The sequence below is a fragment of the Astatotilapia calliptera genome, chromosome 18 (assembly GCF_964374335.1).
Source record: "Astatotilapia calliptera chromosome 18, fAstCal68.1, whole genome shotgun sequence".
Classification (NCBI taxonomy): Eukaryota; Metazoa; Chordata; class Actinopteri; order Cichliformes; family Cichlidae; genus Astatotilapia; species Astatotilapia calliptera.
Window position 1 is genome coordinate 197044 of NC_137439.1, and position 122556 is coordinate 319599.

The 122556-nt window shown below is 46.6% G+C and overlaps 9 protein-coding genes across 25 annotated transcripts; 5 read left to right on the forward strand and 4 right to left on the reverse strand.

Annotated features, from left to right (window-relative positions):
* Positions 1 to 978: 978 nt before the first annotated feature.
* LOC113011094 (cadherin-7-like) lies at positions 979 to 11905 on the forward strand. 4 transcript variants are annotated; one of them, XM_080292333.1, is made up of 12 exons: positions 986 to 1157; positions 1633 to 1920; positions 2845 to 3139; positions 3651 to 3770; positions 4156 to 4323; positions 6321 to 6508; positions 8127 to 8380; positions 8458 to 8594; positions 8664 to 8785; positions 9053 to 9170; positions 9865 to 10119; positions 11139 to 11905. In XM_080292333.1, exons 1-12 carry the CDS (start codon positions 1098 to 1100, stop codon positions 11609 to 11611), a joined length of 2478 nt encoding a protein of 825 aa, XP_080148459.1. In that variant the 5' UTR covers positions 986 to 1097; the 3' UTR covers positions 11612 to 11905. The 4 variants fall into 4 exon arrangements, with proteins under 4 accessions (XP_080148460.1, XP_080148457.1, XP_080148458.1 ...); XM_080292331.1 differs by having other exon boundaries at positions 983 to 1157; positions 8458 to 8785; XM_080292332.1 differs by having other exon boundaries at positions 984 to 1157; positions 1636 to 1920; positions 8458 to 8785.
* A 5446-nt stretch (positions 11906 to 17351) lies between these two features.
* dnajc1 (DnaJ (Hsp40) homolog, subfamily C, member 1) lies at positions 17352 to 24163 on the forward strand. The gene is made up of 12 exons (XM_026148922.2): positions 17352 to 17686; positions 18495 to 18596; positions 18693 to 18739; positions 18819 to 18984; positions 19085 to 19182; positions 19270 to 19363; positions 21059 to 21140; positions 21235 to 21401; positions 21507 to 21626; positions 22033 to 22081; positions 22384 to 22751; positions 23597 to 24163. The coding sequence occupies exons 1-12, from the start codon at positions 17426 to 17428 to the stop codon at positions 23663 to 23665; spliced, it is 1623 nt and encodes a 540-aa protein (XP_026004707.1). The 5' UTR covers positions 17352 to 17425; the 3' UTR covers positions 23666 to 24163.
* A 457-nt stretch (positions 24164 to 24620) lies between these two features.
* Positions 24621 to 29027, forward strand: c18h7orf25 (chromosome 18 C7orf25 homolog). 2 transcript variants are annotated; one of them, XM_080292336.1, is made up of 2 exons: positions 24621 to 24761; positions 27508 to 29027. In XM_080292336.1, the coding sequence occupies exon 2, from the start codon at positions 27534 to 27536 to the stop codon at positions 28791 to 28793; it is 1260 nt and encodes a 419-aa protein (XP_080148462.1). In that variant the 5' UTR covers positions 24621 to 24761; positions 27508 to 27533; the 3' UTR covers positions 28794 to 29027. The 2 variants fall into 2 exon arrangements, with proteins under 2 accessions (XP_080148462.1, XP_026004708.1); XM_026148923.2 differs by lacking the exon at positions 24621 to 24761 and adding an exon at positions 24819 to 24962.
* A 66-nt stretch (positions 29028 to 29093) lies between these two features.
* LOC113010083 (E3 ubiquitin-protein ligase RNF31) lies at positions 29094 to 37925 on the forward strand. Of its 6 annotated transcripts, none has more exons than XR_013903073.1 (17): positions 29094 to 29266; positions 29845 to 29935; positions 31100 to 31165; positions 31254 to 31420; positions 31611 to 31735; positions 31813 to 32030; positions 32107 to 32504; positions 32586 to 32768; positions 32838 to 32936; positions 33935 to 34024; positions 34103 to 34285; positions 36261 to 36379; positions 36730 to 36824; positions 36906 to 36972; positions 37044 to 37137; positions 37215 to 37383; positions 37483 to 37925. XR_013903073.1 is itself a non-coding variant. In XM_026148919.2 (17 exons), exons 1-17 carry the CDS (start codon positions 29222 to 29224, stop codon positions 37642 to 37644), a joined length of 2310 nt encoding a protein of 769 aa, XP_026004704.2. In that variant the 5' UTR covers positions 29105 to 29221; the 3' UTR covers positions 37645 to 37925. The 6 variants fall into 6 exon arrangements, 2 of the variants coding, with proteins under 2 accessions (XP_026004704.2, XP_026004705.2); XR_013903072.1 differs by having other exon boundaries at positions 37516 to 37925; XR_013903075.1 differs by having other exon boundaries at positions 29097 to 29266; positions 36711 to 36824.
* Positions 37926 to 38353: 428 nt separating this feature from the next.
* LOC113011191 (inositol monophosphatase 1-like) lies at positions 38354 to 45039 on the reverse strand. 5 transcript variants are annotated; one of them, XM_080292337.1, is made up of 10 exons: positions 44723 to 44810; positions 43926 to 43994; positions 43095 to 43174; positions 42527 to 42660; positions 42210 to 42314; positions 40679 to 40724; positions 39052 to 39160; positions 38848 to 38956; positions 38626 to 38777; positions 38354 to 38556 (listed from the first exon to the last, which is right to left on the reverse strand). In XM_080292337.1, exons 3-10 carry the CDS (start codon positions 43155 to 43157, stop codon positions 38426 to 38428), a joined length of 849 nt encoding a protein of 282 aa, XP_080148463.1. In that variant the 5' UTR covers positions 43158 to 43174; positions 43926 to 43994; positions 44723 to 44810; the 3' UTR covers positions 38354 to 38425. The 5 variants fall into 5 exon arrangements, with proteins under 5 accessions (XP_080148463.1, XP_026006406.1, XP_026006405.1 ...); XM_026150621.2 differs by lacking the exon at positions 44723 to 44810 and adding an exon at positions 44260 to 44345; XM_026150620.2 differs by lacking the exons at positions 43926 to 43994; positions 44723 to 44810 and adding an exon at positions 44936 to 45039.
* Positions 45040 to 51778: 6739 nt separating this feature from the next.
* On the reverse strand, positions 51779 to 54401 carry LOC113010533 (inositol monophosphatase 1-like). The gene is made up of 9 exons (XM_026149633.2): positions 54341 to 54401; positions 54154 to 54250; positions 53733 to 53866; positions 53422 to 53526; positions 53140 to 53185; positions 52961 to 53069; positions 52771 to 52879; positions 52117 to 52268; positions 51779 to 52040 (listed from the first exon to the last, which is right to left on the reverse strand). The coding sequence occupies exons 2-9, from the start codon at positions 54211 to 54213 to the stop codon at positions 51892 to 51894; spliced, it is 864 nt and encodes a 287-aa protein (XP_026005418.1). The 5' UTR covers positions 54214 to 54250; positions 54341 to 54401; the 3' UTR covers positions 51779 to 51891.
* Positions 54402 to 69826: 15425 nt separating this feature from the next.
* On the reverse strand, positions 69827 to 85640 carry riok1 (RIO kinase 1 (yeast)). The gene is made up of 17 exons (XM_026150018.2): positions 85464 to 85640; positions 84723 to 84888; positions 76690 to 76795; positions 76283 to 76352; positions 76156 to 76198; positions 75893 to 75985; positions 75704 to 75816; positions 73904 to 73984; positions 73608 to 73694; positions 72237 to 72374; positions 72061 to 72164; positions 71856 to 71962; positions 71702 to 71767; positions 71508 to 71624; positions 71377 to 71430; positions 71077 to 71187; positions 69827 to 70073 (listed from the first exon to the last, which is right to left on the reverse strand). The coding sequence occupies exons 1-17, from the start codon at positions 85514 to 85516 to the stop codon at positions 69963 to 69965; spliced, it is 1620 nt and encodes a 539-aa protein (XP_026005803.1). The 5' UTR covers positions 85517 to 85640; the 3' UTR covers positions 69827 to 69962.
* Positions 85641 to 98565: 12925 nt separating this feature from the next.
* On the forward strand, positions 98566 to 108449 carry rpp40 (ribonuclease P/MRP 40 subunit). The gene is made up of 8 exons (XM_026150658.2): positions 98566 to 98737; positions 103161 to 103305; positions 103663 to 103731; positions 105924 to 106019; positions 107439 to 107561; positions 107638 to 107803; positions 107885 to 108019; positions 108097 to 108449. Exons 1-8 carry the CDS (start codon positions 98618 to 98620, stop codon positions 108293 to 108295), a joined length of 1053 nt encoding a protein of 350 aa, XP_026006443.1. The 5' UTR covers positions 98566 to 98617; the 3' UTR covers positions 108296 to 108449.
* A 618-nt stretch (positions 108450 to 109067) lies between these two features.
* On the reverse strand, positions 109068 to 121242 carry cdyl (chromodomain protein, Y-like). 4 transcript variants are annotated; one of them, XR_013903076.1, is made up of 8 exons: positions 121003 to 121242; positions 119915 to 120626; positions 119338 to 119591; positions 119094 to 119266; positions 114197 to 114407; positions 113970 to 114113; positions 109312 to 109510; positions 109068 to 109231 (listed from the first exon to the last, which is right to left on the reverse strand). XR_013903076.1 is itself a non-coding variant. In XM_080292338.1 (7 exons), the coding sequence occupies exons 1-7, from the start codon at positions 121024 to 121026 to the stop codon at positions 109448 to 109450; spliced, it is 1581 nt and encodes a 526-aa protein (XP_080148464.1). In that variant the 5' UTR covers positions 121027 to 121242; the 3' UTR covers positions 109068 to 109447. The 4 variants fall into 4 exon arrangements, 3 of the variants coding, with proteins under 3 accessions (XP_080148464.1, XP_026005949.1, XP_080148465.1); XM_080292338.1 differs by having other exon boundaries at positions 109068 to 109510; XM_026150164.2 differs by lacking the exons at positions 109068 to 109231; positions 109312 to 109510 and adding an exon at positions 112199 to 113544.
* Between the last annotated feature and the right edge of the window lie 1314 nt (positions 121243 to 122556).

Sequence of the window (122556 nt, forward strand, 5' to 3'; positions counted from 1 at the left end):
AGTAGCAGCAAGAAGAGGCAGTCGCTCCATATATCGCTTGTTAAGCTTAACGCAGGAATGCTTTACAAACATTCAGAGATGGACTTACACACTTGCTTTACTTCTCTCGGGATAACTTTGTCGGAGATGAAATGCCGGGTTGCTAGCGAAGCTCCACATGCTATCCAGACCACCGACAGGTCCCGCATGCCACAGCCGCTCTATCACGTGATGCATACTGCTCCGACGTGCTAACGTTCTGAGGCGAGTTACGGCGTGTTGCAAGTTTTGTGAGGTGCTTTCGTGATATTTAATGGATCGATTACATTTTTTATTTTTCTCCGATATCCGATCCAGTAATTTAGGTCAGTATCGGACCGATACCGATACGTAATATCGGATCGGTCCATCTCTAATCTTTATGTGGCCATCTCAGGCACAGCAGCCCCACCCACCTGTCCAAACCTTCAGTCAGAAGAAACTGAGTGGAGAGTCAGTATCAGAAGGATCATTTTGAACTGTGAATCATACAAAGCTGCTCTAGAGACCTGGGACAAACATACAGCACTTAAATGAACATGTTTGAGGAATGCTTTGCTGTGATCTATCCTTGTTAGGAACTTGTTCCTATTAAAAATGATCTCTTCCAAAAATATCTCTGTAAATGTCAGCGAGAAACTGTGAGGAAGAGGAGCAGGAGGAGTTTCAGACAATGAAGATTTTTGTAATGGGAGGAGAAAATGTTGCATGACGGTGAGCTGAGGAAACCTGGAGGGTTAGAAGTTGCAGGGATAACGTTTGTGCTCCATCTCCGTCCAACACAGAAACTCGGCAGGGTTCAAAAACCCGTAAAAACTTCAAAATGACAAAGTCCTCATTACAAGTGTTCAGGCTTATTGAGGAGCACTTATTGAGAAGATGTTCATTAAAACAACACATGAAGAAGCTGCCGTCCTCGGTCCAAGTCATTTGACTCCTCCCCCCCTGCTGATGAGGCGGAGCCTAACACCCCCTCCTCAAAGGGAGCGGGGTTTGTGTGACAGACAGAGAGTGGCAGAGAGGGATAGAGCGTCGGAGCTGCTGCTACTCTTTCATCAATAATCAGTCATCGTCATCTGATGCAATTGCTGTCAATAACCTACAGATCCACAGGGGACGGTCCGATCAGCAGCTGCAAGGTAAGACTGCTGGTTTGTGTATTTAAGGTCAGAGTTGGCAAAAACAGCAGATTTAAGAGTGAGGAGAGTGCTTTCAGATTACTAGAGCAGATTTAACGGGATGAAGAGGAGCTTCAGATTAACAAAATCCTTTAAACTGGGCTAAAATATGTTTCTATAATCACACTTCTCCAACGTTGTACGTTTGCTTCATAAAAAGTTCAGAGGGTAACACAAAGAGATGCTCTGCAGCAGCACTCTGAGATAAATCCTTCAAACTGAGCTCATTTACATCGCAGTAATGTTACCAAACTGATCATTGGAAAATGACTGAGTTACATTTTGATTCATTTGTCTCAGGATTTTGTTAAAAATTCAAAGTGAGCTGAGAACTCATTCATGCCCTGATAGAGTTTAATGACATCATCAATATTAAAAGAGAGGACAGGTGCTTACCGTAAACTTTCATTCTCTTTGGCTCAAACGATCCCGCCAGCAGCTCCTGCCACTGACATCTTTTTGCTGGCCACGCCTGTTAACCTCAGAGATGAGCTTTCTGCGTCTCCCGAGCATGCTCACTGTAATCATCCTTTCCCTGTGGGAGACGTCCGGCTGCGGGGCAATGACGCTGAACTCCACGGCCCTCCTTCAGGTGTCAGCAAGAACACGAGGAGGGGGAGCGGGTGTCTACTCCACCCAGAGCAGGAGGAGGAGAAGCTGGGTGTGGAACCAGTTCTTCGTCCTGGAGGAGTACACGGGAGACGAGCCGCTCTACATCGGAAAGGTACGAACTGTAGATTTACAGATTTAGTTTAAATGACGGCTCCAGGCCCAGGGCCCGTGCAGGTGCCCGTGCAGGTGCCCGTACCGGTCCGGGCCTACGTCCTGGCTCTGCATCATAGATGTGGGGTTCAGATGTGTCGGTGCGAAGGAGATGTTTCTGTGCAGCTTTGTTGCAGCAGATTTAAAGTGTCTCTGAACCAGAACAGAAACTCGTTTTTGTTCCCAGCAGCAGTTCATAGCTCATACTTTTGTTTTGGATGAGAACTTTAAGCATGTCACAGACCCAGAAGTCCAAACAGAAACCAATAATGAATAAACAAAATTCTTCAGGGAAAAAAATTAAGAAACATAAAACTAGCGGTAATTCTACTGAATCTAAAGTGGATTAAAAATATGACAAACTTTAATCAGGAAGTTCTTCTGGGTACTGGATTAGGACTTTTCCAAGAACATCGGATATCAAACTGGTATTTGGAAAGCGTTCATTTGGAGAAAGCCCAAAGACGAAAGGGAACAGAGTGAGGGAACTAAAGGACATCAGGAGGAACTCCACTCTGAGTTTATGGTGTGGATGGATGTACCTGGTGAACCTGGTACAGTGTGGCTGTGGTTCAGGAGTAAGAGTGGGACGTCTCCTAACTGGGAGGTTGATGGTTTAATCCCTGGCGTATACTGAGCTCTTACTTGTCCATTGTACTGTGTGAATGTTAGCAGCACTGAGTCAGGCTTGTAGTAAGAAATGTGGCATAAAAACACCAGTTTGTTGATTGTGCAGTTCAAAGGTCAAAACAGTGAAACAGGTGATGCTTATTTAAAGTGAAACGGGCACATTTGCTTTGTTTCACGGCGAGCTCCACCTTTGAAGGTTCATTTTCTCGAAAATAACAATAAGAAATATTTGTTGTACTCAACTGGTTTCCTGCAGCTCCACTCTGACCTGGATAAAGGTGACGGACAGGTGAGGTACGTCCTGAGTGGCGAAGGAGCAATGTCCATCTTCTCCATTGATGAGGACACCGGAGACATACACACCACCAAAAGCTTGGATCGGGAACAGCAGGCGTACTACACACTGAGAGCTCAGGCTCGAGACCGAAATACCAACCTGCCGCTCGAACCCGAGTCCCAGTTCATCATCAAGGTCCAGGACATCAACGACAACGAGCCCAAGTTCCTGGATGGACCGTATGTGGCCCGGGTGGCTGAGAGGTCACCTGTAGGTGAGTCCAGAACCAGCTTTTGTCTTCACATAGTCCCGTGTGAACAGGCAGATTTCATGTGTGAGTGGAGTTAGCTTTTTTACAGTCCACTCGTTTCTATCTGCACTGAAGTCACCTCAGCTGAACGTGAATTAGATCAGCAGCGATTCAGCAAGCAGAAGCCATTTTCATAGACTTCTGCTTGTAACGTGAAAACCTGATGTCATGCAGGCTTTTAATGTGAAAGTCTGAGGTTGAACAGGCAATGTACAAACCAGAGCTGAGCAGGTTCTTGTTGTGAAACACCTGGATAGGTTTTCTGTCCTCCAGGTGAGTCTCCTGTTGTTGGTCCCATTGCACATGCTCACTAGTGTTGATCCTGAAACGTTAAGACTTCAGTTAAGTCCCTTGGTTTGTTTTATGAAGACACCATCTCAGAATTCACTAGTTGGAGCAAATCCAAATTTAGGTTTGACAGCGTTTCTACGAGACGGCAGCACTCCCTGTTTGAATAAAGTTTGATTTTGTACAGGTACGTCTGTGTTGACCGTGGTGGCGACAGACGCCGATGATCCGACCTATGGAAACTCCGCCCACCTGGTTTACAGCATCCTGCAGGGGCAGCCATATTTCTCTGTGGAGCCAAAGTCAGGTGAGCGTGTGGCTGTGAAACGCAGAGAGCACTTGGTGACGCCACGACCAGTTGGGATTAAACTGCTACAGACCATGACTGACTTTACCCATGAGCGTTTGGCTGCAGAGTTGTCTGTAACCACCTTCGTGTTGAAGGTGACACGGTCACGCCTCCTCTCTGAATCCTCCTTTGCTGCTTCACACATCAGATGTAGTCAGATTGCAGCAGATTAAAGCGGATTAAAGCAGCTTCGGCCTCTTCGCCTGAAGCCGCTTTATTTACTGTGTGTAAATGAGGCCACATGATGTCACGTTCACATCGGTTTGTGTCGGCGCCGCACAACACCTGTGACCTTTTTAATGTCAGCATGTGGATCAATTATGAATGTCTCACCTGTCTGCAGGTGTGGTGCGTACAGCCCTGCCCGACATGGACCGGGAGCTGCGGGACCATTACCTGCTGGTCATCCAGGCCAAAGACATGATTGGTCAGATGGGAGGTCTGTCAGGAACCACAACGGTCACTGTGATGCTGACTGATGTCAACGACAACCCACCTCGCTTCCCCCGCAGTGAGTCTCACCTGAGAGCATCCTGTTAACACCTGTTCATTGATATTTGACTCTCTCCTTTTCCTGTCCTTCTGGATTCAAACCTAACAGAGTTTCTTTAGAAATCACAGCTCCTCCCTCTGCCTGCTGGATTTTTAACAGTGAGCCTGCAGAGCGTCGTGACCTTATTCCAACATGATGTCCTGAGATTGCGGAGTGTTACAAGTATTTAGGGTTGTTCTTGACCACAAACTGTGTTTTGAGCCTCATGCTGATGCCACTACCAAACAAGTTCAGCAAAAACTGTTCTTTTTAAGGCAAATGAGATCTTTTAATGTCTTATCTGAAATTTTGTCCTTGTTTTACAGAAGTTTTATTGAATCATTTATCTGCTTGGTTTGGTAACATGACTCTGAAGAACAAGAATCGGTTGGGACTTTGGGTAAAAACTTGCAGCGAACTCTCAGGGCGTTTGGCAAGACGGACTTTTGACCATTTGTAACAAGCATGTGCTGAGGAAGGCTCATTCTGTTAACCGTTTGAACCATCCACTTCACACTGAGTTTGACTTGTTGCCCTCTGGCCGTTGTTTTAGAGTACCTGTGAGGACGACCAAAGACTCCTGGTTTCTTTTATCCCGACTGCAACCTGTCTTCTTAATGGAAAATAAATGTCTTGTGGCTTTTTATTATTGTTTTGTTTATTCTCATTGTTGCACTGGTCACAGGCTGCCTCTCTGACCCAGTGCTTTATTTTGTATTTTTGAGTCTCTTATGTTAAGGTTGTATGATAAGTTCCTTTGTTATTCTTATTTAAGGTTTAGTTGAGTTTTGGTTTGCCATTATTATCATCTGTCTCATGAGTTTTTTAAATTCAGTTTCTTGTCTTTCATGTGTTTTAGGGCTGTGTATTGTGTTGTCATGTCTACGTCTCCATGTTTCCTGTTTTATTTTGAAAGAGTCTGGTGCGTTCTTGTTCATTGTGACTTTCCACCTCGGCTGTATCCCAATCCAGGGTCTGCAGCCTTAAAGGCCGCATTTTAAGGCCGATTACGTCACAGCGACGCGCCGAAGGCTGTTCCAATTCAAAGGCTGCTCGAAATGCAGCCCTCAAGTGCGTCCTTCATTCCCCTGAATTTTAAGGACGTGGTGGTTTAGACTTCGTGGCCCACCATATCCCAGAATGCATAGCGCAGCGGTGGGTGTGGATAATTTTGCCGAAAAAAACGGCGGATGAGGGGCGCCCGATGAGTAAACTTTAAGTAAGTACTGAATATGATGTCACTTATTTCTGTGCAAATGTTTAATAACGAAGAACCTTAAACATTGCTGTTGGCCACATGTCGGCAAAGTCATGTGACATCAGTGACGTTTGTACTAACTTGGTTTTAAAGCCTTTACTTTAAAATATACGCCGTTCAATAGCTGAGCTTAATCTCACAGAGAATGATCAAAGCTCATGTAGAAACAAACAAATGAACAAAAGATTTTCTCCTTCATTTCTGTCAAACACAGCTGTATGACACGTTTCCAGCTGTTAGTATCATGGTTGCTAGGCAACCTGGGCAGCGCAACGGAGGCTAGACCGTCCCATTTCACAAGCCACGCACTTCCAGCCTTAGCGGTCTTTGAGTACGCGGCCCTTGAGGATCGTTGAGGCTGCAGACCCTGAATTGGGACACAGCCATTGTGTCAGCTGTTTCCCCATGTGTCCCCACTTCCCCTGATCACCTCCTGTGTATTTACGTCCTCTGTTTTCTGTGTTTCATTGTCAGGTCATCTGTGATCCCCACCATAGTCTCTCATAGTTTTCATGTTTATCTCCTGCCACCAGCCAAATAAAGGCTCGTTTTTTTGTTCACCTGACCTCTCCCTGCTTCTGGGTCCTGTTCACAACACATACCCCGCTGTGACTGCGCTTGCTGTTGCACTAATTTCCCCAGAGACAATAAAGAATTGAATTGAACTGAAGGGGGCGCTGCAGGCACTCATTCAGGCTTCATCCTCTGTGACCCACAGAGAGTTACCAGTTCAGCGTCCCAGAATCCACACTGGTGTCAGCGGTGGTCGCGAAGATCAAAGCTCTGGATGCGGACGCGGGTCCAAACGCTGAGATGGACTACAGGATCCTGGACGGGGATGGACTGGGAACCTTCAGGATGCTCACAGACCCCCACACACAGGAAGGACTGGTCATCCTGATCAAGGTTCTGGATTGTTTGTAGGTCACAGAAATCTCCAGTTTTTGGTTCTGATGTTTCTGTCCACTGTGAACTCTTCCGAGTCTTCTCGGGACGCGTCCCTGTGATCGTTGCATCATCGCGTTAGCACTGGCCTCGTGTGCGTCCCAGAGGACGTCCCTGCTGCTCGGCAGCTGCTCACAGCTGTTTAAATTTAGCTCGCTGCGTCTCTTGCAGATGACATTTTTTTTATTGTTCTGATTTTAGATTCATCGCTCAGATAAAGGTTTCCTTTCTGTTCTCTTCTGTCAGCAGTCGTGTCTGTTCCAGCACAATGAGAATAAATGTGGGTGTCACCTTCACATAATCGCATGACCACGTTTTACTGATGGCCACGCTAGTTTATTCAACCCAGTAACATGACTTACAAAGGAGAACAAAAGTAGATAGGTTTCCAGCTTCGGTCAGTCTGACCTCCATGTGTCGCTGGCTCCAGCGGTGGGCAGCAGATAAATCATCTCCCCGTGTGTAGTTTCAGATCTGGGCACCACTAACTGAAAGCCCTGCTGATATGAAGTCAGATACATCAGGGCCTGAGCCATCCTCCGACTTTTAAACCATTAGCAATACTTCTTGGAAGCTAAGACAGGGAGTTGGAGTGATGTGCTCTGTTTTCTAACTGCAGCCGTCTTTCCAGCCTTAGAGGAAGCCAGTAAGTAGAGCATCGTCATCCCTGTACACACGAATAAGCCTCTCAAGTCTTGCTGGACACATAAAACATCTCAGGCTTGTCTCTGTTAAAGTGCCAACTGTCCACAAAAAGGTCTTTTTGTGACAGAGCCAACTCGTCTGTGTAACCCACCCTGCATTCATGACATAATGGACTGGAGGACTGACCCTCGAGCCTCCATGAGGCATGGAGCTAATTCCTGCCTTCTACCTGTCTGAGAAGCACACCTGAGTTCTCACCTGTACTGAGGTGTAACAGTAACGGGGTCTGTTTTCAGGTGACCATCTTTTAACACATTTATGAGAGCAGCTTCTGTGCTGTGACTGAAACATTCAGCAGTTTGATTAAAAGTCACTTTCCCTTACTGGTAAATTTCATGTTAATGAACACTAAATGCAGCAGGATATAATTTCTGTTCTTTAGCGATGCAGAGAAAACGCCAGCAGGATGTGTAAGACGGCAGAAACATCCTGGTAGCTTCAGTTTTCTTTATACAGAAAATAACTGATTTGAGTTTGTAGGTGAAATAAGCTCCTGAGGTTTTTACCTTCTGATTACGTTGGAGAGCCGTGTTCTCGTCTGACTCGCAGCTCTCTTAATAATTACGCTGTAGTTCTTTTCCTATTTGCTGCCAATGTGACGTTTCTAATGTTGTAAGCTGGACCGTGGTGCACAGACTCTGTCATAGCTCTGGCCTCCATTCCCATGAAGGCCCCTCTTGATGAGGTGCAGCTCAAACATCTGTTGGTGTGCTGTCAGGCGGCTCAGCTTTGTAGGAGCATCCACAGCGCTTCAGAAACAGTTAATGCATCGTGGCGTTTTTGTTACGCTAAATATTCAGAAGTACTCGGATCTCCAGGGAGAACAGCCTGCACTCAGAGGCACCTGTGATGTCATGTCCTCCCTCCTCCTCAGACTCTGGACTTTGAGACCAAGACCAGCTACGCTTTACGCGTCGAGGCATCCAATCGCTACATGGACACCCGCTTTCTGTCAGCTGGGCCGTTCAGCGACGTGGCGACAGTCCGGCTGCAGGTGGAGGACGTGAACGAGCCTCCGTGTTTTTCCCCCCGCATCAGCCAGATGGCGGTTTCAGAGGCAGCGCCGGTGGGAACTGAGGTGGGATTGGTTTCAGCTCACGACCCCGACGCCTCAAATTGTCCCATCAGGTAAGACGCGAGGCGGTAAAATCACTGCAAACACATTTCCACCAAAACGCAAAGACAACACCTGTGCTCCTCTGCAGGTACGCCATCGACAGGAAGTCGGACGTGGAGAACTACTTTGACATTGACAGACAATCAGGCGTGATCCGGACGAGCAGACGTCTGGACAGAGAGCTGAGCGCTCTGCACAACATCACTGTGCTCGCCACAGAGAGCTGTAAGTCACATGACATCAGTTTGTCTTCCTGCGAGCAGCAGGTGTATCTGACAGGTGTGTCTGTCTCAGTGGATCACTCTCAGGTGGGCAAAGCCGTGGTTCTGGTCTCTGTGACAGACGTCAATGACAACGCTCCGAGCTTTCCCGTCGAGTACCAGACATCCGTCTGTGAGGACGCCCAGCCGGGACAGGTGAGGCTCACTTGTGGCTTACAGACAGGTGTTCACAGAAAGGTGAGCGAGTGAGCAGAAGGCGAGTGAGCAGGTGTGTAGACAGACAGGTAAATACAGCTGCTGTGGCTGTGATGTCACTGATATCCGTTATTTAATGAGCATCGTCTGTGAAATCTCTGTAATCTGTTACTGAGATGGATCCAGAAGTCCCTTCTCAGGTCACATGAGCGTTGGTGACTGGATGTGCTTCTGATTTTCTGCCTCTGTTTGACCTTTGACCTTTAGATCATTGTGACGCTGAGCGCCGTGGATTTGGATGAAGCCAAGAATGGACATCACTTCCTGTTTTCTTTGGCTGCCAAGGCTGCCTGGAACCAAAGCTTCGTCCTGAGAGACAACAACGGTACAGTCCACCTTAATCAGTATACAGCAGAACTGTGCAGTCCACCTTAAAACCAAAGATAACTTCAATGAAACAGAGCAGCTCTGTGGTGTACATGGACCAGCCTGAATTTAAGGTTTAACGCCTCCTGTGTCAGTGATGTTGTGGCTGGTAGTCACATTGGAACCTGTCACTCATTGGTTCATGAGGAAAATAAGGGCCCTTAAACTGGGTGTAAGGGGATCACTTTAGTGCTGCAACAGTGAATTTTATGTTAACAAGCTGACGTCATGCACCGCCTGTCCTTGTTGTTCACTGGTGGCTACCTGCACTGAAACAGGATCCGCCCGTTAGCCGTAATATTCCCTTTGGAGAGACTTTGTGAGTGAGGACTGTGTGGAGGACGGCCCGTTTGAGTTGTGTGACCTGTCGGTTCAGCGGACCGCCCGGTTGGTGTCCCACGTTGTCCCGTCTGTGTGTGTTTGTCCCTCGTGGTTTCAGCGAACACACTGAGCGGTGCCATCTCTTTCTAACCCATTACCACAAAGCAAAAACCTTCACAGGATCTCCAGCTGCCAATCATCCATGAGCTTCTCGCTGTAGCTCCTCCCACACGTTTTAGTTCTTTGCTTGGCATGGCACCCCCTTAGATAGCACTCTGTGTTCCACCTTAAAAGCTGCTGGTGATGACGTCGATCTGTCTGTCTGTCCTCAGACAACACGGCGTCTGTCCTGACGTGGCGGGCCGGGTTCCTGCAGCGGGAGCGGCCGCTCTACTTCCTGCCGGTGGTGATTTCAGACTGCGGGACTCCGCCTCTCAGCAGCACCAACACGCTGACCGTCACCGTCTGCGAGTGCGATCTTCATGGAAATCGTCGCAGCTGCGTCCAGGAGATGTCAGCGCTGCTGCTGCCAGAAGGCCTCAGCCTCGCCGCTGTTGTCCTCCTCACCGGTCTCCTCACACTGCTGGGTATGACCTGAGACAACGTCGCGCCTCTTCAAGTTAAACTCAGTAAAGTCAGAAACAAGAAGTAGAACCTGGTTGGCTTAGAGCTGATCCAGAACCTCTGTCCATGAGGTAGAATAAAAAAACTAGCTGAAGCTGGAGTAGATCATCAAACTGATGAAACTAGAACCAAATCTGAAGTCACCTGAAAGCAGCGAGCTTTTAGTTTTTCTCCTGTTTTTTATTTTATTGGGTATATTTTATGTTTGTTTTTTATTATTTAGTTCCAGTGTAGAGCATTTTGTGTCAGCTGTGGAGTGCTCTATAAATGATGATGACTTCATTGGGACACTGACGGGCTCAGCTTTCACGTGTCTGCCAGGAACATTACCCCGACCAGCTGTTCTCAGCGTCACCTGTACCATCTTGTCAGGGTTTGGTGGGGTCTGTGAAAACGATCGAATCAGCTGCCAGTCAGACGCTGCATAAGAAAACCTGTAGTGGTCTTTGGAGAATTTCTGACATAGAAAGGGTTACAACAGACGACCTTTTAATGCTCGTCTCTATGGAGATGGGTTTGGGGGGTAGCAGGAGGAGAGAAGCTGCAGAGAGGCGTGTAAGACTGCAACTCTGCTTCCTGGTCCCAACTCTGGATAGTCATATTTTGGGGGGTTTAATAAATTTGTCCATATTTCTAGAAATAAGAGCTGCTCCATCCAAAGTGGGATGGATGCAAGACCAGGTTTCCTCCAGAAGGCTTGCCAATTATCTATGAAGATAGCTGGAAGCTGTTCGTTGGTCTGTAGCAGGGAAGCAAACAACTCTACCAGTGCAGAGAACAACAACAAATATCACACAAGGAGTAAAGTAGGATTCTGATATTGTGTGTGTGGAATTCTGAACCCATGTCACTTTCAGGAAGATGAAAACTTCCACATCCAGGGTCGTGCTGCAGAACTTCATTTAAAATTACTTGACTTTGCCGCCATCACCTCTGCCTTGTAAACTTTTTAAGATGACTCCACCCCTTCGTCTGCCCTTAGGTGTCGCTATGGTAACAGGGGCCATCAGACGCAGAAGGAAGGAGCCTCTGATTATTGACGATGAGCGAGATGTTCGTGAGAATATTGTTTGTTATGACGATGAGGGCGGTGGCGAGGAGGACACCGAGGCCTTCGACATGTTCACGCTGAGACACCTGAACGAGACCAAACGGAGCTACCATGTCACCGCCCCTGAGCCCCCGCCATCCAGGGAAGATAAACACCAACTGTTCCAGGAGTTCATCGAGGACCGGCTCCGGGAGGCCAACCTGGACATGACGGCACCACCCTTTGACTCTGTGCAGACGTACGCTTTGGAGGGCAGCGGGTCAGCTGCTGTGTCGCTGAGCTCGTTTAGCTCGTTAACCTCGCTGGAGTCGGAGCAGAGCTACCACTTCCTGAGTGAGTGGGGGCCAAAGTTTCGGAAGCTTGCAGAACTCTACAAAGACCGCGAGGGAGGTGGTGCCTCATAGAGTGCACGCCTTGCAGCAACAGGTGTGTGGTCTGTTTAGCCCATATGAACTGGATTAGTCCTCACACCAGGAGCTCTGAGCACCCTGAACCAGAGCAGAACCTGTAGAAGTACCGGCAGCTGGACCTGGAACCAGCCAGCTCGAGCTTGAGCTGCCTGACTGGACCTTTACGTAGTTACTGTGAAATATTTCCTGCTGTTGCTATTTCACAATAAAAGCTTGCCAGTGGTGCTGCTTTTATTTTGTAAGCCTGAATGTGTAACAACAGAAATAAAACTGAATTTATGAAAACTGCAGCTGCTGTTTTTACTGCTGTAACACGTCCCAAACGCTCAGCCTCTCCATGCTGACGTCGTCCTGTGACGTATGCACAACTCTGAATTTGGAGGAAAAACTTTTCAGCAAAAATGTTTTTAGTTTGTGACTCACTTTGATTTATTTTTTTTTAAGATTCTGATGAGTCCAGACTGAACCACTGATGGTTCTTCACGTGTGCTCACGTGTGACAAGCTTAGTGGGCGGGGCACAGAGATGCTTTCCACCATACAAAAAACATCTGGTATGTTAAATGGAAAGAGTGTTTGCTGTCCACTGAAACTGAAATGAGTGACTGTGAGTCGCTGCTGGAACAAACCAAGTATTACAGATATAATGCATCTTTTTTTTACCTCCAACTTTATTTCAACAGAAACTTTTAACGACCACCAGCATCATACAACTGTAGTGTAAAATTATCATACAGACAAAGATGGGTGTGTATAATTAAACACATAGGAAGAAATACCGATTAAAGGGGAAAAACAGTGAGAGATACAGTGACGCCAAATAATTAAATAAAGACATTAAAAATATTACAAATATGAATGGTTTTCAAAGTTTTCTTGTTGTGAGGAACAAATTGTAGATTTCTGTTTCTGTGCTGAAAGTCTGAGAACTTCAGATGAGCGAGTCTCTCAGTCAGTCGTTTTGATCAGACGCCGTCAGAAACGAGCGACTTGTTTCCACGAGACCGGAGTAAAGCTAAATGTTTCTATATCGCTCTCATGGGTTTAGAGGTGTTGGATTGTGTGTCCACAGGTGTTTGTACTTTGCGTCGTAATAAAATGACGGTAAAAGGCTCCGCCCACTCTCTATCCATGTCTTGCCATGCAACGACTCTGTGAATGGACTGGAGAAGTGTAGTGGTAGAGTCCTCCGTCAGGAATGAGATATGTGTGTCGACTTTTTATTCTCCCTTAAGATTATCGTGCCATAACGCTGCACAGAGCAGCTCTGCTAACAGGTTATGGGCCCAGAGCAGCAGTAAAGAGATCCTGTAACTGCCAAAGGAAGGGCAGCGTTTCCTGGAAAGCCGCAGGTTACCGGCAGGTGTTAAAAGTTTGGCACGATTGAGTGAGTAAGCGTTTTTGTGCATCATGAGCAGACGCACGGCAGAGTCGGGCAGTCGATATTCCCGTTTGCAGTTTGATGGAGATGAAAGGAAATATGAGATATGGGAAACGAAGTTCCTTGGTCATCTCAGACTACAAGGTTTGAAAGATGTCATCTTAAAGGCTGAGGGTGATGAAGAAGCCGATGGTGAAGATGATGACAAAAATGCAGAAGCATATGCAGAGTTGATACAATTTCTGGATGACAAAAGTTTATCGTTAGTTATGAGAGATGCAGTTGATGACGGACGGAAAGCCCTAAAAATTTTGAGAGGTCATTATGCAGGAGTGGGCAAGCCAAGGATCATAAGTCTGTACACCGAACTTACTTCTCTCACAAATGAAAAGAATGAAAGTGTGACGGACTATATTATCCGAGCAGAAGCAATTATCACAGCGTTAAAAAGTGAGTCATTAACTGATGGACTTCTGATCGCAATGATAATGAGAGGTCTACCAGAGACGTTTAAACCCCTGATTGTGCACGTTACACAGAGCGAAGCAAAAATCACATTCTCAGAGTTTAAAGTAAAACTCAGAAGTTATGAAGAAACCGAGAGAATGCGTGCGGCTGTAACTGATGACAACGTAATGAGGACAAAAGTGCAATTAGACCAGGATTCTACTTCATGGCGAGCAGATGACCGAAGATCAAAGAATAATGAGATTGTGTGTTTTAAATGTGGACTAAAGGGACACACTGCAAGAACGTGCCGATCCAGAGTATGGTGCAGTTTTTGCCGGAGTAGTACACACAAAGATGCGACCTGTAGAAGGAAGCTAAGACGGGATGAAGCGAGAGGGGTTGTGGAGAAGGACTACGCGTTCAAGACGGGCTCCAAACCCCAGAGGGTCCCGGACGGCGGCCAAGAGATGCTGAATAACCAGCTACTGGTGGATACGGGAGCGACGTCACATATCTTTACGAAGATCGAGAGTTTTAAGACTTTTGATGACACATTTCGACCCGAGGCTCATTGTGTAGAGTTGGCTGACGGAAGGCGGAGCAGAGGAGCTGCAAAGCGGCGAGGAGATGCTGAGAGAAGTATGATTGACAGTAAAGGACGCAGTCACAAGGTAACATTGAAACAAGCACTCTACATTCCATCGTTTCCACAGGACATTTTGTCAGTAAAAGCAGCTACTAGTAACGGAGCCACTGTGGTTTTCAAACACGGGGACAGTTTTCTTAAACATGTTGATGGAACAAAATTCCCTATATGTGAACACGAGAGACTGTTCTTTATAAACACTGTGCAAGAGTTTGAAGAGAAATGTAATGGATGTTTTGATATGCAAACGTGGCATGAAATTCTAGGACACTGTAATTATGAGGATGTTCAAAATCTGCAAAATGTCGTTGATGGAATGGAAATTAAGGGTAAAATCAACAAAAATATGCAATGTGAAGCCTGTATACAAGGGAAGTTTACTCAAACTAGGAACCGAGAACCAGATGAAAAGGCCAGGGCAGCATTAGAGTTGGTACATACGGATTTAGCTGGTCCGATTACGCCAAACTCTAAAGAAGGGTTTAAGTATGTTTTGTCGTTTGTTGATGATTATTCAGGTGCAACATTTGTATATAATCTGAAACACAAAAGTGATACAACTCAAGCAACTGAAAGATTTATTGCAGAGGTGGCGTCATATGGGAAAATCAAGTGCTTTCGTTCTGATAATGGAACTGAATTTACAAGCAGACAGTTCAGAGATTTATTAAGTAGACACGGCATTAGGCAGGAAACTTCGGCGCCATATTCGCCTCATCAAAACGGAACAGCAGAGAGGAACTGGCGTACACTTTTTGACATGGCGAGATGCATGTTAGTTGAGAGCGAATTGCCAAAGTCTTTATGGCCATATGCAGTACAAACCGCGGGAGTGATTCGGAACCGATGTTTTAACAAACGCACAGGTCAGACAGCGTATAAGATGTTAACTGGAAAAAGACCTGATCTTTCTAGAATGAAAAAATTCGGATCATTGTGCTATGCTTATAAACAAAATAGGGGAAAGCTGGATCCAAGATGCGACAAAGGTGTTTTCTTGGGATATGACAAAAATAGTCCAGCATATTTGATCTATTTCCCAAAAACCGGGAAAGTTGAAAAGCACAGATTGATAAAAATACTAAATCAATGGATCAACAAACACAGAGTGATCAGATGTATGAAGATGAGGTTTATGAATCCAGAAAAGATGGTGAACCCAAACAGACGAAGGATGAGGACATTCCAGATGGTAGTGAAAGCAGTCAAACTGAGTCCGAGGTTAAAACTGATGATAAAGTAGATGCTGGAGCTACACGTTATCCATCCAGAATCAGAAAGAGACCTGATTATTTGAGTGATTATATCACGGATGTGAAAGAGTGTGAAAATGAACAGATGCAAACCAGTGTTGATTATTGCTACAGATTGTTGTGTGAAATACCCACATCATTTAGCGAAGCTATTGTGTCAAGTGAGTCAAAAGAATGGGAAAAAGCGATGAATGAAGAAATCCAATCCCTTAAGGAGAATGACACATTTACTTTAACCACTTTACCAGAGGGTAAGAAAGCAGTGGGGGGTAAATGGGTTTATGCCGTTAAAAAGAACTCAGACGGATCAGACAGATATAAAGCTCGATTTGTGGCTAAAGGTTTTAGTCAAACAAAAGGAGTTGATTATGAGGAGACTTTTTCACCGACTGCTAACTTATCGTGTGTGAGAGTTTTGATGCAGAAAGTGGTTCAGGATGATATGTTGGTTCACCAGATGGATGTAAAAACCGCCTATCTACACGCACCAATAAATGAAGAAATATATATACAACAACCAGAAGGTTTTGAGACAGAATCAAGTGAGACTAATAAACTGGTGTACAGACTAAAGAAATCACTTTATGGGCTGAAGCAATCGGGTCGTAACTGGAACCAAACCTTACATGACTATTTAAGCAGTTGTGGATTTAGACAAAATATTGCTGATCATTGTGTGTATTCAAAAGAAACTGAAAGTGAAAAAGTAATCATCATAGTGTGGGTGGATGATTTACTCATTGCAGCTAACAATGAAAATGTGCTTTCAGGCGTGAAAGAAATGCTCTCTTCTAAATTCCAAATGAAAGATCTGGGGAAACTTAACCATTTTCTAGGAATAGATTTTCTTCAAGAAAAAGAATGTGTCAGAATGTCACAGAAAATATATATTGAGAACATTTTAAAGAGATTTAACATGCAAAACTGTAAGCCAAGGTTAACACCCTGCGAACAGAAATGGACTCATTCTGATAAATCCGAGACATTACCAGATGTGAGGAGATATCGTGAAGCGGTAGGATGTCTTATTTATCTGAGCTATTGTACGCGACCTGATTTAAGCTATGTTGTCAGCAAACTGTCACAACATTTCAATGCGCCAACTGTTGATGATTGGACAGCAGTGAAACATGTTCTGAGGTATCTAAAAGGTAGTCGAGGAAAAGAACTGTGTTTTAGGAAACGTTCAAGTGGAAAACTAGGTCTACAAGCATACAGTGATGCAGATTGGGCATCCGATGTTTCTGATAGACGCAGTATGACAGGTTATTGTGTAAGCCTAAATGAAAATGGTCCTTTGATATCATGGAAAACCAAAAAGCAGACAACTACAGCACTATCAACTTGTGAAGCCGAATACATGGCATTAGCAGCAACAGTTCAGGAATGTATGTATTTGACTTATTTGATTCAAGATCTTGATGAGTTTGAGTATGAGTATGAAATACCTATGATATTGGAGGACAATCAGGGAACAATCGCTTTGTCAAAAAATCCAGTGAACAGACAAAGATGTAAACACATTGATGTGAAATATCATTTTATAAGGTCAGCTGTACATGAAAGGAAAGTGCTCATTGATTACTGTCCAACTGAGTCAATGGTAGCAGATATGATGACGAAACCAGTTTCAAAGTCTAAGTTAGAAAAATTCTCTGTATTTGTGTTTGGAATGTAAGATGTTTTTTCCGGAGGATTGTTTTTCCCCAACCTGTGTACAAGTGGGGGTGTTGGATTGTGTGTCCACAGGTGTTTGTACTTTGCGTCGTAATAAAATGACGGTAAAAGGCTCCGCCCACTTCCTATCCATGTCTTGCCATGCAACGACTCTGTGAATGGACTGGAGAGGTGTAGTGGTAGAGTCCTCCGTCAGGAATGAGATATGTGTGTCGACTTTTTATTCTCCCTTAAAATTATTATGCCATAACGCTGCACAGAGCAGCTCTGCTAACAAGAGGAAGCTCCAACAGGGTAAAACGAAATGACGTCAGTACTCCAACGGGGCGGAGCATAATCACGTGATTGAAGAGGCGCGCGGAGCTGCAGCGGGCCCGCGCGGGGGCGCTGCTCCTCGCAGCCATGAACGCCACAGACGAAGAAGAAGAGCCGGATGTTCCGGACCGTGTGAGGTGGCTGTCGAAGCGATCGGGTGCCCGGGTCTCTATGGTCTCTGTAGCCGGATCCAGGAGCGGGTCCTCGGGGATGGGGCTCCTGCTGGTCTGCTTGGCCCTGCTGGTCTCCGCGGTCCCCCCTCTTAGCGCATGGGACGAGGACCTGGAGCTGCTGGACCTGGTGGAGGAGATCCCGCAGACCTTCTACCAGTTCCTGAACGTGGAGCAGGTCCGTGCCGAGCCGGGTCTGGTTAACTCTTGTCATAATGAAAGATTATTGCGACGATCACAGCTGATAGATCCGTTAGAGAAGGTGATCGATAATCAGACCAGATGTTACCTGATCATGTGTTTTTTAACCTGATCAATAGAACCTGCAGCAGGTGGAGCCAGGTGGGTGGGGAGGCTGTTATTGGTCCGTTATTGGTTGCTTATTAATGTAATGCTGTGTTTCTGAGCATGTGCAGTTCGCACAGCAGCAGGTTGCTCTGTGATGCAGACGGCGGCGGACTCTGACATCAGGCGGCGTTGAGCTGCTCAGAGGAAGTTGGTGTTTTTAAGGGCGATGAAAAAAAACCACAATGACTCTTCTTCTTCTTTTAATAAACGGGCTGAAGAGGCCTTCTCTGATTGGTCAGCAGGTGCCTTTATCTAGCTTTGACTGATTCTAATGCAGGTGCTCAACATCTGTGACATCACAGGAACCCTGGTGGGAATCAGCTGCGAGAAAGTAAATGTTCAAATAAAGACGAGTCACAGGAAGTTCATCATGTGCAGGTTTTCTCTTAGTTATCTCAAATGCCATCAGAGATGATGTCTGTGGCCACGGTGGTTGTCCGCCGTCTCCGTTAACCCGGGCTCTCTGCCACAGGCTCCGAGTGCCGCCGCTGTGTTTCCTGAGCCCCGTGACAGAGACTCAGCAGCAGATCAGCGTCGTGTTCTACACCATCACACGGGCCTTCATTCACTGCTGTCAGAGCAAACATCACCTGGTCTCAGGTGTCCAACGCTGACCTCTGACCTCTGTCTCTCTTCAGGAGGCGTCAGGAGCAGAGATAAAGAAGGCGTACCGCCGTCTGTCCCTGATTCTGCACCCCGACAAGAACAAGGACGAAAACGCAGAGACACAGTTCAGACAGGTGGGAACAACGACAAACAACAACAACCTTAAACACAACAGCAGCACAAACGACACTCGTGAGACCTGATGACTGTTAGCGTGTGTGTCTTTGCAGCTGGTGGCCATCTATGAAGTCCTGAAGGATGAGGAGAGGCGCCGCAAGTGAGTGTTTACATCTGTTTACGTCAGTCAGTGAGAGCCAATCAGAGCTTGGCGTTCTGACAGGTGTGTGACTCCTCAGGTATGATGACATCCTGCTGAACGGGCTCCCTGATTGGAGGCAGCCGGTGTTTTACTACAGACGGGTGAGGAAGATGAGCAACGTCGAGCTGGGCTTCCTCCTTTTCGTCATCCTCACCGTGGGGCACTACGCCGTCATTTGGTCCATCTACCTGGAGAAACAGCTGGTGAGTTGGCCAATCAGAGCGAGGTCATGGTATATCTGCTGCAGCCAATCCGAAAGGAGCAGATAGAAATAGCCAATGAGGGCCGGTCTTCTGTCTGCAGGATGAGCTGCTAAGTAAGAAGAAGAAGGAGAAGAAGAAGAAGCTGAACTCCAAACCTGCAGAGGAGCTCAGGTGTGTCAGTCAGGAGCGGGCTGACAGGTACGGTGTGACATCATCACCTGTGGAGTTCCTTTGTGTGTGTGTGTGTGTCTGATGTGTGTGTGTGTGTGTGTGTGTGTGTTTCAGAGACCAGGAGCGACCTCATTGGCAGGACATCCTCCCTCTGAAGCTCAGCATCTGGATCTACCTGTCCATTAAGAACCTCCCCCAGGCCGTGCAGGTAAGAGTGGGCTGGTCTCCTCAGTAAGCCATAGCCACAAGGCCTCTGCCTATCAGGACGTGAGGGGGCGCGGGTATGGCAGCAGTCTGGGCCAATCACAAAGCTAGATGTAATTAGAGCGACTGCAGACTGAGCAGCGCTGAGGAAGGAAAAGCTCCACTATAACAATAAAGTTTGGCCTGTTTGAATCCACAGCTGTGAGATGTGCCCACACTGATCAGGGTCACATTTGTGATCTGAGGGATTCTTTAAAGTTTAACGCTCTGGATTCAGAGCAGATCTGACCCCAGCTCAGCCGGTGTTTTAGGACCAGAACAATTAAACTGTAGCAGGATCGTGTCAGATGCTTCACACCCTAATGCTCTAACCACAGTGGGATCTTCCAGGAATGATGACACTATTTTCCAGTGATACGATTGGTCGATGAAACCCCGTCAGAGATGACGACCGTCAGCACAGAACCAGCTGAGCCCCGAGGGCCCTCCTGGGCTTCCTGCTGAAATCAGTGGAGTGTTTCTCTGCAGTTACAAAGCTGTAAATATCACAGCAGATGTTACGGTGTCAAAGAGGCTGGGACACAGGAAAGTAGGTCGCCTCATTGATTTTTGCATTTTATTGCATAGAGCCTCTTTGAAAATATGCTTCAGTCGACAGGAAATATATTCATCATCTGTGCAAAGATTTGTGCTGTGAAGCAGTGAGAGATTACTGTTGATGATAACCAAGCGTTTGGCACATCTGTCAGTTACATTTAGAGATGAAAGCAGAAATGATGGAAGTTTATTTACACACCTAAAAATGTTTGGTTTGAGTGTTTGTCAAGAGTCGCCTCCACTCTCAGGTACACCTTTTCCATTTAAAGTCTGAGCGGCTGTAACTCTGGCTTCTATTGGCCGGTTTGCATGATTGACACCTCTTTTTAATCGTTGAGCCAATAGAATCACGGTATCGTTGTCGTGTTTACGTCAGTTCCATCAATCAGAAGTTGCAACACGAAAAGTACACGTGTTACTAAATTTAAGATCCTCGTCCAATCAAATGTCTGTAACTGGGCAGAAAACTGGATTTTTTTTTTAACAGGAAACGGCTCTGAGGCATTGTGGGAGATTGAGTTATTAAGGAAACAAGCTGGATGTTTATTCTGTGAAAGCAACAGGAAAAGTCTGACTTCATGAGCGGTCTGCTTCTGCGGCTGGTTCGGTAAATCTTCGTTGGAGCGTGACGAAACTCGCAGTTTAGGAATTTGTGAAATCTCTGCTTTCAGAAAATGTACTGTTCGCTCGGGTAGCTCGTGCTATCGAGGCTCTGTTCTGCTTGTTTATGGACATTTCATGAAATGATGTGACCGTTAACTGTTTGTTGTTTTCGCTGTTTGGTGTTCGTAGAAACAGTTCATACGAGCTTGTAGCTGAGATTCAGAGGTTCCTGTGGATGCCACACACGCCGGGACTTACACAGCCTGTAACTCCTGTTACAACCGATGTAACGGGAACACACCCTCGGTACCGGTACGCTTTGAGCTGGTTAATGTGGCGATCTTTGGCACAGAGCGGGAAAAGGTGACAGCTGCAAGATAGAGCTGTATCCATGGAAATATGAAAGCTTCCTGTCCCACAGCCTGATGACGTAGCAGTGGAAATCCCTTCTGGTCCCGGCTCTGGTGCTCCTGGTTCTGACCCAGTCTCTCTGTTGCAGGAGGTGAAGCAGTACTATGAGGACTATCAGCAGATGAAGCAGGAGCAGAGAGAGGCTGAAGCTGAGCAGGAAGTGGCTCCACGTAAGAACAGCTGATCAATAATCAGTTTTCAAGCTGCCAGTTTGCCTTCAGAGTGATCAGTAATCAATCAGTAATCGCTGACCCGTCCTCCTAGGAGAGAAGCGGCCGAAGGTAAAGAAGCCGAAGGTGGAGTTTCCCATTTACGAGCCATCGGCAGAGAACCAGAACCACACCCAGAGCTATGACCCGGCCACATCTATCGAGGACATCGAGGAGCAGATGGACGACTGGCTGCAGGACCGCAGAGCCCCCAAGAAGAAGGTTATTGATCGCGTATTGATTGCTCACATCAGGTGTTAAAGAGGACCTGTTCTGGTTCTGTTAAACGCGATCCAGCCTCTGTGAACGCTCTTTGTCTGTCCTCAGGCTGCCGATTGGACTGAAGACGAGCTGAGTCTCCTTAGCAGGTTGATGGTAAAATTCCCAGGTGGAACTCCGGGCCGCTGGGAGAAGATTGTTCATGAGCTGGGTCGATCTGTCAGCGATGTAAGTGTGTTTGGTCTTCACTCTGCTGTGAAGGCTGTCCTGTCATCATCTTCTCCAATCAGTTCAGTTCAATTCAGTTTTATTTACACATAAATCACAACAGTCACCTCAAGGCGCTTTATATTGTAAGGTAGACCCTACAATAATACATACAGAGAAACACCCAGCAATCATATGACCCCCATGAGCACTATGAGCAACAGTGGGAAGGAAAAACTCCCTTTTAACAGGAAGAAACCTCCAGCAGAACCAGGCTCAGGGAGGGGCGGGGGGAGGAAGACGTGCTGTGGAAGAGAGCCAGAGATGAATAATCACTAATAATTAAATACAGAGAGGCGTCATTTAACAGGGACATACTCTCCTGGACCTTCTCTGCTTCCTGTAACAGAGTCTGTTTCTTCTACAGGTGACGGCTAAAGTCAAACAGATGAAAGACAGCGTGAGCCACACCTCAGGTAACTCCGCCCACCTCCAGCTTGCCTTCTGGACAAAAATGTTGCTGCAGTTCAACGTCGATAAACTTTCCAGGTCGTGTTTCTGTGGCGTAGCTTTGATTACTGATTACCGTGAACAAAGTTTGTAGATGACCAAATAAGACGCTGTAAAAATATGTTGTTACATTTTTGACACCAGTGATAATGTCAGTCGTCTCCATATGTGTCCAAGTTCCTTATAGGACAGTCACGTTCTATTCTTTGGTTCTACTGTCGGTTCTGTCCGGTTTCATCAGTCGTACTCCGATTCTCTCGTGTTTCAGGTCTGGTAAAGCTGTCGCAGCTAAAGGCGCCTCCTCTTCCTGTGAAGTCACATAATGTGGACGACAGCATGATGACTCAGAGGGAGGGCGAGGCTTGTGAGGAGGAACAAGAGGAGGAGGTGGAGGCACCGACGGTTCGCAGGAGGAACAGGAAGTGTTCGGATGGGGGGGGGGTGAAGGTCAGAGGTCGTCGGCAGAGAGATTTTGACCCGGCGACGGTGGACGAGGAGGACGCAGAGCCTCAGGCGGAGCCCACCGTGTGGACTCAGAACCAGCAGAAACTGCTGGAACTCGCTCTGCAGCAGTTCCCTCGCGGGACGCCCGAGCGCTGGGACCGCATTGCCAAGGTGGTCCCGGGAAAGAGCAAGGTGAGGTGGGGGCGGGCGAACTTTCGACAAGCGATTGAGAGGCGATCAATAACTTTTATTTTTTTTATTTATTTATTTTTTTTAGAAAGAGGGGCAATACATATTAATGAACATTTTAACAAATGTAAATATGCCAGATTATAGCCTTGGGCTAATTTCCATCTGCAGACCCTCTGGCAGGTTGGTGTTAAACACAAGTTAGTAAAAACATACAGAGACACTATTTACAGGTCATGTGACAAGGACAAAAACAGTGATCACATTATACTAGAACAAACAATGACAAGGAGAGTGGACACAGAGGACAGATAACAATAACGGAAACACATCAATTATATTGCACAAACCCCAGTATTGCACATGCCCTGACCGTCGTGATATTGCGTTCACCCATTGCACTAACAGTTGTTTCCCTTTTTGTAATACACTAACTCTTTTTCCCGTCCAATATAAAACATGATTATTAAACATGATTACATGTTTGTGTCCCTCAGCCGCCCTTTTAAGTGACTCTTAAAAATGGGTAGACTTGTACTTTCCCTCACTGACAGTGGAAGACTATTCCAGAAGCTCACTCCCTGATATGACAGAGCATCTGTGAAAAGGTGGTCCGCCTGAGTGCCAGTTCACAATCACCTCTAACAGTGGCTCGAGTCAGTCGAGACCCGGCAACACTGCTAGACTTTTGTTTAATAAAATCACTCATTGGTGGAGGCACCAGACCATGTATAACTTTGTATATTAGACAGGCAGATTTAAATAATTTGAAATTAGTAAAATTTAAAAACTTGTATTTTTCTAAAATTTGACAATGGTGACTGACGGATTGTGTGTATCGATTACAGGAGGAGTGCATGATCCGGTATAAGATCCTCGCTGAGCTCATTCAGAAGAGGAAACAAGCCAAGAGCTGATGCAAGGTTATGACTCCACCCCCTCTGGTCAGGTGACCTTCCGCTGCCTCCTGATTGGACAGAATCACAGCACTTAGAGGATTGGACAACGAGGCGACACACACACAGATAACTGATCAGAATATTGATTAGACGTTCTTCCAGACTGAGCATGCTCACAGCATTGATCAGAAATTCTGTGTGATATCAATCGACTGATCGATATTCTGCAGCAGAGGCCCCACCCTCTGCTGTGTGTGTGTGTGTGTGTGTGTGTGTGTGTGTGTGTGTGTGTGTGTGTGTGTGTGTGTGAGAAACAGGAAGTGACCTCACAGTCTGATGTGCCTTAAGCTCTCTTCAGCCAATCACGTGTTTACTCATCAATAAACAGTATTTATTAGCTGCCTATTTGTTTTTCTTTGACTGAAATATTTACAATAAAACCTTGTTTCGTATTGATTGATTGTCATCGGCACTGATCAGCTCATGAAATAAACGTCTGATTTCTTTTCCTCTTTACCTGTGGTCAATAGTTTGAGTTCTGCTCTTTAACACGTTTTTAAAATATTGATCAAACTCAGTTGATAATGTTGTATTACAATATTATTTTATTGATCATTTTCACAGATCAGTGCCCTGTAGATGCTGAAGTGATCAATAAGGTTATGCTTATTCAATTCCACCGTCAGGCCGCGGTCTGTCTGTGTGTGGTTAACATGTTCCCGTGTCTGAGTGGCTAACTGCCCACATGTTTGTCTTCCTCTCTGTGCTAGCAACACCTGACCAGGGTGTTTCTACCTAAGACAGCTGGGATAGGCTTCAGCCGCGAATCAGAATGGATGGATGCATATTTCCATGGTAACCAGGTAACCAACTGACAAAGAAATGAAGCAGCAGGAAGCGCTGTGGAAAGTACAGCGTTTATAGAGATTGACAGACCACGTGACTTTCGCGCATTGCATTGTAGGTACGACTCGTACCTACAATGCAATGCGCGAAACCTTAACCCTAACCCTCGTACCGTACGAGTGGCAACAAAATCAAAACACTGCATCAAGCGCTAGCACCGGTAATCACCTGGGATCACATCCATAACAGCAGCAGTGACCGGAACCTGGTCTGTGCAAGCCTCTCTTATTACGAGCTCTTATTTTCTATTTAAGGTTTGAACTCCGCCTTTGTTCTGAAAATCCTGCCGGAAGCGGCCGGGCTCTTCCTGCCAGCTGATCAGAGCCGCAGAGGAAAAAACTGCTGTCAGTTAGCGTTAGCATTAGCCTCGCAGGTAGCACATTTCTGCCGCGCACACGTCACTGCTGCCGTAAGTAACGTCAAAGTTTCCTTTTAGCTTCTGGACTTTTTAAATATATATATATATATATATGAATTACGTCACAGATCAACGTTTAATACCGGGCTGACGTCATGTTAGCATCATAGCTAACGTTCAAAGGTATGCGAGTTTGTACAGGTGAGTTCATACCTGTACAAACTTCAGCTTTAAGGGTCGAGTAAAGGAAAACCCAAAGCTGTCCAATCAGAGCACCTCAGAAATATCGCCTGCATTCAGATCACGTGGGTAGCTTCAAGAAGAACAAGCCGCACGGTCCAGGTCAAAGGTCACGGGACAGCGATCAATTATCAGTAGTGAATAGACCGGATCAGCAGCGTGTGTGATATAAACACCTGTGTAAGCAGCATGCAGCAGCTGTACAACAGCTGACGTCATCAAACTTTCCTGACCTCTGACCTTTAGGAAGAGCTCTGTGAGTAACGCTTACAGTACAGTATAGATGGGTTAGTCACGAGGTGAGGAAGAATTTGGAGAACTGCCCGACCTTTGATGGGGTGATGCTGAAGGCGCGACCCTGCAGAGGGTTCATGTTTGTTCAGGTTAGCTGAAGTCGACAGATGTGTCTCAATTGTGACGTGGTCGGAGAGCTGCTTCGTTCATTGTAGTGTTTGAATAAGAGGACAACGTCATCAGACTTCATGTGTAATCCACTCAAAGGGTAGAGTTGGGATTATGGCAGCAGTACAAGCTCTGTGCCCCAAAGCTAGGTCTGCGTATCGCTGGTTTCTACAATCTGCGGTTCTGATTCACAAGGTCCTCATTCAATTTAGCCTCAGACAGAAATATTATAATTCATTTATCAGTTATATCCATGTATACAAACAAAGCTGTGAGACTTCATCAGAGGTGTGAGCATCACAGCTTTGTGTCAGAGTAACTGAGGATAAAACATGAAGCAGATGTTCCTGGCCTGGCTTTTTATAGCAGATGACCTTAAAATCTTCTGCAGTAGAACAAAAACTGAAGAAAACCATGAATCACCATGTGAACATGAACTGGTGCTGCTGAAGGGAAGCAAAGTTACAGAGGTTTGATTACAGACACAGCTGAGCAGTCATTGAGGTTTACGTGTGTTCAGTACTGTAGAGCAGAAATGGGGCTGTGACGTCAGAGGCCGACACACTGAACACAGCAGCGACTGGTTCATGATGATAGCAGAGCTTTGATGGTAAACTGGTGTGTGAGCACACTGAGAGAGAGAGAGCTGTAGGGCTGTGCGATATGACCAAAATCTCATATCCCGATATAAATCATCTGTCGTCCGATAACGATATAAATCACAAAAATGTAACATATTCTGTGAATCTCGGGCAGCTCGACTTGCGTGAAGTGTTTCCAGCTGGGCTTCTAGAGTCCAGTGTTTTAACCGATGCATGAAACGATACATTTTTAGACATAAGTTGTAACAGCCGCCGTTTTCTTTGTGAGTATTTATTACACGGCGTGCTGCGGGGAAAAGCCTGCTCTAACGTTTGAGTCTAAGGTTTATTTTTTTAGCACCTGGCGACTCTTTTTTACTTCTCATCCGTAAACACTCTGCATCTTTCACGTGATTCAGTTTATTTTGAAAAGTCTCAACAGGATCTTGAGCTTTATTGTGAAAGGTGTATGTGGAAAATAAACAAGTGGACACGCGATGGTTGTACCGTTGTTGTTGCTAACGACAACGCATAAAAACAAGCGCTTGTCTGTCTGTAGGGTGGTTATCTATAAGAGAAAGAGAGAACTTTAAGAAATTAATATAGCCTCTACAGTGACATCAAAGCCATGAAAAAATTACTGTAAACAGTTTATTTTGCGACACCACGAAACAAACGATAGCGTAAAACGAGAGATGTTTTTATATCATCATCCGATATATATCGTTATATCGAACAGCCCTAGAGAGCTGTGCAGGAAGTAAGAGCCAAACTCCGAGGGGATGAATGAGGATGTTTGAAGCGTACTTTGGATCTTCTTTGGCTGCTGGTTCAGTCAGTTTAGCTCAGCGTGAGGAAACCTGCAGAATCTGTCAGATGTCGACTTTCAGCCCGTCTGTGAACGTCTTTGTGTGGAATGCGTGTACCTGCTGTTTGCTGTTGTTGAAGTAGTTTTGTGAGCTTTAAGCTGAGAATCAAAATACATTTAAAACAGATTCAATGAGTCGATGTCACAAAAACAAACTAAAAATTTTGACTTTTAAACCCACTGTCCCCAACCGTGACAGGCGGTGAGCGTAGAAGGATGGCGATATCGGTGCTAGGTGAAACGAGGCGGAGCAGGTGGTGTCTCGTCAGACGGGCGCCGTACAAAGGTTTTGGGTGTAAACAGAGAGTGAAATAAACACTTACGATGACATCATAAAACAGGTTAGACTGGGTTTAGTCACTGGCTACCTGACTTCCTGTCACTGCAGGTGATCTTCCTGACCTGTGCAGGTGAATCGGGAAGATGCACTTTGAATGATTCGTTTGGAGTCGTTATCTTGGCTACAAACAGGAAGTGACCTCTCTGATACGCTCTTTGTCCTCAGGTGTCCTCAGGTGTGATGCAGATGCCATGTCCCTGCAGGCTGTGCTCCAACAGAGGATTAGCTCTGCCCAGCAGCTGCTGCAGCGGGCGGAGACGCTGTGTCTGGGTGTCGAGGGTCACCAGAAGCTGTGTGGGAAACTGCGAGCCGAGCTGCGCTTCCTGCAGCGGGTAGAGGCAGGAGAGGTGCACGTGAAGGAGTCTCACCTGCACAGCACCAACCTCACCCACCTGACAGCCATCGTGGACTCTGCACAGAGTCTGGATGACATCACAGCGCTGCTGCACGTCTTCACCTACCAGGACTCTGCCGGGCACCGCCGCACCCTGGTGGTTGATGTGGTCGCCAACGGGGGACACACTTGGGTGAAGGCAGTGGGCAGGAAGGCGGAGGCTCTTCACAACATCTGGCAGGGGCGGGGCCAGTATGGCGACAAGAGCATCATACGGCAGGCCGAGGACTTCCTGCAGGCAAGCCGCCAGCAGCCTGTACACTACTGCCACCCGCACGTCATCTTCGCCTTCTACAACGGCGTCTCCAGCCCCATGGCTGACCACCTGCGGGACATGGGCGTGTCCGTCCGCGGTGACATCGTGGCTGTGAATGCTGTGGCAACTGAGGAGGAGGAAGAGCAGCACCAGGAGGAGGAGGAGGAACAAGCTGAGGAAGACAAGGATGGTGAGGTGGACGAGGAGGAGGAGGAGGACACGTCAGAGCTCACGCGGGTTGACCGCGGCACAGTGGTGGCCAGCCTGGCGTTCCCAGCACAAGTGCATGTGGAAGAGTGCCGGCGGGTGAATCTGGACATCACGACACTCATCACGTACGTGTCATCGCTCAGCCACGGCCGGTGCCACTTCGCTTTCAGGGAGCATGTGCTGACAGAGCAAGCCGCCCAGGAATGCCGCCAGCAGGTGCTTCCGCAGCTCGACGCTTTTATGGAGGGCAAGGAATTGTTTGCCTGCCGTGCCGCCGTCCACGACTTCCAGGTCATTCTGAACACGCTTGGCGGGCCTGGTGAGAAGGAGCGCGCTCAGAAGCTGCTGGCCCGTCTCCACGTGGTGGATGACCAACCGTCGGAGCGCACTCTGCACCTCACGCCCAGTGCCAAGATCAACCGCCGTTCACTCATGATCTTTGGCACCGGAGACTGGCTGAGGGCCGTTACCATGACAGCAAACAGCCGCTTTGTGCGGGCGGCAGCCAATCAGGGCGTCCGGTACAGCGTGTTCATCCACCAGCCAAGAGCGCTGACCGAGGGCAAAGAGTGGAGGGCCACACCCGTCTGAGGCCACGCCCACAGTTGACTCATCTGCGGCAGACGGTTTCAATCAATCAGGCTGATCAGACATCAGTGTCAATAAAGCTTGGGTTTAAATTAAAGTTTACATTGTGGAGAAAAAAGGTTTAGTTCAAAGAAAGGAGAGAAAAATGGAAAACTTTAGTTTGAGTCTTTGTGTGGTCACGTGCTGCCTAAACTTCCTGTATATGTATCTGCTCAATAAAGTATATGTACTGATCAATTCACTGAAACCACGAGCCTTTTTAAATAAAGTAACCCTCCAGCTGCGAGGCTATGCCTTTACTCTGAAACTCTGTGGGCGGAAGAGGGCGCGTCTGTTTTTCCAGTCGGGTCAGTTAGCTTGTTAGCATGTGACTGTGGGAGCGGCTGGATGTTCAAGCTCTTCCCCGCTTCTGAGAGGCATTTGTGGGGGAGATGCCGCAGGTCGAGCGGGAGGCGGAGCTCCGCACTCTGACGGAGGTGAGAACGAGACCGTGAAGCTGCCCCTGAGCTTCAAAATCAAACTTTATAAGTCTGATAACAACTTTCTGCTGCTGCTAGCCGGTCAACTGGGGTTAGCTCGGCAGCTACATGCTAAAAGCAAGCTCCTCCTCTTCCTCACTCTGGCTAATGTTTCTTCCTCCTCTTCCTCACTCTGGCTTATCCTTCCTCCTCTTCCTCACTCTGGCTTATCCTTCCTCCTCTTCCTCACTCTGGCTAATGTTTCTTCCTCACTCTGGCTGTTGTCTCTTCCTCCTCTTCCTCACTCTGGCTGTTGTCTCTTCCTCCTCTTCCTCACCATGTTTCTTCCTCCTCTTCCTCACTCTGGCTGTTGTCTCTTCCTCCTCTTCCTCACTCTGGCTGTTGTCTCTTCCTCCTCTTCCTCATCCTGGCTGTTGTCTCTTCCTCCTCTTCCTCACCATGTTTCTTCCTCCTCTTCCTCACTCTGGCTCATCTTTCCTTCTCTTCCTTACTCTAGCTAATGTTTCTTCCTCACCCTGGCTAATGCATCCTTATCACTGTGGTTTAATCCTCCTCTTCCTCACTGTCTTCCTCAGTGTGGGTACCTGCATCCAGGTGAGACCCTGTGTGACCTTCACTCGGTTCAGTCTCTGTTCCCTGATCTTCGTCTCTACGTTGATTTTTACTGTGAGTACCTCAGAAATGACTTCCTGTTGTTTTATTTTGTCAGGCCCTTTCTCAACTCTGAAGCGCACGAGTCCGTGATCGCGTTCTCTCGCGTTTTGTACAATTGGAACGCCAGCGTACTTGATGATATCACAGGTCTGGAGCCTCTTAATTTAACTGTGATTAATATGTTATGAAGCTTAACTTCAATCACAGCCAAACTGATTTATTCAGGAACAAATAAAACACTGAAATAAACCGAACATTAGTATTTAGAAGTGATCCAAGTATCTTATAGATCGTGTTTAACCTGAGTAGCGAAATCTCTATTAATAAAATCAGTGTACATGCATGCCTTAATAAAAAGCAGGTGAGCTGTTAGAACACTTTTATTTTAGTGGACACTCAAACATTACAGACAGCTGCTGGGGTTTGGAAGAGAACTGAACAAATATTTAAATTATAATCTGATCATTTTGAAACAGCCTTCAGAATCTCCACATATTAACATGCTGGTGAAAAACTTTCCTCCTGAATTGAAACATATCTCAGCCAAAACACAGGAGCAAATAAAACACTGAAATAAACCAAAAAATTGACATTTTGAAGTTACCTGAGAGACTTGTATATCATGTTTAACCTGAGTAGTGAAAGACCACGGGGGGGGAACGATGTGCCGGGAGTCCGCTGTTCTCGCCGGCTCTAGTGATCCTCGACCTCGCTGTCTGCTATGGAGCTGGCGGGTCACAGACGTCTCCGAAACGTCGCACGTTCGGAAATATGATATCGTGATAAACCGAGCAGATATTTGAAGCTTACACAGCTACATTCTCGCCTGAAAATAACTTAAAAGTTTATTTTGTGACCCAGAAAGAGGAATATTTAAAAGTTTTTAGCCGCGCTCGTCCGCCATTGCCGCGTTTCAGTTTTGGACGAAATGCATTCTGGGATATTTAACTGTACCAAGTCCACACAAGTCACCACCGATGCACGCTCGATAAAACGGGCGGAGCGAGAACACATCCGGGACTTTTTCGCGTTCTCGGCTTGATGCGTACTTTAAATAGGAACAGTACTTGGTCTCCGACTGATGACGTATCACGAGTACGCACAAGTACGCATATTGAGACTTGGCTTGGTAAATCAGGGCGATTTCCTGTTTCAGAATAAGAGTTTGTGTTTCAGGTTTCCCAAATAAACAAAAGAAGAAGTTGTTGTTTCTCGCCGGGACACTTCCTGTTCAGTACGAAGGTGAGCCTCCGAGCTGTCGGCCATGTTGTCTGTTTACTGTTTGTAGTGACATCATGAAGGTCAAGCTGGCGCTTTGGTTTTTATACAGGAAGTGAGTATAATATCCCAGTATGCATCTGGCTCCACGAGACGCACCCATCATCGAGGCCTCGCTGTTATGTTTGCCCATCGGTCTCCATGGTGATAAACCCGACCTGTCCGTGCGTGGACGCTGCCGGGAACATCAGGCTGGACGCGCTCACAAACTGGGCTGAGGTAAGATGTACTGAGCATGCTCAGTGGGGCTGAGTCAGCTGGCTCAGTGGACAGGTCTGACCCAACAGAAAACTAACTATTAGTGAAAATATACCTGAAAACACATGTTTAAGAAGGTGGAGCCTCCACACAGGCAGAAGGTGGAGCTAAAACACACTCTAAACATTATGTTTATGCCACTTATTGCTAGGGCGTGTCCAACCTGTCACTACTCGTGTCAGAGATGAGGCGGGCCTTCCAGAAGGATACCCCCCTTTATAGCAGGTGCCCTGTGCAAACTCCGCCCCCTGCAGGTGAACAGGTGTCAGCTGACAGGTCAGTTCCTCACTGTGTGTTCAGTCAGTGTTTCGGTTACGTAGATGGACTGACGAGAGTGGTTTCTCCTTCTGCAGCCTCCAAAGTCCCCTGCACATCTGCACCTCCTCCTCCCCGCAGCGTCGCCAACTTTCTGAAGTCACCTTCCAAAGTCCCGCCCACTCCAGCCAGCGTGAGCAGAGTGGGGAGGTGAGGGCAGCGAGGTCATACACCGATGAACTGCTGGGGATTGACTTCAGTGCTCTGCCTCTCACCTCCAACCGCCACACCAACCCCTTCCTAAACTCCTCCTCAGGTGAGTCTCAGAAAACACGAACAAGCTCCAGGTGAACGTGAGAAAAGTTGAACCCACCTGGTTCTGGTTCCCGCAGGTACAGAACCCCTCAGCAGGATGATGGGTGAGCTGAGGCTAGATGGAGACTCGTCTGCACGATCTGTCCAATCAGAAGCAGAGCGACGCCGTCCAGTTACGAGACGGCCATCCGCCGCAGCACCCGAGCTACAGCGTCCTCAGAGATCTCAGTTACAAGCAGACCAGGTGAGCCAGACTCTGGCGTCTCGGCAGCTTCTCCAGTCTGTGTCCCGGATGGCGGCGCGGCTCCCTCCGGACCAGGCGGCGGTTTTTCTGTCTCTGATGGCGATGGAGGGGCGGAGCTTCAGTCTGGCCGATGTCTTGGAGGCGGTCCAGATCAACAGAGACTTCGCATCAGCTCTCAGGTTCCTGAGCCACAGCTGCCCCATCTGTCAAGAGCAGGTGTCTTTCAGCAAGGTGAGCCACAGGTTTGAACCGGCCAATCAGAGCGCGCGCAGCCGGCTGATGTTCTTCTTCTCTCTCTGTGTTTCCCCGCAGATCATCACAATGACGCACTGCTCCTGCTTCCTGTGTCAGACGTGCTTCAAGATGTTCTTCACAACGGCCATTAAGGAGCGCAATGTCGATCAGCTGGTCTGCCCTCAGTGTGGCCGACCGGAGGTCAGAGGTCAGGGCGGGCTGGAAGAGTCCATGGACTACTTCAACCTGCTGGATACACAGGTGAGGTGCGTTCCGGCCTAGTTTACGTGGCGATGACCAGTTCTGACACGTGTCTGTTTGTCGGTGTAGATCCGCCACTTTCTGCCTGCCGACGTCCACGAGCTGTTCCAGAGGAAACTCAGAGACCGAGCTCTGCAGGAGATGCCCAACTTCTGCTGGTGTGCTCACGTAAGAACCCGAACGATCTGAGCCTCGCAGTCCAGAAGCTCACAGAAGCAAGAAATGAATACCGCTGCTAGTATCGATACAAACTGTGATCATCTGCTGCGTGACGTTCGGTCCTCAGACCCGCTGTGGGATACTTTTTGTCTCTGCAGCGTGGCTGTCAGAGCCTGTCCTGAGCCATGACTTCATGACAAATAAAATCTTAACCATTAGAGCAGCGGTCTCCAACCTTTTTTGTGCCACGGACCGGTTTATGCCCGACAATATTTTCACGGACCGGCCTTTAAGGTGTCGCGGATAAATACTACAAAATAAAACTAGTACCGGTACCGAAAAAAAGAAGATTTATTCATAACACGCGTGAAAAGACCCAGGAAAACTGAGTTAACGATCAAAACGATAACAAAATAACGCTGAAAACCGATAAAAACCCTGAAAACTATACATTTCACACCTGAGCCTCAACTTTCGCGGCCCGGTACCAAACGACTCGACAGGCCTACTTGTTGTTCCTAGAGTATTTGAAAGTAGAATGGGAGGCAGAGCCTTCAGTTTTCAGGCCCCTCTTCTGTGGAACCAGCTTCCAGTTTGGATTCAGGAGACAGACACTATCTCTACTTTCAAGATTAGGCTTCAAACTTTCCTTTTTGCTAAAGCATACACCCAGTGCATCATGGGAAACCCCCAGCAGCCTAGACCTATAGCAGCATAAATAAGGGAGGCTTCAGGGTCACCTGATCCAACCCTGGGTGTTTCTTCTTCACTCACATGTGTTTATACACCCTTCTGTATTTAATCATTAGTGATTATTCATCTCTGGCTCTTCCTCCCCCGACCCCCAACCAAACCCCTGAGCTCTGCCGGAGGTTTCTTCCTGTTATAAGGGAGTTTTGCCTTCCCGCTGTCGCTGAGTGCTTGTTCGTTGGGTTTCTTTGTATTACTGTGGGCCGTTGACCTTACAGAATAAACCTTGTTGAGACGACTGTTGTTTGGTGTTTCAGTGTTCATTCGGGATGCTGCACGAGGCCCAGCGCCTCAGGATGGACTGTCCAAGCTGTAAGAAGAGCACCTGTTCTCAGTGCAGATCACCTGTAAGACACTCTCTCACGCACACACACAGGTGAACCAGCCTCAGATCGGGTCCTGACCACAGTCCCTGTGTTCTGCAGTGGTCCCCCGAGCATCAGGGTCTGTCCTGTGAGCAGTTCCAAGTGTGGCAGCAGCAGAACCAGCCGGACCCTCACAGCACCTCCCAGCTGTACAGCAGCATCGGTACGAACCCAGAACCAGGTCCAGGAGACTCTGAGGGCCTCCTGCAGGACCTGAACCTAATGTTTCACCCCATCACTCAGGTGGTTATAAGCAAGCAGGTAGAAGTGGAAGCAGTCAGCATGTGACTGAAGGCTTTTTTACTCTTGCTGTTTACAAACTAACACACGAGGCCTTCAATCACCGAAAGCGTGACGCTCAGAGGACTTGACCCGGTCCAGTCAACGATCGGCGTGGGTGTTCTCGCCAAAAAACCCAGAAAGCAATGCCTGGGGGCTCTGAGCTGACATGCCGGGACCTGGTCTGTCCTGGTCTCCATCTGTTCCATTAATGTTTAGCATCCACGAACAGAGGACATGGTGGCTGCTCAGGCGGTAGAGCAGGTCATCCACTGACTGAATGGTGGTGGTTTGATTCCTGGCTTTCCCGTAGTCTGCATGCCAAATATCCTTGGACACCATGTTGCTCTGCGACGCATCCATCGGAGAGTGAATGTGATGCATGTTAGACGCTAATGCTAACAGCTCAGAAAAAGTGCTTGTGTGAATGAAGTATAAGAACATCCGTTTACAAACTGTCCAAATGTTGATTGTGTCCTTCTGGACGTTTCCACCATCAGGTGACTTCTTCAGTGTCAGCTGACTGCAGGTTTCAAGGTTCAAGGTTCTTTATTTGTCACATGCATAGTTATACAAGTATAACACACAGTGAAATGTAGCCTGACACGCTCCTCGACATGTGCAAAAAATTGGGGGGGGGGGTGTAGAGGAAGAACATTATATATATATATATATATACACATATATACACTGGGTGAATGTGCAGTAGTAGCAGCAAGCAGGTGAATTCTGTACATTAATATGAATAGATATCTGACTATTTTACAGGATAGACAATATAAACATATTTAAAATTAAAGGAATTGAAATGTACATTGTGCCTTGGTTTAGTGTCTGGAAGAGTCCTGTCTCAGTCAATTATAGATAATGTGAGAGGGCGGGTGTGTGTGTTTAGGGCACGGATGGCTTGGGGATAGAAGCTCCTCTTGAGTCTCTCTGTCCTTGCCCGGATGATGAGGAACCTTCTACCAGATTGCAGAAGTTGGAACAGTTTGTTGCCAGGATGGGACGGGTCCTTCAGTATCTGCTCTAGTCCGGCATCTCCTGGTGTAGGTGTCCTGAAGCGGGGGGAGAGCAATCCTGCAGCAGCGTTCTGCTGTACGGATCACTCTCTGGAGAGCTTTTTGGTCCTTCACACAGCTGTTCCCGAACCACGATGTCATGTTCTGTGTGAGGATGCTCTCCACAGCGCCTGTATAGAAAATCCTGAGGATCTTTGGAGAGACCCTGAACTTCCTCAGTTGTCGTAGGTGATACAGGCGCTGCCTAGCCTTTTTGGTCTGGACCTGAATGTGGGCAGCCCATGTCAGGTCTGAGGAGATGTGGACACCAAGATACTTGAAGGACTGCACCCTCTCCACTGGAGCTCCATTGATGATGATGGGCTTGTAGTCTCTGTGCTGACCCCTTCTGAAGTCCACCACCAGCTCCTTGGTCTTGCCGACGTTCAGCTGGAGGTGGTTGTCCTGGCACCACGATGCCAGATTCTTCACTTCATCCATGTAGGCCGCCTCATCGTTGTTGGAGATGGCACCCAACACCACTGTGTCGTCAGCAAACTTCACAATGGTGTTGGAGCCGTGGGTGGCCACACAGTCTGAAGTGTAGACTTCAGACTTATATTAAATATATTATATTTACATAATGGCTGAAACCAGCCCACTGAATGACCAGTGGGCTGTGAGGTCAGTTTATGATCATTAGTAATATGCAGATTGCCACGCCCACTGATCAAAGAGTCCCATTCAACGAGAGTTGGCTGCATTCACAGCATTGTAGGTAGGATGGTGGCCCCCTCCTCAACTCTGAGATGGCCTTACGTCTTTTCACTCGACTCCTCGCTCAAACCAGCGATTTCCCCACCTGGACGAATGAGGTTTAGTCGCACTAAGGCTCAGCCTGGTCCGTCCTGGTCTAACGTTTCCCTCTGTGTCCTCAGAGTGTCCAAACTGCCAGCTGGTCTTCAGCCTGTCCAAAGGGGGGTGTCTCCACTTCACCTGCAGTCAGTGCGGTCATCAGTTCTGCGGCGGCTGCAGTCAGCGCTTCGTTCTGGGCTCGGTGAGTTCCAGCTGTGCTGTGTGTAAGTGGAGCTCCAGGTGTTTGGTCAGAGAGAGATGGATTGTGGGTAACGAGTGTTAGACGACTGAAAGTTGTTCCTCGGTTTCATATTTACATCGTTATCAAACGAGCCAATCACAGCCTCTCACCTTATAAACGGTCTGATTATGAGTAAAGGCACCTGCTCTGATTATTCATCGTGCTGATAATTTGAGTTCTTTAATGTTTTTGAAGTTAACAAGAAAATGGTTCGGCTTCCAGCACCGAAGTGGCCAGGTGCACGAGACAGGTGTGTTAGAGACTTGACACCTGTGTTGTTTAACCTCTGCAGGCCTGTGGCTTCTCTGCAGACTGTACGAGCAAAGGTCTTCATGCTCACCACCCCAGAGACTGCCTGTACTACCTGAGGGACTGGAGCCTGACCCGCCTCCACCTGCTGCTGCAGGTGAGAGCCAGCAGATCAACCTGAGGTGTTCCCAGCTGTTCTGTGATCAGTACTTTACAGGTGTGCTGTCTCCTGTCTCAGCATTACAGAGTGTCTCCCTCCTGGTTGGAACCGCCCAAGGTCAGCTCACCTGACACCGCTCTGCCAGGTGAGACCTCTACCTGTCTACCTGGCATCTCCTTTGTCCTAGAGTCACTGACAGGTGTGTTCCCGTTCCAGCATCCTGTCCAGTGCTGGAGCTGAGAGACGATGGCAGCCAGAGGGAGGAGCCCTGTGGTCGACCTGCGTTACCTGAACACCGAGGATACTGCCAGTAAGACCACAGCTCCCAGTAAAGATGTTCTGCCAGATGTGCGTGGTCTTAGAGGCTCCGCCCCTTTCTCCTGACAGGTCACACTATAAGGAGCGTTTGGTGGAGCTGATTAACCGTTACCATGCTGACCCAGCGGTCCTCTTCAGTCTGGCAGAAATAAAGGCGGAGCTTCAGCGTTGGCATGTTACCGTTCCGACCAGAAAACCCGAGGAGCCAGAGCCACTCTACACTCATCTCCTCCGCATGGTCAGTGACATCACCAGATGGTGTTGTTCGTCATCAACAATGACGTCTGAGATTTATTTTGAAAGTCTGATGCGCTGTTTCAACCATGTTTCTTTTCAGCCAATCACAGTGCAGAATTCTGTCTCTCTGCAGACGCTGACCAATTGCACTCCTCTCAGGAAACAGCGCTGCTCTCCGGTTAAACGCATTAACAACCTCTGTCCTCTGCCCGTCACCGTGCCTGCTGGAGCCCCGCCCCCTCATGTGCTGCTAAGCGATTGACTCCACCCACTCCTAAAGTATGACCTCCCACTACACCCATCAGTTGCTATGACAGGGCGGCCCTGTGTTTTGATTGGCTCAGCACAAATATACTAATTAGGGACCAAATATGAGCAGCCAATCAGAGTTCAGCTAACAAGCTAACGATGGAAGCTGCCAGTTTTAGCATCTGTTAGCATGTCTTGAGCAGACTTCAGGAGGCGGAGTTTGAGCATCCTGTTTTTGTTCGCTGCACTTTACCTGTTTAACCAAGTTTAATGAATAAAAGCTGTCCTAACACACCTCGGCGTCCTGTCTTCCGTTTCCATGGGAAGTTGAGTTTTAACATTAAAAAAAAAAAAAATTGTTTGAACATTTTTATAGAGAACAGAATATACTGGAGTTTTCTGCCCCATCTCAGCAGGAGCAGATAAACGGGGAGCCAAGGTCGTAGCTTAGGCGCCGTGTGAGAGAAAAGCATGTGAATGTTTAGGCTTTTATGATAAGGTGGAGGCACCAGAGGCTATAAGAGTTTGATTAATGCTCCACCATTTTGAGATCTGAGGCTGTCTGCATACAGTGTCCATCTCCCGCGTGTGTTCATTAAAATCATCGTTTGACTCAACCCGGCCGGACCAGTGTTGTTATTGTGGTTTTTTCTCTTGTCTCCATCCCCAGTATTTTGAACCTTAACAATGGTGACCTGCCGTCAGTCACACAAACACGCGGGTGCTTTCATAGAAAACTTTTATTTAAACTTTCCAAACAGGAAGGTGTGCTCCTCACACCTGTCAGTGTGTGTTTAGCTCTTCTTCGGTGGTGTGGCGTCGTCTCTGGGCAGACTGAAGGGGACGATCGCTTTGACGAGTCGCTCTGTGATTGTTTTGCTGTTAGCGGCGATGATCCTCCTGGACATCAGGTCCACGTCGCCACCTGAACACGGAGACACCGTTAGCTGGAAACACCTGAGCAGGGAAATGTGATGTTGATGGGTTAGCTTACCATCGACGTCCATCAGCACGCCGCCAGCCTCGGACACGATCAACGACGCGGCAGCCACGTCCCAAACGTGGATCCCGATCTCGTAGTACGCCTCCACACAGCCCGACGCCACCAGACACATGTTGATGGCAGCGGAACCCGCCCCGCGCACCCTGAGACGGATGGACACGTCAGCTATGGGAAAACAAGCGTGCAGTGATGTCAACGTGGCGGCAGCCTTACCCGTGAACGGGGAGGCAGAGGATGTTTCGGAGGCTTTGGAAGATTTTATCAACAACGTCGGCGTCTCTGTCCGATCCAAACTCCGTGGCCACCATCGCCTGTTCCACGGCTGATGACATCACACACAGATAAACAAACAGGTGATCGACCGCCCGCATAAGTGATGTCACTGATTTATTGGTTATCGATTCGCTGAGCGCTGACCTTCCTGCCGGGACACCTGCAGCGGCTCGCCATTACAGAATGCTCCCTTTCCCCGCCTCGCCGTGAACATCTTGTCCTCCACACAGCTGAAGACAACGCCAAACTCCACCTGAGGGAGGGGAAGAAGAGTAGAGGCCGCTGTGAGGTCAACAGGTGAGGTCGTTCATGCTCATCCTCAGGTGGCTTGAACACCTGAAGCTACCTGTTAGTGTTTAGAGAGCGCTGACGTTTTGCCAGCAGGCTCAGTAAACTGATCGCAAGGCCAGTAATGTTGTGGGGATGGAGCTGGACTCGTTAGGGTGGTGTCAGAGAGGCAAAGACAATGATGGATAATACCTCCCACCCACTCCATGACGTGCTACCTACAGGAGCACGCTCCGTGAGAAGCTGAGATTACCCATAATGCACCACACTCATCTGCCTGTACAACTCCATCTAACACACTGTAAACACTGCAGTAGTTACAGCCTTTTGCACACGCTCTTTCTACTCTGATGTTGCTGTTAATCCTTGATATTTATTATTGAGGGATTTCTATATATTAGGGCTATTTCTTAAATCTGTAGCAGTTTCTGTACTGGAGCAGCTGTAACCCACATTACCTGAGGGATTAATAAAGTATGCTGATTCTGATTTTCTCTTTTTAGCTGCCAAATCGCCATGGTAACAGATGCTGAGCACCTCACCTAGTCAGGAGCAGGTGAGGTGCCGCGTTTACTCTTTTGGTCATTTTATATGCTGCAGCAGGTGGAGCACCATCGCTTGCTAACGCGTGTGTGGGAACAGCCACGCCACCTCTCCACCCAAGGAAACACTCCCAGGTGAAGCAGACAGTGGTGATGCTGCGCCTGTGAGCCAGGGCGAAGCTCAACTGAAGAAAGATAAAACCAGAAATGGCGCCACTCTGAAAAGTTTCCACCAGAGGGATGAGACCCGGGCTCAAGTAACCGAGGCTCACCTGAGGCTACGTCTGCACGTACACGGGGATTTTTGAAAACGGAGATTTTCTGTTTTCTTTTTTTAAATCCCTTCCACAAACGCAAAAATGAAGGAAAACGCTGCTAGGAACATGCCAAAGCAGCAGTTGGCGATATATTCCTAACCGTGTAGGAATGTTGACCAATCAGAAGCCTGGGTGGGAAAGAGTAAACAAAGTCGGGGCATAGAAGCAGAACTGAGTCCTATGTGTGGAGGGACAGTAACTGTTTGTAAGCATGTAAACTCTGCAGACAGTAAAATTAACAGTATTTTGTCCAAGTCTGCCATTGTAGAAATTCATTTCACAAAAACATGGCGCACAGTGTGATGTCAAACGAGGCGCACACCTTTGACGCTGCGTTTTCTCCGTGTTCCTCGTCCACATGTAAACGCAAAATCTGAGTTTTTAAAAATCTCCGTTTTCAGTGACCGAAAACGCCGTTTACGTGTGGACGAAAGGTGCAAACGCATAGAAAAATCTGCGTGGGGTTAGCGGCCCCGTTTTCACTTTTCAGTATTTATTGCTGCTCATTAATAAGACAGAAGGATTTCTTATCTGATTAATCGACTACTAAAGTCAGGGCTGCAGCCCTGTGATGTCGCTGCTGATGTCAAAGGTCAGGAGGATGGTGCTGATGTGGGCTCAGACCTGTTTGTTGATGGCGAATCCGATGGAAATGGCAACAAAAGGAAACCTGTGAAGGAGAAACAGACACAGGAAGTTAACGTGTTGGCACCGTCATACGTGTTCCTGCAGAGCAGGTCTGTTTACCTGTTAGGTCACCACGGTAACCAGTGCCCATCAGCGTTTTAAATGAGCTGATTCAGTGTGCCGAACACCAAGCCAAACAGGAAGTCATCTGCTTCAAAGTAAAGGTTCATCCTAACGTTCATGATGATCACATCATTGTTCTACCCGCTGAGGGACGGCTCGAGCTGAACATTGATCATCCTTCATCGATCTCTCAGTGACTCTCTGATCGATTCCCTCTGAGTCAGTTGGACCAAATAAACCTCAGATCTGGAGGTAATCGATCAGAAGAGCCGTAGACCCCGCCTCACTCTCTGAGTAGAGCAGGGCGATATGGCCAAAAATATTTATCACCATATACATTTGAAAATTTGTGATAACGATATAACTGACACGAGACAAAATGCTTTACAACTCCACAACTTTATTAGTGCAAAAACCCATCAATGTATTTTCACTTCAACAAGCAGCTGTTTTATCTGCATTAAAGTTATATAAAATGTAACAGTGCAAACTCCTCGCTGACAGTTTAACCAAAAGGCATTTCCAGTGGAAACTGGCCGACACATCCTCAGCATAACCATGTATAACATCCACAAAACTTAAAAAGAGGTTAAACACACACAACACGGTAACATTATGCTGAAGCACAGCACGTATCACTCCGCGAGGCTCCGCCTACGATAGCCGTTGTTGTGCCAAAGTAGGTGTCCCCGACAGAATTTGTTTCCCCTGTGCTGGGAGCAGGAAGTACTGATGTTTTCATTTTGTGAAAAATTAGCATCGTTACATTACCATTCAGTTTGAGGGTTACAACAGAAAATGATATATTTATTGCTCACGGGGTATCAGATGGGATTATTTTAATAAACCATTAACATTTTGGCTGATAACTATTTTTATTCTCCTGTAACTTCACTATATAAAGAGATAAATCCTCCAAAGTTTCAGGAGTAATGCGTCATAATAAGAAGTGTTTGTGAACGAAAAATCAGCAATGTGGGAGACTGTTTGTCCGTGATTTACACAGGGGGAACAAATTGTGGCAGGATCAGCCTGATATTATTTGTGTCCCACTATAACTTCGTTGTATAAAGAGCTAAGATCTCAAAAATGTCAGGAGTATCAACAAAATCAACAATGTGGGATACTGTTTGTCCGTGATTTGGACAGTCCAGCGTGTGCTCCCGACGCAGGGGAAACAAATTCTGTCGGGGATACCGAGTTTGGCACGACACCGGCATGTGCGTATGAAAACAAAGGCACTGCGCATGCGCATTTTACCCATATTCTATCGCCATCTTTCATTTTCCTATCGTTGCCCAACATTACACCGGTGCTACCGTGAACAGTATGGCCCAGCACTATCTCTGAGCGCCCACAGGAAACAAAGAAGCTGCAATGATGATGTCAGAGAGTGCAAACTCACGCGTGAACGAAGTTGGTCGTGCCATCGATGGGGTCGATGATCCAGGTGGGCGAGTCAGAGAGGACGCAGGGCTCACCTGCAGCCACTGACTCCTCCCCTATGAACCTGAATCGCACAGAACAGGTGAAGCCGTTACACGCTGAACGAGGAAGAGCCACGAGACGGCAGCCAGAGATGTTCCAGCAGGTCATCTCTGCTACTCCTCAGCAGCACACAGCTGGATCCCTGAACATCTGGATCTGATCATAACGCTTATCTTTGTAAACTGATGATCAATAATCCGACTGGACATGCACAGAGGGGGTGGAGCTTCATACCTGTGGGTGGGGAACTTTTCCTTCACTGACTGGATGATGAGCTGCTCCACCTTCTGGTCGGTCTGCGTCACTAAATCCACCACCGAACTCTTCGTCATCACTGCCCTGTCACCACGCAGAGCGTCACACACCACCTGATCAATGCACCAATAACTGATCAATATTTACTCCTGATCAATGCACTGATAGCTTATCAATCAGAAGCTGATCAGCCAATAGTTTCAGTTACTAAGTCTGTCATCTGGGGTTAACCTGAGATTTCAAGATAAAAGCCTTTGTTTCCTCTTTGCGCTCAGAACGTTTCAGAGAAGAAGAAAGTGACTCCACCCCCTCTGTTTTGGAGCGTGCTCAGTAAGTGAAGAAATGGCAGGAAGCGGATTCTGCAGTCGTGACGGCCGTGCGGCTCACTGTCAAGCAGTCGTCAGCTGACCCTGAAGGTCACATGGGCGAGTGACGTTCAGGTGAAAAGAATGAACTTCCTGAGACTCCTCTGTTTCATAATGAAATCACCTGTAGGCCCTGACAGGTGAGTCTCAGGTGGGAAAGAAAAAGGAAGATGACGACTGACCTCTCCAGCTTTTCGTGCCACGGCGACAGCGTGGTCCATGGCGTTCTGCCAGGGGTCAGCCATGTTGGAGGAGGAACTTCCTGTGGAAAGAGGAAAGACTGCGTGAGGTGTGTTCCAATATTCCACTTTGATCAGGAAGGTTCCTCACTGACATACGCTTCAGTTGTCCGTACACTAGGGGAAGCAGCTTCAATGCTTCCTTTATGACCTCCTTTAGCAGAGGAGACACTGGACCGTCTTTATGAAAAGGGAGGAGAAAATGGCGTCCCATAATTCGTTATCCATCCGACCATTCATGAAAACATAATCGCAGTAACCAAAGCGGAGCAGATCATGTAAATTCTAAGTGTTTTTTGTTTTCATTCAGAACCTGTATATATATTTATTTATAGCTTTAATCAGCAGCAGTGAAACTCACAGCTGAACCCTGAGCGTCACATGAAGAACACAGAACGCTGTATGAGCGCAACATTATGATCTATACGAACTGATCAAAGTGTGCTTGTATGATCAGTGATCGTTAGTAATGTCCAGTGTTGGGAAGGTTACTTTAAAAATGTATTCCACTACAGATTACAGCACCGCTGAGAAACAGAAGCTGAGTTCACTTCATTTCTGCTGTTTCATGGAAACAGTTACTGAGGACCAATAAGTGGGCTTGCCTCTGAACGCTCAGCGTGACACTGATGAAGAGTTTTGGGACACAAGTTTTAGTAATATCATCATTTTAGCAGTATTGCAGAAAATGTTCCTCCTCCTTTAAAACACCAGAAAGATATGCTTTACAGACTGTTATCGTTTCTATGACCTCCATAAAACAAGAACACACACTGTGGTGAAGCTAGACCAGCCTTTTGTAGTTCGTCTTCTGCACATTGTAGTTTCAACACGCCAGACTTCCTGTTAAAGAGACACCAGTGTAAGGTTGTTCATGTTTCTTTAAGTTCCCCAAGAAGTATGATAAATGTTTTTTCCTGATAAATTTGTTAATACTTTTAGCTAAATTTTTTATCCATAAATGTAAGTTTACTACTAAAACACCATATTTCTGTCATTATTTTAAGGATGTGGAAATGTACATACAATCAATATCAGACTCCACCAACAAAAAGGCTCAAAACAATATATGTATGTGAATTTTTGCGTGTATTCTTATAATTGTTACCTTTTTCTTTACCCCTGGCTTTGTGTGTTCATGTTCTGTTGTTTTGTATACTTCATCTGTTCGTATGTTGTATACTCATTGTTTGTTAAATAAAGTTTAAAAAAAAAAGTGTAAGGTTGTTCCGGTTCTAAGTGCACGCCTCTTCCCTTTTCCTGAGTCCTCAGCAGTTCTCCTTCTCACCTTTGACCTCAGTGACGTTTTCATCGAGGTCAAGGAATAGGAGACATGAGGGACTTCTGGAATGAACCAGGAATGCCCAGAGTCCTCATCATAAGAACCACATCAGTAATCAATAACATCAATCTGGGAGGTGATGGATCGATAATCCAGTAACACCAATCCTGACCTATCACAGCGGGTCCTGAATTGGCCACAGGTGACCGCTAAGTGGCTGTCTCAGCGCGTCCTCTCATCGAGTTTACGGTCACTAACCGAGTATATACTGATTATCAATGAGCGTTACCTGGTGGCACGTGACGAAGTGTCAAGCGCGCCGACACCTTTCCGTGCGCGTGCCCACCGGCACTGCCGCGCCGTATGAAATCAGCTGATTTCTGAACGGAAGTACTACGCCGCTGATTCCCGCCACAAATTCCAAAACCGGAAGTAAGGCGGCGGATCAACGAGACGTTTCGAAAACAAGTAAAGAGGAACAGCGCGAACCCTGAAAACGCACCTGAGGCTCTCGAGGTCGGTCTGAAGGTAATCCGTAACGGGTTAGCAGCTCCACTTTCGGGTTTCTTCTTCTACGTTCTACGACTGAGCGCTGCCGCCTCCTACTGGACATTGACTGTCACAACAACAACACTAGAAAAGGTTGCATTTCCTGCGAAAATGCAGTGTGAACGCCGTGTAGTGGAATCTGAAAACAGCAGGACAGCTATCTGTTGAAAACAGGTGTAGAAGCTGAACTCTGCTTTATTTGAAAGACTACACTGAAGACTGTCAAGAAAGCAGATTACATGCAAGCAGGGGAGATGTCCAGCATCTGTCCCATGTAGTGCTCGAACCCTTGCCACCAGATCTCACAGCAGCTGCGCATCCCACTGCGCCAAACCAGTTCTGGTCCCAAACAAAGATATGATGAGAGGAAAAAAACGTGCACTGTGCAGAAGAAGCTAAATGCGCAGAAAAGAGGTGAAAATGCTGAATGTTCAGCAACAAAGAGATAAGGAACCTGAAAATTGTGCTGAAAAGAGGTGAAAAAGCTGAAATTTGTGTGGAAAAGTTTAAAAAGTTGAAGTGTTAACTGAAGAAAATGTTGCCATAAGCGGGATTCGAACCCGCGCCTCCTACTCTGAGAACGGCTGCTCATCTCACTGAGCTAAAACACAACTCAGCAGCAAAACTAGTGATCACACTGATAATGTGGTACCTGTCAGCAAAATGGGCCAAAAAATGGCATAAAAAGCTGAATATCTCAAAAAGTATAAAAGTTATCATCACCAAAACATATAGCAGTGGAAAGCAGAAATAGCAGAACAGTTTAAAGTTTGAATGGTGAAAATCGACTGAAAACTGAGGGAGTAGTTAAGCGGCAAAGAAACGGAGCAACTAGAATAATAAAGGATAAAGAATAAAGAGAAACAGGAACTCAACAGTGTGCCTTTGAGGCATCCACACAAATACACCACTAAAGCCTACTACTACCTACTGGCGTGGTTTTCAGGGTTTTGCATTAGGTCATAGTACCTGGTACTTTTACGGTACCTGCACAGCCGTAGCTCTGTACTTTATTTCAAACACAGAACATTACAGATCAAAGATCTTGTACATATCCAGATAAGCAATGTTAGAATCACAATCAGCATACTTTGTTAATCCCTCAGGAAACGATGTGGTTTACAGTTGCTCCAGTACAGTAACAGAAACAGACTATTTAACAATACAATATGTTACAGATTTAAGAAAAAGCACAATATATACAAATCACTCAATAATAAATAACAAATCAAATCACTTTTATTGTCACATCACATGTGCAGGTACATTGGTACAGTACATGCAAGTGAAATTCTTGTGTGCGAGCTTCACAAGCAACAGAGGTGTGCAAAATACAATAACGTAAGAACAAGCAAATATAAGAATGGCTACATCTGAGAGTAATAAATATATGTACAATATATAATAGTATATGCATTACTAAATGTTAATATTAAATGTGTGTGTGTGTGTGCGTGTGTACACATATTTTACAAATTAAATAGAGTAAACAATAAATAAAATATATAAAATAAAATATACAGAGTTGAATATGTGCAAAACAGTGGCATTACTGTACAGTATGGAGTGCATAATGTTGAAGTTCCAGTAGTGAAGCTGAGGTGTCTATGACGTGTTCAGCAGTCTGATGGCCTGGTGGAAGAAGCTGTCTCTCAGTCTGCTGGTACGGGACCGGATGCTGCAGAACCTCCTTCCTGATGGAAGCAGTCTGAACAGTTTATGCTGGGGTGACTGGAGTCCTTGATGATCCTCCCCGCTTTCCTCAGGCACCGCTTCCTGTAGATGTCTTGGAGGGAGGGAAGCTCACCTCCAATTATCCGTTCAGAGCACCGCACTACTCGCTGGAGAGCTTTGCGGTTGTAGGCGGTGCTGTTGCCATACCAGGTGGTGATGCATCCAGTGAGGATGCTCTCAATGGCACAGTGATAGAAGGTCCTGAGGATGCGGGGGCTCATGCCGAATCTTTTCAGTCTCCTGAGAAAGAAGAGGCGCTGCTGCGCCTTCTTCACTGTTTTGTTTGTGTGTACTGACCACGTGAGATCTTCAGCCAGATGTACTCCAAGGAACCGGAAGCTGCTCACTCTCTCCACAGCAGTGCCGCTGATGGTGATGGGGGTGTGTACTTCTCTGCACCTCCGGAAGTCCACTATCAACTCCTTTGTCTTTGCGACGTTGAGGGTGAGATGGTTGTCTTGACACCAGTGGGTCAGGGCGCTGACCTCCTCCCTGTAAGCCGTCTCATCACCGTTGGTGATAAGACCCACCACTGTAGTGTCGTCCGCAAACTTCACAATGATGTTGGAGTTGTTAGTGGCTGTGCAGTCGTAGGTGTAGAGTGAGTACAGGAGAGGGTTCAGTACATCAAGGATTGACAGAGGTGATTATAAATAAGCATCAAGAACACTGACAGGAATATTACAGTAAAATAGAAAAGAGCGTGTGGAAAAGGCTGTAACTATTGCAGTGTTCACAGTGTGTTAGATGGAGGAGTTGCACAGGGAGATGGCCATGGGCAGGAACGACTTCCTGTGTCATTCCATGGTGCATTATGGGTATCTCAGTGAGCGTGCTCCTGTGGCTGACCAGCATGTCATGGAGTGTGTGGGAGGTATTCGCCAGCATCACCTTTATCTTGGACAGCATCCACCTCTCCGACACCACCCTGAGAGAGTCCAGCTCCAGGCAGGTGACATTAAAGATGATATGACACTGATATGAGAAATAAAGGTAAGGGAATGATGTAAAGTAACGCTCTTCGTGATCACACTCATGAATGTTGTAGTGGAGGAAAAAAGACAAACATAAACAAGTAAAATAAAATAATTCTATGCAAAGAGCAGTTTACAGCAGGGTTGTTTCGCACTAGGGGGCGATAACAGACTAGAGAAAGAGGCTTCTACAGCTTTAATTGCCTTCAGGTTTTGTGATGGTTGAACACACTGAATGTGCTGTTTGAATTCATCTTTAGAGAACATAATGCAGGGTTAGTGCCTCTGAATGTACACTTATGTATATAAAACTTGGCCATAATCAGGTCAGTTATATTTACTGTGTCAGGCTTCTTTTGTAGATCTGTAGTTTTCTGTAAGATGTCCTTCCAAAATAAAGACTTCAGCACTTTGTTCACACTTGTTAATATTCAGATCTAAGCCAGAAGCTCCAGAGAACGCTTTCACTGACTCCAGAGCTGCAACATTTGGTTTTTGTTCTTCAGAATAAGGGTTAGGGTAGTACCACCACCCAGCTGAGTGATGATCAGACTTCTGTCCAGCAGAGAAATACATTGAATTTTACTGGATCTAATATGGTCTGCTAAGAGTTGGGCGACTAGTAAAAAGAGGTACGGAGAAACAGGCCATCCTTGCCTGATGCCTGTCGACAGATCAGATCTAGGACAGGTTCCACCAGCTAGTGTCACTGAGCTGTTAGCGTTTCTGTAGTCTCTCTGCGGATGAAGTCACTTCCAAAGCCAAGTTTATGTCAGGACTGTGAACTGGTGTTTCACAAAAACCTAAAATAACACGACTCCATTGTCATCAAAAAGTTGACAGTAGTCTAAAATGTCCAGCACTGATCTGATATTGTTGGTTATGTCTGTTAGCCACAAACCTGATTGTGTTCATCTATGAGGGAGCTCGGGACCATTTTGAGCCTCTTTGCTAAAATTAGAGCAAACGTCTTGTAATCATTACTAAGCAGACAAATAGGCGCCAATTATCTCGAAGTAAACGATCTTTATTGGGTTTGCGAATGAGAGAGGGCAGTCCCAACGCGGGCCCAGCTCAGCAGCAAAAACCTGATAAAACTGCAGATAGACCGTCTGTTCCTGGTGATTTGTTATTTTTGAGAAGATTCATCTTCAAAGCTCCCATCGCTTTCTGACAGGTCGTCTAATTTAACTTGAAGATTTGCCAATTCCATTTCTTCTTCCTCTAATAAAGTTTCTGGTCTTTTATTGGAAATAGTGAAAATATTTGCTACAATATTAGCCTCTTAGGCTTTCCTTGAACTTTTTAACAACCATGTTTCAAATTTACAAAGTTATCAGTTCCTTCTAAAATCAGTATCTTTTGTCCAGAACGTGGAGATCAAGTCTTTTATTTCTGTCTGAAACTGATTATTGTTTAATAGTGAGCTATTGGGTTTCCAGTAACCAGAGTTAGTAGCAGGTTCAGAGATGGTGGATATGTTTATTTTAATTGATATAACTTTGTGATCAGTAAATGGTGCAGGGCAGTGATTCTTAACCATGGATATGCCGCCAGCCACACCGTGAGTTTAGTTTTACACCTGTGGACCGCGTGATATCATAAGTTACTAATCAAAGACACCGGGGACTACTCTCACCCATGAAAATCTCAGTTACAATACAGCTCCCCACTGCTTGGTGAGAGGTGTTTAATCAGCTCAATAAGCAAGCAGAAGAAGACGCTGTCTGCCATTTACAGTTAGATATGGAGAAGTTCTTAAAACAAACGATGAAGATGAAAGTGACAAACGACACTGAGCTGCCGTATCACAGACAGGGCCTGAGACATACAGCATCGGTTTCTGGGAAGAATAAAAAGAGTCCATTTGTCTCTTTGCAACTAGGCGAGTCCACTGATGTCACCATTGCCACCTGACACTGGTTTCTGTTCGTTATTGCTGGGACAGCAGTTTGCATGAAGACTGGCTGTTTTGGAGAGCTACCAACACTCAGGATGTTTCACTGAGAATGACCTGGACTGGCAGAACTGGTGTGCAGTGATGCTGCAGCTTCAATGACTGGCAGCTGTCAGGGCGTCATTATGCTGATTCTTGATCGTGCACCAGAAGCTAGAAACGATGTGACCAGAGTTCCACGAGATGATGGAAGTGAAAACAATCAACTTCATTGAAAACAATGCTGTGAACTCCAGATGTTTTGTGAGGACATGGAAGCAGATCATGTCCAGCTGCTCTACCACAGTGAGGTGAGATGGGACAGGACTGGTCCTCAAGTGTTTGTTTGAACTGAGGAACGAGGTCTTCTCTTATCACACGGAGAAAAGAAAAGAAAACAAAGAAGAAAGGAGTCTCCTCTTAGACATTATCATGCCAACTCAAAGGTCACAGCTGAGCTTGTCTACCTCTGTGACGTTTTCTCACTGCTGAACATCTCACTTCAAGAGAGAAACTTGCTTTGTGGACTAAGAGGGCCCAGGAGAAAACGATGGACATCTTTCCACTTTTGTCCCACACCTCAGAAAACTCCCCTCAGGTGAAGGTCAGTGACTCAGCCTGTCAGCACCTTTCACAACTGACAGAGTCATTTGATGATCCCTGAGAAGGGCATGTGTGGATTTATGGACCCATTTTCTGTGAATACCACGGAAAATGATGTTGCTTTGCCCTCACATCTGGAATCCCAGCTTCGGGAAGTTTCCACCGACAGCACTCTAAAGTTGCAGTGGGGCAAACTGGACCTGGGCTGGAGTCCTGTCTCAAAGGAGTACCCATGTCTGGCACTGAGAGCTGTGAAACGCCTTCTCCCATTCACAACTACACATCTGTGTGAATCAGGATTTTCCATTTAATTCAGTTTTATTTACACAGCGCCAAATCACAACAGCAGTCACCTCAAGGTGCTTTATATTGTAAGGTAGACCCTAGAATAATACATACAGAGAAAAACCCAACAATCATATCACCCCCTGTGAGCAAGCACTTTGGCGACAGTGGGAAGGAAAAACTCCCTTAAACAGGACGAAACCTCCGGTTCAGGGAGGGGCGGGGCCATCTGCTGTGATTGGTTGGGGTGAGAGAAGGAAGACAGGATAAAGACATGCTGTGGAAGAGAGACAGGTTCCATCCTCGACCGTATCGCTCCACGTCAGACACAGTTCGCCACTTTAATGGCCGACTCTGAACCAGTATCAAGAAGGTTAACTCCCTAGCATCGCTCAGCATTTTCAAGCCTGATTGGTGGAGGTGATAACAATGATGCTGGTGGTGATGAAGGTGATTACAGGCATCCTGCTTAAACTGTGAAACAAACAGTGAATGAAGCGTATTTGTTTGTTACCCACAGCAACAGGTGATCAGGATAAGAGCCAGTTCAGAGCGCACAGGTGCATCTACAGTGGACAGACAGCGAGGCACAGGAGGAAGAGGAGGGGAATGAAGAAGACCAAGAACAATCATCACTGATGATATTTAGTCAGCTATTGTAATCCATGTCTGTCCTGTTACTGCAGCCTCTGCTGCTTTTACTGAACTGTAAACATTATTGTAATGTACATAAATCTGGAGTGCCTCTACTGTAAAGTCTCTGTGTCACCTACAGGAAACTACTGCGCGTCTGTTTTAGAGAAACCTGGAAAGGCCCCATGAATACACCGTCACAGATGAAGCAGGCTTTAAACTGGCGAGGGGAAGGCGGAGACGCTGCAGCATAACAGCGGGGTTCTCCTCACGCTTCTGTGGCACACAGGATGTGAACAGCTGGATCACATTCCCAGGGAAGATGTTGCCTGATGTGGGTGAGGTGTTCCGACATGACGCTGCAGAATTACCCTCAGCAACTCACAGCGATGTGCTTTCCACGGAGATTTCATTGTGCTGATTTCAGCACTGGCATATCAGTTTGCTAAACACACTTTCAATAAAAACTTCCTGTTAACAACGGCTTTCGCCTTCCGTCTTAAGCTCCGCCTTCCGTCTGATGATCGGCCTGAGCAAGTCTGACATCACCACGGTCATCTGAGAGCTCACACTTGTTTAGTCTAAATCAGTCGTGTGTTCAGAAGGTTTAAGCTCACCAATCAAGAACAGGAACGTTTGCACGCAGATTTTTATTGGTTCATTGATCACAGAAGTGTCACTAATCGCTTTCAATACGTTATCGTCTGCAGCAGCACACTTCCTGTCAGCTGACCTACAGTCTGGTCACACCGGTTGCCCCACACACACACACCTGTGTTGGTCATCATCGTCACGGCTACAGGGGAACGGCCGGATCACCTGAGCAATGCGACTGGCTACGGCGGCGGAACTGGCGGCGATGACTCTTCGGGACATCATGTCAAACTCTGAGCCTGAGGACACACGGACCAATTAGACGACGCCTCGCAGCTAAAAAAGGTGACACGACATCATGCGGCAGATACAGACCGTCTGTATCTTTGACAACTCCTCCAGCTTCCCGGACAATGATGGCGGAGGCAGCGATGTCCCAGCAGTGCATCCCGATGTGATAGTAGGCGTCGGCACCGCCTGTCGCCACCTGACACATGTCAACCGCTGCTGTGCCCAGTGCACGCACTCTGAAACACGCAAGCAACAACACGTCAACACAAACGCGAAAAAACAAAAAAGTTCAAAATGCAGAAAGAGCTGTGGTCTCTTCCAGGCTCGTTCAAAGAGGAAAGTAGGTCGGTACATGTGTGCCAACAGGTCAGAGAGCATGCAAAGGTCATGTGACCTTCACATCTTTTAAGAAAGCTTTGGGTGTGAAGCCCACAGGAAGGTCGGTTGGACCTGAACACCACACCAACCCCGAGACCGACCTCTGACCTCTCAGCTATTGCTGCACTTCGAGCTGCTCTGTGATGGATCCAATCAGTGATCAATGAAGCGCTCTGAATCCTGATTTTCTTTCTTCTTAATTTCATTGGTGTTCTGATTCAAACTTTATTTATACAGCACACCAATGAAATTAAGAAGAAAGAAAATCAGGATTCAAACCTCAGAGTCAATGCAGGTGCACTGAGCATGCTCAAAAAGCAGGGCCAGGGGGGGCAGGGGGGCCCGGGGGCAGGGCCTTACCCGTGCACAGGAAGCTTCAGCAGTCTGAAGATGTTGGATGTCATGGTGGACAACGCAAGGTCATCACGCTCTGCCCCAATCTCTGTCACCACCACACACTGGCTGATATCTGATTGAGACAAAGGTCAGCGTGAAGCCGGATCCACCTTAAATGCACGCCACACAAGCATGGTGTCCTGTGTGATGTCACCTTCCTGTCCAGAGACGTGCAGTGGCTCTCCGTTCAGGAATGCCCCTCTTCCTCTTTGAGCGTGGAACAGTTTGTCATCAACACAGCTGTACACGATCCCGAACTCCGTCTGAGAACAGCAGTACGAGTCAGTCGGACCACTCTGACCCCCGACCCCGGAGACCGATGGCTCAGCCTACCTGCTTGTTGACAGTGAAGGCGATGGAGATGGCAACAAACGGGAACCTGATGAAAGACAGCAAAGGATCTGTCAGCGCAGTGCTTCCCAAAGCGGGGGGGGTGTAAGAATTTAAAATAAAGGGGGGCCTTGGGAAGCACTGCTCTAACCTCTGTTACCTCGCGTTCTCCGAGGGCAACGACGGTCCTAAGACTTCATGTTTTCAGGTTCTCAAACCTTTGTGGGGTTTTAAACTGGGGACACCGTATGTGTGCGAGTTCATAATGTGGGCGGAGCCACTCACCTGTGGACAAAGTTCACGGTCCCATCAATAGGGTCAATGATCCAGGTGGGGAGATCGGTCAGCTCTACACGCTCACCTGCAGCCACAGACTCCTCCCCGATGAACCTGAGGTCACAGGTGTAATATTATCTACCTGCTAACTTCCTGCCCGCCGTCACTAGGCAGACTTTAAAACAGTTTACAACCTGGGCGTCCAATCTGAATCCAGTTTGTGTAACGGGTCCCTCCCCAGAGTTCATGCTGGATTCATTAGTCGACTGTGACACAATGAAGCAAAATAAAGACAGTGTGACAGTAGAACTCAATAGAACCTGTGCTGAGGATACTGGCTCCTGATGGCAGATAAGATGATCGTCTCAACTCGTTGGTCCGTTTCTGTCACCAGGTCAGCCGGAGAGCTTTTGAGCTTCACTTCCTTCTCCTGTTGGAACGCTGTCAGCACCACCTGGTAGCAAAGACGCAGGTAAAGGCACACAAACGTTTGTGTGCGCGCGTGTCCGTTCATGCACGTGTCTGTGTGCGCGCCTGTGTGTGTAAACTCTGCTCCGTGACATTCCTGAATGTTCCTAGGAAACCTGACCGCTTGCTGAACCGCAGTGTCATCATCACCTGTAGCTGACTGAGCAGCCGTCCAATCAGGATTCACACCAGAAGCACCTGTTACAATTAAAAACGCCACACCATGACCTGTGACCTCAGTGCTGTGTTGTGATTGGCTGCTGTGTCACTTACCTTACTGGCCTGTTTGGCAATGGAGATGCCGAAATTCAGACAGTCGGTCCAGTCGGCCATTGTGAGCGAGCGGTGTTGGCGAGGAGGAGGAGCAACACTGAGGACACGAAGAGAAGGAGAGAAAGCAATGAAACCAGAGAGAAAAGAACAAATCAAAAGATGAAAGAAAGAAGAGACTGAAACGCACGGCGAGGAGGAGGAGGAGCAGTGTTCACACCTGTGACATGAAGAAGAAAACTGTTGCAAACACCTCAGCTTTTTCCTGTTTTATGCTACAAACAGCCAATCAGAGCTCACCTCCCACCACCTGCAGTACAGCTGACCAATGCTAGCTCTGCTAGGAGCACCAGGCTCCTCCCCTTCATATCAACCTCATGCACTAACACTGAGCGTGCTCAGAATCAGCATCAGGAACAGAGTACAGCACACTGTGGCTGTGTCCCAATTCAGGGTCTGCACGCTGGAAGTACGCATTTTAAGTGCGGTTACGTCACCGCCACGCGACGACGGCTGTCCCAATTCGAAGTGTACTTCAAATGCATACTCCAAATGCGCCGTCGATTTCCCCAAATATCAAGCGTGGTCCGGTGCACGCTTCATGGTCCCATATATCCCACAATTCATAGCGCGGCGGTGGGTGTAGAGAATTTTGCCGCAAAATACGGCAGAAGGGAGCGGCCAGAGGTTGTTTTTTTTCCCAAACTTTATTAAACTTATAAAGCCAACAGTCAGTCATTCCAGTTCAGTTTGTACAGTAGACATACAAGGCAAATAAAAGTAACAATATACAGTACAATGAAATAAGAAGGATAAATAAATAAAGGATAAAAAAGAAAAAAGGGGGGGAATGTGACAGACTTCATAACAACTGTAACGGTCTTTTGCATTTGATGTTTGTTGCATTTGATGTTTGTTGCATTTTGATATTTGTTGCATTTGATGTTTGTTGCATTTGATATTTGTTAAGCTGTATGTCTGGATTTTGTTCCTTTACGCCCTCTGGTGGTGAACTGTGTAGGGTACAGCTTTGCTGTTTGGGTCTCCACCCAGCCACTTTTCTTTTGCTAGCGCACATGGTGTCTGCATGCTGCAGCTCACAGTTAGCTCCACACATGGAGAAAATATCGTTTAAGAGTGGAAATAATTGACAAAGACGATGGAAGATAAGGCAATAAGGCCATAAAGGACTATTTAGTACCTCCTGGATGTCAGCTCACGAGGTTTGTGTATTTTAAATGTTTATTTTCTGTAATTAAGGATTTTTGATTGATTGGCACTACGTACAAGAGCGCATTTTGATGTGATGTTTTTGTTTTATTGTTTTGTCCGTGAGCAGTTCTCACAGGTTGCCAAGACCAGAATAAACCCTGTTTTATAACTACATCGTGTGTACGTCAATCCTTGAGGGTGCTACAACAACTTTGTACTTGAAAGTTGTGACAGCTCATTCGTTAAACATTTCTGAATGAATTTCAATCAATGATAAACCTTTTTTATTTGAAGTTAATTTAAGAGAGTTTAAGTAATATTCAATTTCAATCAAAAACAAATTAAATGATGGGGTTGAGTTTTGAAATTTACATTTATGTATGTGTAATTTCCCCAATAAGATGGAGCGGCCGAAGAGTGAACTGTCAAAAGTACTGAATATGACGCCACTTATTTATGTGCAAATGTGTAATAATTAAAGTCAGTCATATATATATATATATATATATATATATATATATAAACACCCAGCACGCCCCTGCGGGCGGTTTTATCCTTCAAGCTCGGGTCCTCTACCAGAGGCCTGGGAGCTTGAGGGTCCTGCGCAGTATCTTAGCTGTTCCCAGGACTGCGCTCTTCTGGACAGAGATCTCCGATGTTGTTCCCGGGATCTGCTGGAGCCACTCGCCTATCTTGGGAGTCACCGCACCTAGTGCTCCGATTACCACGGGGACCACCGTTACCTTCACCCTCCACATCCTCTCGAGCTCTTCTCTGAGCCCTTGGTATTTCTCCAGCTTCTCGTGTTCCTTCTTCCTGATATTGCTGTCATTCGGAACCGCTACATCGATCACTACGGCCGTCTTCTTCTGTTTGTCTACCACCACTATGTCCGGTTGGTTAGCCACCACCATTTTGTCCGTCTGTATCTGGAAGTCCCACAGAATCTTAGCTCGGTCATTCTCCACCACCCTTGGGGGCATCTCCCATTTTGACCTCGGGACTTCCAGGTTATACTCCGCACAGATGTTCCTGTACACTATGCCGGCCACTTGGTTATGGCGTTCCATGTATGCCTTGCCTGCTAGCATCTTGCACCCTGCTGTTATGTGCTGGATTGTCTCTGGGGCATCTTTACACAGCCTGCACCTGGGGTCTTGCCTGGTGTGATAGACCCCAGCCTCTATGGATCTTGTGCTCAGAGCTTGTTCTTGTGCTCCCATGATTAGTGCCTCTGTGCTGTCTTTCAGTCCAGCTTTGTCCAGCCACTGGTAGGATTTCTGGATATCAGCCACCTCCTCTATCTGCCGGTGGTACATACCGTGCAGGGGCCTGTCCTTCCATGATGGTTCCTCGTCTCCCTCCTCTTTCTTGGGTTTCTGCTGCCTGAGGTATTCACTGAGCACTCGGTCAGTTGGGGCCATCTTCCCAATGTATTCTTGGATGTTCGTTGTCTCATCCTGGACTGTGGTGCTGACACTCACCAGTCCCCGGCCCCCTTCCTTCCGCTTAGCGTACAGCCTCAGGGTGCTGGACTTGGGGTGAAACCCTCCATGCATGGTAAGGAGCTTTCTTGTCTTTATGTCAGTGGCTTCTATCTCCTCCTTTGGCCAGCCTATTACCCCAGCAGGGTACCTGATCACGGGCAGGGCGTACGTGTTGATGGCCCGGATCTTGTTCTTACCATTCAGCTGACTCCTCAGGACTTGCCTGACCCTCTGCAGGTACTTGGTGGTTGCAGCTTTTCTTGCGGCCTCTTCATGGTTCCCATTCGCCTGCGGGATCCCCAAGTACTTGTAACTGTCCTCTATGTCTGCAATGTTGCCTTCTGGTAGTTCAATCCCCTCAGTTCTGACTACCTTCCCTCTCTTTGTTACCATCCGACTACACTTCTCCAGTCCGAACGACATTCCAATGTCATTGCTGTATAGCCTGGTAGTGTGGATCAGTGAATCGATGTCTCGTTCACTCTTGGCATACAGCTTGATGTCATCCATGTACAGGAGGTGGCTGACAACTTCTCCGTTCCGTAGTCGGTATCCGTAGCCAGTCTTGTTAATGATCTCACTGAGGGGGTTCAGGCCTATGCAGAACAGCAGTGGGGACAGAGCATCTCCTTGGTAGATCCCGCACTTGATGGTGACTTGTGCTATGGGCTTGGAGTTGGCCTCTAGTGTTGTACGCCACATCCCCATTGAGTTCCTGATGAAGGCTCTTAGGGTCCCATTGATCTTGTACAATTCTAGGCATTCCAGTATCCAGCTGTGGGGCATTGAGTCATAGGCCTTCTTGTAATCAATCCAGGAAGTGCACAGGTTGGTCAGTCTGGTCTTGCAGTCTCGGCTGATTGTTCTGTCTACCAGTAGCTGGTGTTTTGCGCCTCTGGTATTCTTGCCAATTCCTTTCTGTGTCCCGCTCATGTATTGACCCATGTGCCTGTTCATCTTAGCCGATATGATGCCTGACAGGAGCTTCCATGTAGTACTAAGGCAGGTTATTGGTCGGTAGTTGGAGGGGACCGGTCCCTTCTTTGGGTCCTTGGGGATCAGGACCGTCCGGCCTTCAGTTAGCCATTCCGGGTGTCTCTCGTTAACTAGCAGCTGGTTCATTTGTGCTGCCAGACGCTCGTGGAGTGCAGTCAGCTTCTTCAGCCAGTAGGCGTGAACCATGTCGGGCCCTGGTGCTGTCCAACTCTTCATACTGGAGACCCTTTCTTGGATATCTGCCACTGTGATGGTTACTGGACCCTGTTCAGGGAGGTCGCTGTGGTCTGCCCTCAGATCCACTAGCCACTGAGCATTGCCGTTATGGGTTGCATCCTTCTCCCATATGCTCTTCCAGTATTGCTCCGTCTCCAGCCTTGGTGGTGCTGTTCTCTTATTGTTCCCTTGCCACTGAGAGTACACCTTTGCTGGTTCTGTGGAGAACAGCTGGTTTATTCTCCTGCCTTCTATCTCTCTGGTGTACCTCCTCAAGCGGCTGGCCAAGGCTGTGAGTCTTTGCTTGGCAGTTTCCAAGGCCTCAGGTATGGACAGCTTGCTGTATTTCTTATGCACCTTATTTGTCGCACCTTTCTGCAACTCCGTTAGTTGGCTAACCTCCCTCCGTGCTACTTTGATCTTGCCCTCTAGCCTCCTTCTCCATGGAGGGTACTGCCCCTTGTGGCTGTTCAACTTGTAGCCAAGCATCTCACTGATCACTGCTGCCGTATTGTAGATCAGCTTGTTAGTGTCGGTAATCGTGGTTGTAGGTATTGCCCGTAGTGCTGCATTAACATCATCTAGCAGACCTTCTGAGGGTACTTCACGTAATCTTGGTAACCGGCTACGGGGGATCCAGGTTTCAAGCTTGGCCATGATCCTATTTTTCAGGTCAGTTCCTCTCGCACTCAACGATCCTTCTCCTATCGCACTTGGGGCTATGTACCCAATCTCGGGTGGGGGTGATGATATCTCCCCCCTGACCTGGCGTCCTGACTCCTCCTTGCCGTAGCATTTGTGTTGTACCTCGTCAATCTCTAGCTGTGAGAGCAGTCCCTTCTTTCGAATGTTGGAACACTGAGCTACTAGTTGTTTCGCCGTCATTGTGGATGTTGGGTATCGAAGAATCCATAGGTCCCTCATCCTATTCATGTAGCCCCTTCCGCCGGGGTTACTTGCGTAGTAGCATTCCAACAACGCCCTGTTTTCGTCCCTTGCCCACCGATGCCTTCTTGTTCCAGTAGCCCACTTTTCGTCAGGGTGCCCTGGTTCCTCAACACCTGACGCGGACCTTGTTGATCCGGGCGACGTCCGAGCCGGCATGCCTTCATATTTATCTGTCTCGCTCATGTCTGCGGTAGGCTTGCTTAGCATAGGGGGTCTAGCCTTAGGACCCTTACTGGATACAGACGCCCCCAGGCAGGAATCGAACTTGCGATCCTCTGTTCCAAAGGCGTGTAGTTTAACCACTACGCTATCCAGCTGCTATGTATGTATGTATATATATATGTATATATATATATATATATATGTATATATATATATATATATATATGTATATATATATATATATATATATGAATGACTGACTTTAACGGGCAGCACGGTGGCACGGTGGTTAGCACTGTTGCCGCACAGCAAGAAGGTCCTGAGTTCAATTCCACCATCAGGTCTTTCTGTGTGGAGTTTGCATGTTCTCCCCGTGTTTGCGTGGGTTCTCTCCGGGTACTCCGGCTTCCTACCACCGTCCAAAGACATGCAGCTTGTGGGGATAGGTTAATTGATTAATCCAAATTGTCACTAGGTGTGAATGTGAGTGTGAATGGTTGTCTGTCCCTGTGTGTTGGCCCTGTGACAGACTGGCGACCTGTCCAGGGTGTACCCCCCCTCTCGCCCTATGACAGCTGGGATAGGCTCCAGCGCCCCCCGCGACCCTGAAAAGGATAAGCGGAAGCGAATGGATGGATGGATGGATATATATATATATATAATATAATTGATCCAACATGGCGGCGCGTGCACACGCAGTGGCTTCTCTCTCTCCCAAACAAACTACTTTTTTGTGTTTTTCGTCCTGCAAGTTGCAGTGTTTTTGTAAGTCATTCCGGTTCTCCCTCCTGCTTTAATGACTACCGTCCTGTTGCACTTACTCCCATCCTGATGAAGTGCTTCGAACGACTAGTCATGCAACACATCAAGACTGTCCTGCCCCCCTCCCTGGATCCCTTCCAGTTTGCGTATCGGCCCAATCGCTCAACCGATGATGCCATCTCCACTGCACTCCACTCGGCACTCACACACCTGGACAAAAATGACTCATATGTTCGAATGCTGTTCATAGACTTCAGTTCAGCATTCAACACTATAATCCCCCAACAGCTCACTCAAAAACTGGTCCAGCTGGGGCTCAACACCTCACTGTGCAACTGGCTGTTGGATTTCCTCACCGGAAGACCTCAAGCAGTACGGGTCGGCAGTAACACATCCAGCACCATCATTTTAAACACGGGGGCCCCGCAGGGATGTGTGCTGAGCCCCCTCCTCTTCACTCTGCTGACCCATGACTGCACTCCATCACACAGCTCCAACCTCTTCATCAAGTTTGCGGACGACACAACGGTGGTGGGTCTTATTAGCAACAGGGATGAGACCGACTACAGAAGTGAGGTGAGACGCCTGGCCACGTGGTGTGCTGACAACAATCTCTCTCTGAATGTGGAGAAGACGAAGGAGATTGTCGTGGACTTCAGGAGAGTGCACACCCAACATGCTCCTCTGACCATTGACTGTGGAGAGAGTGAGCAGCACCAAGTTCTTGGGTGTGCACATCACAGAGGATCTCTCCTGGACGTACAACACCACAGCACTGGCCAAGAAATCACAGCAGCGTCTCTTCTTTCTCCGCAAACTAAGAAGAGCAGGAGCACCAGCCCCCATCATGTACACTTTCTACAGAGGCACCATCGAGAGCATCCTGTCGAGCTGCATCACTGTGTGGTTTGGAGCCTGCAATGCGTCCTGTCATAGAACCCTCCAACGCATAGTGAGAGCTGCAGAGAGGATCATTGGTGTCTCTCTCCCCTCCCTCCAGGACATTTACAGCACCCGTCTCACTAAAAAAGCCCTTTGCATGGCGGCTGATCCCACGCACCCAATGCAAAGCTTCTTCAAGCTGCTGCCGTCAGGGAGGAGACTGCGGAGTCTCCAGGCCAGGACCAGCAGACTGAAGGACAGCTTCATCCATCAGGCTGTCAGGAAGCTTAACTCCCTCCCGATTCTGCCCCCTCTCCCCTCTCTCCTCCACGGTCTCACTGAACTCTGTCACACACACACACTCACACACACACACACACACACACACACTCTCTGACTCACTCACTGGCCTGCACCAGTTACCAGTCACTTTGTGGAGCATTGGACTGCCATTACCTCATAAGACTTTGTTGTTATACTATCTCTTACCGTACATTACTAAATCTCCATTTGCACTATTTGCCTATTTGCACTACTCTGCCTGGTTTACACTCAATGTCACTTACCCATTATATTGTATATTGTATAGCTTTCTTGTTATATGTAAAATTGTATTTATTTAAATTTTTACTTTTTAATTATTTTACTTGCATTTTTAATCACTTTTATATTTAAATATATTTAAATGTTCATTTGCTATTTATCTAGGGATTGAGAGTAACGCAATTTCTATTCTCTGTATGTCCTGTACATGTGGCAGAATCGACAAATAAAGTTGACTTTGACTTTTGACTTTGATATATATATATATATATATATATATATATATATATATATATATATATATATATATATATGTATATGTATATGTATATATAGAAGGAAGGACATGGAAGGACAGGCCCCTGCACGGTATGTACCACCGGCAGATAGAGGAGGTGGCTGATATCCAGAAATCCTACCAGTGGCTGGACAAAGCTGGACTGAAAGACAGCACAGAGGCACTAATCATGGCAGCACAAGAACAAGCTCTGAGTACAAGATCCATAGAGGCTGGGGTCTATCACACCAGGCAAGACCCCAGGTGCAGGCTGTGTAAAGATGCCCCAGAGACAATCCAGCACATAACAGCAGGGTGCAAGATGCTAGCAGGCAAGGCATACATGGAACGCCATAACCAAGTGGCCGGCATAGTGTACAGGAACATCTGTGCGGAGTATAACCTGGAAGTCCCGAGGTCAAAATGGGAGATGCCCCCAAGGGTGGTGGAGAATGACCGAGCTAAGATCCTGTGGGACTTCCAGATACAGACGGACAAAATGGTGGTGGCTAACCAACCGGACATAGTGGTGGTAGACAAACAGAAGAAGACGGCCGTAGTGATCGATGTAGCGGTTCCGAATGACAGCAATATCAGGAAGAAGGAACACGAGAAGCTGGAGAAATACCAAGGGCTCAGAGAAGAGCTCGAGAGGATGTGGAGGGTGAAGGTAACGGTGGTCCCCGTGGTAATCGGAGCACTAGGTGCGGTGACTCCCAAGATAGGCGAGTGGCTCCAGCAGATCCCGGGAACAACATCGGAGATCTCTGTCCAGAAGAGCGCAGTCCTGGGAACAGCTAAGATACTGCGCAGGACCCTCAAGCTCCCAGGCCTCTGGTAGAGGACCCGAGCTTGAAGGATAAACCGCCCGCAGGGGCGTGCTGGGTGTTTTTTTTTTTTTTATATATAGTGGGGCAAAAAAGTATTTAGTCAGCCACCGATTGTGCAAGTTCCCCCACTTAAAATGATGACAGAGGTCAGTAATTTGCACCAGAGGTACACTTCAACTGTGAAAGACAGAATGTGAAAAAAAATCCATGAATCCACATGGTAGGATTTGTAAAGAATTTATTCGTAAATCAGGGTGGAAAATAAGTATTTGGTCACCTCAAACAAGGAAAATCTCTGGCTCTCACAGACCTGTAAGGTCTTCTGTAAGAAGCTTTTCTGTCCCCCACTCGTTATCTGTATGAATGGCACCTGTTTGAACTCATCATCTGTATAAAAGACACCTGTCCACAGCCTCAAACAGTCAGACTCCAAACTCCGCCATGGCCAAGACCAAAGAGCTTTCGAAGGACACCAGGAAAAGTATTGTAGACCTGCACCAGACTGGGAAGAGTGAATCTACAATAGGCAAGCAGCTTGGTGTGAAAAAATCAACTGTGGGAGCAATCATCAGAAAATGGAAGACATACAAGACCACTGATAATCTCCCTCGATCTGGGGCTCCACGCAAGATCTCATCCCGTGGGGTCAAAATGATCATGAGAACGGTGAGCAAAGATCCCAGAACCACACGGGGGGACCTGGTGAATGACCTGCAGAGAGCTGGGACCAAAGTAACAAAGGTCACCATCAGTAACACACTACAACGGCAGGGAATCAAATCCCGCAGTGCCAGACGTGTTCCGCTGCTGAAGCCAGTGCATGTCCAGGCCCGTCTGAAGTTTGCCAGAGAGCACATGGATGATACAGCAGAGGATTGGGAGAATGTCATGTGGTCAGATGAAACCAAAGTAGAACTTTTTGGTATAAACTCAACTCGTCGTGTTTGGAGGAAGAAGAATACTGAGTTGCATCCCAAGAACACCATACCTACTGTGAAGCATGGGGGTGGAAACATCATGCTATGGGGCTGTTTTTCTGCCAAGGGGACAGGACGACTGATCCGTGTTAAGGACAGAATGAATGGGGCCATGTATCGTGAGATTTTGAGCCAAAACCTCCTTCCATCAGTGAGAACTTTGAAGATGAAACGAGGGTGGGTCTTCCAACATGACAATGATCCAAAACACACCGCCCGGGCAACAAAGGAGTGGCTCCGTAAGAAGCATTTGAAAGTCCTGGAGTGGCCTAGCCAGTCTCCAGACCTCAACCCCATAGAAAATCTGTGGCGGGAGTTGAAAGTCCGTGTTGCTCGGCGACAGCCCCAAAACATCACTGCTCTCGAGAAGATCTGCATGGAGGAATGGGCCAAAATACCAGCTACTGTGTGTGCAAACCTGGTAAAGACCTATAGTAAACGTTTGACCTCTGTTATTGCCAACAAAGGTTATGTTACAAAGTATTGAGTTGCATTTTTGTTATTGACCAAATACTTATTTTCCACCCTGATTTACGGATAAATTCTTTACAAATCCTACCATGTGGATTCATGGATTTTTTTTCACATTCTGTCTCTCACAGTTGAAGTGTACCTCTGGTGCAAATTACTGACCTCTCTCATCATTTTAGGTGGGGGAACTTGCACAATCGGTGGCTGACTAAATACTTTTTTGCCCCACTGTATATATGACTGACTTTAATATTTAATATATTTAATATTTAATATATTATTATATAATTACATAATTATATAATTTTTAGACAGATAAATATGAAGGCATGCCGGCTCGGACGTCGCCCGGATCAACAAGGTCCGCGTCAGGTGTTGAGGAACCAGGGCACCCTGACGAAAAGTGGGCTACTGGAACAAGAAGGCATCGGTGGGAGATTGACGAGGTACAACACAAATGCTATGGCAAGGAGGAGTCAGGACGATATCATCACCCCCACACGAGATTGGGTACATAGCCCCAAGTGCGATAGGAGAAGGATCGTTGAGTGCGAGAGGAACTGACCTGAAAAATAGGATCATGGCCAAGCTTGAAACCTGTATCCCCCGTAGTCGGTTACCAAGATTACGTGAAGTACCCTCAGAAGGTCGGCTAGATGATGTTAATGCAGCACAGTAGGACGATACCTACAACCACGATTACCGACACTAACAAGCTGATCTACAATACGGCAGCAGTGAGATGCTTGGCTACAAGTTGAACAGCCACAAGGGGCAGTACCCTCCATGGAGAAGGAGGCTAGAGGGCAAGATCAAAGTAGCACGGAGGGAGGTTAGCCAACTAACGGAGTTGCAGAAAGGTGCGACAAATAAGGTGCATAAGAAATACAGCAAGCTGTCCATACCTGAGGCCTTGGAAACTGCCAAGCAAAGACTCATAGCCTTGGCCAGCCGCTTGAGGAGGTACACCAGAGAGATAGAAGGCAGGAGAATAAACCAGCTGTTCTCCACAGAACCAGCAAAGGTGTACTCTCAGTGGCAAGGGAACAATAATAAGAGAACAGCACCACCAAGGCTGGAGACGGAGCAATACTGGAAGAGCATATGGGAGAAGGACGCAACCCATAACGGCAATGCTCAGTGGCTAGAGGATCTGAGGGCTGACCACAGCGACCTCCCTGAACAGGGTCCAGTAACCATCACAGTGGCAGATATCCAAGAAAGGGTCTCCAGTATGAAGAGTTGGACAGCACCAGGGCCCGACATGGTTCACGCCTACTGGCAGCACAAATGAACCAGCTGCTAGTTAACGAGAGACACCCGGAATGGCTAACCGAAGGTCGGACGGTCCTGATCCCCAAGGACCCCAAGAAGGGAGCGGTCCCCTCCAACTACCGACCAATAACCTGCCTCAGTACTACATGGAAGCTCCTGTCAGGCATCATATCGGCTAAGATGAACAGGCACATGGGTCAATACATGAGCGGGACACAGAAAGGGATTGGCAAGAATACCAGAGGCGCAAAACACCAGCTACTGGTAGACAGAACAGTCAGCAGAGACTGCAAGACCAGACTGACCAACCTGTGCACTGCCTGGATTGATTACAAGAAGGCCTATGACTCAATGCCCCACAGCTGGATACTGGAATGCTTAGAATTGTACAAGATCAATGGGACCCTAAGAGCTTTCATCAGGAACTCAATGGGGATATGGCGTACAACACTAGAGGCCAACTCCAAGCCCATAGCACAAGTCACCATCAAGTGCGGGATCTACCAAGGAGATGCTCTGTCCCCACTGCTGTTCTGCATAGGCCTGAACCCCCTCAGTGAGATCATTAACAAGACTGGCTACGGATACCGACTACGGAACGGAGCAGTTGTCAGCCACCTCCTGTACATGGATGACATCAAGCTGTATGCCAAGAGTGAACGAGACATCGATTCAGTGATCCACACTACCAGGCTATACAGCAATGACATTGGAATGTCGTTCGGACTGGAGAAGTGTAGTCGGATGGTAACAAAGAGAGGGAAGTTAGTCAGAACTGAGGGGATTGAACTACCAGAAGGCAACATTGCAGACATAGAGGACAGTTACAAGTACTTGGGGATCCTGCAGGCGAATGGGAACCATGAAGAGGCCGCTAGAAAAGCTGCAACCACCAAGTACCTGCAGAGGGTCAGGCAAGTCCTGAGGAGTCAGCTGAATGGTAAGAACAAGATCCGGGCCATCAACACGTACGCCCTGCCCGTGATCAGGTACCCTGCTGGGGTAATAGGCTGGCCAAAGGAGGAGATAGAAGCCACTGACATAAAGACAAGAAAGCTCCTGACCATGCATGGAGGGTTTCACCCCAAGTCCAGCACCCTGAGGCTGTACGCTAAGCGCAAGGAAGGGGGCCGGGGACTGGTGAGTGTCAGCACCACAGTCCAGGATGAGACAACGAACATCCAAGAATACATTGGGAAGATGGCCCCAACTGACCGAGTGCTCAGTGAATACCTCCGGCAGATAGAGGAGGTGGCTGATATCCAGAAATCTTACCAGTGGACAAAGCTGGACTGAAAGACAGCACAGAGGCACTAATCATGGCAGCACAAGAACAAGCTCTGAGCACAAGATCCATAGAGGCTGGGGTCTATCACACCAGGCAAGACCCCAGGTGCAGGCTGTGTAAAGATGCCCCAGAGACAATCCAGCACATAACAGCAGGGTGCAAGATGCTAGCAGGCAGGGCATACATGGAACGCCATAACCAAGTGGCCGGCATAGTGTACAGGAACATCTGTGCCAAGTATAACCTGGAAGTCCCGAGGTCAAAATGGGAGATGCCCCCAAGGGTGGTGGAGAATGACCGAGCTAAGATCCTGTGGGACTTCCAGATACAGACGGACAAAATGGTGGTGGCTAACCAACCGGACATAGTGGTGGTAGACAAACAGAAGAAGACGGCCGTAGTGATCGATGTAGCGGTTCCGAATGACAGCAATATCAGGAAGAAGGAACACGAGAAGCTGGAGAAATACCAAGGGCTCAGAGAAGAGCTGGAGAGGATGTGGAGGGTGAAGGTAATGGTGGTCCCCGTGGTAATCGGAGCACTAGGTGCGGTGACTCCCAAGCTAGGCGAGTGGCTCCAGCAGATCCCGGGAACAACATCGGAGATCTCTGTCCAGAAGAGCACAGTCCTGGGAACAGCTAAGATACTGCGCAGGACCCTCAAGCTCCCAGGCCTCTGGTAGAGGACCCGAGCTTGAAGGATAAACCGCCCGCAGGGGCGTGCTGGGTGTTTTTTTTTTTTATATATATATGTACGTGCTTTCTTTATAATGGGCCACAGCTTCAGTTTTTTTTCTTTGTCCTCTTTCATCAGGTCTTCAGTGAACCGCAGATGATTATTTTGAAGGAAAGTATTGTTCTTGGCAGCTTTCCACACCGGATCACGAATTCTCCTTGAGATGAACCGGATGATGATCCTTCTAGGTCTCGGGTCATTTTGTTTTGGTTTCCCCACTCGATGAGCGATGTCTAAGACCTCTGAAAACTTTTCCTTTTCCGCAGGCAGAACCGTTTGGCATATCCCAATCAACTTTGCGCGCACATCGGCTGAAGAGTAACTTAGTAAACTAAGTACTGAATATTATGTCACTTATTTATGTGCAAATATTTAATAACGAAGAACATTAAAACATTACTGTTGGCCACATGTCGGCAAAGTTATGTGACATTAGTGACGTTTGTACTAACTTGGTTTTAAAGCCTTTACTTTAAAATATACGCCGTTCATTAGCTGAGCTTAATCCTACAGAGAATGATCAAAGCTCATGTAGAAACAAACAAATGAACAAAAGATTTTCTCCTTCATTTCTGTCAAACACAGCTGTATGACACGTTTCCAGCTGTTAGTATCATGGTTGCTAGGCAACCTGGGCAGCGCAACGGAGGCTAGACCGCCCATTTCACAAGCCTAGCACTTCCGGCCTTGGCGGTCTTTGAGTACGCGGCCCTTGAGGATCGTTGAGGCTGCGTACTTTAAGGCTGCAGACCCTGAATTGGGATACAGCCAGAGATGGGCAGTAACGCGTTACTTGTAACGCGTTATTGTAATCTGATTACTTTTTTCAAGTAATGAGTAAAGTAAGGGATTACTATTGCAAAAACGGTAATTAGATTACTGTTACTTTCCCGTAGGAACGCTGCGTTACTGCGTTACTAAAACTGTGATTTTTTGCGAGAATGTCTCACGACAGTGACGTAAGCGAGTGCGCCGCTAGTGACAACAGCTGTGTGCAGATCAACAATGGATCACATATCGATTGTGGGAGAGAGTATGAGCGTGCAGCGTTTAAAGCGTGGAAGTACTGACCTTACTTTGAGTTTGATTCCATAAAAAGTGACAAAAACATTAGTGTCCGTTGTGCGTGGGAAGAAAACTTCTTTTTGCAGCGAAAAAACCCCCTAAACTTCCAAACAAGCACCGAGTGCGCAACGAGGTAATGAGAAACTCACAGAGAAACTCGCGGATTCTTCAACTGACCGCTGCGGCACACCTGCACCAGGGTAAACCTCCGCCTACACCACTCCCGCTTTACAGGTGAAAATAGAGCAACAGGACCGCTGATTCTTTGACTTTATTTATTTTCTGCTGTGTTTTACTTGCATCTATTTGAAAGACTGAGTGTAAACACAAAAAATATTTTATATTATGTGCAGAAAATAGGTTTAAATGTTAAACTAATTTCTTCCAGTCAGAGAATGTTGCATATAATTACATTTTTGCTTCATGCATAAAGTTAAAAGATTAAAACTAATAAAACAAGTTAAAAAAAAGAGACTTTTCCATTTGATTACATTTTGTATGATGGATTATGCAGAAAAAGTAATATTGGGCTGAAAGATCTATCGCTTTATCACCTATTCAGGTTGTAAATAGTGTTTTTAAAAAGTAACTAAGTAACTAAGTAATTAATTACTTTTGAAAATAAGTAATCAGTAAAGTAACGGGATTACTTTTTGGGGGAAGTAATCAGTAATTAGTTACTGATTACTTTTTTCAAGTAACTTGACCAACACTGGATACAGCCTGTGTGTGAGAAGCTTGGGGGCAGACAGACTCTGGAGGTTCAGCCTACGACTCCCAGAGTGCATTTCTCTTCATGTCTGTGCTTCATGGCTGGTGCCATAGCAGCAGAATTATAGAGGGCTTCCTCTGGGCCATTCAGACTGTTTAGGGAGAATTAGCTGAGTGTGAGGATTATGGGTAGTGTAGTGTTTATGACAGCCGGAGGAAGGACTTCCTGTAGGACCTCCGAGTCCTATCTGAAAGGTTTTTTTTACCTTCAGGTGTAAAGAGGCGTCATTGAAGGGAGGGGCTAAACACTGACAGCCCTGTCACATGACGGAGTTTAAAGCACAGGCTCTGCTACAGCTGGCATAAATATAGTTTACGCTTTAAAAGCAGACAGCCCAATTGTAATCTGATTACATTTCATGCTCACATGTGATGGCAGACTGAGATCCAGTCATCAAATGATGTCAGACTGCATTTTAAAGCACCTGAGTATCACCTTAATCAGCCTCAGCAGGTCAACTTGGATCCACAAACCAGGTCCGAGTTCACCTGGACGGAGGGGCGGGTCCAAGGTGAATCCGGATCACAGATTCAGGCTGATCCAGCTCATCTCACAGCGGCTTAAGTTTTCCCAACACTGTTCCCGCACATGACTCATCTTCCTTCGCCATGGCAAATCCAGCTCTCACCACTTATGACTAATCGATGCAGAAGGGGAGGAGTCAGAGAAAGAGGGTGGGGAGGACTTTATTTATAGACCAAACCCAGCGAGGGGGTGGGGCTTCAACCAATGAATAATCAGAGAGCAGTTTGGTCACATGACTCTTGCAAAGACACCATCATGGGAAAAAAATCTTTATTCTGTTAATTTGTACAAATAAAGTTTCTGTTGTTCATAAAGTTCACTAGCAGCAGCTCTCAGCTCTGCTCGCTGGTGATTGGCTGTTAGGTGGAGGTTGAGGCAGGAGGCACTCATCATCTGCCCTTCTTCGTCTTGGCCACCTTCTCCTTCCTCTTCTTCACGTGCTTGGGTACTTTGGTTCGACGTTTCTCTCGCTGAGCCTCCTTCACCATCTTCTTCCTCTCCTGAAAGGAAACATGGCGTGACGTCAGGAACGACGCGCACAACACTTTGACCTCTGACCTGCTGCAGCAGCCATCTTCTTATTAATAACATGACAGTTCCCAGTGCTCAGAAAGACGGTTTGAACCATGTTTTCTGAGCAGTAACCTGCTCCTGCTGCTTCCTGTATGTAGCTCTGTATGTGCGTTTGTTATTTACTCCTCCAGCTACGCCTGTAATCGGCCTTGTGTTTGTACATGTGCCACAAAGCGTTGGCTGCTCCACACGCAGGAGGCAAACACTGAAGAGGAGAAGAAGACTCACACTTCTCAGAAACACCCTTTGATTGTATTTACGTGCCATTTAAGCTCCGCCTCTTTGCTCTTCACCGTGTGTAGACAGACTCATTAAATGATGACATCACTGCTGCTGCCGTGTCATCAGTGTGTTTGTGGGCTTGTCACACGCCACTCATAGACACGCTTCTACTGCAGGTCTATTTTTAGTCATGTTTCCATGACGATCACAGAGCGCTACGAGTTCAAACGAAGCCCTGAAGCAAAAACTGATCATCATCTGCCATTGATCAGTGCTGGACCCGTAAACACGCTCAGCCTCTCTCTGACAAACGGAGGCGCCGCAGACCTTCAGGCTGTCAGCAGTTTAACCTTGCTGGCAGTGGGCGGAGCAACCCCTCCTAGCCTGCTGGTACGTTCAGCTCCGGTATCGTTTGTAAAATCCCAGGTGACATCAGAAAACTGGCCTCTGACCTTGAATTCACAGTCACTTCAAACTCGTTAGACATTTTTGGTGGACATCGTCTCAATCTCGAGTTGTCGCTTTCACAATCTTGGGTGTGCAAACCTCCGCCCACCCAGCAGGGTGTCGACAGACCCCACAGTCAGCTGCACCTGACGGCGAAACACTCGCCCCAGCTGTCTTAGCTAATTCTAACCTTCCTTCTGTCGAACAGAAGAGCCAGCTGCACAAACAGATAAACCCCGAACACCGCTGCTGCTGCTTCACCTTTCTGTCCATCTGAGCATCCTCACTTTGCTGCTCCTCCTCCTCTTCTTCCTCCTCTTCTTCCTCCTCTTCCTGTGAGGAGGAGCAGTCGTCCTCCAGGAGAGCGGGAACCTGAGGAGACACCAGACAGGTGAGATCACCTGAGCTGTTGAGGCCCTTTCAGGATCTGATCAGCTCTCCTCGCTGTGGAGCTGTTTAACTGCCTAGAGGGGTTTTAAGATGGCGGCCACAGAGCAAGACCTTCCTCCTAAAATACTCCACGCCCACGCTACGCTAAGGGCCGCCTGACGTGTGACGTACCGTCTGAACTCCAGAGAGGTCCTTCTTCAGCCCTGTCAGCGTCTGATACAGGATCTGAGAGACACAAAATACCTTCATCATCATCGGCATCATCATCACCATCATCAGCATCATCGAGTTCGTGGTCTTACATTGTCATTCTGTCCACTGATGGCCGACTCTTCCTCCTGCGTCCTCACCAGGTCGACGTCACGCTCGTAATGACTCACCTCAGTCAGAGTACGGGGGATGTAGGCCTTTTTAAACACCTGAGGGGTCAGAGGTCAGAAGTGAGACTGGCTCAGAAAGGGCAAACTCATCAGTGTAAGCAGCTGTGAGGCATCACCTCCTCGTCCACACCATCCTGACTCGATCGCTCCTCCGACGTCCTCTCAGCTGCAATCACCATCGCCTGAACAATCAGAGAGAAGTGCGATAAGTGTCAATCAAACAAGTTCTGCACGTTCTTGCAAAAACATGACCCGTGCAGCTGTTAGCACCTTGTCCAGGTACTGGTCAATGTTCTGGCTGGTGATGGACGGGTCAGTGATGAAGTCAAAGAGCTCCCTGACTGTCATCACAGCCACGCCGTGCTTCACAAAGAACTCTGGGAAAGAAGACAGCGCAGTCAGAGGCCAGAGCACGACATCTTCAGAAGAACCTGCTCTTCACTTTCACCTGTTATTCTGAAAGAACCCCTCTCACCATTGATGTTGCTGCAGTCCTTCCGCAGGAACTCCAGGGCGTGAGGATGATCGTGCTCCACCGACTGCGACACATCGATGATGTAAGCATCTCCGTTGTGATACCTGCAGACAGCCGAAATACATCAAACACACCGAAGGGTCCACAGGAAGTTTACTTTGAAAGAGTCAACTCACAGCATGTTGAACTCGCTGAGGTCGGCGTGGACGAGTCGAGCCTCCTGAAACATCTTCCTCATGTTCTGTATGACCTGCAGGTAGAGCTCCCGAGCCTTCGACTCCGAAAGTGAGGCGTTCTTCAGCAGAGGGGCTGGACTGTCCCATGAATGAAAGAGACAGCGATGAATAAAGGAGAACACAACTCCAGGAAGAGATAAAACTTCTGAGGTGGCCAGCGTATGACCCTGATTTTTTACCTGCTTCCCACGATAGTAGATTTGAACCATGGGTGTGGCATGGAATCACTGCTGGGTGTTTGGTTATTGTAGAATCTAAAATTATGGCTTTTGATACCCTATGCAAGACTTACGACCTCGAGAAACAAGACTTTTTTTGATACTTGCAACTCCGTGACTATATTGGCAAAAGACTGAAGAGCTGTGTCCGTGGAGACTTCTCGATTGTTAATATTTTCATTGATGCTTATGACTCTGGGAGTAACAGAGCCTTGATAAGTAAACCGTATAAATGTCTGACTAAGCTCAAAGGGCACTCAACGATTTACATAAAGCAGAAATGGGAAAAAGAAATGGACATTGTGATTACAGAAGATGGGTGGGCACAGATCTGGGAGACACAGTTTACCACGACTAACTCCAACATGTGGCGGGACTTCTGCTGGAAGAACATTATACGCTATTTCATAACGCCTAAACAGAAGTCTAAATTCAGTGCTACACCTGCGTTTTGCTGGAGGAGTTGTGGGGAAGACGTGGCTGATTACGGTCATGTATTCTGGTCCTGCCCACTCATACGACCCTTCTGGATGGAAGTTATAAAGATAATTACAGAGGTGTTGGGATTCCACGTGTCTCGTACATTTACCTCATTGTATCTGGGATATTTTACAGACGATTTAGCTGCAGATGATGTTTACCTTCTGAAAGTTCTCTTGGCTTCTGCGAGGAAGGCCATAACAAAACGCTGGCTCTGTAGAGATCCTCCCACTGTAACACTTTTTACCTCTATAGTGGAAGACGTCAAATTGATGGAATGTATGACTTTCACTCTGCGACTGCAGGGAGATTTGGGAAGGAGACGGTGGAGAAAATGGCTGGACTTTACAGCTTGTGGCAGCACCCTTTGATGCATAGAATTAGTAATGCAGACTTGCTGACGTATGTATGTGTGGATGTGCAGATGTATGTACGGGTGTATGTTATCTTCCCATGACCTCATACTGTTTCTGTTTTTTCTTTTTCTATTTTATCTTGTTGCATAAAAATGTTCCTAAATAAATAAAAAGTGTCAAAAAAACCTGTAAAATCACCTTAAAGTCAGCGTAAGACTCTGCTGATGTGATCGATTATTAATCGGACCGATACTTACACGTTGTCTTTTCCAATGAACCCCATCAGCAGAACGTGGCTTCTGAGGAGGAGAGGTTCTGGGCTCGGGATTCCCGCCGTCTGCAGCCTGAAACACACACACGAGTTCTACTGGGTTCTAGCAATCCGAACAAGTTCTGACAACGGGACAGGTTCCATGTTTTTAACAGGTTATGCAATCAGAGCGCGTCCATGTTATCAGTAAGAGCATCTCTAACGCTTGACACAGGCTTTACTGGGTTCTACCAGTCAGAACCAGTTCTGTTTGGTTCTGGGTGTGGTTACAAAGGTTCTGACCTGATGAGGTTCCTCATCTCCTTCTCTGCCCATGTTCTCACCATCTTCCGGGGGTTTCCTTTACAGTACCCATGACGGAACCTGCAGAATAGAATAGAATAGAATAGAATAGAATAGAATAGAATAGAATAGAATAGAATAGCCTTTATTGTCATTGTACAGAGTACAACGAAATTGGAGTGCCACTCCCTTGGTGCAAGTTTCAATAATAAATATAAATGTAAAATATAAAAAGTACAAAAAAACAATCGTAAGTACTCAAACAATAGTATGTACAATATATACAGGATAGCAGCATTAATATAATGACAGTATGAATAGCAGCATGATATAATGACAGTGACGGTATGGAATAGGTTCAATTGTTTTTGTGCTTATTTACTACGGTGATAGCTCTGGGACAGAAGCTATCCCTGAATCTGTTTGTCCTGGTTTTATGTGACCTGTGCCGTCGGCCTGACGGTAATAGTTCAAACAGTTGGTTGCTGGGGTGAGAGTGGTCCTTTATTGCCAGCTCTGCTGAGGTACCGAGAGTTTGCAGTGACCTCCAGGCTGGGCAGAGAGCAGCCAGTGATCTTCTGGGCTGTGTTGATGACCCTCTGCAGTACTTTCCTGTCCGCAGCTGAGCACCCTGCATACCATGTTGTTATGCCGTACGTTAGGATGCTCTCTATGGTGGCTCTGTAAAATGTCACCAGCAGCCTCTCCTCCAGGTTGTTCCTCCTGAGCACTCTCAGAAAGTGGAGACGCTGCTGGGCCTTTTTAACCACCGCTGTAGTATTTGCAGTCCAGGAGAGGTCATCAGATATCTGCACGCCCAGAAACCTCATGGAGTGTACCCTCTCCACACAGCTCCCGTGAATGTAAAGTGGGGCCGGGTCTGCTCTGCCCTTCCTGAAGTCCAAGATAAGTTCTTTAGTTTTTGTGGTGTTCAGTTGGAGGTTGTTAACTGAACACCACTCAGTCAGTCTGTTGACCTCATCTCTGTAGTCCGACTCATCCCCCCTTGAGATGAGTCCAACCACTGTGGTGTCATCCGCGAACTTTATGATGGTGTTTGAGAGATGGGTAGGGGAGCAGTCGGATGTGTAGAGCGTAAACAGGAGGGGACTCAAAACACATCCTTGTGGAGACCCGGTGCTGAGTGTGATGGTGCTGGACCGGTGGGGGCCGAGTCTGACAGACTGTGGTCTATTTGTCAGGAAGTCCTTGATCCAGAGGCAGATGGGGTGGAGAGTCCCAGGTGAGACAGTTTCTGGACCAGGATCTCCGGGATGATATGATTGAATGCTGAGCTGAAGTCCAGAAAGAGCATTCTCACATAGCTTCCTCGGTGCTCCAGGTGACTCAGCGCAGTGTGGAGCGCTATGGTGATAGCGTCCTCGGTGGATCGATTTGTCCTGTAGGCAAATTGGTGGGGGTCCAGAGTGGGAGGCAGACCGGCCCTGATGTGCTGACAGACCAGTCTCTCAAAGCACTTCATCACTACAGGCGTAAGTGCAACAGGCCTGTAGTCATTTGGGCTGGCCACAGCTGTCTTCTTGGCGATGGGGATGATGGTGGAGGTTTTGAGGCAGGGCGGGACGGTGTTTGATGACAAGGAAAGGTTGAAGATTTTAGTGAAGACTCCGGTCAGTTCGTCAGCACATGCTCTGAGAACCTTTCCATGTATTCCATCAGGACCTGCCAGTTTGTCCAACAGGACAAACTGTTCCTGAAGGAGTCTCCTGCTGTACCTGGAGGCAACAGGAAGTGCTCGTGGTGTACCTGAGCGCTCTTCTTCTGTGGTGCCGGACTCACCTGAACTCCCCGCTGACGTACTTATCGCGGTCTTTGAACAGCAGGATGGACGTCTTGTAGATCTTGATGGCTCTGCTGTCCCCGGCTGCTGTGCTGGCGTGATAAACGTTTGCCTGAGAGGGACGAGTATTGATCAGCGCACGTGTAACTGTTCAGCGCATTGATCGAGCGATTAGTGAATGGTCTGACCTCCTTCCCGGTGCTGATGCAGCCGTTGATCTCGGAGATAATTCCTCGACTCAGCATCTTAAAGAGAATCATTCGAGTTCGAGGGTCTAACACCTGAAGAAGAAGAAAGCATCAGCTGCTTATTGATCTTCACCTTATTGATTATCTTTCACCTCCTGGCATTTCTTTCCTAAAGAACTCAGTAAAAGTGGTAGCATCGCATCACAACAACAGTCGCCTCGAGGTGCTCTAGATTGTAGGCCAGAGCCGCTACAGGAACTCACCTGTTCCACTGTGGCTCGATCTGATTTGTCCCTCACTCTGTACCTGTGGAGAGAAGCCAATCAGGATGTGAGTCACAGCAGGAACACCACGGCTGATGGCAGCATCATCAGCTGCTCTCACACTCACGTGTCGGCTTCTCTCTGTTTCTGCATCGTTGTCACTTTATTGATCACTGAGTCTGCGTAGTTCAGTTTGTCTGCCGGAAAACAAAGACGATCAGTCGATTCAATCGATTCCTGATCATAACTACAAAGCCTACACCGACGTTGGACCAGAGACGCAGACTCGATGATGCTTCACTGGCTCCAGACCTCCACAGCGGCTTATAGCAGGCCGTTGGGTGCAGGTGATCAATCAATACAATCAATACTGACAATCAGCTGTGAGCAGACAGGTCGCTCTGAAAGGCGGATGAAATGCCACATCGATGTCGTTTAAGAGCTTCACGAAACTAAAAAGCTGTGTGTGAGTATGTTCCTGTCTAGCCATCTTTGTGAGGACCAAAATCTGCATTTTGTGTGTGTGTTTCTTACCCAGGTTGATCTTGTGTTCATATTTCCTCAGAGCTTTGTCAGATGGCGTTGATGACGGCAGCTTCTTATTGGACGGATTCTGTCTGTTGGACTGCAGTCGGAGACTCTGTGCACAAAAATAACTCAGGTTATAACGTCTCACACACACACACAGAGAGACTGAGGAGGAGCTTCTTCCCGCAGGCGATACGGTCTCTCAATCACACCACCACACAGTACTGACCCACACATATGGTTCTTACACACACACTGGACTTTCTGGACTTTGTTTCACTTCATTACTTAAATCACGCTGCTGTTATTGTGTATATATTTATTTATATTTCTTCATACATTTTTATATAGTTCTATATTTCACTTGTATTTTTATTTTTATTTTTATTCCTATTTATTCTATTTATCCCCTTCGTATATTTTATTTATATTGTCTCTGTATTTATATATATGTGTGTGTGTGTATAACTCTGTAACTTCTATCGGTGCAGTGCTTTTTTGGAAATCGAATTTCCCAGAGGAACCCACCTGAGGGATTAATAAAGTTCTATCTTATCTTATCTTATCTTATATTGTGTATTTTGTTGTACAGTTATTTTATTTAACTTTAATTTATATATTTTATCTTATTCTCCCAGTTAAATTTACCCTTCATTCTAATTTGTGTTGTACAGTTATTTCATTTTTAACCTTAATTTATATTTTATTCCTTCCTAGTTAAATTTACCCTTTTTAATTTTTCATATTTATTTCCTATCTTATTCATAGCCTTTTCCTTTTTTTGTTTTCTTTAGGTCACGAGCAGTTGTCCAAGCATTTCACTACATATCGTACTGTGTATGACTGTGTACGTGACAAATAAAATTTGAATTTGAATTTGAGATACAAGAACAAGATGGCGCCGAGTATGGCAGCCTCGTCGCGAGCTCCCCCAAGCAACGGCTTTCTTCTGTGTTTAATTTTACTTTTCCTTTATTTTTTCACGAGCAGCACTTGTCTCCTTGTGTACGACCGACAAACCTTACTGGACATAAAAGACGGTCTTTCTTATAACTTTCCGGAGTTCAAGTTTTGCAACACGGACGCTCCGTTTGCAGACCCCCCATTCATCTCACCTGAGACGCCTTTGTTCTCTGGCCCTGGAGGCCGCAAACGCCGACGCAGAGGGAGAAGATCTGGCGTTCTGGTTCGACTGAGACGGCGCACTAACAGACCACCGTTACCCAGTTTATTACTGGCTAATATGCAGTCTCTGGAGAACAAGCTGTGCGAGCTTCGGGCACGGATCTCATTCCAGCGAGAGATGCGGGACTGCTGCGTGATCTGCCTCACAGAAACCTGGCTATCGGACAAGGTACCGGACTCCGCAATACAACTGCCGGGGTTCTCTGTGCATCGCGCGGACAGGTCACAGGATCTTACTGGGAAAAGCAGAGGCGGTGGTGTGTGTTTCATGATCAACAACAGCTGGTGTGATTATGCGAACGTGCACCCGGTCAAATCCTTCTGCTCACCGGACCTGGAGTACCTGATGATTAAGTGCCGGCCATTCTGGCTACCGAGGGAATTTACAGCAGTGATTATTACGGCTGTTTACATTCCCCCACAAGCCGACACTGACCGAGCACTCAGGGAACTGTACAGCGCGATCAGCAGCGAGGAAACCGCACACCCAGAGGCAGCGTTTATCACAGCCGGAGACTTTAATAAGGGAAACCTGAAGAAAGTCTCACCAAAACTCCACCAACACATCCATTTTAACACACGTGGAGATCGGCTACTCGACCACTGTTACACCTCTTTCCGGGATGCGTACAAAGCCCTCCCCCGCGCCCCATTCGGCCAATCAGATCACCGCTCCATCCTGCTCCTGCCCACCTACAGGCAGAAGCTGAAACAGGAAGCTCCAACCCGGAGGGCGGTGCACTGTTGGACGGACCAATCGGAGTCTGCGCTGCGGGACTGTTTTGATCACGCGGACTGGGAAATGTTTCACGTGACTGCTAGGGACATTAACGAGTACACAGACTCAGTCTGTGGATTTATCAGGAAATGCGTGGAAGATGTCGTCCCATCCAGAACAGTCAAATCCTTCCCAAATCAAAAACCCTGGATTAACGGAGATGTTCGCGCGGCACGGAGCACCGCCTTTGCCTCCGCGAACACATCGGACTACAAACACGCACATTACCAACTCCGGAAGACGATCAAAGCAGCCAAACGTGAGTACAGGGACAGGGTGGAGCAACAGTTTGACAACCCTCGGAGTATGTGGCAGGGACTAAACACGATCACAGACTTTAGAGGGAAAACCAGCACACCGCAGACCACGGCCTCTCTGTGTGAGGATCTAAACGTATTCTACGCTAGATTCGACACAGCGAACACCATGAGACCGGACAGTGTGCGCACCGCGGATGACGTCAGTGCGCACACTGTGTCTGAGGAGGATGTGCGGAGGTGCTTCAGGAAGGTGAACGCACGCAAAGCTACTGGTCCGGACGGGATTCCCGGCCGCGTCCTCAAGTCATGCGCGGCTCAGCTGGCTGGAGTGTTCACGCACATCTTCAACCTTTCCCTCTCTCTGTCTGTAGTCCCAGCCTGCTTCAAAATGGCCACCATCGTCCCTGTACCCAAATCCTCCACCATCTCCTCATTGAACGACTGGCGACCTGTAGCCCTGACCCCCATCGTAAGCAAATGCTTCGAGAAGCTGGTCAGGGACTTCATCTGCTCTGCACTACCCGACTCACTGGACCCTCTACAGTTTGCATACCGCCACAACAGGTCCACTGATGATGCCATAGCCCTGACACTACACACTGCCCTGTCACACCTGGAGAAGAGAGACACGTATGTGAGGATGCTGTTTGTAGATTACAGCTCAGCATTCAATACCATCGTTCCCTCGAAGCTGGACAGGAAACTGCAGGATCTAGGACTGAGCAGCTCCCTCTGCAGCTGGATCCTTAGCTTCCTGTCTGACAGACGCCAAGTGGTCAGACTGGGCAGCATCACCTCATCCCCCAAATTCAAATTCAAATTTTATTTGTCACGTACACAGTCATACACAGTACGATATGTAGTGAAATGCTTGGACAACTGCTCGTGACCTAAAGAAAACAAAAAAGGAAAAGGCTATGAATAAGATAGGAAATAAATATGAAAAATTAAAAAGGGTAAATTTAACTAGGAAGGAATAAAATATAAATTAAGGTTAAAAATGAAATAACTGTACAACACAAATTAGAATGAAGGGTAAATTTAACTGGGAAGAATAAGATAAAATATATAAATTAAAGTTGAAAATAAAATAACTGTACAACAAAATACACAATACACAATATAGAACTATATAAGAATGTATGAAGAAATCTAAATAAATATATACACAATAACAGCAGCTGTACAAGTATTAACTGGAAATGAAGAATATAGTGTCCAGTGTTGTGCAAAACCAAAGTCCAGAAAGTCCAGTGTGTGTGTAAGAACCATATGTGTGGGTCAGTACTGTGTGGTGGTGTGATTGAGAGACCGTATCGCCTGAGGGAAGAAGCTCCTCCTCAGTCTCTCTGTGTTGGTCTTCAGGGAGCGGAATCGCTTTCCTGACCTCAACAGAGAGAACAGTCTGTTGTTGGGATGGCTGAGGTCCTTCACCATCTTCCTGGCCTTGGTCCGGCACCGCCTGCTGTAGATTGAGTGCAGGTCAGGGAGCTCGGAGCGGATGGTGCGCTCAGCTGACCGCACAACCCTCTGTAGAGCTCGTCTGTCCTGCATGGTGCTGTTCCCGAACCAGGTTGAGATGTTTCCCGTCAGGATGCTCTCTATGGTGCACGAGTAAAAGTTCCTGAGCACCTTGGAGGGCAGTTGGAAGTCTCTCAAGCGTCTGAGGTGGTAGAGACGCTGTCGGGCCTTTTTCACCACGGTGTTGATGTGACAGGACCATGACAGGTCCTGCGTGATGTGAACTCCGAGGTATTTGAAGCTGTCCACTCTCTCCACTGGGCACTCGTTGGTGACGGGGGTCTGGTAGTTCCTCTCCTGCTTAGTGCTGAAGTCCACTATCAGCTCCTTTGTCTTACTGACGTTTAGAAGGAGGTTGTTCCTCTGGCACCAGTTCTCCAGATTCCTAATCTCCTTCAGGTAGGCCGTCTCGTTGTTATCAGAGATCAGGCCCACCACGACGGTGTCGTCAGCAAACTTGATGATGGTGGTGGAGCTGGTAGTGACCACGCAGTCATATGTGTACAAAGAGTACAGCAGGGGGCTCAGAACACACCCCTGGGGGGCTCCAGTGCTGAGAGTGGTGGAGGCTGAGACATGTCCGCCCATCCTTACTGCCTGTGGTCTGCCAGTTAGGAAGTTGGAGACCCACTGACACATAGATGAGCTGAGTCCCAGATGCTCCAGCTTGGTGGTGAGTGTGGAGGGAATTATGGTGTTAAATGCAGAGCTGTAGTCTATGAAGAGCATTTCAACATAATTCCCCCTTCTAGTGTCCAAGTGAGTGAGTGATGTGTGGAGGAGATGAACACTGGTGCTCCACAGGGGTGTGTACTGAGCCCTCTCCTGTACTCACTCTACACCTACGACTGCACAGCCACTAACAGCTCCAACATCATTGTGAAGTTTGCGGACGACACTACAGTGGTGGGTCTTATCACCAACGGTGATGAGACGGCTTACAGGGAGGAGGTCAGCGCCCTGACCCACTGGTGTCAAGACAACCATCTCACCCTCAACGTCGCAAAGACAAAGGAGTTGATAGTGGACTTCCGGAGGTGCAGAGAAGTACACACCCCCATCACCATCAACGGCGCTGCTGTGGAGAGAGTGAGCAGCTTCCGGTTCCTTGGTGTACATCTGGCTGAGGATCTCACGTGGTCAGTACACACAAACAAAACAGTGAAGAAGGCGCAGCAGCGCCTCTTCTTTCTCAGGAGACTGAAAAGATTCGGCATGAGCCCCCGCATCCTCAGGACCTTCTATCACTGTGCCATTGAGAGCATCCTCACTGGATGCATCACCACCTGGTATGGCAACAGCACCGCCTACAACCGCAAAGCTCTCCAGCGAGTAGTGCGGTGCTCTGAACGGATAATTGGAGGTGAGCTTCCCTCCCTCCAAGACATCTACAGGAAGCGCTGCCTGAGGAAAGCGGGGAGGATCATCAAGGACTCCAGTCACCCCAGCATAAACTGTTCAGACTGCTTCCATCAGGAAGGAGGTTCTGCAGCATCCGGTCCCGTACCAGCAGACTGAGAGACAGCTTTTTCCACCAGGCCATCAGACTGCTGAACACGTCATAGACACCTCAGCTTCACTACTGGAACTTCAACATTATGCACTCCATACTGTACAGTAACGCCACTGTTTTGCACATATTCAACTCTGTATATTTTATTTTATATATTTTATTTATTGTTGACTCTATTTAATTTGTAAAATATGTGTACACACACACACACACACACACACACACACGTAGAAAAATATTTAGTATACACATCCAGAAATGCATACACTATTATATATTGTACATATATTTATTAGTCTCAGATGTAGCCATTCTTGTATTTTGCACAACTCTGTTGCTTGTGAAGCTCGCACACAAGAATTTCACTCACATGTGCTGTACCAATGTACCTGCACATGTGATGTGACAATAAAAGTGATTTGATTTGATTTCACACACACACACACACACACACACACACACACACACACACACACACACACACACACACACACGCACACACACACACACACACACACTCTTTGGCATCGAGCTAACACTACAGAAGAGGAGCAACGCTGTCAGCTCATTTCTATTAGCTGACACTTATCAGCTCAACAAACATGCAGTTTGTCTCACAGTGTGTTGCAGCTAAAGGTCCAGCTGCTGTATTTGACAGGGAGAGAAAAGACAGAAAGCTACTTCACTCAGAGATGGAGACAGATTAGAAAGAAGGACAGGAGAGGAAGAAGGACGCTCATTTAAAGCTCACATGGAAGTCCTCGTGGTTTTAAATCTGTCACATTGTGTTTGTTCATAAACCTGCTACTAATCAAACTGAGGCAGACTGTCATTTAAAGGCTGCATGAGAATCCTCTGCAGGATGAACAGGTGAGTTCGCTGCACTGATGGGTTTACAGTAGAGTGTGTGACTGCTGCACAGCGGCTGTGGGTTCATGCTCACAGTTAGCTTATACCAAGGTATGGAGGGCCAGGAGTACCAAAAATAATTAAATAGCCCATTAAATAATTAAATGTTTAAGTAATGAATTAAAATGGAAAGAACCCCGACTCAACAATATGAATTTTACATTTGCTCAAATCTGGATGAATCCAGGTGTGTACATCCACAGAGAGCAGCAGGTCAGCTGATCACAGCCTGCACACTAAGAAACTACTGGAGCTCTCAGTGGAAATGACTTTCAGTCTTTCCCCTACACTGAGACATGACAGCTGATTTAAAGGTTCCTCCACCTGCTGAATCCACATTAACCTCTGACTGTACACATATTCCTGTTTGGAGACAAAGTCCCCCTCTACAATGTAGGCAACAGGAAATAGAGACTTGTTTTTATTTCTATGCTTTTTATTCTGATTCAAGCTGTATAAACAAAGATAGACTAAAGTTTGTATTCCCATGAGAACCTTCACAGACATATTTGTATTCCCATCTATCTATCATTTTATAATTATGTTAATATAACGCAAGGTTCAGTTAGCTTTGCACAGAAACAGTCCTCCAAGGAACTACTCATCTCCTCAGTTAGCTCCTCTGTTAGCCCCTGTGTTAGTCCTGCTATTAGTCCCTGTTAGCTCCTCTGTTAGTCCCTCTGTTAGCCACTCTGTTAGTCCCTGTTAGCTCCTCTGTTAGCTCCTCTGTTAGTCCCTCTGTTAGCCACTCTGTTAGTCCCTGTTAGCTCCTCTGTTAGTCACTCTGTTAGTCCCTGTTAGCTCCTCTGTTAGCCCCTCTGTTAGTCCTGCTATTAGTCCCTGTTAGCTCCTCTGTTAGTCCCTCTGTTAGCCACTCTGTTAGTCCCTGTTAGCTCCTCTGTTAGTCCTGCTATTAGTCCCTGTTAGCTCCTCTGTTAGTCCCTCTGTTAGCCACTCTGTTAGTCCCTGTTAGCTCTTCTGTTAGTCACTCTGTTAGTCCCTGTTAGCTCCTCTGTTAGCCCCTCTGTTAGTCCTTCTATTAGTCCCTGTTAGCTCCTCTGTTAGTCCTTCTATTAGTCCCTGTTAGCTCCTCTGTTAGTCCTTCTATTAGTCCCTGTTAGCTCCTCTGTTAGTCCTTCTATTAGTCCCTGTTAGCTCCTCTGTTAGTCCTTCTATTAGTCCCTGTTAGCTCCTCTGTTAGTCCTTCTATTAGTCCCTGTTAGCTCCTCTGTTAGCCCCTCTGTTAGTCCTTCTATTAGTCCCTGTTAGCTCCTCTGTTAGTCCTTCTGTTAGCTCCTCTGTTAGCCCCTCTGTTAGTCCCTCTGTTAGCCCCTCTGTTAGTCCTTCTATTAGTCCCTGTTAGCTCCTCTGTTAGTCCCTCTGTTAGTACTTCTATTAGTCCCTGTTAGCTCCTTTGTTAGTCCCTGTTAGCCCCTCTGTTAGTCCTTCTATTAGTCCCTGTTAGCTCCTCTGTTAGTCCCTCTGTTAGCCCCTCTGTTAGTCCTTCTATTAGTCCCTGTTAGCTCCTCTGTTAGTCCCTCTGTTAGTCCTTCTATTAGTCCCTGTTAGCTCCTCTGTTAGTCCCTCTGTTAGTCCTTCTATTAGTCCCTGTTAGCTCCTCTGTTAGTCCCTCTGTTAGCCACTCTATTAGTCCCTGTTAGCTCCTCTGTTAGTCCCTCTGTTAGTCCTTCTATTAGTCCCTGTTAGCTCCTGTGTTAGCTCCTCTGTTAGCTCCTCTGTTAGCTCCTCTGTTAGCTCCTCTGTTAGCTCCTCTGTTGCATAATCAGGCGTTCAACACATACATCATCAGCTGATCTCCTTTTACACCTGGAAGGCTGTTGGTTCTTCCACCTCTACTCACTTCCTGTCTTACCTGAAAGCCACCCGCTGCCTGGTTATATCTTTTGGCCAGATCTGCTGCTGAGCTCCAGGCCCACTCATCCTCATCATCATCCTCATCCTCCTCCTCCTCACTGAAATCCTGCTGCTCTGATGAAGGCAGTGCATCACTGATGCGAGTCAGCTCCACTGATTTGACGCTGCAGAACAAAAACAAACAAACAACAAAAACACAGTCAGAGCTGCTGAAATCTCTGCGAAAGTTACTCATACAGCAAACAAGATGTAATGATGAAAGAGGAGGCAGCCCTGGTGCCCCGATGGTCAGGAAGGCAGAGGCCCGAGCTGTGAACTGGTCCCCTCTGTGAAGCTATCAGAGCTCCTCTGTGGGTTAAAGTTGTGGTTCTGTTCTTGTGCCCTGAAGCCTGTCGATTGTATTTATGTAGTAAATATTAATGAATTTTACCTGCAAATATTGGCCTGAAACAAGAAGCCCTGATGGTGAGAGGCTGGTTTCTGTATGGGACTGAAACACCAACAGTACGGCCATGGAGACTTACACTGAGTGTGTGTGTGTAAGGTGCGTCAGTAACCGCGACAAAAAAGCTCACACATGAAAGCATCAGAGCATCAGCTGCTGAAACCCAGGCTACACCTGAGCTTACCTGGATAAGACTGAATCCTGCTATGGAGTGGTGACGCGTTACCATGGTGATTTAGCCAGGTACAGCCTCACTGTTTACAGCGCATTATCAAAACAAACAAACGAACTCACCTGTCCTCCTCCGCGTCATCAAACTGCCCAGGTACACACGCCGACTCCGCCATGACATCAAAGCCTCTTACACGTGCACAGGTGAGCGCTGAACCTTCTGGACCGACTGTGCTGCGCCGCTCCTCGTGTTTACGCCACTTCCGTGTTCGACCACGTGACTACGGAGAGCGGCGCGGCTCAGAGGATGACGTCACATCACATCTACCGATCCCACTCTCAAACACACACACGCGGTAATCTAGCTTTCACCCAACAACAGGTGTTCTGGGAATCCTTTTTTTTTTTTTTCAATTATTAAACTTTATTAAGAAACAGTATACAGAACATGTATACAACCAGAACAAAATTAACATATGCCAGGGGGTGTAATACAAAGAATTACATACATTCAATAATTTGTAATTACTGAATGTTCGGCTTATCGGTCTGGAAGAGGGTCTGGAAAGTGGTGGCAGCATAAATGATTATGTGATGAAGATACTCGCGGATGGCCTAGGTCTACGAGGGGAGGAATATGAGCTGGAAAGATGCCACAGAAGTACGAGACCACGCCTGGGACCTGGTCAGTCACCTCGAATCGTGCTGGTGAGATTTCTCCGTTACACTGCACGACAAAAAGTTATCATGACCGCTAAACAGAAGAAAGGAATACTGTGGGAGAACTGTCGTTTGTCATTTTATGAAGATATGACCGCGGAGCGAGCGGCGCAGAGGAAGCTTTTCTCCCCAGAAATTCGTGCGTGAGAACTTTCAGGAAGTGGTGGAGTAAGGGGTTAATAAGCTAAATTACGTGCATGGGAGCGCATCGTTAATAGTTTCATAAGACGGGGGCGGGCTCCCTGGGGTGTCGACGGGACAGCAGGAGGACAGCAGTTCACTGTCCACGGGACCATCACGGACCAGAGACAGTTTTGCCCACGGGGCTTTTGCGCTGTCATGTTCCTTTTTTGGACGGCGCTATTTCTTTTTTTATGTTCGTTGTTTTTTATTTTTTTGGTAGAGATTCTATAGGTGAGGTACTGTTCTTGTTTAAACTTATGTTCTGGTTCAAGCAGGGTTATCAGCACAGGTTAAATGGTTATGGGTTGGAAGATATAAGGCTTATAGATACCTTAACATGGCATAGTCATGGGGAATGTGGACGTTAATATTGTGTCATGGAATATAAATGGCTGTGGCACACCAGTCAAAAGAAAAAAAGTGCTTAGCTACCTCAAGTCTCATAATGCTGATATTGCATACATCCAGGAGACGCATTTTGCGAATGAAAATGAAGCATTGAAATTAAAAAGGGATTGGGTTGGGAAAGTATTTCATAACTCAAGATCAAGCAAGAGTCGTGGTGTCATGGTACTCATTAATAAAAGACTAAACTTTGTATTATTGAAGGAAAGCCGGGATGAAGACGGGCGAGTGTTGGCTCTGCAGGCTCTCATTAATGGAGTTCAGGTTGTTCTGTGCAATATTTACGCCCCAAATAGGGATGAACCTAATTTTATGGATGAGGTTAACAAGATGCTAGGGAACATGAAGGGCCAGATCTTGTTAGGTGGAGACTTTAATAATGTGATGGATGAATATATTGATAGAAGTGCCATTAATGCAACTTCAAGTACTAGAACTGGGACAGCGATAGATGCTTTAAAAGAAGATCTCAGTGTGGTAGATATTTGGAGGCTTGTTCACCCTATGGAAAGAGAATACACCTTTTACTCTCATTCGCATAAGACATATTCCCAAATAGATTATTTTTTGATTTCTAAATCATGTGTCAATTTAGTAGTAAACTGTGACATTGGTGTGATTGCTTTAACAGATCACGCACCAGTAGAATTGCACATAAATCTAAATGTCGAAAAGAACAGAACGGGTAGGTGGAGACTAAACTCAAGCATATTGCAGGACGAAAAATTTGTATCAACCCTAAAAGAGGATATAAGATATTTTTTAGAGGTGAATGTTGGATCTACGGACAGGCTGGCTATTGTATGGGATGCTTTGAAGGCATTTATTCGTGGAAAGTGCATAGGCTATAGTTCTAAGAAAAATAGAGAAGATAAGGAAAAGATAAAAACTTTGGAGGAAAATATAAGTAAATTGGAAAAACAGTTAGCAGGAAAATTTGATGATAATAAATTTAAAGAGATTTGCCAGCTTAAATATGATCTTCATAAAATTTATAACAAAAAAGCAGAGTATGCCCTCTTTCGTCTTAAAACTAATTTCTATGAGAATGGTGAAAAGACAGGCAGGCTATTAGCCAGACAACTTAAGCAAATGGACAATCAGAATGTTATTACGGCAGTTAAAAAGGATGATAAATTAGTTACATCTTCTTCAGAGATTAACACAATTTTAAAAATATTTTATCAAGATTTATACACGTCCGATAACAAAGTAAGTATGGATCTGCTGAGTCCATACTTTGATAAAATGAAAATACCAAAAATCTCACAAGAGGGTAGGGACAAATTGGAAACTCCACTAACTGAGGTAGAAGTAAAAGAAGCTATCCGTGCAATGAAAGCTGGGAAGTCACCAGGAATAGATGGATTCCCAGCAGAATTTTACCATAAATTTATAGATTTGATATGTCCTTTTCTAACTGAAGTATTACATGAAGCCTTTGAATTTGGACGACTCCCTGCAAGTTTTAATCAGGCAGTAATATCACTAATTCCAAAAGGCGACAAGGATTTAACTGATCCAGGTAATTACAGACCAATAAGTTTAATCAATGTGGATTGCAAAATTCTATCCAAAGTTTTAGCAACAAGGTTGGAGGTTGTGATACCACAAATTATTCATCAAGATCAAGTAGGGTTTATCAAGAATAGATCTGCTTCTGATAATATGAGGAGATTACTACACCTGCTGTGGCTGAATAGAAATAACACAAATCCTGTATTGGCTATATCTTTAGATGCACAGAAAGCTTTTGATAGGGTGGAGTGGAACTTTCTGTTCACAGCCCTGGAAAAGTTTGGAATAGGTGACAATTTTTGCAGATGGATTAGAACCATGTATTCTGGTCCAGAGGCAGCTGTATTTACAAATGGGGTACTTTCTCCTTTTTTTAGTATTTCCAGATCAACACGTCAAGGATGCAATTTAAGCCCATTGCTATTTATAATATTTTTAGAGCCATTAGCTATTCAAATCAGAGAAAATGCAGAGATTAAAGGTGTATTTGGGGGAGGCAGAGAACACAAATTATTCCTGTATGCAGATGATGTGCTGATATTAAACCAAGACCCAACTAATTCTATCACAAAACTATTAGAGGTGATTAATACATACTCAATGTTTTCGGGGTACAAAATTAATTGGCATAAATCAGAGGCGATGCCAGTTTCCCAGGCTTGCAGTCATAACTTAATATCGGGCTTTAACTTTAAGTGGGTGGACAAGGGAATGAAATATCTTGGAATTGAATTGGACCCCAATATTGAGGATATTATGGCTAACAGTATGGGAAAATTATTAAACAAGATCAATAAAAACTTGGGTAAATGGAGTAAACTAAATTTGACATTGTGGGGAAAGTGAACACAGTTAAAATGGTTGTGGCACCGCTCATCAACTATTATACAGGAATGCTGCCTATGTGTATCCCGCGACGGATGTTGCAAAGCTACAATAATATAATAAAAGATTTTCTTTGGAAGGGTGGTAAACCCCGTATTAACATAAATCGACTGTCCCAATCTAAGAAAGAAGGGGGACTAGCCCTGCCCAATATAGAGTATTATAGTATCTCTTTTGAAATGGCTAGATTAGGCAAACATTGGGCAGGGAAAAATAATATAGACTGGATTTTAATAGAACAAGAGCTTGCATCTCCATTCACACCAATTGATATTTTATCACAAAAAGTGAATAATCACGGTAAGACGCAAAACCCTATTTTGAAATTTTCGAAAATGGTATGGTTGGAGGGGCATAAGAAATATAAACTTGTGCCATATGTACAGAAGTATGCCTCCTTGTGGTATAACCCTAAAATTAAAATTGGTAAGCAGACTGTTTATTGGACACAATGGCTGAGAAGAGGTATCAGAACTGTTAGTGACCTATTTGAAGGGGGTGTTTTCATGTCGTATGAGGATATTAAAAAAAAGTTTTGTTTAGAGGGTAACAGTCATTTCTGGAAGTATTTGCAAATAAGAAACTGTTTAAAAGGAGGAGTTACAATAACATGTGAAAGTAACTCGATAGAGAATTTCATGCTACTACCCCCATTTCTGTGCACAGCTGCGAAATGGTATAATATTTGCCCATGGATTAAAAACAATATAAATAAGAGCCTGAAAAAAGTATGCGAAAGGGATCTAGGGCGTACAATGGATGAAGATACATGGGATTCTATATTGTCGAACAATGGATTATACATTAGGGAAGCCAGGGGAAAATTTATTCAATACAAAATTCTTAACAGATACTATTATATTCCTTCAAGGCTGTATAGAATGGGGATTGGTAGAGATGACTTGTGTTGGAAATGCCAAAAAGCCAAAGGTACTCTGATACATGCCCTCTGGGAATGCCCGCTGGTTTTTCCAGTTTGGAACACTGTACTGAATTATTTGCAGGGGTGGACACTTTGTAACCTACCCAGATCACCTAAATTATGTTTACTAGGAGACAAAGGAGAGGTGCCGCAATTAAGTAAACACCAGTTTAGAGTGTTAAGTACCAGGGCCGTGCAGAGAGGTTTAAAGGGGCGGGTGCTCAAAGTTAAAAAGGGGCACATTGAACCATGCTGAATAACAACAACACACATTCATCAAGAATCTAATATGGGAAGGGCAGGGCTGTGTTGATCTGAGACTGTAGACATTAAAAAGTCAACAGGAGAGATGGGAGCTGATTAAACAAGTGTCATGAGATAATAACAAAATGCAAAGATTGGTGACAGCGCTTGGAACCATAAGGCAACAAAAACTGTGAGAAATAATTTAGGCTCTGCCTGTGAATCACTCTTTGCTTCTCTTCTTCCTTCCATCATTTCATATATCACTCTCCACTTGCTGTCTATCTGAGAACAAGGCACAACTTGCTATTGCAATAAACTATAATTTAATTATCCACACCTAACAACTCTTGCACTTAATCTATAATAAAATGATGACAGAAAAATGTTATAGCCCTGCCTTTAGTAGCCTCACACAGCTCCTGCTGTTTCCTCCTCATGTCCTTACCAGGCATGTCTGCACAATGTTATATCATGAGTAATAATTTAAAATAATCCATATACATAAAACACACACATGCAGGTGCACACAGTGACATTTTAGACCTTCTTCAGAATACTGTATATACTATGGGCATCCTTACATTATTATTTATTACTAGAGCTACAATAATAAAGCAATGAGGAGGGGGAAGTAATAAATATGAAATAATGTATTTATGATGATTCCATTTGTTTCATTATCCACTCTGTGCAGGGCAAAGCTTATTACATGTTTAAACTGTAGAGATACAATCATTTTACTGCTGTAAAATCCAACTTTTGTCTTATTTAAAATATAAATCTAATATAATCTGCTTCTTAATGTATGTTCTTTAAAATACAGCGTGTGTTTTTAAATATATTATAATTATAATAATGCATAATTATGTGGACATGCATATTAGATCGTTTTTCAGTGAAATATAATCCCTCCAGAAAGGCAGGAAAAGCCCGGAAACTTACTTTAAAACTAAATATGTTCTAAATACTTTAAAACTAAATATGTTCCCTGAAACGGTGACAGAGCTACAGACCCATGACAGCCTTACACAGGTAGCCAGCAGCTGTGACCAGCACTACCTGTGCAGTTAATAAAAGGACAGGTAATGTTTGTCGCGCTGTTGCACACACAGCACGCTCGTTTGTTTCAGTTCGTCAGCTGCCACAAGACAGCTTACCAACGTGTACGTAATAAGCTAATACTCCTGTGTGCTACACACTACAGTGTGCGCTGTACACCTACTTACTGGTTGTGTCGCATCAGTCTGTGTCTCTGAGTTAACTTGTGTTTCTCCTGCAGCTCCGGACCGCAAAAAATGCGCGTGCTCTTTGTGAGCTCGTTCCCGGCTCGTAACCAGCGCGTTCTGCCGTCGAGGGCGATCATTGGTTAAATGTGATCATGTGACTGATGCAAGCCAGATCCTTTTATTTAGCAAAACTGTGATTAATAGTTAAATATTATTGTTGAGGGGCACAGACAGGACTCCGCACGCACACACACATAAAAAATAAATAAATAAATAAAAAAAATTTAAAAGTTGCCTCAACAAAAGGGCACTTTGGGCACTCATCAGGAAAGGGGCGGGTGCTCAAGCCCCTCTAGCCCCCCCCCTCTGCACGTCCCTGCCCTCTAGCCCCCCCCCCCCTCTGCACGTCCCTGTGAAGTACTGCATTGGTAACATGTGCCCGTGTCATTTTGGAACACTGGAAGGACTCTCATATTCCAACGCTTAAAATGTGGAAAGACAGAATGATTGGGAATGTTGCGTGCGAAAAGATGCTGGGAAAAATACACCATGTGACGGAAGCTGCGCTGGAACAGTGGGACAATTTTTGCACCTACATGTCTACCTGACTTGGACATTTGAGCTTAATACAACATATGTTAAAACCTCACTTGTTTTGTTTTGTTTCGTTGTGTTTTTTTTTTAAATTTATTTATTTATTTTAGTTATTTATCTTGTTTGTTTTTGTTTGTTTGCTTCTTGCTTTTGGTTGTTGCATCTCTGTATTTGCTGTCATAAAATGCAAAATCTAATAAATACTTGAATTATAAAAAAAAAATAATTTGTAATTACTACAAACAGTAATAGTTTTCACAGCCTTTTTGTTAATTGATCCACGAATCAATTTTATGTAACATAAAACATCATTATAGTAATGTTTAAAATTAGGTTTTTTGTTACTGTATTTGCATTTGTGAAAATAAAATTTAGCTAAGATTAACTAACAAGTTTATTATAAAGTAAACTTCTTCTTTTTTTTGCCTTCGAAAGAAACAAAATACAACATTTTCCCATTTCACAGTAAAGTCTTTGTAGAGATGTCCAGCAATGAATCTACTGAAGTCTTTCCAAAATGTTCCAGCGTATGAACAGATCCAGAAGAGGTGCTGCACAGTCTCAGGATGGCTTCCACAAAATCCACAGCTCACATTTATGTCCCTTTTGAACTTCGTCATGTAATGATTAGCAGGATAACATTTATGCAGTATTTTAAATGAGACTTCCTTCACTTTATTCGTTACCAGATACTTGTTAGGAATTGTCCATACTCTTTTCCAGTTAATGTCACTGACAAAGGAATCCCAGTAAGAGACCACATGTGGGATAGTTAGAGATTCTGTCTGGAACAAAGCACGAATATTCTTATTACTTTTACTGTGGTTTGTTAGACAGATTCTTCCTATGTGTGAATCTAAAGGGTTGGGGAGAGAAACAGATGATATGCAAGGTTGAATACCTTTAAAAAGCATTATAATACCCGTAGGTATTGCATCAAATAATATGGCATATTCTTTGGATGTGGCTGGAAATTTATAAGTGTTTAAAAATTCTGAATAAGACATGAGCTGCCCATTAGGATTAAACAGCTGATTCACTAAAACAATCCGTTTCTCAACCCACCTAGAAAAAAATAATGATTTATTTTTATACACTATGTTCCTGTTATTCCAAATTGGACACGTATGGGGTGTAAAGTTGTGTTTATATATAAGGGACCAAGCTAATAGAACTTGTTTGTGAAACTTCGACGGTTTTCTGGAAGCTTATCTATATTACAATCACAACCTAAGACAAAACTTTGACCCCCAAACTTAGAGAAAATGTAGTGAGGAATACAATTCCAGATGGAGACCTGATTTTTAGGGATATGTTTCGCCCAATTAATCTTAAATGTATTGTTTAGAGTAGTAAAATCCAAAACATTGAGACCACCGTGTTCATAGTCATTCATCAATACACTTTTTCTGATGTAATGTGTCCCGTTTTTCCAGAGGAAGTGGTGTTCTGGGAATCCATCCTACCTGACAAATCATCCTACCCGTTGTTTCTGCGCATGCGTACAACACGAAATTGAGAGGCGAACCATCCTACCTTTGTGAATAACAGCTAGAAAAATTCTCTGACGGGTAAAATTAAGTGCCAAACCATGCTACCTTTGTGAATGTTACCTACAAGCATACTTTATCGGGTAAAATGAAGTGGCAAACCATCCTGGCTTCATGAATATGGGCTACAATCATACTCTGAAGGGTAACGTTGAGAGGCACTCCATCATACCTACTTAAATTCGTGCTGGAATTGCTCTGTGACAGTAGAAATGTGCATAAACTACTTACGGTAGGACGTTTTGCCAAAGTAGGATGGTTTGTCATCCTTGAGGCCACTGCTGTTGGGATTTGGCGCTGTATAAATAAAATTGAATTGAAAATTGAATTGAATAGTGAGAACAGCCAGCGGGGAGAAAGATTGTTTTCAGTCGTGGATCTCACAGATCTGGAGGTGTGGCGATTTGTTTTAATAAGTTCCCAGGCGAGATCATAACTTACAAAGCTGATAGAGAGGGCCATTGGTTGACTGTAGTTTTGAAGTGCAAAGGTATATTTCTAATTGTCATGAATCTTTACGGACATAATAACGAGGGTCAAAATAAAAGTCTATTGGAAAATCTAACAGAAGTTATTTCAGAGTTTAAAGTTATGTACCCCACAGATTACATCCTAGTAGGAGGAGACTGGAACATGACACCAGATGAGTGGATGGACAGATGGCCTCCTCGCTTAGGAAGGAGGCAACAGAATAACATTATTGAGAACGTCTCTAGTGATAATAATTTTACAGACATTTGGAGAAGTTTGAATCCTGGAGTTAAGAGTTATTCATGGTTTAAACCTAATGGAGGAAGCAGGTCAAGAATTGATTATTGGTTAGTGAGCGATTAAATTTTGAGGTGTACTTCACAATCTAAAATCTCCAAAGCACCAACAAGGATGAGACGTAGTAGCAGGGGATATTGGAAATTTAATGCCAGCCTTTTAAATAAGGACGAGTATTGTGATAAAATTAGACATACAATTACAGATATAAAAAATGATGACTCAGTAGTGGGTAATATACAGAAATGGGAATTTGTTAAATTCAAAATCAGAGAATTCACTATAAAATTCTGCAAAGAACTGAACAGGGAAAACGGGAATATGAAAGTAATTTACTTCGTGAAATAACTCAGTGCTGTAGTACAGAAAAACTAAACATGTAAGAGAAGAATAAATTGATGGAGTTACAAACTAAATTAGACGATCTTTATGGTAAATGGCCTGTATTTATATAGCGCTTTACTCGTCCCTAAGGATCCCAAAGCGCTTCACATATCCAGTCATCCACCCATTCACACACACATCCACACACTGGTGATGGCAGCTACATTGTAGCCACAGCCACCCTGGGGCGCACTGACAGAGGCGAGTCTGCCGGACACTGGCGCCACCGGGCCCTCTGACCACCACCAGTAGGCAACGGGTGAAGTGTCTCGCCCAAGGACACAACGACCGAGACTGTCCAAGCTGGGGCTCGAACCGGCAACCTTCCGATTACAAGACGAACTCCCAACTCTTGAGCCACGATCGCCTTACCTAGAGAAAGCCCAGGGTGCCTTTATAAGATCAGAGCCAAATGGATTGAGGCAGGTGAAAAGAACTCATCATATTTTAGTAAGCTGGAAAAGTGTAGACAGCAGAGAAATCTAATCTCAAGCTTGTTGATAAATGGGACTGAATGTAAAGATTTCAGAAAGATTGAAAAGGAAGTCTTCACTTTTTATTCCAAATTGTACTCCTCAGAATATTCAGCAGCTGATTCTGATAGTTTCTTTGATAAGATTCATGATCTCATCCCATGTATTGACAAGCCGTTCAAAGATCTGTGTGATTCAGAGCTTAAAATTGAGGAACTGGATTTGGTGGTCATGAAAATGGCATTAAACAAGTCCCCAGGGACAGATGGACTCACTACTAATTCTTATCATTTCTTCTGGAAGGACCTAAGAACTTTATTGTTTGATGCATTAAAGGAATCGATAGAGAAGAAAGAACTGATGCCGAGCATGAAACAAGGGTTGATAACCCTGATCCCTAAATCGGGCAAGGATAAAAGAATTTTAGACAATTTAAGACCCATCACCTTACTAAACACTGACTATAAGATCCTGTCTGCAGCTGGAGCCGAGAGGCTAAAGAAAGGCATCTCAAACATTATCAGTGAAACACAATCAGGTTTTTTGAAAGGAAGACTAATTCATAACAATATTAGGCTGGTTTTGGATCTCCTTGAGTACAGTGAAATAATCCAAGAGAGAGGATACATCCTGTTCTTGGATTTTTACAAAGCATTTGACTCAGTTGAACATCCGTTCATATTAAAAACTCTGCAGTCTTTTGGTTTTGAAGAGGAATTTATAATGTTATAGAGATGCTATATAATGACATTAACAGCTCTGTTTTGCTAGAACATGGTACATGTTCAAGGTTTGAGGTTAATAGAGGGATAAGGCAGGGATGTAGCAGCTCACCACTTCTGTTCATCATGGTTGCTGAGCTGTTGTCTATTTTGATTAAAAACAGTCACATTGAGGGGTTAACTGTGATGGGTGAACAGATAATAATCAGTCAGCTGGCAGATGATACCACCCTGTTTCTAAGAAATGAGGACCAGATTCCTTCAGCCTTACAGGCGATCAACCACTTCTCCAAAGCTTCTGGCCTACAGCTGAATATTAATAAATGTGAGATACTAGCTCTGCATGAGTGTCCCCTGCAAGCAATAAATAATATACAGATAAAAAAAGAGGTGAAGTATCTGGGGATAAGACATCAACAGAAAATAAGAATATCTGTGCCAATACAGAAAAGTGTAAGTCTATTTTAAACAGGTGGCTGCAGAGGGACATAAGTCTGTTTGGGAGAATTTTGCTAACCAAAATGGACAGTCTGTCCAGACTCATCTATCCAGCCTTTTCTCTGCCCACATCTCCAAAACTAATTCAAGCTATAAATAATCTTAATTTTAGGTTCATATGGAGGAACAAATGTCATTATATAAAGAAAAATGATATGATTAAGAATTATGAAGAGGGTGGGGCTAATGCCATTGACTTTGATGTTATGAATGGTGTACTAAAATTGAAATGGTTAAGATCTTTCATTAGGAACAAAAATTCCTTTTGGAACATTATTCCCAGTGTGATTTTTGGCAAAATGGGTGGAATAGACTTTTTGTTACGTTGTGACCTTGATTGCAGTTCGTTACCTGTTAAACTCTCAGCTTTCCATCAGCAGGTCCTTCTCGACTGGACATTAATCTATAAACATAACTTTACTCCTCACAACACCCCTATATGGAACAACAGGTATATCCGTTTGTGTAGGAAATCTGTGTACGTGGATGAATTCCTTTAATTTTAAATATGTTTATATTGTCTATTCTGTGCCACCGTGCACGGTGGCACGGTGGTTAGCACTGTTGCCGCACAACAAGAAGGTCCTGAGTTCAATTCCACCATCAGGCCGGGGTCTTTCTGTGTGGAGTTTGCATGTTCTCCCCGTGTTTGCGTGGGTTCTCTCCGGGTACTCCGGCTTCCTCCCACCGTCCAAAGACATGCAGCTTGTGGGGATAGGTTAATTGGATAATCCAAATTGCCACTAGGTGTGAATGTGCGAGTGAATGTGAGTGTGAATGCTTGTCTGTCCCTGTGTGTTAGCCCTGCGACAGACTGGCGACCTGTCCAGGGTGTACCCCGCCTCTCGCCCTATGACAGCTGGGATAGGCTCCAGCGCCCCCCGCGACCCTGAAAAGGATAAGCGGAAGCGAATGCATGGATGTCTATTCTGTAAAATAGTGAGATGTCTATTCTTATTAATGTAGAGAATTCACCTGCTTGCTGCTACTACTGCACATTCACCCAATGTATATACTATACCTTGAACCTTGAATGAAGATCTAAAGGGATTTGGGCTGTAGCTCATTTTATGGATGAGAATGGGGTCTTATTAAAACATGAGACGTTTTGTGACAAATTTGATGTAAGATGTACTGCTAAGAGATATAAATCCCTGATGAAAGCCATCCCAGTCCCTTTGAGATCAAAGATAAAAGAAGATATTGTGCACTCTAAAATTTCTCCTTGACTGAGGCAGCTCTGCATAGCTGGAGTTGAATTTGGTGACAGCAGGTTTACAAACAAGGTGATCAGGAATATTTTGATAAATGAAGTTTGCCCTAATCCAGTTAAAAGAAATTATATTCATAAAGAATTTGAGACCATGGAGGTTAAGGCGATAAGAAAAAAGTATATCTCACTTCCTCTTTCCCCTAAAGTTAAAGAGATTCACTTTAAAATCATTAATGAGGTTTATCCAACCAATGAATTCTTAAGACAGAAATTTAAGTTAGACGTGAACGCCTGCGCATTTTGTGAAGATGATGTTGAAAGTCTGGATCACTTGTTTTTCTACTGTGAATCAGTGCACTTCTGGACTGACATGTGGAGCTGGCTACAGTCCAGGAGAATTCAGTTACCACATTTGACGGTGACGGTAATAAAATCTGGAATACTTGCTGAGAATGCAGATTTTGACTTGATGATTAGGACGGTTTTGTTACTGGGAAAAAAATTTATTCACAAATGCAGATACTTTGAAGCTAAACCATGTATAAACAGATGGCTGAGAAACTTGTGAATAACAAGAAAGCTCATAAACGTGTTGTATTATTTAATAAGTTTAATCCATGTTCAAAAGAAGCCTCCCTATTTAATGATCATGATTGCCCTTTTTTGTTCATATTATTTGTGCCTTTGGTTTCCTTCAATGACTGTTCTTTCGTTTTTTGTCAACTCTTTTTGGCTTTGTGTTTATTGTTTTCTTTTCTCGTTGTAGCGCTCAGCCGAGGATATTTGAATTAATAATGGTGCCTTGTATGTTATACTGTTGTTTATAAATAAAGTTCATTAAAAAAAAAAGTCTGAACACCGGAATATCCTCCAAAATAAAATCAACGAACATTTCCGGTTCGCTACCGGAAACTTCTAAGCTGAAAAGCCGCGGCCGGAAACACGTGCAGTTAACTCGCAGCCGAAGAAAATGACGTCCTCGGAGCTGGACCGGACTCCGCGGACTCTGTTGGTCTCGGAGAGCTCCAGCTTCTTGGACCCGAAGAACCGGATCAGCGCGCAGGTGCAGCAGTTGCACTTCAACCACCAGGTGACGCTCTCACCATTCACCTCTGACCTTTCACCTCCGAGCCGTTAGCTTCACAGCGGTGGGCTCGCGGACGGCTTCATGTTCATTTGATGGAGTGCAAGGAGAGCAGTCACGGGTAGAGCAGGGCTCAGAGTGTGTGTGTGTGTGTGTGTAGCAGGGCTCAGTGTGTGTGTGTGTGTGTGTGTGTGTGTGTGTGTGTGTGTGTGTGTGTAGCAGGGCTCAGAGTGTGTGTGTGTGTGTGTGTGTGTGTGTGTGTGTGTGTGTGTGTGTGTAGCAGGGCTCAGTGTGTGTGTGTGTGTGTGTGTGTGTGTGTGTGTAGCAGGGCTCAGTGTGTGTGTGTGTGTGTGTGTGTGTGTGTGTGTGTAGCAGGGCTCAGTGTGTGTGTGTGTGTGTGTGTGTGTGTGTGTGTAGCAGGGCTCAGTGTGTGTGTGTGTGTGTGTGTGTGTGTGTGTGTGTGTGTGTAGCAGGGCTCAGTGTGTGTGTGTGTGTGTAGCAGGGCTCAGTGTGTGTGTGTGTGTGTGTGTGTGTGTGTGTGTGTGTGTGTGTAGCAGGGCTCAGTGTGTGTGTGTGTGTGTGTGTGTGTGTAGCAGGGCTCAGTGTGTGTGTGTGTGTGTGTGTGTGTGTGTGTGTGTGTGTGTAGCAGGGCTCAGTGTGTGTGTGTGTGTGTGTGTGTGTGTGTGTGTGTGTGTGTAGCAGGGCTCAGTGTGTGTGTGTGTGTGTGTGTGTGTGTGTGTGTGTGTGTGTAGCAGGGCTCAGTGTGTGTGTGTGTGTGTGTGTGTGTGTGTGTAGCAGGGCTCAGTGTGTGTGTGTGTGTGTGTGTGTGTGTGTGTGTGTGTGTGTGTGTGTAGCAGGGCTCAGTGTGTGTGTGTGTGTGTGTGTGTGTGTGTGTGTGTGTGTGTGTAGCAGGGCTCAGTGTGTGTGTGTGTGTGTGTGTAGCAGGGCTCAGTGTGTGTGTGTGTGTGTGTGTGTGTGTGTGTGTGTGTGTGTGTGTAGCAGGGCTCAGTGTGTGTGTGTGTGTGTGTGTGTGTGTAGCAGGGCTCAGTGTGTGTGTGTGTGTGTGTGTGTGTGTGTGTAGCAGGGCTCAGTGTGTGTGTGTGTGTGTGTGTGTGTGTGTGTGTGTGTGTGTGTGTAGCAGGGCTCAGTGTGTGTGTGTGTGTGTAGCAGGGCTCAGTGTGTGTGTGTGTGTGTGTGTGTGTGTGTGTGTGTGTGTAGCAGGGCTCAGTGTGTGTGTGTGTGTGTGTGTGTGTGTGTGTGTGTGTGTGTAGCAGGGCTCAGTGTGTGTGTGTGTGTGTGTGTGTGTGTGTGTAGCAGGGCTCAGTGTGTGTGTGTGTGTGTGTGTAGCAGGGCTCAGTGTGTGTGTGTGTGTGTGTGTGTGTGTAGCAGGGCTCAGTGTGTGTGTGTGTGTGTGTGTGTGTGTGTGTGTGTGTGTAGCAGGGCTCAGTGTGTGTGTGTGTGTGTGTGTGTGTGTGTGTAGCAGGGCTCAGTGTGTGTGTGTGTGTGTGTGTGTGTGTGTGTGTGTGTGTGTGTAGCAGGGCTCAGTGTGTGTGTGTGTGTGTGTGTGTGTGTGTGTGTGTGTGTAGCAGGGCTCAGTGTGTGTGTGTGTGTGTGTGTGTGTGTGTGTGTGTGTGTGTGTGTGTGTGTAGCAGGGCTCAGTGTGTGTGTGTGTGTGTGTGTGTGTAGCAGGGCTCAGTGTGTGTGTGTGTGTGTGTGTGTGTGTGTGTGTGTGTGTAGCAGGGCTCAGTGTGTGTGTGTGTGTGTGTGTGTGTGTGTGTGTGTGTGTGTGTAGCAGGGCTCAGTGTGTGTGTGTGTGTGTGTGTGTGTAGCAGGGCTCAGTGTGTGTGTGTGTGTGTGTGTGTGTGTGTGTGTGTGTGTAGCAGGGCTCAGTGTGTGTGTGTGTGTGTGTGTGTGTGTAGCAGGGCTCAGTGTGTGTGTGTGTGTGTGTGTGTGTGTGTGTGTGTAGCAGGGCTCAGTGTGTGTGTGTGTGTGTGTGTGTAGCAGGGCTCAGTGTGTGTGTGTGTGTGTGTGTGTAGCAGGGCTCAGTGTGTGTGTGTGTGTGTGTGTGTGTGTGTGTGTGTGTAGCAGGGCTCAGTGTGTGTGTGTGTGTGTGTGTGTGTGTGTGTGTGTGTGTGTGTGTGTGTAGCAGGGCTCAGTGTGTGTGTGTGTGTGTGTGTGTGTGTGTGTGTGTGTGTGTGTGTGGCAGGCCTCAGTGTACGGGTGGAGTGGTCCTGTGTGTGTGTGTGTGTGTGTGTGTGTGGTATCTTTTAGGTTTTATCTGATACCGGTGCCAAACCGGTACTTTTGAAACGGTGCTTAAACGGTGCTTGAACGTCCTGGGAAAGGTCAAATGATTTGTATCCGTCACTAAAGCTGTTTCTGTGCTGTGAGGAGCTCTGAAACAGAAACTGATTTTTGAGTGGAGACTATGGATCTGCAGTCCTGACCTCAACCCCACCCAGCACCTGTGGGAGCAGCTCGGGTGGTCTGTGAGCACACTGAGAGGGAGAGAGCTGTGCAGGAAGTCCGAGGGGATGAATGAGGATGTTTGAAGCGTACTTTGGATCTTCTTTGGCTGCTGGTTCAGTCAGTTTAGCTCAGCGTGAGGAAACCTGCAGAATCTGTGAACGATCCACGCTCTGTGTTTACGTCTTTGTGTGGAATGCGTGTACCTGCTGTTTGCTGGTGTTGAAGTAGTTTTGTGAGCTTTAAGCTGAGAATCAAAATACATTTAAAACTGATTCAATGAGTCGATGTCACAATAATCAAACTAAACCAATTAACCAACCTGCTTCCTGGAGTACCCCTGCGTACAGCATCACTTACCATGGTTGATAGGTTTGTAGCATAAACCTATTTGCAGGAACGTTCAAGACAATCCTACTACACAGCAAAGCAAGACACGAGTAGGCAAAGTTCTTCGTGTTACTCATGCATGAGGGAGAGAACCACGACAAATGCTTCGCTTGACCCCAGTCGCTCTCGTCCTCTACCTCGTAACACAAAGAGTACCATACGAACCCTCGCGGACCCTGAGGTCCTCTGGTGCTGGCGTTTTGATTGTCCCTAAAGTCAGGACACATACTCACGGAGAGGCAGCGTTTCAGTGGTATGGTCCTCGTCTGTGGAACAGCCTGCCGGAGGAGCTCAGGGCCGCAGAGAACGTACATGTTTTTAAGAACAGGCTCAAGACCCACCTTTTTAATTTAGCTTTTACTTAGCGTTTATTTATTTTATGCTTATTTATTCTATCCTGTTATTCTATTATTAATTTAGGCTTTACCTAATATTTCTTGATTTTATTCTTATCCATTTTTTAATCTTCTTACTCTATTTATATTTATATTATATCCCGTTCTTATTTATTTTATCGTTTTACCCTGTATATATCGTATTGTGTCATATCTCGAGTGTTTCCTCAGAGGGCGCTCTCTGCACCGGGGCTGTGATCGACTGGCTGCTGGGTCTCTGGGGGTCCTCTCAGCCTGGTTGGGGGGCTCCTTGGCTTCCCTCCTGCTGTGTGCCCAGCCTGGAGGCTGCAGTCTGTGACCGGCTCCCGGTGCAGACGGCTCCCTGTTATAGTGTTTCCTCACTTGGCTCATGCGACCCCAGCCCAATTTTTACTCTTTAAGTGTGCGCGTGTGTGTGTGTGTGTGTGTGTGTGTGTGTGTGTGTGTGTGTGTGTGTGTGTGTGTGTGTGGGTGTGGGTGGTATGTGTGTATTCACATCATTTATGTTAATGAGAGTGTGGGGAGTGAGTTGGAGGGTGGGGTGGGCTGCTTTTAACTATGTAAAGCACTCTGTGCTACATTTTTTGTATGAAAAGTGCTTTATAAATAAAGACTGATTGATTGATTGATTGATTGATTGATTGATTGATTGTGTGTGCGCGTGTGTGTCAGAGTGTGACCCCATAAACGACTTCCCTAAACCTGCTGGTCTGGAAGTCCAGCAGTTCATCTAAACAAAAGGCACTTCGCCTAAAACAGACATAGATGTGTTTGCTACACCATATATCAACGAGAGAAGATACGACCTCTTCCCATGACCCCAGGATGTGAGTGTGAATGCCAGAACACGCACACAAAGTCTTTGCAGACTCCTGAGGATCAAACCTCTACCAACATGACGTTGATTATAAAACTAAGCATGTATGATTAGATATTTCTAAGCATAATTGACAATCCAATAATATAAACCTGACAATGGTGATAAACCCCAGGTAGCAGTAAGTGAAGCATCTTCAGAGTACAGAAACCCGGCTGACTCTGAGGTCACCTGAGGTCAGGGCTGGGTGAGGAAACATGTTTCAATCCAACCGTGTGTGCCTGACACTGCGCTGCTACACTCATCGTTTCTGCTTTGAGTACAAAAAATCTGAATGAATTGAAATATTTGATTTTAACCATCAGCTGTTTCAACTGTGCAGGTGTCTGTGCTGCTTCCTGAGTGTAGCTCCGCCCCCTCTCACCTGGACTCCGTGTTGAACAACTTCAGCAGCTTCTACCTGATCAGGAAGCTGCCGGTGTACGAGCTGTTGGACCGACACTTCCTGGAGACGGCCGTGTACCACGGTAACACACCTGTGCGCACCTGAGCTCCATTCCAGGAAGAGAGTTTGAAAAGAAGCCTCTAAGGTTCCCAAACAGCTGATCAGAGTCAGTTCTGTAATTTTGCCATGGCAACGGGTGAATAAAGAGCACAGGCTCCATGTTAATCCAGAGGAGCAGAAATATGAATCACGTCATCGTCACCAAGTTATTGTGACGTCCGTCTCTGAGTTTCAGCTCTGAACTCTAATTTATATCTACCCATAGCAACAGACTCGCATACACAGGCCCTCACCTGTCCACGCCCTCACCTGTCCACGCCCTCACCTGTCCACGCCCTCACCTGTCCACGCCCTCACTGCGTGACTGTCTGTATTTCAGGTGCCGTGTTCGGTCTGTCCTACAGGACTCGCATCGATGAAGATACCTGCGTCGCACTGATGCCAAACGGTAACGTTTCTTTTTTTGTAAACCAACCTTTATTTCCAACACTCCCATTAACAGTGAACGTCATCGTCACGGGGCGAAACGGTAAACTGAGACAGTGGGCGCGCTCACGCGGACACATGCTCCTCGTTCAGAGGCGTCGCAGAAATGGTTCCTCCAGGAAAACGACAAACTTCGTCTTTACATTCGTAAATGTCTGTCTGCGAAGGCGGAGCGTTACAGGAAGTGACATCAGACCGAAGCGGCAGGTTTTTCACATCTTTGTGGCGACAGGAAGATCCAGAGGAGAACCTGAGCAGAGCTGGAACAAAGTGTTTTCGAGCGTGGAGGCGGGATGCTGTGGCGTTTTTAAATCACACGGTGTCTGTCAGCCATGTGATGTCATAACATAAAGATTTGAAATCACTGATTGGCTTGTTGGATCTGTGCGTATCGCTACGGTTACAACAGCTGTACTACAAGAAGCTGCTGAAGAAAGCTGCAGAGTCGTCAGGGAGCAGGATGAACTTCCAAACAGGATTGCTCCGCCCACCTCTGTAACGGTTCAGAAGAACAGATGTTTGATGAAAGACCCCCCTCCTCTCAGCCGCGGAGATCTGCAGGAGATTGTAGTTGATCCTGATTTGACGAGAACCTCTGACCTTCTGGACTCCATGATATGTGACAGAACTGCTCACAGGAATGCTGCGTGCTGATTGGCCAGTGAAAGATCTCGCTGGTGAGATGAAGATGGAGTCTCATCTGCCCGCTGACTGATGCAGGTTTCAGGTTTCCCTGATGGCGGCAGATTGGTCGCTTGGCAGGTGGTGCGGTTCGTGTTCGGGTTTGTGGAGGGCGGTGTGCAGGAGAGGCGGAGTGCGCCACCGTCTTTGATGGGTTTGTTCCTCGTTGGGTGATAAAGCCCTCCCACACCGCCCTGTTAGCAGAGACGTAGCTGCACGCTGCGAGGCGGGCCGAGCACACCAATCATCCAGCACTGTACGATGGTTTAACGCTTTCTCACACATGTTACTCCATCATAAACAGTTTCTTACTGAAGCACAACCAGGAGTCCAGGCATCCATCAGCACCTCCACCTTCAGCCGCCGTCACCGTTTGCTGTACTCCCTCCTGTTGTGGAGGAGCCGCTCAGTGAGCCGACGATTGAACTGCAGCTCTCCAAAGTTCTGTCGTTCTCCTGGTCTTTGGTCATTTTCAGACAAAGACCAGATATAAGAGTGTTCTGACTCCGCCTCCTCACTGGCTCGAGAGCTGTCATTGGTCACCTGTCGCCGTCACCTGCTGCCATTTTCCTGAGTAATTAGCGTGACTGCTGATTTAGAGCCAGGGCGCCGTCCTCTAACATCCTGGTGATGTAATCGGTGATGCAATGACAACATGGCAGCGAGCAAAACAAAAATGGATTACATTTTAATGAGCCGCCATCTTTAATCTGGCCTTTCCTCCGACTCAATGACAACACGTTGCTTTTTCTGTAACCTGTGACCTCGGCAGGTGCCTGACTCCGCCTTTTAAAGGAAGTTGCTGTATTGTTCTGTTAGTGCGTACCGCCATAAAGCCGTTGTTCTGACAAAACGTCCTACTTTGGCAAAACGTCCTACCGTAAGTAGTTTATGCACATTTCTGCTGTCACACAGTAATTCCAGCACAAATGTAAGTAGGTATGACGGTTTGCCACTTAACTTTGCCCATCAGAGTATGCTTGTAGCTCACATTCATAAAGGTAGCATGGTTTTACACGTATTTATACCCGTCAGAGTATGTTTCTAGCTCTTATTAACAAAGGTAAGATGGTTCGCCACTGAATTATAGCTGTTAAAGTATGCTTGTACATCACATTCACAAAGGTAGGACGGTTTGGCACATAATTTTACCCATCAGAGTATGTTTGTAGCTTGTATTCACAAAGGTAGGACGGTTCGCCACTGAATTTCGTGTTGAGCATTGCGTAGAAACAACAGGTAGGATGGTTTGTCAGGTAGGATGGATTCCCAGAACACCGTGACCACAGAATCGCAGTGTGGCGGTCTAAAGGGAGCGACAGGTGTGACTCGATCAGTAACCTGTAAATGGTAATCCAATTACTGACTGATGGTAATCAGCTCAGCATGTTTTAGTTGACACAGAAAACTGTCTGCTGCAGGGATGTGACATCACTTCCTGTTTCCTGCTTAAAGTATGCCGTGTGTCTGCAGGTCACCTGACCCTCTCTCTGGATAAAGACTCGTTTGAGATTTTGGGCTTCGAGGGGAAACCGTCCAGATTCAAGCACAGAACTGCCACCAGATTCGGTCTGTCCTCTTCCCGTTTGTAGTCTCATTACTCTGAAACGATATTGTAATCGGATTACATTACATATTAGGGCTGCTCGATTATGGCAAAAATGATAATCACGATTATTTTCACTGTAATTGAGATCTCGATTATTTGACGATATTTATTTAACCCTTAAGACCTACTATAGAACCAAGTCCGCCAGAGCTTATATTATTTTTTTTACATGTTGTAGTGCCATTGGTGGGAGCATTTCAATTTGCTATACAACTGTTACAGCCCATATTTTAATAATATGTCTGCATTAAGTCCATAGTAACTACATTAATTGCAAAAAAGTGCAATAAACTACAAAAAAATTGAAAATCGTTTTTGGTTTTTTTCTACTTGGAGAAATTTAAGAGGTTTATCCCTCAAAACTTTAAATACAAAAAAGTTGCAAAAAATAGTTTACAACAACAGGAAATTTATTTTGAGTGTCTTCATAGTTTTATTTTGGAGATACATTAATTTTTATATACTGCAGGAAAAACAAAAAAACAATCCTATGATGCAAATTTGCAAAGAAAACAGCAGGTGCATCAAAATAAACTATTTCCAGCTGTGCAATTCGAGTTCTAAGCATCCCAGCAACTATTCAGAAAAGTCAAACATGACTTATAAAAACACCAGTATAGGCTTTTAAGGCCTACGAGTAAAAAAACTACAATTTCCGCGAAAATGACGTCACTTCCGGTTTCGGCCAGGAAATGGCGGACATGCGACAGTTCGCGCTGACGTCTGTTTCACTGTGGGAAGTGTTACGAACAGCTGATGGATCGGCAAAGCGTGTTTCTGGAATATTATGTTTTTGTTCCTGCAAGAGCTTTTTATGCAGTTTTTGCAAAGCTTTATGTGGAAGGAAACCGTGACTGAGGACAAGCTGATGGCATCAGATGTAAGTACAACTCCTCCGGTTTCATATGCAAAACAAATTATTGCGCTAGCTTACACGGTTCAGGTTCTACAGGGATTTAAAAATAGTTACACAAAACGGAGCGTGCTGCTCTGACCGGCTTTAAAGGGTTAACAATGACTTTAAAAAATAATATAAAATAGTGTGCAACACCACTGAAGTTTTTTTTACCTCTCTTTTCCAAATAACTTCTGCTTAGCTTTCCGAGCTTCCCTCGGGTCCTCTTAATCAGCGGTCTCCAACCTTTTTTGCGCCACGGACGGTTTATGCCCGACAATATTTTCACGGACCGGCCTTTAAGGTGTCGCGGATAAATGAGGGAGGGGCTAATAATCGGCTCCGTCATTTTTAATGATCGTTGAAAGCCCAGATCGTAATCGTGATTAAAATTCGATTAATTGAGCAGCCCTATTACATATTATTGATTAGCATATAATTTCATTACTGCTCACCTGTAATCTGATTACTCTGTCTGCTGCAGTGGTATCTGTGGATCTAACTGACAGCAGCATGGCTCCTGGTAGGCGGAGCTACCTGAGGCTCCTCACAGGTCTTAAGTCCCGCCTTCAGCTGCAGACAGACTTCCTGTTATCACATCATCCAGGTGAGTGACCTCATCACCAAGGTTAGCCTGCCGTGTGTTTCCCACAATACTCTGCTCACAGTTCTGTGTTCTTCAGGGGGCGGGGCCTCTCTTCAGCCCCTCCTGTCTCGATGTGATTGGTCGCAGCACAGACCGGAGGTCAACTGCAGCGTTTTGACGGACCTCTCCTGCCCCGCCCCCCGGTCATGTGACCCTCACAGTTTCCTGGAGTGGCTAGGAGCCGTTGACGCTGGCATCAGCTGGTGAGACCTCCTGATGGGCTATGACATCATCGCTGCTGTGTCACGTTTTCAATGTTGACAGTTCTTCTTCTGTGGTGTCAGCGAGAACTCGTCCAGCAGCTTCCTGTCGTCGTTTGTCTGTCCCGAACCGAACACGATACATCGCCACGCTCTGAGCGTGTCCGTGAGCGGGATGCTGCTGCCACACGACATCCACCGTCTGCTGCAGGAGCTTAGGTGATCACCTGTCAGACTCTGTGACCTCTGCCCTCTGTCAGACTGTTCTGACTCACCTGTGCTCACCTGTCCCACAGACGTTACGTGGAGCAGCCTCGGCTGGCGTCCTGGGTGTCCATGACGGTTCGCGGGTTTGCTGACAGTCCGGTATCCTGGAGCAACCACGAGCACGGCTTCCTGAGGGGCGGAGAGAACTTCTACACGCTGATGATGTTCCACGACCACACCTACCAGCTCCACCTCGCCACGGGAGCACATGACGTCTGCCCGCCCTGACGCACCTGCGTACCTGTGCGCGGGCAGAATTTACTCTGATTGGTTTCGTTGTAGAAACGTTTTGATTAAATAAGCTGAGCTGAGGCCACGCCCACTCTGAGACCCTGAGAAACGTGTCGATAAAATGTGCTTGAATAAAGTCAGTCTGATGTCATTGTGTCTGGGGGGTTTCTGATTAGTCTTTGGCGACAGGTTATTGACCACTTCCTGTGTAGCTGACAACGCATCACAACTGAACAATGCACCACAAAAGTAAGAAAGAAGTTCGCCATGACAACGGCTGTGTAGCAAGGAACAGCGAGAGACTCGGACAATATTCGCAGAGGATGACGAGAGAATGGAAAACAGCTGGGAACGCCGCTTACCCTCAGAGTAATGAGAGGAAAGCGCAACTGAACGTGAAACATACGAGACAGACTGAGAATAAAACGGGGACGTGGCTGAGGACACAGGATAACAGAACACGGAGACAGATGGCGAGGACAGTAGGAGCTCCAAATAACAGTCACAATACAAAACTACTAACGCAGAATCAGAACATGAGGATGTGTTCAGGTCAAAAGAAGCAATCAGCCAAACTTGGGCGGAAGCACCGCCTGTGCTCACGAGCAGCGTCGTTCCTCCATTCTGCTCATGGCAGAAAACAAAGTCACGTGATCATCAAACTCTTAAATGCGACCCTCGTTACACCGGCCGTTACACCTCGTTACACGGGGCCGAGTGGCCTGTACTGAACAGGACTCAGGTGCAGAAACCCAGAGCAGAGACAGCAGATGATGTAACAATTTATTAGGTTTAAGTGCAAAAAAGAAAACGTGGCAAAGACAAAAAAAACAATAAGACGTGGAGTTTGACGAGGCATGGCCTGGGGAACGTGGCTAGGGCGAGGGAATGAGGCCTGAGATGCGGAGTGGAGCTGAGCAGGGAACAGTCACACTGAAGAGAGAAGATAGAGGAGTTAGGGAGGTGGTGGAGGCAGCTCTGAAGTGGCTAGTTGTAAGAGTAGCAATTCTCACTTGCAGTAGGGGACATGGAGTGTTGAGAGGGGGGTGATGAGAATCCAGGGGAGGCTGAGTGGCGTGGAAAGGCTGGCCTGAGATCCGGGGCTTCAGATGGAGTGTGAGGGCAGGCAGGTGAGGCACAGAGAGATTTTCAGAATGATTGCTTGGTATCCTGAGTCCGGAGGTGGAGCGTGAGCCAAGATGAATACAGCAACTGCAGCACAAGAGAGTCGTGTTAACAAGATAAATCACAGCAAGAACTTGAAGTATAAGGCCTGTTACCAACATGTGTTGATGACGAACTGGCAGTGAATGAACATCAACGTGTGGTTTAAATCCCTCTGGCTTGATTGCCTGCAATAGGCCCCAGGTGTGCAGGAGCTGGAGTTGGCCCTGCCCAGGGGCGGATCCCAGGTCAGTTCAGGAGCCTTATGGAAATTCCAGCCACCCACCGCAGACCATTATTTATTTATTTATTTATTAACCTTTATTTAACCAGGAAGATCCCATTGAGATTAAAAACCTCTTTTTCAAGGGAGACCTGGCCAAGATAGGCAGCAGCAGATGTCTCACAGTTACAGAAATTACTCAAACACAGGCAGCAACAACACACATGCAACAATAAGTGAAAGAATACAAATAAAATAAAAATAAAATTCAATAAAATTCAAATAAAATAAAAAGTCAGTTAAAATGACAATCAATCTAATTGAAACAGTTGCATGTTATGGACTTGGCCTCAAGGATTCGTAGTTTAGATTTAAAATCACTTAATGAAATGAATTCAGTCATTTTCCTTCTGCAGTTTGTTCCAGGCCGAGGGTGCTAAATGGACAAAAGCTCTTTTACCAAGTTCAGTTCAGGCAAATGGAACAGAAAGCAACAAGTAACCATGCGGACGAAGAGAATACCGACCAGCATGTTTCATTACAAGCAGGGAACATATATAAGAAGGCAGCAACCCAAGTATCACCCAAGTACCATGACACCGGCGCAGTGTCGACTGCGATGCCAGTGAGTCTCCATCCTGCTGTGTGCCTGATATTCAGACAGTACCTGAAGGAACTTTGATCCTTTCAGACCCCAGTCCTACGAATCGCACGTCCTACGTCTCGTTCATCCTTCAGGCAGCTGATCTTTAGTAATTAGCCATGCAGAGCTGGTAAAAGTACAGACATTGTGTACTTTAGTAGAAGTACAAATACTGCTGTTAAAAATTACTCCAATAAAAGTACAGATTCAACTTCTTTACTCAAAAGTATAAAAGTACTGGCTCTGAAATGTACTCAGAGTAACAAAGTAGTTCTTTGGAGGTTTCTGTGCAGCTAGCTAAACCCTGTGCTACATTAACACAATGATGACAGATGGAATACAAACTTCAGTCTGTTTATTCTGTGCTTGATACGTGTTGGAGCTGATGGAGCGACACCAACAGTGTTTGCAGTCGCACGTGTTTTTATTTGCACTGTTTCACTGCTTGTAGCACACACACCGGCTAGCTCAGGTCCTAGCACAGCTTTTATCAGGGAGCCATGACCAGGTGACAGAGCTCAGGTGTGTCAGCCTCCCCTGAACCGTGTGTACATATATGTATATCATGTATATTGTGTTGCCTAAGTTGTAGTTGTCCTGGCTGATTTCCATCCTCCACACTGATAGCACACTCTTTGTCTTCTTCCCAGACGGTATACATTTGGTGGTCAATGAATCGCTTCGTCAGTATGGAGGACCAGGAGTGCCAAAATAAATTAAATATTTCATTAAATACATATATTATGAATTAAATGCCCATTCATTTCATTTAAAATATTACATTATTTCTTTCCTTTTTAATTCATTACTTAAACATTTAATTATTTAATGGGCTATTTAATTGTTTTTGGTACTCCTGGCCCAAACAAATGAACAAAAGATGTTCTCCTTCATTTCTGTTAAACACAGCTGTATGAAACGTTTCCAGCTGTTAGTATCATGGTTGCTAGGCAACCTGGGCAGCGACGGAGGCTAGACCATCCCATTTCACAAGCCTCGCACTTCCGGCCTTAGCGGTCTTTGAGTACGCGGCCCTTGTGGACTGTTAAGGCTGCAGACCCTGAATTGGGATACAGCCAATGTGACAGATTTAAAACCACGAGGACTTCCATGTGAGCTTTAAATGAGCGTCCTTCTTCCTCTCCTGTCCTTCTAATCTGTCTCCACCTCTGAGTGAACGTAGCTTTGTCTTTTCTCTCCCTGTCAAATACAGCAGCTGGACCTTTAGCTGCAACACACTGTGAGACAAACTGCATGTTTGTTGAGCTGATAAGTGTCAGCTAATAGAAATGAGCTGACAGCGTTGCTCCTCTTCTGTAGTGTTAGCTCGATGCCAAAGAGTGTGTGTGTAAACCCATCACAGTGCAGCAAACTCACCTGTTCATCCTGCAGAGGATTCTCATGCAGCCTTTAAATGACACAGTCAGTCTGCCTCAGTTTGATTAGCAGCAGGTTTATGAACAAACACAATGTGACATAACTATTCTCCTGAAAGTCTCTGAGCTTTTTACCGTTAACACTGTTTGTAACTGGTATTCCTCAGAGGCTGCCCTCTTTAAAGCGCCTTCAGGAAACAGACCAACACCACGCTGGGAGGTTGTTCAGATTCTTAGCAATCCTTTCCTAACTCCTTATCAACTCTCCTAGCCTTCTTTCCTTGACCTCAATGATATTTTTGCCTAGATCAAGGAAAGGAGGCTCAGACATGCCATAAGTACAGAAAAAAGGATGGACTTTTTGGACCACACCGTGAGTTGACTGAGGTCAAAAGTCCTTTTCTCATGGAAGAGGCACCCCTGCTGAGGGTCATGGCCCTCTCTGTTTACAGTCTGTGCTGATTTCAGGTAACAAACAGAGCCAGACAGCGTCATGTGACACATTCTGAGTTTATTCTGGCAAAGAAACACGGAGACCCTGAGACAGTCAGCCCACCGGCCAGAGGTCACCATTTACCCACAATTCATCGCTGTAGCACCTGTATGCGCCCCCTGCAGGCTAAACAGTCTAGAAGAGCGCGCTGCAACACAACATCTTGACCCCAGGGTCAAAGTCAGGGACAGAAACACTTTATTTAGGGTTAACCCTGACCCCGCATGACCCCAGGTAAACACAACCTCAGGTAAGGAGACAGTCCCACATATAGGTCCCATCAGTCTGTTAGCCTAGCTTAGCTTAGCATGAAAGCTGGCCGCAGGAAATCTGTTAGCTTAGCTTTAATTAGCATACAGGCTAGAAGCAGCGAACCTGTTAGCCAAGCTGAGCCCTGAGGAAGACAGTAAGGCTTCTGCGGGTGGAGAGCCCTCAGTTTGGTCTGTCAGGCTAAATTTAAGTTTGAACTGAAACGTTTAAAATTTCCTAAAACGCCCAGTTTGTCTCCGTGCTCTCCCCATCACTGGGTAACCCCACCCATCACAGGCTGGCTTCCACAAGGAGCCAACTGAGGCCAAATACAAGCATCACTTTGTCCTTGCCAGATTCCTGCTAACTGGAAAATAAACTATGTCTGATCATTATCATGCTCTGTAGATGCTGCTAGCTTCTGTTAGCATCTATTAGCTTTTATTAGACTACGTTAGCTCCTGTTAGGACTTTTTAGCATCCATGTGCTCCTGTTAGCTTCCATTTGCAACCTTTACCTTCTTTTAGTGCCTGCTAACATCGGTTAGCACCATAATAAACAAAACCAATCCTTCGTCATGAGCTGACAGCTGGCACGGGGGTAAGTTGGGGGTAATTATGCACAAACTATAGCCCTCACAGTCTGATTGCCATGTTTATTATCTTTCTGTCCAGTCCGATGGCATGATGTCATGAGGAGGCGGAGCTTAGAAACAGGAGGTAAACAGAGCATTTAACACGCAGTACAGTGGGAGGAGCATAGAGATCCATGACAGGATGACCGTCAGCAGAGTTGGATCCAAGCCAGCTAACCTTCTGCGGCTAGTTTACAGAGAGCAGAGGAGGCACCGTCCTCAGTCGGACATGTTGGCGTCTTTCGCAGAATCCGCCACGCTTCAGTCAGCGCTCCAAGTCCTGGTCACAGTTCCAGTTGTGGTCCTAGCAGAGCTCGGTCCTCCTCTGCAGGTACTGCAAGATGGCGTCAGTTCCCTGTGAGGAGCCCCAGACCCTCTTCAGGGCTTCACACTCGCGCTCGTTAGCTTGCTCCAGAGCACTGCGACTCGTGTTCCTCATTAGGGCCTTGGACTCCCGCAGGACCTGCAGGACAGGAAGTGACACCACGAAGGACAGAGTCTGTGACTGGAGCAAGTAGATCAATGAGTTTGTGTACTGATCTGTGATCTGAGTGTAGGTGACATCAGTCACAGAGGACAGCACCTGTGGGTGGGTGTGCACCACCACACCAGCCTGGCCCCCTTTTTAAAAAGCCCACGGCTGACCCCGCCCACCTTGAGTTTTAGGCCACCTGATGAGGGTCAGCGTCTGACGTCGGGGTGAAACGCATCACTGTGACATTTCACCGCAGACGCTTCAGTGCTGACCTTTGACCTTAGCCCCACCACATAACCTGTTTGGAGGCTTTAAATAATCAGGACCAGATCTGATCAGGAATCAATACAGTAACCTTGGAAACGTGTGTGTGTGTGTGTGTGTGTGTGAGAGAAAGAGAGATAGGAACTGACCAGTGAGTCAACGGCGACCAGCTCTTTAATCCGCAGCATCACTTCCTGTGTGAAGGTCCCCGGCCACAGCACCTGAGATACCAGCCCTTTAAGACACGCCTCCTGAGCTGTCAGCTTCCTACCGCTGAGCAGCAGCTCGTTTGCCTGAAACACAGCACAGGAAGTGAGGAGGAGTTGCGAGGCAAACCATGCAGGACATTTAACAGTGCAGGAAGCAGCTGACTGACCGCAGCGAGCCCCATGATGCGAGGGAAGGAGAAGGAGGAGCAGGCGTCGGGCGTCTGGCCGTACGCTGTGTACGGTGTTTGGAACCACGCCTTCTCATTGGCCCACACCACATCACACAGTGGCAGAATGGCGGCGCCGAGGCCAACGGCCGGCCCGTTCACTGCCGCCACGATGGGTTTCCTGAACTGGATGAAGGTGTTGATGAAGGTCCTGAGAAAGAGGGCACAAGGGTCAGAGGTCAAAGCGCCCAGCTCACCGATGCAGCGATTATTCCATCGAGGAATCAGAACAAACAAGCACAAAAACATGGGCTTTTCACAATAAAAGGTTCCAGTTTATCAATGACTCTCTTTGCTCTGACAGTGTAGATGTTAATTACTGTTAACAGCTGACGTCAGCACTGCCGTGGGATGGCGGCACAGCAGAGCGCATCCCCGGCGTTCCAGGTAAGAGGGCTTCAAGAGGAACGAGCAGCAGGAAATACAGGTGCTGGTCATAACATTAGAATATCATCAAAAAGTTGATTTCACCAACTCCATTGAAAAAGTGAAAGATGTTTACGTCCAGTCCACACAGACTGACATATTTCAGGTGTTTCCTTCTCTCAGCCAATGAAAACCCCAGATTCAGCATCTTATCGTGAATATTACTGAAGACCAATACAAACAAAGTGTTTTCAGGAATCGTGGCCAACTGAACAGTCTGAGCATGAGCAGCTCTCGATACATAGCTGGGCTCCTTTTGCCTGAATGACGCAGCAACGCGGCGTGGCTCGATCAGTCTGTGGCGCCGCGCAGGTGTGACGAGAGCCCAGCTTGTTATTATTATTGGTATTTGTCGTGTTTATTATTCTTATCGTACCTTCCATATTTCTGTTGTTCAGCGCTTTGTCAGCCATGTATTGTTTTTAACGTGCTATAAATGAAATTTGGATGGAATTGGTGAAATAAATCAACTTTTTGATGATATTCTAATGACCAGCACCTGTATATAAAACACGAGCTACGAGACCAGATCTCGGCCGCAGAGGATAACGACAAGCGTGGAGAAATAGGGCGGTGCCACATGACCGAATGAAAACGTCTGTCATATTATACACTACCGTTTGTTTCATGGTGTCATAAAATCTACCGTTTGCAGCGAAATGTTTTCATGGGAGCTGAGAATCCAGCATGACCAGGGAAGACGAGGCAGAACCAGGCAGCTCCAAACAGAAGGACCAGTCCACACAAACCCAGGACCTCAGTCCTAAACGGGGGGCCGCCTCTGCAGCAGGGAAACCGTTTGGTTATGAAACGCCTGACACGGACCAGAAAATTGGACTATGCACATTATGGCACAAGCCGGTGCCCACCTCAGACTCAAACACCACAAAGCTCTTCTCAGGAGGATGCAGAGTTTACGGACGAGAAGCAAAAACGAGCCGTCAGGCGCTCCAAGTAAACCTCAGACTCAAACGTCAGAGCGGGCTCCTCCCCGCAGCACGCCGTGGAATAAAGACTCAAAAATGTATCGTTTCACGCAGTCAGAACACTCGACACCCAGCTGGAAACACCGCACATGTCGAGCTACCCGGGGTTCACAGGAAAAGCACATTTAGGGACAGAGATGGTTATCGGGATGTCTTATGTCAGGAGACTGTGGTCATGTGGCACAGCCCGAGGCAGAGGCTTGCTGTGGTTAAAGAAGGACGAGAGGAGGAACCTCCGTCGACGCTGGAGTCAGTGGATCGCTTACTACCACAAAGACTGGAGCTGGACTCAACTGAGCTACAGGTGGGAAGAGCCCATCGCCACGACCACGGCAGCCTGGCAGGAACGTGGGCTTGAAACACCTGCACGTGATTATGCACCCGAGGTTTCAACGCGACAAAGGGAACATGTTGGAGCAAAGGCAGGGCGGAAAGAGAGGATTTCAAACCCTGCTTGCAAAGATGAGGTTTTGGTGAGGTTTGAGGGAATGGTGCTCCATGACTCAACCAGCGACGCTCAAACGCTCGGAGACTTGATTGGAGCGTAGCCGGCGGTTGCCAGGGCGCACAGACAGAAAAACAAGCCTTTCGGGGAAAGCCTGAGTTTTAAACGCTAACAGCAGGAATGTCGGCTGGACACAAACAGAGTTTAGCAGCTGACCGAGCAGTAAGGCAGTAAAACAGAGTTGAGCACCAACACTGCTAGAACAATGGCCACTGGCTGGACGCCATTAGAGGGCCCTTCCTATTGGAGGGTGAGAGAGCCCCTGAAGGCCCCACAGCTGGAGGTCAGCACATGTCTTTTTCTTGATCATTTAAAGAGTTCATGTTTTATACAGCTGTAATGTTTACATGTGTATACTGGGTCTACTACTGGCACGATACCAGTCCTTCCTTTTAATGTTAATGGTCTGTCAAACCCGATGAAGTAAAATGAGGAAAGAAAAGCAGCTCAACTACAGGGAACATGACAAACGCATCTTCATCCTGTTATAACTCTGTTATAACAATCCTTCAATTAAGCAAACATCGATGGATGGATTACAGGCGTCCAACTCCTCGAGGGTTATGTATTATTGTAGGGTCTGCCTTACAATATAAAGCACCTTGAGGCGACTGTTGTTGTGATTTGGTGCTGTGTAAATAAAGTTGAATTGAACTGAGGGCCGGTGTCCTGCAGGTTTTAGTCCTTGATCCAACACAGCTGATTTAAATGACCTCCTCAGCATGTCCTAAAGTTGTCCAGAGGCCTGGTAACGAACTCATCGTGTGGTTCAGGTGAGTTGGCCCAGGGTGAGATCTAAATGTGCAGCACAGCGGCCCTCGAGGCCTGGAGTTCCCCACCCCTGCTTTAGAAGATATAAATCTAAGTATTTACAAGTCTGAGGCAGAGCCTTCAGTTTACAGGCCCCTCTTCTGTGAAACCAGCTCCTAGTTTGCAAACAATTGGAGAAAAAACATAAAATGAAAACAACAGTCGAGGATATTAGTTTTAAAAAAAACCTGAATAACAGGAAATACTGAAAAATCGATTTTTTGTGAAGCAAAGCGGTTATAAAGGAGGCTCTCAGTCAAACCATTGGCCCAACATTTAAGACAAAGTATTAATATTCAGGGGAATACTGATTAGCCTGCTATACTGATGGCATTCTGATTTATTTGGGACTACCAGCTAACTCAGTGCCTGTACTGATGCAGGCGTTTGGCTATTCTGGTCAATTACAAAATGAATATAAGACAGGTACTCGATTACACCAGGAGAGAAGATGAAATAGTTACAGAACTATTCGAGTGCCATTATTCACCAGTACAGAGGATACAGTAACACACAAACAATCCATCAGAATGAATCTACCACCCAAGTTATTATATTTATTCCAAACCCGGCGGCAGGAGTGAGTGGGAAACAATCCCACGACTAGGGATGGGTATCGTTTAGGTTTTATCTGATACCGGTGCCAAACCGGTACTTTTGAAACGGTGCCGGTGCTTAAACGGTGCTCGAACCGGTGCTTAAAGAATGGAGAACACAAACTTTGTCCAAAAACCTCTCATGTTCAGCTGTTTTTTTGTAAAAAGATAACAATATTAGCCTTTTCTGCAGCTATGGGGCATATATGGTATCACTCTTGGCTGGAAGCAGTGCTTAAACAATGAAAAAAAACACAAACTTTGTCCAAAAACCTCTCATGTTTAACTGTTTTCCACTTTTTCTTTGGTCATTTTAGCCTTTTTGGCCAGGGTGAAGGGAGTATCTGCCATCAAACAAGAAGACAGCCGCATGTAGCTATGATGATGTTTGCTAGTTCACCTTACATGCATTAATGTAATAACGTGGTTAGCCTACTCAACGTAAATTACACACGAACATTAAGCTACTCACGCAGAGAAGAACGGCTGCTGCTGCATCATCATCCTCATCATTTCTGCTACACTGGCAGGGCTAGGGGCCAGGACTCTACTCTTCGGGTTTGTGGGGGATGTTGCTAACTCCGGGTCCGATAACAGGCACCACACCCGCAGTAGATGCACTCGGTGCGAGGTCTCGCAGCAAGCTATCAAATACGGCGCATTTCTCGGCTTTTAACAAAACGCTATGCGTCGCCAGGTGTTTCATCAGATTCTTGGTGTTACCTCCTTTGACAGTATCACAGTATCAGCTTAAAGCACTTGTTGCTGCTGAGTTTGCATCTTTTGCTGTGAAGTACAGCCAGACTTTTGACCGCTTCGCCTTGGGCCTTTTTATCTGTAGCTCTGCATAAAAGAACGTACGTACCTGGCCCCGCCTACTATCCTCGGAAACGTAAAATGATTGGCTGGAATCTAAAGTGTATCACAGCTCAGGAAAAAAAAGCACCGAAATAAAGCACCGAAATGTGCGCTGCTTTTCGGTCTGGTCACTACCATTTATGTCAGAACCAGTGCCATCATGGCACCGGATACCGGTACCCATCCCTACCCATGACTGGGACAGAGTGTTGTCCAAATATATCCGGCAGGCTGAGGGAAGAGGAGGGTGGGGCCACAGTTAAGGCCTAAAGAGCTGCAGCTTTACGTGAGACCATGAAGGAAGGCAGCCTACTGCGTTTCTGTAAAAACATCTGTATTTACACATGAGGCTGTTGTCAGAGGAAACCTGCAGACGGATCATTTCTGCCTCGCACACAAACACTCGGCTCTGTAATCGATATAACCAGGAGGACTGGACAACAACACGGGCGCGAGCTATGACATCATTCAGCCCACTGAATGATGTCATAGCTTTTACCCTCAAGCTGCTCGCAGATACGTTTCTACTGCAGGTCTGGTTTTGGCCACGTTTCCATGCCGACGACAGAGCGCTACAGAGTTTAAACGAAGCAAACGTTGGCGTTACTGTATAACGGCTGCAGCCTTAGACGCCGCTCAGCGTTGCCGCGTGTTACCTGATGGTTTCGGCCATTTTGATGCTCTCCTTCTTCCTGTCGTCCGTCAGGCGTCTGATGAAGTACAGGAAGTCCAGTCCGCAGCAAAAAACGCTGCCAACGGCGCCGAGCAGCACCAGCTTACTGTCGTCCGACGCCGCTGTTGCCATGGCGCTCTGGATCTCCTTCATCACCTGACAGGGACGAGACAGAGGTGAATTTCTGGGCATGTGGGGGCAGTCTGACCGCAGGGGCGGGGCCTCACCTCCGGGTTGAGCGTGTTGTTGTCAGAGCTTTTGGTGGACAGCAAGATGTGGGTGAAGCCATCTTGTTTCTTCACCACGATGTCACGGTAACGGTACGCACTCTCCGTCTGACGCACGCTGAAGCGAAGCCGTTTATCGAACGCTGAGCGCTCCTCCAGGCGCCGCTTCCCTGTCACCGTGGTCGCCCCGGCAACAGCACTCTGCAGACCCGACATCCCACCAACGGCGACGCCCTCAATCAGTGGCGAATTTCCTAGAGAGAATGCAGAACATCAGAACGCCCACTTCCTGTCCACAGACAAAACAGCAGGTCATGGGACAACGACCAATCACCAGGAAGGAGGCGGAGTTTACTGTAAAATGAATATGGTTCTCATATATCACTATCAGGCTGAGGCTGTAAGGAGCTCTCCTACTGGCTGTTAGAAACACAGCTGCTCTCACCTGAGCGTGACGCCGCCTCGTAACCGATCAATCAGTCTAAGGATCGATCTGGTGGTCCGGCTGACTGATTACACCATTTGGTAATGGCTGATTGATCAGTAGCATGCTTCCCCCCCCCTGGGCGGGACTCACCTCTGCCACTGAGCGAGCGCATGGCAGCTGGTGTGATGGGGGCTCGAGGCGGTGGGTTCTGACTGCGGGGTCGGGTCCCCATGCGCGCTCGCTCCTCTCCAGGCCCCAGCTGGATCCCTGACGGCGGTTTCTCCAGCAGAGCGACCTCTGGTGGGACCAGCTGAGCCTCGCCTGCCTCCAGGCTGTGTGCCGCCTCGCTGGGCGACTCCTCGGCGTCTGGGCGGCCATTCATTGGGCTCTTTGGGACCAGGATCTTGATGCCTGTTTTTGACAAGTCCACGCTACGGCGGGCGGGGCCGGCCGGAGACGCCGACATCAGCCCAAAGCTGTCAGCCGGCAGCGGCTGCTGTAGGGGGCGGGGCGGGTTGGCAGGGAGCAACTGAGTTGGGCTCGGAGTAGATCTCGCCTGGTTACGGTCGCCCGAACCGCTTCGGATGTCCGCATCGACGTCGCCGCGAGAGGCATGTGGCTTGCAGGGCGCTTTGTGGACGGGGCCCCAGTGAAGGTTAGGCGTGCTGCGTGTGGAGCGCAGCAAGGCGCCGTCTCTGTGGCGCTCGGCGTGCTGGCGGTTGAACTGGTGGACATACGCCATGCACGTGGACAGGTGACTCTCGGGCTCCCAGGTGTCGCCCTCAGCGCCGTACCCTCGCCACCTGACCAGGTACTCGACCCGACCTTTCCTGTTCCTGCGCCGGTCCACAATCCGCTCCACCTGGAGGACACAGAGGGCGGAGCCCACAATAAGCATCACGCCACTACTTTGGTGACGTCACATTGTGACGTATTACAGGTATTGTTCACTAATCAGATCAAAACTTCCTCCGCCGGAGGGCACGGACCACTTCAAGTGTGAGCTCCCAGCAGGCTCGCGAGGACAGTTACAGGGAGAGACCGGAAGGCTAACAGACAGCTACCATTGCGCTAACTGTGCTCACGTGCGGCCCCTCTAGCGACTAGCTGTAGTTTTTCTCTGGACTTCTCTCCAACCGTCTGCCTCGGACTCGATCAGTCGATAACTGCCTAATTTGTTCGACTTTCCTAACTTCATAAACTCCGCCGCTTAGCATGTTAGCATTAGCTCACATTACCTCGTAGAGCTCCTCGGTCGCCATGGAGATGTCCGCGTGCACGGGCAGCTTCAAGAAGCTACTTCAGGGGCGCAGCAACATGAGGGACGGTGTGTGTGTATGTGTGAGTGTCGATCCGCGCGGAGCTGCAGGTGTGTGTGCTCCTGTTGGCTCAGGTAACTATACCCCGGTGTTAGCTGTTAGCACGGTGGCGTCTCACAAGCTTCCGCTCTGACTCTGACCATGACCTTCAAAATAAAAGCCCCACCACGACAGGAAGTGACGTATTGCAGTTTTATGCACTGATGTGTAATTTTCTTTTTATTTGTTTCTAATTTAAATAATTAAAAATGGAAACATGTTTATTTCTGCTATAAAATTTAACCAGCTGGGGCCTCTGCTGACCCTAGAGGAAGTGCAGTATTTGGTACTTCCTGTGTGTGTTTCACGTTTTTTTTTCCACTCTGGGATTCCAAAGGTCAGTTTTCCTTAGTTTTGCAGCCATAGTCAGAGCTGTTTTCAGTTGTCCATACACTAGGGGAAGAAGCTTCAATGCTTCCTTTATGACCTCCTTTAGTAGAGGAGACACTGGACCATCTTTATGAAAAGGGAGGAGAAAATGGCGTCCCATAATTCGTTGTCCATCCGACCATTCATGAAAACATAATCGCAGTAGCCAAAGCGGAGCAGATCATGTAAATGTCCATTCTAAGTGTTTTTTGTTTTCATTCAGAACCTGTATATATATTTATTTACAGCTTTTATCAGCAGCAGTGAAACTCACAGCTGAACCCTGAGCGTCACATGAAGAACACAGAACGCTGTATGAGCGCAACATTATGATCTATACGAACTGATCAAAGTGTGCTTGTATGATCAGTGATCGTTAGTAATGTCCAGTGTTGGGAAGGTTACTTTAAAAATGTATTCCACTACAGATTACATGCACCGCTGCTCTACTCCCTCTACACTTCAGACTGTGTGGCCACCCACGGCTCCAACACCATTGTGAAGTTTGCTGACGACACAGTGGTGTTGGGTGCCATCTCCAACAACGATGAGGTGGCCTACATGGATGAAGTGAAGAATCTGGCATCGTGGTGCCAGGACAACCACCTCCAGCTGAACGTCGGCAAGACCAAGGAGCTGGTGGTGGACTTCAGAAGGGGTCAGCACAGAGACTACAAGCCCATCATCATCAATGGAGCTCCAGTGGAGAGGGTGCAGTCCTTCAAGTATCTTGGTGTCCACATCTCCTCAGACCTGACATGGGCTGCCCACATTCAGGTCCAGACCAAAAAGGCTAGGCAGCGCCTGTACCACCTACGACAACTGAGGAAGTTCAGGGTCTCTCCAAAGATCCTCAGGATTTTCTATACAGGCGCTGTGGAGAGCATCCTCACACAGAACATGACATCGTGGTTCGGGAACAGCTGTGTGAAGGACCAAAAAGCTCTCCAGAGAGTGATCCGTACAGCAGAACGCTGCTGCAGGATTGCTCTCCCCCCGCTTCAGGACACCTACACCAGGAGATGCCGGACTAGAGCAGATACTGAAGGACCCGTCCCATCCTGG

Coding starts and splice junctions, on each gene's coding strand:
- LOC113011094 (XM_080292331.1), top strand. CDS start 1,098: ATGCAATTGCTGTCAATAACCTACAGATCCACAGGGGACGGTCCGATC. Junction 1,921..2,844: donor AGCCGCTCTACATCGGAAAG/GTACGAACTGTA, acceptor GGTTTCCTGCAG/CTCCACTCTGACCTGGATAA. Junction 8,381..8,457: donor GCCTCAAATTGTCCCATCAG/GTAAGACGCGAG, acceptor GCTCCTCTGCAG/GTACGCCATCGACAGGAAGT.
- dnajc1 (XM_026148922.2), top strand. CDS start 17,426: ATGAACGCCACAGACGAAGAAGAAGAGCCGGATGTTCCGGACCGTGTG. Junction 21,141..21,234: donor TGAGCAGGAAGTGGCTCCAC/GTAAGAACAGCT, acceptor CCGTCCTCCTAG/GAGAGAAGCGGCCGAAGGTA. Junction 22,752..23,596: donor TGGTCCCGGGAAAGAGCAAG/GTGAGGTGGGGG, acceptor TATCGATTACAG/GAGGAGTGCATGATCCGGTA.
- c18h7orf25 (XM_080292336.1), top strand. CDS start 27,534: ATGTCCCTGCAGGCTGTGCTCCAACAGAGGATTAGCTCTGCCCAGCAG.
- LOC113010083 (XM_026148919.2), top strand. CDS start 29,222: ATGCCGCAGGTCGAGCGGGAGGCGGAGCTCCGCACTCTGACGGAG. Junction 34,025..34,102: donor GTTCTCAGTGCAGATCACCT/GTAAGACACTCT, acceptor TGTGTTCTGCAG/TGGTCCCCCGAGCATCAGGG. Junction 36,825..36,905: donor GCCTCCACCTGCTGCTGCAG/GTGAGAGCCAGC, acceptor CTCCTGTCTCAG/CATTACAGAGTGTCTCCCTC.
- LOC113011191 (XM_026150620.2), bottom strand. CDS start 43,157: ATGGCTGACCCCTGGCAGAACGCCATGGACCACGCTGTCGCCGTGGCA. Junction 42,661..43,094: donor TGGCACGAAAAGCTGGAGAG/GTCAGTCGTCAT, acceptor TGCATTGATCAG/GTGGTGTGTGACGCTCTGCG. Junction 38,778..38,847: donor CTCTGCCTCCCCGTTCACGG/GTAAGGCTGCCG, acceptor CATCCGTCTCAG/GGTGCGCGGGGCGGGTTCCG.
- LOC113010533 (XM_026149633.2), bottom strand. CDS start 54,213: ATGGCCGACTGGACCGACTGTCTGAATTTCGGCATCTCCATTGCCAAA. Junction 53,070..53,139: donor CCTTCACTGTCAACAAGCAG/GTAGGCTGAGCC, acceptor TGCTGTTCTCAG/ACGGAGTTCGGGATCGTGTA. Junction 52,880..52,960: donor GCACGTCTCTGGACAGGAAG/GTGACATCACAC, acceptor TGTCTCAATCAG/ATATCAGCCAGTGTGTGGTG.
- riok1 (XM_026150018.2), bottom strand. CDS start 85,516: ATGGCGGAGTCGGCGTGTGTACCTGGGCAGTTTGATGACGCGGAGGAG. Junction 72,165..72,236: donor CTCAGCGAGTTCAACATGCT/GTGAGTTGACTC, acceptor GGCTGTCTGCAG/GTATCACAACGGAGATGCTT. Junction 71,431..71,507: donor TCAGTGGACAGAATGACAAT/GTAAGACCACGA, acceptor TGTGTCTCTCAG/ATCCTGTATCAGACGCTGAC.
- rpp40 (XM_026150658.2), top strand. CDS start 98,618: ATGACGTCCTCGGAGCTGGACCGGACTCCGCGGACTCTGTTGGTCTCG. Junction 98,738..103,160: donor AGTTGCACTTCAACCACCAG/GTGACGCTCTCA, acceptor TCAACTGTGCAG/GTGTCTGTGCTGCTTCCTGA. Junction 103,306..103,662: donor GGAGACGGCCGTGTACCACG/GTAACACACCTG, acceptor TCTGTATTTCAG/GTGCCGTGTTCGGTCTGTCC.
- cdyl (XM_026150164.2), bottom strand. CDS start 121,026: ATGGCGACCGAGGAGCTCTACGAG. Junction 119,592..119,914: donor GCGCTCGCTCAGTGGCAGAG/GTGAGTCCCGCC, acceptor CATTCTCTCTAG/GAAATTCGCCACTGATTGAG. Junction 114,408..119,093: donor AAAATGGCCGAAACCATCAG/GTAACACGCGGC, acceptor CCTCTTTCTCAG/GACCTTCATCAACACCTTCA.